This window comes from Nymphaea colorata, chromosome 6 (genome assembly GCF_008831285.2).
Source record: "Nymphaea colorata isolate Beijing-Zhang1983 chromosome 6, ASM883128v2, whole genome shotgun sequence".
NCBI classification, from domain to species: Eukaryota; Viridiplantae; Streptophyta; class Magnoliopsida; order Nymphaeales; family Nymphaeaceae; genus Nymphaea; species Nymphaea colorata.
This window is the reverse complement of record NC_045143.1, coordinates 13,864,473-13,984,889: the sequence shown is the minus strand read 5'-3', so window position 1 is coordinate 13,984,889 and position 120,417 is coordinate 13,864,473. Positions and strand designations below refer to the sequence as shown.

The 120,417-nt window shown below is 38.6% G+C and overlaps 1 protein-coding gene, 1 long non-coding RNA gene and 1 pseudogene across 4 annotated transcripts; 2 read left to right on the top strand and 1 right to left on the bottom strand.

Annotated features, from left to right (window-relative positions):
* The first annotated feature begins 30,737 nt into the window (after positions 1-30,737).
* On the top strand, positions 30,738-31,301 carry LOC116256586 (probable aquaporin PIP1-2; annotated as a pseudogene).
* Positions 31,302-43,641: 12,340 nt separating this feature from the next.
* On the bottom strand, positions 43,642-49,670 carry LOC116256756 (uncharacterized). Its single transcript, XR_004173194.2, has 4 exons — positions 49,603-49,670; positions 49,026-49,169; positions 48,501-48,584; positions 43,642-43,778 (listed from the first exon to the last, which is right to left on the bottom strand). It is a non-coding gene; the product is annotated as an uncharacterized LOC116256756 (long non-coding RNA).
* Positions 49,671-52,634: 2,964 nt separating this feature from the next.
* On the top strand, positions 52,635-89,542 carry LOC116255695 (uncharacterized). 3 transcript variants are annotated; one of them, XM_031631604.2, is made up of 11 exons: positions 52,635-52,792; positions 52,920-52,987; positions 56,116-56,197; positions 57,515-57,598; positions 60,544-60,583; positions 73,235-73,280; positions 75,413-75,471; positions 77,978-78,045; positions 78,715-78,801; positions 78,903-78,970; positions 89,194-89,542. In XM_031631604.2, the coding sequence occupies exons 1-11, from the start codon at positions 52,737-52,739 to the stop codon at positions 89,295-89,297; spliced, it is 762 nt and encodes a 253-aa protein (XP_031487464.1). In that variant the 5' UTR covers positions 52,635-52,736; the 3' UTR covers positions 89,298-89,542. The 3 variants fall into 3 exon arrangements, with proteins under 3 accessions (XP_031487464.1, XP_031487463.1, XP_031487465.1); XM_031631603.2 differs by having other exon boundaries at positions 89,188-89,542; XM_031631605.2 differs by lacking the exons at positions 52,635-52,792; positions 52,920-52,987; positions 56,116-56,197 and adding an exon at positions 56,391-56,491 and having other exon boundaries at positions 89,188-89,542.
* Positions 89,543-120,417: the final 30,875 nt, after the last annotated feature.

The window sequence follows — 120,417 nt, the reverse complement described above, 5'->3', positions numbered from 1 at the left end:
AACATAAGCTCAAAAACAAGTCATTTCTGATTCTATAGTCAGTATGCATATAAACTCATATAACCACAAATCATAGGCCAGACAAGACAAAATGTAAAATGATCCAGTGAGGATGAGCATACCAGTTTTGGAGAGTCACTTCGTGTGGATTCCATAATGCGATAATGCATGCCCACAGTCCCGCTATATGGATGTTAAAAATCAAACATCTCTCCATATTGAGATTGGAGTCAATTGCGAAAGCAATGGTTGTATTCATTCTTCTTAGAGTTCCTAGGAACTCATGTTGAGCTGGAGGAGCCGCCAGCCCGTGGACATTCCAGGCAAGGATATTCATAAGCAAGGTGGTCGTGCCCCCTCCCTCCTTGGTTGACCATTAGGTCTTTAGAGAATTAACTATCCTTATCATCATCCATAGCCTCTGGAAGTGTCTTTGCCTCAACATTGCCGACATCCATGTCGTCTACTAGTGTCTCTTCCTCTAGGCTGGGTGTAACCCCCACCATGGTGAGCTCTTGGGTTTCTTGTATACTCCCACCTGCCTCCCCAAGAGAGTGGCTCACTTTTGGTGGGCTAATTCGCTTTTTAATACCATTCACCTCCTTGTGCTTAAGACTTTGTTTCTTAACCTTTTCTACCTCCTAGGTAGTGTTGACCACTAACGAAGTGTTTGAATCAGTTTTCCAGACAGTTGCAATGCCTTTAAGATAGCTTGAATTAGGCCTCGAATACAGTAAGGGTTCTTGCACGATCTGATCCTCTTTATTCCCTCATTCCGTGGTTTGAGCATTTGGAATTATTCCAACCTCTGCTCCACTTGCGTCAACTAGCTTACTCGGGCCCTGCCTCTTCCCTTCCATGCGGCCCATGTTCCTCTCACCAGCACGTTTGGAAGTGTTGTCAACATCCACTTTCATCTTTGACAGAAGCCTAAGGGCTTCAAATTTGTTTTGTTTCAACTGAGGATACTCTTTATCTGTATTGTATTGTGGTCGTCTCTTGGGGGTTTTAACTAATTGCTAAGCATTGAGGGCGATATTGTCCCCTTTCTTGGAACTGTAGACCCACATGTTTTGCAGTACTTGACCTTAGTTTCGTATTCAATGGATTGAACAAAGATCTTTCTCCATGGAATCTCTAGCTCAATCTCAGAAATCGGGCTAAACCCCAATGGTATTTCGATTTTAATATGAGCAAAACCAAACTGCTGGAGATGCCTAGCATAATCATTAGCCTCCACAAAGGACCCTCCCAATGAGGTCTGCACTGTCAGTAAAAATCCATGGACTCCACCATTTGGATGGCAGGTGAGGCAGCCTAATCCATATTTGGACTCGATTGGAACTCTCAATCCGCATGGGCATGCCAGGGTGCCATTGGTTTGCTATGAGGAGTCTTCCTCCAACATACCATTTGCTGGGAGACATTATGAGTTTCAGATCAGCTTCATTGGAGGTATGAAGAAGAAACATACCTTTCCCCATCGATGTGAACCTTAAATTTGCAATACCAGGCCATAGGCTTTGGAGGCTGATGAACATGAAGTTGTGGTCAAGACGACTTTTCCCAACACCTCCAACAAGAGTAGCTATGGCACTGAATCCAAATGGCTGGCACAAAACTTTATACGATTCTTGTGATATAACCAAGCACCTCTTCCTGGCCAGCTTTTATTTTCTCTAGCGGAGGCATATCCGCTTATGTTTCTTCCCTTCCCCCATCAACCATGGAGGCCCATGCCTTTCCCTTTTGAAGGTGGGAAGATGACTGCAAGAACTCTCCACCATTCACTGATTCTTCAGCTCCACCCAAGACCATGGGTTCGCCACTACCATCAGACTCCCCTGTGCTCTGATGCCCTAATGGGCCAGAAGCCCAATGAGGACGGCTGCTACCTCCTCCACAATGCCGAGTTCTCCAGAGCCCTAGGAGAGAGAAACAAGAGATTCCTTAGCAACTCACAAAGTTTACTTGTTGAATGTTTCACAATATGTTGTACCAATAAATTATGAGCAAGCAAAGACTAATTAGAATTGGCGAAGGGCAATGAAGACAAAAATGGATGCCCTTGCAGCCAACAATAGTTGGAAGTTAGATGAACCCCCAATGGATGTTAAACTCATTAGATGCAAATGGGTTTATCAGATTAAATATAAAGCCAATGGTGATATTGAGATATTCAAGGGGAGATCAGTCACCAAAGGATTTTTTTCAGGCAAAGGACTTAGATTATCACGAAACATATGAAATAGTAGCAAAATTTGTAATCACTTTTATCTATGGCTGCAGTAAAAAATTATGTACCACATCAAATGGACATATATAACACATTCTTAAATGGCGATCTAGATTTATGTGTGTGAGTGTCTTTACCAAGGGGTTATAGAGCAGTTGGAGAAACACGAGTGTGAAAATTGAATAAATTAATTTATGGCCTAAAACAAGCCCAAGTGACTAGTTTCCTAAGTTTTATATTTTATGGTTTTGTTCATGGAAATTTTGTTATTGTACGGGTATATGTCAATAATTTGATTGTTGCAAAAAACAATATACAATAGGATGAGAAGTTTAGAAGTTACTTGAGAACTCAATTTCAGGTCTCAATTCACTTAATTTTTTTGGAACTCTAGTTTTCTAGATTAAAGCAGGGTATTTACTATCTCAATGAAAGTATGCTTGTGACATACTTGATGAATTTAGTCTACTTGGAGTAAAACCTTCAGAAATACATATGAAGCATTATATTACTGATAGAGAATTATTGAATGATCCTTCCAAGTATCGCAGGTAGTGGGCCATCTGATCTACCTATCAATTGCAATACTAGATATTGTCTTTTCAGCTCATGAACTTAGTAGGCATGTGCAGCAACCCAATACAATTCATTATACTGTTGCACTAAAAGTACTCAAATATCTCAATAGCCAGTCCAAGATAGGACTGTTTTGCTCTGCAAATTCATACTTTTAATTAACAGCACATTGTGATGAGATTGGGCTGCACATAAGCATACTAAATGATTAGTTAGAAGTTACTATGTCTTTCTAGGTAATAATCTAATCACCTATAAGACTAAGAGACAACTAACTATTTTGTGGTTGTGCATCTTGTAAGTTGATTTGGTTAAAGAATCTATTAAATGATATAAAAGATGATTGTTTGTCTGCTGCATTATTGTTCAGACCTTTCTTGTTCTTTTTTTGTTCCTCGTTTTCATGTTTTCCTTAAAACAAGAAGGCATTTGATCTTTTTGAAAAGTACAAAAATGATCAGATCCCACAGCTAGACACCACACCACATTCATCATGAGTGATGAATGTGATATTCTAATGATGAATGTGGTGTCTAGCCGTGAGATTTGATCATTTTTTTACATTTCAAAGAGGTCAAATATATTCTTGTTCTTAAAAGAAAATATGAAAGAATACTATGAAGAAAGGGTTTCCACTTAAGCCATGGTTTCTGTTGGGGGTGGCTGGTAGGGATAACAGAAACAAGAAAATGAGATGATTGAGAGGGGACTTTTTTCTATGGCTTTAGTTTTTTTTATGCATATGACCAACATGACCCTCGTCCTATCCCTTTCTCTAGTTATGACCAAGGGTTTTTGCTGCATAAAAACCTAAATCTATTGAAGAAAGTCTCCTTTCAGTCGTTCTTGTTTTTGATATTTCCATGTGTACGATCATCTTCCCTCCTTCTATCACCCACCCACCTCTCTCTCTCTCTCTCTCTTATAGAACCATGGGTTAAGTGGAACCACTTTCTTCGTGGTACTTTTTCCCATTTCCCTCCTTCCTCTCGTGAAACTTTTTGCCTTCATGATTTCATCTCTTCCAATTTGGTTACGTATAAAATGTGGCAGCAGGGCACCGCCTGGAGGTGAAAAATCCACTCTTCCATTGACAGGTTCTCTTCATTCCCCTTTCATTCTCTTAAGACATGTCTGTCTGAGGCTTTGATCCCTGCCTTGATTTGTTCTTGAAATTCTGTTTTGTCCACACTTTGCAGCTTTTGTCACACCACTTCAGTTCTTAAATTTCCCGATTCTCGTATGCTCTTTTATGTTACACTTTTCTCTCAAACTTTTTTGTATTTTTGTTCTGCAACATCCCTTTCTTTGCCATAAGCTTAGCTTGATCTCTTTGTGATTAGGATCATTTTGTGATTCTGTTTTTGTTTTTCTAACTCTTGGTCTAATTAATTATGTCCATCGATTATGGATTCTTTGCTGCAATATATAGTATTGGTTGATGTTTTTCCATCAACACTTTAGATGTCTGCTAATCTAGTGGTGCACAAATAGACAAAACACATGGAGTTAGACTATTTAGTTCGGGATCTGATTAAAAATGGTGTTGTCATAACTGAGCTTATCCCATCTCAACACCAAGTGACAGAAATGTTTACTAAGTCTCTTGCAAGAGATCAGTTTTTATTCCTCAAATCCAAACTAAGCATGACTGATCTCTATGCTCCAATTTGACAGGGGAGTTACAACATATTTATTGTCAGGAGTTCTGAGCAACAAACTTGATATTTGTCATTGGCAGACTGTAGTGGTTCATGCATCCTACAGTTGAGTGAATAGAGGACTCTCTAATGAGTTGTAAATTGAAATAAAAAGTATTTGTAATGTATCGTAAAATTACTATACATGGGTTCGAGGGTTGCAACTATGTTTAACTGGCTGGCATGGTTTTAATTTCTTATGTGAGAAAACTCTAAAAAACCTATTGGTCAAATGATTTTCTTTATATAAATATATATATATATATATATATATATATATAGTTTGTACTCCGACAACAAGGACCACAGAAATGTAATGCATCGACTCCTCAACAATACCTAGAAGAAAACCATTTTTATTATTTTATTATGTTACCGAAAGGCATGCAACCAGATTGAGACTTGATTAGTGACCAAGCTACTTGTATGTTCGCCCGATGGATGGCATCTTTCGGTGATCAAAATAACAAAAATGCCTTAAAAATATTAAGAAAAGGTCTGGTAAAATGAAAAGTCGAGTAAAATGAATAGTCATTTATCTTTTATTTTTCTCAAGGGAGGATAACATGGTGCATGCAGGGGTGGAGCCAGAAATTTTTTTCTATGTAGTATTAAATATATAATTAACAAATTTTTAGTTAGCATTGGAAGAAGCAATAGGGTCTAGTGGAGCTGATTCATATAACTGGACACAGGTCCACCAAAATTCAACATGTAAATTCAAAGTTTCAAATGCACTCCGGAGTCTCCACCTATCTACACCCTTGGTGCATGTTAAAGTCGCCAAACTCACATGATGTGTTAGGCTGTTGAACCCATGTTAAGGGCTTGAGAGTGAGTTGCGTACACCATGCTGGTGTATGACAGATAGACACCAAAAAAAGAAAGGAAGGGGAAGTTGGGGTATTTTAAAGATTTTTCAAAAAAATATTTTTTAGAGTTTAACCTTTTTACTATATATTTTTGTCCTATTAAAAAAGATCAAAGATATTCTGGTTATTACACCACCAAGTGCACAATTTTTTATGCGTCGATGGTGCTATCACCAACTTATCACAGACACAGTTCTCCTAATTCCAAGAAAGCTTTTGGCAGCGCCACTCTATGAATGTGTTCTGAAAATGAACATATTTATAGAACCATGTGTTCCCGTTACGGAACACCTTTTGACGGTTTTTTTATGTGCTTCACTTATACTTAATTTGTTGAGAACCAACTGCTGGATTACCCAAATAAAGGGCATATTTAGAAGCCTAACATATGCACTCGAGTCGTAATCTTTTTACTTCAGTTTAGAGATAAATGGGTACGATTGGTAAAAAATCTGGGACAATTTCACCAGTGTTTGACTGTCGTACTATGAAGCTGTGTAGTTAGGCACAGATAAAAAGAGAATCGGGAGCTGCTGGGCACATATTGAAGCAAGTAACATTTCAGTCAAAAGGGCAAATAAATACCCGGCCAGTATATCTACATTTCTTTAATTAGCTAACTGATTTCCATACTTAATTTTCTAAAATCATTGATGAATTAAGAGCCATTCTAGCTGACAAAGAACAAAGGGAAAACCAAAAAACTTCAAATTCCTATAGTCTAATCTGCGTGACGCATGATAGTCTGGCATTTCAATATTCTGTCTCTACGGCCAACAACATGGAGAACAATATGTCAAACTGTTGGTACGGATCAACATTGAAATCCGAAACTTTAATTCTGCATCTAAGTTTCAGCCGTGAAGAAGCAGAAGAAGAAGAAAACTGCATTTAAAGTACGTAGGTGGTGCATATGTAGTACGGTTATTTAATTTTACTTTAACTGCAGTCCGGAGCCGTAGATCTGGGAACGGACTGTCCGGATCAAAGGTGCTGGAGGATCGACAGCTAATCTTTAACAGATCCATAAAATTTCTTCTCAACTTCCACCGAGTTTAATCGCTCCGACCCATTAATTTCTACAGTATGAAGATGGTGTCAAGCCAGACAGAGGGCAGGATCTTTCAATTCCAAGGCACACGTTGCTGGGCTTTAGGGGACACGAGGAGCCGGTGAGGTCGGAAGACCCTGTGATCCGTCTCCATCTTCCGAGGGCAACAATTCATCGCTCTTCGGTCCACCATGACCCCGTTAAGGCATCAAGCTTGCAGAATGCCTAGCCTTCACATGGAGAACAGGAACTTTGTTCGTCAACTTGGCCAGATTCCGTGTGACGCCCATGCAACTTAGAGAGACACTGTTTCGGGGAAGGTCTAACCCACTAGCCCATGGTGCGTGTTCTGACCTGCTGAACACACCATGTGAGCTCGACACTGTGTGCGGCCAGAGCTAGAAAATTCTGATTAGGAATGCTAGTCATACAAATTTAAAGTTTAGAAAAATATTAATATGTAAAATGAAAAACATTACCCTAAAGTATCAATATGAAAATGAACATTTTTATGTGGGTATGTGTAAGCAAATGCACATAGTACCCACACCAGATATCCGAACATCTTTGGCCAAGGACTGAGTCTAGGTGGGCAAACAAATACGATTAAAGGTCAATCGAGGTTGCACATGAAACAATAACAAAATGTGTTGGAATTAAAGTTTATGTCGTATGTAGATCTCATTGCCTCCTGGCCGAGCTGATCTTCTATAGCTCATCACCCTCCTTGATCCTAAAGATCGATCTTATAATTAATATCGACAGTTTGTTTGTTTTTTTGTTTTTTTTTTCCTTTTCTCATGACGAATTTCAAGCTTTAATGGTATGCTAATATTATAACGTGTGGAGAAAATATATGAACATGCCTCCTCTAAAATGACTCAAGGATTTTCTTTTTCTTTTTTTTTCTTTTTCCCTGGCCCGCGCGGCAGCCAAATACGATTTTGAGCCCACATAGGAAGGCAACTAATTAAAGTAGAGTATGTTACGATAAATACCACATGCTCCACGTACAACGCAAAATCTCTTGATTCCGACAATTTTATGCTTCTTGACAGCCCTGCTGTAAATAGAAGGCAGGTTGAACTTAAAGCCTTCAAGACGAAGAAGGTCAGGAGTCTAATCACTACATTATGTTTCTCTCATACATAATCTTATCAAGATATAAAAAATATAATACAAAAAGCAGAAGAGGCATAAACTTATCAAGACAGTTAAACCCTTTTCCATCTTTGTGGTTTATATCCAAAGGCAAGTAGATACACGAAACAAGCATGGCAAAAAAAAATTTACTTTGTTTAAATACCAAGAACATTGACCCTACTATATACATGCATATGTCATCCAAATATTGAAAAGGTTAAGTGTAGAATATATAATTGAGTTACATCTCTTGTATAGTCTGGTATGTACATGCATTGGTTGGAGGCTATAAAACTGAGAAAAAACCAGTTTGGTCTATTAGTTGATCACATTCTTAAGATGCTACCGGGAAAAAAAAAAAAAGTTATACAATGCATCAGTATTTTATGGTGGGGTACTTAACCACCTGCACAAAGATTGTTAAATGGGTCCATGGGATAAGAATAAAGATGTTGGAGTATTTTATGGTGCTGGGGCTGTTCTGTTAGGTCAATATCCATAAGGATTGATCCCGTATGCAGAGAACATTTGAAAGAAGGCAGATCAAGAACACCACATTCGGGGAGCAGGTGGTAAAGAGGTTGCCAAAAGGTGCTTCCGTGAAGACCTAGATGAAGTCTCAACCCTCCCACTTGCATTCTCAGCCTTCTTGTCCTGTTATGTGACAATGCCAATGGATTGGATTCATATTGGATATCGAACTGAACTGCTTTAGATAGATAAGATATGGAAAAAAGTGCAACATCCAATTAGGAAACTGGACCGCACATTTTAATTTTAAGAAATAACATTTGATTGGATTTGAATTCAGATTTGGTTGAGAATAGATATCAAATCATACAATAAGCTTTGATATGACGAACTGAATTTTCCTATATCCAATATCCATATACTTGAAAGTTGGTTCTTATCCTATCATAATGAAGGTTGAGATTCAGATAATTGGGATCCGAATAGGAATTTAAAGTTGCATTTTAGATCAGATTCGGTAATGAATTTACAAGTTTGAGCAAATCCCTTAGCCACTATTCTGGCCTTAAACCTCTCAACTTCGCCACTAGTTTTATACTTGATGCGGTAAATCCATCTGCAGGGTATAGGCTTCACATTGGGTGGAGGAGCAACAAGCATCCAGGTTTTGTTTTCTTCCAACGCATCGATTTCTAACTACATTGCCTTCCTCCAGTTTGGATCCTACTCAGCTTCACTAAATGAGGTAGGCTCAGTGTATTTTGAGATATTCAGCAAGAAGGCTTTATGAGGTTGGGAAAAGGAGTTGAAAGAGAGCTTGAGAGGGGATACCTGGTGACCTTTTTCCTTCTCAACAGCGACGGGTCTGGTGATCCTTGAGTGGCCATGTTACAGTAAAAGTCCTTCAATAGTACTGAGGGTTTGCTTTTGCGAGTTGATCTTCTCAAGTGAGGAGGCTGAACCTGTGGCATCGGTTCAGTCGGTGGGTCAAGTTCAGTAACAGTTGTTTCCTGTATTACAGGGTTTGGCAGATTTGTGGCATCAATTCTTTCACTAATAGTTGGCTCATTGAGTTGGGAAGGTGTGCGCTCTGTTTCTTCATGAACAGCACTGTCAAGGGGAGTTGATGAAGGACTGCTTTCTGAAACGTTATATTCATCAAACGTGAAGTGCAACACAAACGGAGATGATTCATGACTCAGCAGTTTGAAGGGAAACGACTTTTCATTGAAGATTACATCACGGGTTGTGAATATTCTTTGGTTCTCAAGGCTGTAGAGTTTGTAGGCTTTTTGTCCAAAAGGATACCCTAGAAATACGCATCTTTCAGCTCTTTGGTCAAATTTGTGTTTGGGTTTTAGGTTGGTAGCATAGCAAAGACAACCGAAAACTCGTGGGTGAGCAAGAGACGGTTTTTTGCCAAACATCATTTCGTATGGAGTTCTATTTTGTAGGCTCGCTGAAGGCATCCTATTTATCAGGTAAGTGGTAGTGAGGACGCATTCATCCCAAAAACGTTATTGGCAGTCCAGATTGAATTTTCAGGGCTCTCGCCACATTTAGTATGTGCCGATGCTTTCTCTCTACAAGCCTGTTTTGCTGAGGAGTGTAGGTGCAGGTGTGTTGATGGTCAATTTCATGCTCCAACAGAAGTTTTTTCATTTCATCAGAGAAGAACTCTGCACCATTGTCGGTTCTCACCTTGATGACACTGTGACGATAGTCTTTCAGCTAGAGCAATGAAATTTTTCAAGTGCAGGTAAGTTTCGCTTTTGAACTTCATTATGTAGATCCAAACAGACTTGGTGTAGTCGTCGACGATGGATAAGAAGTAATGGGCACCTGAGAATGAAGCTTTCGAATAAGGTCCCCAAATGTCGCAGTGAAGAAGTTCAAGAGGAGCAACAGAATGCACTTTACTGGATTCAAACGAAAGTACTGTTTAGACAACTTGCAGACATCACAAAAACTGTTTGATTGTTTGATGTTTATATAATATTCAGAAAACAAGGGATTTTTGGTTGGTGAAGGATGTCCTAATCTAATACGCCACAGATCTGTCGGGTCATGATTGCAATTCAGGATTGAGGCTGTTGGTTGTGTCAAGGAGGACTTGTAGATGTAAAGGCCACCTCGCAGTTCAGCCAGACCAGTCGTTGTCTTGAAGGTCGGGTCCTGCAAGTTGCAATAAGTAGAAGTGAAACAGAGACGGTAATCAGTTTGGTTCAACAACTTACTAACAGAGATAAGGTTGAAGTGAAAATCAGGTATGTAGTAGACATTTTTGAGAACTAGATCAGATGATAGAACTACTTGTCCAACGTGCGACGCTTGGACGATTCGATTATCAGGAAGTTTAATAGGAAAAGGAATTGAAAGGTGTGTAACTTCAGACATGTTGAACAAGGAAGATGACAAGTGGTGACTGGCACCACTGTCGACAATCCATGTGCAGGGAGATAAAGGTGACAGACCTGCGAACGAAGCAAGTGGTGTTGATCGGTCCTTGAGTATTTGCTTCAGCTGTAAAAGCTCTTTAGCAGTGAAAGCAAGAGCAGGTTCCTTACCAGAGTCATTTGATTGGGTATTGGGAGTTGCAGCAATGAAGGCAGTTTTGCTTTGGTCACCACTGTTTGGCTTTGGCACTTTATTTCCTTTGATCCAGCCTTCTCTTAAGTTTGGGGGGTATCCATTCAGTTTGAAGCAGCGCTCTCTAGAATGACCTGTAATATTGCAGTGGTTGCAAAAGTATGTTGGCTTCTTACCACTTCGATTCCTGAAGTTGCGATTGTCATAACCAGCAGAGAGGCTGATGTGATCGTTTGAGGGAGGTTGCATTCTTGCCTCCCTTTGCTTTTCTTCCTGAAGAATCAGCGAGTAGACTTTGGTGACGGAGGGCAAGGGATCCAACAGCAGTATCTGACCTCTCACAGTATTGAAGGTGTCGTTCAGGCCCATCAGGAATTGGATGACCTGGTCTTCATGTCGTTTCTCCAAAATTTCCTTTAGGGCTCCACATGAACAGGTAGGCAGAACATCGTATGAGGAGAGCTCGTCTCAATAAGATTTCAGTTGGGTATAGTAGGCTGCAACAGAAAGCGTGTTTTGGGACAGACGACCAATGGCGCATTTTATCTTATACTTCCTTGGTGCAAAGCTCTGGTGAATCGTTCCTTCATATCATTCCAGACTTCAGCAGCAGTGGTGGCATAAATGACGCTTTGCACAAGTTCCTTCGAGATTGAGTTTAGGATCCAGGAGAGGATCATATCGTTGCATCTCCTCCAAGCAAAAAATTCAGGAGATGAGGTATCAGGTTGAACCAACGTACCATCAATGAAGGCATCTTTGTTCTTTGCAGACAGTGCCATCATCGTTGCTCTGCTCCAGGTTGAGTAGTTGTCACCGTTCAGTGCTTGTGACACCAGAATGGAGCCAGGGTTGTCCGAGTGATGGAGGAAATATGGATTTGTAGATCAGCGGCAGTTGCATCAAATGCTGAGTTGAGACCAGCAGCAGCAGAAGGCTTGCCTTGCGTAGATGCTTGAGGCCGATTTTGAGAAGAAGTTTCCATAGCTCTGATACCAAATGTGAAGAAGAGACAGCAAAAGGCAACAGAACAGAAACAGAGATATGACAGATCTCAAATATGAAGGGAACGCAGAAAAAATTGTGTCTGAGCACAATAAATTGAACCTCCAAAAAGAATATATACAGCATCGTTACAGAGGATGAAAGGGAGAAATTAGTTACAGATCTATTACAAGGATGCGGTGGAGGATATTTCAGCAACTGCTTGAAAGAGACGTCTCCACAAATATTTGCAACGGAATTTAGAAAAGGGAATCATCAATTGTGCACAATTGATGACTAGTACTTCTGCAACTTCATAATTCATTAGTGTTGTCGATTATTGTTCCGGGGTGGGCAGTCATGATGCCCTGTCTTGCCCAAGGACTGCCTTGGTGCACTCTGCTTGGTGGGTTCAACAACGTCTTGAATGCCAGGGTTGCTCTGAAAATGACAGTCACAACAGTGCTGTTGGGGACCCCAGTGAAGCTGCTCGTCCGAAGCCTTGTGACGACTCCATGACCTGTGCTCATGTCCTGTGATGTTGTTTGCTTCTCGGAGGCCAACAATCATTTGTTCAGATTCAGAATGATCAATGATGGTGTTCTTCAATCCAGAATTGTCTTCTTCCACATTGTTAAATTCACGGGCACTGCATTCTCCTTGAGTATATCACAACTGTAGCGACTTTGAAGACTAATGCAACTCTGTATTGAAAAGCAGTTTACATATGCCAAGGGAGGAGGTGCTCGGTGTGCTGCCCTTCCTTAGATTGAGTTGCCCGCACAACTTTAGTTGACGCCATAATATGTCCCAATAGAGAACTGGGGCATTTAGCCACTTTCGGACATTTTGGGAATTTCATATTTTCTAATTTTCATTTTTTGTATTCTTAAGAGGGCTTTTTTTGGCCGACTAGTGATATTCTACTAATTTACCACGTCAATGCATGAAAATGTTATGCAGTAGTACTGGTTCGACCTTCCTCATTACTATTATCTTCACAATTTCTACCTACAAATTAAGTCACAAGTGTGGCACACAAGGCAAGGAGGAAGTTGGAGAGACAGTTAGAGTACTGCCATTATTGATCTTCTCTTAACACTGTTTTCTTAGCAAGTTGGCATAGGTTACATGACAGGAAGGTGGACATGAAGCGCTTTGCCTGACCATTCTTTGCCATCAGATGCAGGATGTTTTCCCCATCATTCATCTCTTGGGTAATAACATTGGGTCTGATCAAGAATCGAAGTGATGATGTCAATTCTATCCTCTATTGTTGCCAAATGTAGAGGCGTTAGCCTTTGCTCCCCATAATTAATGGTCTCCGTAAGTTTCAATTCCTTCTTCACTAGATGAAGGAAGATCTCTAGCCGCCATGCTTCGATGGCCATGTGCAATAAAGTGTGGCCTGAAGATGGTTCCACTGCAGAAATGGATCGGTCTTCTGGCCCCACCTTATTGCACGCGGCCATCAAATTAGGCAGCTAAAGATCGTTCGTTACCTATTAAAGAAGAAACTGGAAAACTCATGAGAAGCAAATCCCAGTACACCTTTGCAATTGGCAGCAATAAACAACAGAATCGACGTGACCAGTTCGATTCTTGATCAGAGACCTAACTCCATTGTCAAGAGACAAATGTTTTAAAAACATGATGAAGATGGCCCTTGTAAGCAACAACTTCCTTGCTAGCAGCAGCCCAAACGTCACAGGAGGGTTTATGTGAAAAATAACTCAGTAAAGAAACTTTCTTGTTCTTCTCTCAAGGATATTTTGCACGATGGTTTACAACTCTATATATAGTTTACAAGGAAGGATACAAATTCTATATATAGTTTACAAGGAAGGGTATCAATACGAGATATTAGGAGATTTGGACTTTCAGTTTCTTCAAGTCTGATCTAATCTCAACAGAAGGTGCTCAATCTTCTGCTATGTTTTAGCTATTATCTCTTCTCAATGCAGGGATTTCCTTAACATGCTCCCTCAAGCTGAATGGGGGCGCCACATTATTCAGCTTGGTTCTAAAATTTCTGAACGGAGTAGAGCTGAGTGCCTTTGTTAGACCATCAGCTAATTGTTCATTCGTCCAAATAAATTTATTTGAATGTGATTCTTGCTAACATGATCCCATACAAAATGAAAGTCAACTTCAATGTGTTTGGTACGTGCGTGAAATACAGGATTACTTGCAAGATATCATGCTCCAAGATTATCACACCTTAGTATGGGTGGTTGAATCACTTTTTCTCCTAGTTCCTAAAGGAGAGATTTGAGCCATAGCACTTCTGCAGCAGCACATGCGAGGGGCTTGTATTCAGCCTCCGTGCTAGAACGAGCAACAGTGTGTTGTTTTTTAGAAGCCCAAGACGCAACATTATTACCTAGAAATGTGATAAATCCCCCAGTTGATTTCCGGTCCTCTGAACTTCCAGCACAATCAGCGTCAGTGAAGATGCAAAGCTACAATGATGAAGATGGAACGAATTTAAGAGAATAGTGACTGGTTCCATCAAGATAGCCTAGGATTCGCTTCACTATAGTCCAATGACCAGCCAAAGGGTTATGCATGAATTGGCATGCTCTGTTGACAGTAAATGCAATGTGATTTGTAGCACCAGTGTCAGGGTACCAATATTCTTGTGTGGTTTCTTGATTGTTGATAACAGAGAATGCCTAAGGAAGATCATAGCATGATCTAGCATAATGTCCTTTTCTGCCACAATACTGACATATAATGGAATTTTTCTAATAGCTTTTTCTAGAATCATAGTTGTATTGGGATTAGGCCTGGGCGTCGGGCCGGGCCGCCGCCGGGCCAGCCCGGCCCGGCCTGATATGGGCCAGGTTTGGGCCGAGAAATTTTCTTATCGGGCTCAACTTGAGTGAGCCCGGCCCGACCCGAGATCCTAATGGGCTGGGCCCGGTTATCACTTCTATAGTCCGGCCCGGCCCGTTAGGTCACTCGTCCCGCGCACTCCCCTCCCTAATTCGATTCTTCCATCGAGGGAGGCAGAGCCGCAAGGATGGAGAGGGGCGAGATGAAGGAAACAGAGATCACGCAGAGGGAATCCGAGCTCCAATAAGCCGCCCGGCCCGACTCTCGCTCTCCCTCTCCACTCCCTCCCCGCTCGGCCGCTCCCCCTCCCTGGCTCCCTCTCCACTCCACTCCCGACTCCCCGCTCTCCCTCTCCACTCCCGACTCCTGCTCCCTCTCCCTCTCTGCTCCTACTCCCCCTCTCCCTCTCCCGTTTAGGCTTCTTCCGTTTTGGTGTTCCCCTTATTTCCTTGTTCAATCTTTGTTCAAGATTAGTTGGAGAAAACGTTTCCGTCCAGGTTGCCTCCCTCCCTAACGGCCGGTTCCTCGCCGCTGTCCTCCCCTCCCGGAAGTTCTGCCTCCCCTGGTTCGGCGAGTTCTCCCTCAACCCCAGCCCATCAATAATCGGGCCCGGGCCTGATTTTTGGTGGACAAACCCGGTACCCGGCCCATCCCAGCCCGTCAGTTAACATTAACGAGCCGGGCTGGGCTTGATTTTTGGTGGACAGGCCCGGTACCCGGCCCGGCCCGTTTGTTAACTGGGCCGGGCCCGGGCTTCGGGCCTGACGGGCCGACCCGGATACCCACCCCTAATTGGGATTGATTGTTGTTGTTACCTCAACCTTGATTATGAACTTGATGTCCTCACCCATGTCCTTGGAATCTTCCTGCACCACGACTGCCTCCATTACGGTGATAGAATCCACGTCCTCTTCGTTGGTTGTGGAAGGCACTGAATGCAGTTTGGTTCACCAATTGTGTCATATTTTGAGATATCTTTTTTTCAGGAGACTTGAGTAAATCAAGTCTTTTTTCTTGATTAAGAAGAAGATCAACCAGCTCAGCGAACGTGATCGCTAATTGGATAGTTCCAGCAGTAAGGAGAGTGATGAAACTTTCATATTCTACTGGAAGGCTGTTCATAGTGATTTGTACAAGATCACTATCAATAGTTTGTTGGCAGACAGCGTGTTTGCCAGAAATCTGATTTTCTCTAGATAAGTCTTCATAGTCATTGACCCCTTTCTTATAAAGTGCAGTTGTAGTGGAGACTGAGAGCCATATGCTTTTTCCAAAGTGATACAAGCTTCTCTTGCAGACGACACTCGAACAATTTGACCAAGAACAGAGTCCTTTACTGTGGCTTTTATCCAGCTAAGAGCAAGACGATCAGATTTGCGCCATTGCTTATACTCTGGATTGGAACTAGCTTTTCCATTGATGAAGATAGTTTCTGATCAAGCCAAGTTAGTTCCATCCACATACTCAAGAAAGTCCTGAGATTCCATCACTGATTCCAATTGACTTCTCCAATGAAGATAGTTATCTCCATTGAGTTTAACAGATACTAAAGTGCTGATGGCATTCCACTGAGTAGCAGGGATAGGGGAGAAAGACGCTGCCATTAGTCTTCTAAAGGAAGTTAATAGGACACTGTAGTGAAGGTCGGTTGCTGGTCGCTCAAAGATTGGTCACCGATAGAACTAGAAAATCCCAAATCAAGATCAATGTTGAAGTGAATCACCTTTAGCAGAAAAGTGAAAAAAGATGAGGTGGTTCCGGTGCGGTGGTGATTGCAGCGGCAAGGATTGAGAAATGGTGGTGATTCTTCAGCGGCAACCACAAGACAGCGTCGAAGCACTGGCGACGCTTCAAAAATCAAGCGCTCCCTCCTCGATGCTTCAAAAAATTTTGCAAATGCACCAGAATAATCTGCAGTCGTCAAGTAATCGTTTGAGCTCCTGCTCGACAACTACAAAGATTGAATATGACAACGCCAGCAGAAAACGTCTAGCTAGAATCGTTGCTATGAACAGGCGATAACTTCCTCTGTTCGTCCTCTGTTCTGGCAGCAGGACGGAGTCTATATACCAGCAACTTTTGAAACAGAAAAGATGGTGAAGGCAGTTCCGGTGCGGTGGCTGGCAGGTAGCGGATAGTGCTGGAGTGGTGCAGCGGTGCCAATGGCGGACCTTATTTGCAGACGGAAAAACAGAGATGGTGATCTGCAACCACAGAACAGAAGTAGTTGTTGTGACTCGGGAGAATAGCTCGCAGACTAGCAGCAGTTGATGCGTAGAGTGGCTCTTATTTGCAGACGAAAAACAGAGATGGTGATCAGCAACTACAGGACAGAAGTTGCTGCTATGACTCGGGAGAATGGCTCGCTGGCTCGCAGCAGTTGATGCTTCTTAGAGCAGAGTGGCTCTGATACCATGAATAACTCAGTAAAGAAACTTTCGTATTCTTCTCTCAAGGATATTTTGCACGATGGTTTACAACTCTATATATAGTTTACAAGGAAGGATATCAATACGAGATATTAGGAGATTTGGATTTTCAGTTTCTTCAAGTCTGATCTGATCTCAACAGAAGATGCTCAATCATCTGCTATGCTTTAGCTGTTGAATCTTAAGCAGCGGAACGACGTCTGTGAAGTAGGTCCACCACCAGCAGCGTGTCAAATGCAAGACCTGTGAGCAAGAGAGGAAGAAAGAAACAAGAGAGAAATTGATTTTGGGGGTTTGCTTCTGAGAGGCGCAGTTGATTTCTCAACCTTTTAGTTAGATGAATAGAGGCTGGGCTTTATAGATCGCCTCTCAGGATTTCCCCAAATCCCAGCTACGGTTATGGCATGAAGACTTATGGTAAGAATTAAAACGGAAACTTTAATATTTGATTTACTTCCTGTTTTAATTCCATAACTGCAGAATCTCCTTTGCAGTTATAGAGGGAAAGGGATAGGGCTCAACGCCACTACCCAACATCTCCCACTTGGCCATGAGACCGACAGTTTGCTTCCACTTTATGTGGGTTTTCTGTTTCTAAGTTACGAGGTTTTCCATCATTGGTTTGTCCATCGCAACTTTTCAAATATATCTCAACCCCATATGGGCTACATGCTTGGTAAACAAGTCTTCTGAAATTCCCTTGGTAAGGGGATCTGCTACCATGTCATTGGTAGGCATGTATTCAACTGAGATTTCATTTTTCTCAATCATTTCATGAACATAATGGTATTTCACCATTATATGTTTACTCTTCGAGCTCACAGCTCCATTTTTCATAAGTGATATTGCTGCCTGATTATCACAATATAGTTGAACTGGTTCATGATCAAGATTTAATTTCAAGTCTTTCAAGAACCGATTTATCCAGACAGCAAATGTGGTAGCAACATTACATGCTACATATTCTGCTTCTTGTTTGTGTTGAGCAACACATCCCTGTTTCTTACAGGACCAGGCTATCGCTCCACTTCCAAAGAGGAATACATAACCAGATGTAGACTTACTATCATCTTTGCATCCTGCAAAATCCGCATCTGAATAGTCAACTAAGGTCAGCTCATCAGCTTGGTAGGACAATTTTAGTCCCTTTGTTCCTTTAATATACCGAAAAATCCTTTTGACTGCTTGCCAATGTGGCCATCCAGGATTACTTTGATAACGACTTACCAGACCGATAGGAAAACTTATGTCAGGTCTGGTACACAACATTAGATACATTAGACTACCAACAGCCTGTGCATAAGTGTTAAGGAAGGTTTTGGATAATGATTGACGAGCCTATAATTGTGGATCTAATTGGCAACGTCAATCCCCTATAATTGTGGATCTGATAGATTTTATATCTTGCCATATTGTGTTGTAACCTCCCATCATATGTACTCTATATATTTGTTGTATTCCAATCAATACATAATATAGAAGAGCTTATAGTATTTGCTTCTGCTCGTGTCCTCTCTTTCTCTTTCTCTCACGATATTCTCAAGGTCTTCTCATGGTATCAGAGCAGGTCTCTGTTATCGTCTGTCTGCAACCCAGCAAGTTGCACTTGCTGTGTTTCTGTTTGCCGTCTCCCCTTTTCCTGTCTAAATATCTTGGTGTCTTTGTTTTTCACACACAAGTCACCCAGTGTGACTTGGTGGTGAAGAACTAAGTTTTTCCCTCTTCTTCAGTGAAAGAGGCAAACCGACCCACCACCGTCTTCCGTTTTCAAAAATCAGGCGCTATCTCCACAGACGTTCAATCGATCTGAGGTAGCACAGGAAGCCTCGTCTGGAAGTTACGCTTCCATCGGACCAGTGCTCAACCGGAACGGACGACGGCGTCGACCGGAATCAACGTTTTTCCGGCCGCCTCTGTTCTGACGGAATCCTATATTCTAGAGTTTAAACAGAGTTCCGCCTCAACTTCAGGTCGTCGGCGTTATCAGCTCCAGCGACGGTTGGGGTCGAGCAAGGATCCATCGGAATCGTCTCTTTCTTGGCTTTCTTCCCTCCAAGTTTCATATTTTTTGGGTTTGGCATTAACGCGCTACGGATTTTTGAGTACACACTGTTACTCAAAACGGAATCCCCTGTTCCAGCAATTATACAAGTGATCCAGGCTGAGGCGTCAGTCCATCTTAGGCGCTACTCTGCTGTGGATCAGATCTGCTGATTGAGGCGTCAGTCCAGCGAGAAGTTGCTGATTTTTCAGCTACTAATAGGGGAACGTCCTCTGTTTTTTTTTTTCCTGTGTAACCATCATCTTCTCTCTCTAGAAGTCTTATGGCAACTCAATGGAATGCTATCGCTGCTCTTGTCTCTGTTAAGCTTAACCGAGACAATTATTTACTATGGAGCTCCCAGTTGGAATCGGTCATGGAGTCTCAAGAACTTATACAGTTCATAGATGGGACTTTCCCCGCTCCTTCAGAAACCATCGTGAAGGATGGCAAGAGTGAAGTAAATCCGGAGTTCACTGTTTGGAAGAGGTCTGATCGATTAGCACTAAGTTAGATCAAGGCCACCGTCTCCGAACCAGTTCTTAGACAAATCGTGACTAGTAAATCAGCGTTTGAGGCATGGAATACGCTGAAAAAGTCGTTTAGTTCTCAATCACCTTTGAGAATAATGCTGCTGCGAAAGGAATTACATTTCATTCAAAAAGGCAATATGGATATGCAAACTTACTTGGAGCGAATCAAATTTCTTGTTGATACACTATCCGCGGCCGGATTAGATACAACAGATGGCGATCTTGTACAGATCACAATGAATGGTTTGCCTATTGAATATGAAAGTTTTGTGACTCTCATTAGTGCAAATTCGTCAAATGCCTCAATTACGTTTTCTGAATTGTTTGATCTTCTGCTCACTCAAGAGAAGAGACTTACTATGTTCAAATCAGCTAGGGTCGATCCTCACAAATCTATCCAAGCATTGCCACAGGTTGAAAACCAGATTGCTTTCAACACTTTTCGAGGGCGCGGAAGAGGACGAGGTGGCTTCAGAGGTCGGCAAGGAGGTCGATTCCAAGGAAGAGGAAATCGACCACATATTCAAACTCATCCACCACAAAACGGAGACTCCAACAACAATACGGGAAATGGAAGTCATCCTCGCACCATCATCACATGTCAATATTGTGGACGGAAAGGTCACTCGGCAAGGACATGTTATGATATTCCGCGTGCATTCTCTGCTATGAGTCTACAAGAATCCACTGGTGAATATTGGTATCCCGACTCGGGAGCAACCAATCATATTGTCAACAATGATGAGATGATGCACAACAAGACGACATATGATGGATCGGACAATATCATGATTGGTAATGGTTCAAGTCTCTCTATTAAGCATATAGGGAATTTATTACTTAATACTTCAGGACCTTCGTTTCATCTTAACAATGCCTTGCATGTGCCCACAATGGCTCACAATCTTTTATCAGTGGGAAAATTTACATCTGAAAATGATTGTATTTTTCAATTCTCACCACATAATTTTGTTATTAAGGATCGACAGACGGGCAAGGTTCTACTTCAAGGACCAAAGATGCGTAATGGGCTCTATCCCATTAAGGCGATGAAGTCAAACATGCAGTCATCTTCAACCAAGGGAGCAGCGTTTAGTTGTTGGTTTCCAGCAGGCGTCAATAAAATTTCAGCACCATTCGAACTATGGCATCGGCGTCTTGGTCATGCCAACAAGAAGATCGTCGGTTTTTTAAATTCCAGTAGATTCATATCAATAAATTCTCCTATTCCAAAAGGAGTATGTCAGTCTTGTCTTTTGGGAAAGGCACATAAGCAACCTTTTCCAACTTCTGATTTTCAAGCCTCACGGCCTCTTGAAATGCTTCACATGGATGTATGGGGACCTGCCCCGATCACCTCTCGAGAGGGATTCAGGTTCTTTCTACTCATCGTTGATGATTATTCTAGATTTTCATGGTTGTTTCCTCTGAAAACTAAGTCTGAAGTTGTTCCTTGTTTCAAGAATTTTAAGATCTTGATTGAAAAGCAGTTAAATGCACATATATGCTCCATTCATTCTGACAATGGAAAAGAATTCGTGAACTCTGTCTTAGCTGCATTCTGTGATGAACATGGAATTATGCATCAATTTTCTTGCCCTTACACTCCGGAACAAAATGGAATTGTTGAACGAAAAAATCGTCATACCGTCGAAACAGGATTAAGTATGCTTTATGATGCTGGATTATCATATAGTTTCTGGGTTGACGCTTTTCGCACTGCCATATATATTATCAATCGTCTACCAACTTTGAAGTTGCAGCGCAAATCGCCCTTTTATATGTTGTTTCACAAGGATCCAGAATATGCACATTTGAAGGTTTTTGGAGCCACATGTTATCCACTATTGACGCCTATGAATGATTCCAAATTTCAGCCCAAGACTACTTCATGCATTTTCTTGGGTTATGCTAGTCATCATAAAGGATATTTATGCTATGACAAGAGACATCATCGCATTCTTATATCTCGACATGTTGTCTTTGATGAAACTCAAACAGATGGATCTGACTCTTCTGCGGATTTCACAGAAGAACTTGTTTCTCGTTGGCTGCCAAATATGACCGACGGCTCTCCTTCTAGTCCAGTTGATCCAATGTGTGATCCAACACAGTCCACGCCAGCCTCCACCTATACTGTGTTACCTCTTCCTATGGCTACAGCCTCAGCCACGACTTCACCTCGTGAACACCTCGGTCTATCGCTCAATGAGACTGAAAGTCCTACATCAGAGACACCATCTGTTCTGGATACACCAACTACGTCCGATTTGGCTATTGTTGCTGCCACCACCAGTCTTGATCCTCCCACTCGATCTCATCAAATGCTAACCCGTTCTATGACAGGTTCTTCAAAACCAAAAGTTTTTTCAGCCATCACAGCACAAGAGGAACCAGGGAATTTTAAAGAAGCTATTCAATCATCGTGTTGGCTTAATGCTATGCAAAATGAGTTCTCAGCATTGCAGAAAAACAAAACCTGGCATCTTGTACCCCCACAGCCGAATCTCCATGTCATTAGTTCCAAATGGGTTTACAAGATCAAACGTCACCCTGATGGTTCCATTGCACGACATAAAGCTCGACTTGTCGCTCGGGGTTTTCTTCAAACGGCTGGCATTGACTATCAAGAAACTTTTAGTCCGACTGTCAAACCCACCACTATCAGAGTGTTACTCTCTCTTGCTGCCCACTTTGGTTGGTCTTTACGACAACTTGATTTTGACAATGCATTTCTTAATGGGTATCTTTCTGAAGATGTCTATATGGCTCAACCTGAGGGATTTCAAGATAGCACCTTTTCTCATTATGTCTGCAAATTAGATAAAGCACTCTATGGACTCAAGCAAGCTCCACGCGCATGGTATCATCGCCTGAGTTGCTTTCTTACTGATCTTGGTTTTGTTGTGTCTCAATCTGATGCATCCCTATTTATTTACTCTTGTGATGGGCATCAACTTTATCTGCTTGTTTACGTTGATGATTTGATCATTACCGGATCAGCACCAGCTCTCATTTCTCGTATCATTACCCAGCTTGGTTCCACCTTTTCGGTTAAAGATCTTGGCCCTCTCACGTATTTTCTAGGCATTGAAGTCAAGCGACAACCAGGGGAGATATACCTGTGCCAAGAAAATTACATTAATAGCATTCTTCGCAAAGCTAAGATGGACAATGCCAAACCCACAACGTCTCCCATGGTGACTACCAAAAATGTCACAGTTGTTGAAGAATCCTCCTTTTCGGATCCCACACTATATAGGAGTGTGATAGGTGCATTACAGTATGTTACACTGACACGACCTGATATTACTTTTGCGGTAAATCGTGCATGTCAATTCATGCACTCTCCCAAAGTGGCTCATTGGACAATGGTTAAAAGAATACTTCGGTTTTTAAAAGGCACCAGTCATTATGTTCTTCGCTTGACTCAATCGCCTTCATTGCAATTAAGCATCTATGCAGACGCGGATTGGGCTGGAAGTCCGGAAGACCGAAAGTCGACTGGTGGTTTTGTTGCTCTCTTAGGAAATAATGTCATCTCATGGGCCTCCAGAAAACAAAGGACTGTAGCTCGATCCAACACTGAAGCTGAATACAAATCTCTAGCCTGTGCCTCTGCAGAAATATTATGGTTAAAATCTCTTCTCAAGGAATTGAAGATCTCCTCACAAGATACACCAGTCCTATGGTGCGATAATATAGGTGCTTTATACCTAGCAGCAAATCCAATCTTTCATGCTCGTACCAAACATGTTGAAATTGATTTTCACTTCGTTAGAGATCATATCAATAAGGGAGATATACAAGTGAACTTCATTCCAACCAAAGAGCAACTAGCAGATGGGATGACAAAGGCTCTTGGAGGAACAACGTTCACGACTTTCAGAAACAATCTCAACGTCATAGAACCGCCGTTCAGATTGCGGGAGACTGTTAAGGAAGGTTTTGGATAATGATTGACGAGCCTATAATTGTGGATCTAATTGGCAACGTCAATCCCCTATAATTGTGGATCTGATAGATTTTATATCTTGCCATATTGTGTTGTAACCTCCCATCATATGTACTTTATATATTTGCTGTATTCCAATCAATACATAATATAGAAGAGCTTATAGTATTTGCTTCTGCTCGTGTCCTCTCTTTCTCTTTCTCTCACGATATTCTCAAGGTCTTCTCAATAAGGAACATGTAATTTCTGTTGTTCTTCTCCAAGACAATCGTTCCTGCTTAGAATTGCTTCTTTAGCTATAGGGGTTCCGATTGGTTTGCAATCTTGCATTCAAAATTTCTTTAAGATATAATCAATATATCGTTCTTGGCTCAAACTTAGAATTCTTGAGTCTCTATCTCGAGTGATCTTTATTCCTAATATGTATGAAGCTTCACCCAAGTCCTTCATTTCGAAGTTTTTGTTCAGCCAAGTCTTCGTTTTGACAATCATGTCGTTATCATTTCCAGTTAGTAATATGTCATCAACATATAATGATAGAATACAGAAAAGGCTCCCACTTTTCCAAACATACACACAGTGATCCAGTTGGTTTGCAACGAACCCAAGTTTTGTAATTGCTTTGTGAAAAGCAAAATACCATTGTCTAGGAGACTGTTTCAGTCCATACAACGATTTATTCAACTTGTACACTGTGTCTTCTTTTTCCTTGATGACATATCCTGATGGTTGAGTCATATATATAGTTTCTTTCAACTCACCATTCAGAAAAGCAGTCTTTACATCCATCTGACAAATATCTAAGTCATAGAATGCCGCAATAGCCAAAATTATTCTGATTGAAGCAAACTTTTCAACCGGCGAATAGGTCTCTGAATAATCAATTCATTCCTTTTGAGAAAAACCTTTCGCTACCAGTCTGGCTTTGAATTTTTCGACTGATCCGTCAGCTTTATACTTCTTCCTTAGTACCCATTTACATCCAATGGGTTTTCTGTCATTAGGAAGATCTACTAATTCCTAGACTTTATTCTTTTCTATGGATTCAATTTCCTCATCCATAGCGTTCACCCAATCTGATGATTCATGCGAATTTATCGCATCGTCATATGTCAGATTGTCAGACATTTCGTCAATATCTGCTAAACAGCATAGCTCCTCTGCAATATATACATAATAATCACTCAAATTCGAAGGTGGAGCCCTATGTCTTTTACGACCTAACAGAGTCTGATTTGATAAGTTATTTGTATCAGTTGGTTCATTGCCTAACTGTTCCCCAGTCGGTTCATTACCAGACTGTACACCAGACATTTCATGCTCAGTTGGTTCATTACCAAACTGATCTCTAGTCGGTTCATTACCAGACTGTATTCTAGAAATTTCATGCTCAGTTGGTTCATTACCAAACTGATCTCCAGTCGGTTCATTACCAGACTGTATTCAAGAAATTTTATGCTCAGTTGGTTCATTACCAAACTGATCTCCAGTCGGTTCATTGCCAGATTGATCTCCGGTCGGTTCATTGCCAGACTGATCCACAGTTGGTTCATTACCAAACTATACTCCAATCAATTCTTGCTCAGTTGGTTCATTGCCAAACTGATCCACAGTTGGTTCATTACCAAACTATACTCCAGTCGGTTCTTTGCCAAACTGATCATCTGAATAAATCAGATCCTCTAGTTGATCGTTATGATCTTTCACTGGATTACTATCATTGTTATTTAGTTCTTCAAGGAACTCCACATCTCTACTTTCTATGAGACCCATAGTAGAGTGATATAATCTGTAGCTTTTGGATTCTTTTGGATATCCAATAAACACACATCTTACTGATCTGTTATCCAGTTTATCCATTTTTGGATCTAAAACTTTTACATGTACTACAGATCCCCATCTCTTGAGATGTCTTAAGTCTGGTTTCACACCAGTCCATCTCTCATAAGGAGTGGTTGGGACTGCCTTGCAGGGCACTCGATTTATAGTATACATGGCTGTTAACACAGCCTCTCCCCAAAAAACTTTGGGTAACTGTGCACCTGCCAACATGGATCTCACCATGTTCAAGAGGGTTCTGTTACACCTCTCAGCGACACCATTTTGCTGCGGTGTCCTAGGCATTGTTCTTTGCCTATTAATCCCAAGGTCTTTGCAGTGTTCGAGGAATTCATTTGATGTATATTCACCTCCTCGATCAGACCTTATAACCTTGATGTTTTTCCCAAGTTGTCTCTCGACTTCAGATTTATATTCTTTGAATTTTTCAAGTGCTTCTGACTTATATCTAATAAGATAAATATATCCAAATCTTGAAAAGTCATCAATAAAAGTTATAAAATATAACTTTCCACTATGTGTTTGGACTCTAAAAGGTCCACAAATGTCTGTGTGGATTATTTCCAATAGATCAGTGGCCCGAATTACTTCAGATGGAAAAGGTTTTCTTGACATCTTTCCATATAAGCACACCTCACATTTTGTAAAATCATTTGCTTTAATGTCAGGTATAATACCTTGTTGTGCTAGAATCTTCATCTTGTTGATGCTTACATGGCCTAATCTTTCATGCCATAGATTTGTACTCACATTCATTGCACAATCAATATAAGCAAAACTAGAAAATTTATTCATATCATTGAGTTTGAACATACCATGTTCCTTAACATATTTTCCATCAAACATGGTCCTCCCATGTTTTCCCACTGTGACTTTCCCTAGAACAAAACGAACTTCAAAACCTTTTTCAGTCAAAGCAGGGACTGACACTAAGTTCCTCCGCATAGAAGGAACATACAAGACTTCAGTAAGAATGACGCTTGTACCCCCAATATTCAGTCGATATGTGCCAACTCCCATTACATCACAGTATGAGTTGTTACCCATATAAACCTTTTGCATTCCCGGACTTAGGTTTTCTATACGAATCATGCCTTCTTTTGTTTTTGCAATGTGACGTGTAGCTCCCGAGTCGACCCACCAACCAGTTAGATCTCCATTTGCAAACAAACACTCTGACACAACACAAATGACTTCTTCATTGTATTCCTCATGATCTTTTCCTTTGTTTTTGTTGTTCTGAATCTTGTTGTCCTTCTTGTTCAAGAATTTTGCCCTGCAGTTCTTCTTGATGTGTCCAGGCTTCCCACATCTGTAGCATTTCACTACAGTTCCTTGAGATCTTGGAGTTCCTGCAAAATTTCCTTTGAACTTGCCATTGGTTTTCTTTTTAAAGTCTTTAGACCTTATAGGCGCAAGATTTGTTGGTTTTTCTTGAACATTCATAAGTTCTGCATCATTTCTCTTGGTCAAACGTTCTTGCTTAATAGCTAATTGTACAGGGAGTTTCTCTAGAGTCAAAGTGTCCAACTGAAGGCTCAAAGTTGTGACAACCATATTCCATGAATGTGGCAAACTATTCAGAATGGTGCATATTTGCATGTTATCAGATATTAAATTTCCTACTAATGCTAGGTCCTTAGTCATGACCAACATTTTGTTCACATGGTCGACAACTTTATCTGACTCTTTCATTTTATACGAGGTATACTGTTCTAACAATAGTTGAACATGCATAGTAGTAGTGGTATTGAATTTGGATGAGATGCTATCTAACATTTCTTTTGTAGTTGGACAGTCTTCAAACACTCTGTCATCTTCCATGAATGTTAAGATGATGGTTTTGGTCATCAAGTCATCATTCTCAAAAGCCTCATATTCCTTCTTTTCTCCATCAGTAGGTTTGTCTCCTAAAGTGGAAAAGGGCTTGTTGATCACATAAATCAGTCTTTTTAGAGTTAACGTCAACATGATCCTCCGCTTCCATGTATGAAAATTTGTCCCATTTAGTTTTTCAGTCTTAGCTAATTCAGAGGCTCCCACTCTTGATGTCATTTCTGAATTAATTTGTAATGGCAAGCAAAGTACAATTATACAATAAACATGAAACAAACAATGAAAATACCATGTAGAAGTCTAAGGTATATCAAGAAGCAACACAATGTGAATTTCTTCTTTTATTTCCAAATTTATATTCAAAACCCTTTTGCTTCCGAGTTTTGATAGCAGTACTTGTTTTTATCTTAAGCAACAATTATATCCAAAGCAAAAATCCAAAAGATTATTTAAATTCAAATCTTACCAATGTGGTTCCACACACAATAACATCAACACTTTATTTGATATGTTTTTTTTTTTTAAACAAATAAAGTGGATCCAATATGAACATGTTTCAACATAATATCCATATCCAAATACGACACAATGTTTATAACGCCATTGGGTCATGCATACACAAAATAACAAAAATCCATAAGCATATATGCTGACCATTTTCAGCTTTTTGCACGAGGATCCCACTCTTGTAGTCATTTTGGAATTAATTCCATGACAAGTAGAGAACATTAATACATGAGAAATCAATAAGAAGAATAATATATCAATGATCTCCAATACCGTTCTTAAGTATCACTAGAAAACCCATACTAAAATTTTTTTATACCATCAGTTCCCTTCTCATACTTCAAAATTATTTTTAGAACTCTTTTTCTGCATTTTTTTTTTTAAAGCTTAAGGGTACCAGTACGTAATTGTACATAAAAATCTCTATTTTCTGCCAAAATTGCAAAACAATTTACTGTAACCCTCTTTCAGCAATTTATGAGAACTTGGAGGGTACCACCACGCAATTTCGTATTAAATTCCTGGTTTTTACTGAAATTAACTTTCGCAAGCCTCTTTTTGAAAAACTTTTCAGCAAAAAAGTTGCGGCTTTAATTTTAGTAAAAATAACAGCCCTTTTAAAAATAATACACAAGTAGTGGACTATTTTTGGAATTTTTTAAAAAATGCTATAAATACCCCTCAGAACCTAATTTTCCTCATTTCTTCACTCGACACTCTCTCTCCTCTCGAGAGAACCCTTTGCTAGGGTTCTGCCCGCCGCACCTCCCTGTCTCCGTTTTGACTGATAATCTCAGGTGCGCCTCCGGCCGACCAACTCATTCAGGCGCTGTCTCCGGCCGACCAACTCATTTAGGCGCTGCCTCTGGCCAACCCACACCCTCAGGCGCTCTCTGGCCGACCCACGCTCTCAGGCGTTCTTGGTCAACAGGAAAGGTCGAAGAAGAAAAGAAAAACGACCTGCCGTTCCCTTTTTTTCTTGTTGACAGCGTCTGTAGCTAACAGCGTCGATCGGTTGGTGGAGAGGAAACCTCACGTTGGTGCTCACGGGAAGAGGACGATCTCTCCCTCCCCGCATGGGCAACAGTTTGCCCCTTTGATCTTGCTTTGTCGCGGCGACAGAGGGAACCAGAGAGTCGGTTTAAAGGATATTTGTCACAGGCTTTAAAAAACGCAGAGGACAACACGAAGGTAATCCCATCTTTTCTTATTCTCGTTCTCAGGGCTTTCCCCAAAAAAAATTGCTCCTGTGCGAGTTCCTGGCCAGACCCTTGTTGAGAGTCAAAACAGTTTTGAAAGACTGTTTAAAATAAAAATCTTAACGTCGTACATGCTTAGGCTCTTACTCTGTCCCCTTGGGACACAGGGGTATAAGAAAACAGCAATAGAGCAGAGGTAACATAACTCTATGTAAACTTTCTAACGAGGTAACATAACTCTATGTAAACTTTCTAACTTGAGCATGCTTCATGAATGTCTAATTTGATCAATATTATCATCTAGTATGCTTCCTACTTATTAGCCATGATCAAAAGAATGATAGACAGATGATATTCATGCCTACATAGGAAGTGTCTTTGTATGCTTCACAGGTACCAACAAAGCCCGAACGTACTTACTAGATTTTACTAGATTTTGAAGTCGAAGAGCTGTCTTGCTCTCATGCTTCAAATCAATATAGCCTAGCATGCATATATTTTCAGAAGCTAGTGTTTAAAACAGCATGATACACAGGCGACTAGCATGCTCACACAGTTAATATGATCTTCACAGGCACCACAAAGATCAAGATCGAATTTCACTTACTGGAATTTGACAAGTATGTCTCTGATACCAATGTTGAATCTTAAGCAGCGGAACGACGTCTGTGAAGTAGGTCCACCACCAGCAGCGTGTCAAATGCAAGACCTGTGAGCAAGAGAGGAAGAAAGAAACAAGAGAGAAATTGATTTTGGGGGTTTGCTTCTGAGAGGCGCAGTTGATTTCTCAACCTTTTAGTTAGATGAATAGAGGCTGGGCTTTATAGATCGCCTCTCAGGATTTCCCCAAATCCCAGCTACGGTTATGGCATGAAGACTTATGGTAAGAATTAAAACGGAAACTTTAATATTTGATTTACTTCCTGTTTTAATTCCATAACTGCAGAATCTCCTTTGCAGTTATAGAGGGAAAGGGATCGGGCTCAACGCCACTGCCCAACATTAGCTATTATCTTTCTCGACATTATCTGCAGGGATTTTCTTAACATTATGTGCCCACCTGTTCACTGCGACCATTAGAGAGAGAGAGAGAGAGAGTGCTATACAAAAAATGCCGGTGGTGCAGTAGACCAGGGCGAAGGTCATACCACTGAGGCCCAAGTGATGCCCTGGATGCCGCACAAACTAGGAGACGTTTTGACTCCCATGCATGATTGTGAAGATGGTGATGTAGGGGAAGAGGAAGGTGGCCATGAACTCCGAGATCTTTGCCCTGCAACCGTGACTTGAGCTTGCCAGCCTCGAATACGAGTGCCAGCACCAGGTCCTTGTAGTCCTTGCTTTGCACCGCCGTTTCGATCGGCTGCCTTAGATTAAGTGCCAACAAGTTCCTTAGATTATTTCTTGGAGATGGAGAGAACATGAATTCACAGGCTGAATAAGGTTTACTATTGGAGAAGAATTGGTTGATATGGATAATATCCCTGTAAAAGAAAAAAATAATAATATGGGCAATATTGCTTTGCATATTTGTTTGAATTTAAAGTATTAGTATCTTTTTGTCTTTTTGAACAAGAGCAGCAATGTTTTCTGGTTCTTACAGGTATTAAATAAAATACGAGAAAACATGAAAGAATATGTCTTCCTTTTGCTGCTTTTTTAACTGGCCCTGCCAACTCGAGATGAAAAGACAAATTTACCGTGTGAGGAAATTAAGAGAATTTAGTCAACATAAAAGCGGTCATCAGGTGGACAAAAACAATCATGAGTTAAATTTTCAGTGGATGGGGACACTTCGGGAGAGTTCAGTGGCCTGATCCTATAAATGGCGGCCATGTGCACCATCGCCAACAAGGAAAGCAGCACATTGAAGAATAAGAGAGGAGAGATAGATAAAGAGATAAGAGGGAGAGAGCCTGTGATGAATGATGATCGAAAATGGAGGGGAAGGAAGAAGATGTTAGGTTCAGTACAAGCAACTTCTTGGAGGGGCAACCAATCGAAACAGCGGTGCAAAGCTAGAAAAAGGACTACAAGAAGCCACCACCGGTGCCCCTTTTTGAGGCCGGGCAGCTCAAGTTGTGGTCCTTCTAAAAGGCTGGGATGTCACCTTCCTCTTCCTCTGCATAACCATCCTCGCCGTCATGGGGGTTAAAAGATCCCTTAGTCTGTTTGGCACCGCCGATATCCAGAGCATCAGTTGGTCCTTGGGTGGCATGATCTTCGTCCTTGTCAACTGCATCGCCGGCATTTCTGGTATAGCAACCCCCCCTCTCTCTCTCTCTTTCTTCTCTCTCTCCATACCCCTCTCCCTATCTTTAATGGTGGTGTTGAACAGGTGGGAACATAAGCCCTACGGTGACCTTTGGGCTGTTGCTGGAGAGGGCCATCTTCTACATGGTGATGTAGTGGCTTGGGGCTATAAGCGGCAAACGCGTCATCAAGGGCTAGAAGAAGAGCCTGTATGAGACAGAAGGTGGTAGAGGAACAAAGAGGATATAACCGTAGGAACAGTAACACCATTCAAAAATATGTTTTGTGCTGGTGGAGAGCCATATACATATACATATACATATATATATATATATGTCGTTTGAAAATTCCAGCAAAAGTCTTGAGAATTCTAATGATAATTTCATGATTTTTCAATTATCAACCGTCTCATAGTAAGTTATAGTAAGTAACTGCCTTAATATTAGTTTGTTTTGTTAAAAATTGATAAAAGCCCGTTTTGCACCTTTTTAATTTCTTAGAATGGCTACAGTTGACGTTAGATCAAATTAACGGACAGTAGGGCTCTGACTAAGAGAGAGTTTGGAAAAGCTTGAGGAACAAAAAAGTAGAGCTGGTTGTAGTCCACATTCCACAAGGGAAGGATGATGTGGACATAAGTCTTCAGGTAATCACAGTAATTAAACCGGTTAATAATGTAACTAAATTGGACGATTCTTTCCTTATGGGCAGTGCTCAGGCAGCCCTTTCTTTCTAAGAAAGAACTATTCTAAGTAACACATTGACATTGCAGAACATAATTGACATTGCAGAACATAGACGTGACAGGTTTTACTTTGTTTGGCATGAAAATATTGGCCTTACGTTGACATTGCAGAACATAGACGTGACAGGTTTTACTTTGTTTGGCCTGAAAAGATTGGCCTTAAGGGGGACCTTTAAAGGAAAAGGGCCTTTAGAAAAGGTGGGTGTTTGAAAAAGAAGAGAATGGGAATCACTTTTCATTAAAAAGAACTTATGAATGAAAATAACTTGATTGTTTTTTAAAAAGAAGAGACTGAGAATCACTTTTTGGTCCCCCTTCATTTATCTCCTTCCCCTGGTTTTTGTTCAATCCAATTCCTCTGTCTATTTATTGAGGAATAGTAGCAAGCATACCATTCACCATTCCTTAACTCGCAAGGTAGTTGGGGGTTAGTCCTTCCTTCCTTGCGAATTCCGTCCTAGGTCTTCTTCTCGTTGTTTCTGTAGATCGATTTGTCTCAAAGTGATAGTGCTTGCTACCTCGCGACTCAAGGAGTGGTGAATGGTATGCCTGCAACTATTCCTCAATAAATAGACAGAGGAATTGGATTGAACAAAAACCAGGGAAGGAGATAAATGAAGGGTGGCCGAAATCAGGGTCCCCCTCGAGAGGAAAAACAATCAAGTTATCTTCATTCATAAGTTCTTTTTAATGAAAAGTGATTTCCATTCTCTTCTTTTTCAAACACCCACCTTTTCTAAAGGCCCTTTTCCTTTAAAGGTCCCCCTTAAGGCCAATCTTTTCATGCCAAACAAAGTAAAACCTGTCACGTCTATGTTCTGCAATGTCAACTTGTTACTTAGAATAGTTCTTTCTTAGAAAGAAAGGACTGCTTGAGCAATGCCCATAAGGAAAGAATCGTCCGATTTAGTTATTTTATTAAGCAGTTTAATTACTGTGATTACCTGAAGACTTACGTCCACATCATCCTTCCCTTGTGGAATGTGGTCTACAACCAGCTATACCTTTTTGTTCCTCAAGCTTTTCCAAACTCTTTCTTAGTCAGAACCCTACCTATTGGCTTTTAGGTTAGGAACAAAGAGGAGGCATCAAGTAGTGATTGGATCAGTTAGAAACCAAAACTTGGAAGGGAAGACATGAACAAGCTGAAGAGGGAGACATCAATCAGTGATAGGATCTGTTAGGGCCATCTTCTTCTTGTTTCTTGATTACTGGTTGAGGAAGTTTGTCTCATTGCTTTTGAGCATTCAACTTAACATTTATTTTTTAATTGATTTTTTAAAATAACATTTGAAAATATAGAAGTTAGATTGATATCTAAACTTTAGTAACTCAAACGTTTTCAGCATTATTTTTATGATTTACCTAGAATAAATGTTGATTTACCGCAGTTAAAGTGACATTCAAGTAGTTTGTCGAGCACTAAGGATTGTATTAGGTGAAGATGTTAGATTGATTATAATTTGATTATTTAGCGCGCACTATCACTGAACACCCCATTTCTTACAATGATGGGGTTAAGCTGGGTGTTTAATATATCATAAGGTGACAAAACTCATTTATGATTGTCAGCTCATTGCTCTTAAATATGAAGTTGAATGCTCAAAAGCAATGTTGGCAAGTAGTTGCTTAAACATTGTCAGCTCATTTAGGTTGAGGAAGTTCATCTCAGCTCATTGTCTGACTCATGGACTAGCAGTCCAAGCTCCCTCAAGCTCAACTGCATCCCTATTTATTAACAGTAGGCGATTAAAGAAACTAAGTTTGTCATTTTGAAAATTATGAATTTCTAAAGCATAGAAGATGATTCCAACAAGCATGATACAATTCCTATCAATGAAATTCATAGCTCAATATATAGCTTTCAGGTGAATCTATCATAAACTATTGTCATGCATAGAAAGTTTAGAATCCCACAATGACCACAACTAACTCTTAGGAGTTGTAGGGCTTTAACACTCTACTAAGACTTATGGACCTACTAAAATAATCATTGCATGGGAATCACGACGACTCTAGGTGCAGGTGCAGTTGCGGCATTGGCACAACACAAATCCATGGTTAGCAACATGAACTCAGTCAAAAGACCATGGATGTCCAATTCTTCTGGGGGCATTTGTTCATTTCTAATTTGAGATCCAAGGTGATATGAGATCATCAAGGAAAGTTAGTAAGAAAAAAAGTGAATTGAATAAGAAAAACCATAGAAATTGAAAAAAAGAACTACAAAAACTATCCCTTGCCTCGCATCCCTCACAAGCAAAGAAACCTAATGGTGGAAACACAATCATGATCAAGATATGGAGAAATTTGGGTGTTTTGTGCCATCTTTTAGATCCATCCTATCCTTTGAGGAAGAAGGCAAAGTACACGGTGAAGATGGATTGCAAAGGATGAACTTGATAGAATGCAATGGATGCATGAAAACCAGTGCTCAAAAAGAGAATATACACAAATTTACTTGATTCTATGGATTGAACCACCTACATGCATGAGAACGTCTTTTCAACTATATCAAATCATGGTGAAAAGCTTCTTTGTTATATAATGGAGCAATAGCTCCATTCTCCCTTTTATTTTAGGTAAGGTTGCAATATTTCCATGATGGTCAATGCTACATATGCTAACATGAGCTGCTGAGATTTTTTCACCACATTTACCAATGTCAACATTATCTCCAAAGTCACCTGGTTGACTTGCCTCTTTTTTGTTGGGAGTATCTATCACCTTCCTTAGTTAATGCAATTTTTTTAGGCAACACAATCAACTGAGTAATCTCCTTTTCGTTCGGTTGAGCCAACTATATTGGATTTCTCAATATCCTTTATGTTTGAGTGTGGTGCCTGATCCATACTTGATAGCTTTGCAGGTTTTGCTTTAATCTCATGTTATAAGGGTGTCGTTTTGCATGTACTCTATATTCTATCATAATAATGAAAAATGCTCTGTGTGGATGCCATGGACATAGGAGAACATTGTCTCCGAACCATGTAAAATCTTTGTGTGTTCTTCGTGTTTCTCTTCTTCTGGTTTCTATTCTCTTGGTGCATTAAGTGAGTGTGAGAGAGTCTGGTTCCTAACATTTCACCATATGATTTACTTTGCAATCTATTGAGCTAGCTGGATTGGATCTCTCAATATCTTTCCAACCTCCCTCCCTTTACCACCTTCCTTAAATAACACATGTTTTTTAGTTAATGCAATTGACTGTGTGGTCTCCTTTGCAATCGGTTCAGCCAGTTGGAATTAACACATGCTTTTAGGCAATACAATCGATTGTGGGGTCTCCTTTGCAATTGGTTCAGCTACTTGGATTGGATCTCTCAATATATTTTTACCCTATGATGTCCTCTGCAATCCATTAAGGTAGTTGTGATTTCTCGATATCCCTTTGTGTCATTAAGGAGTCATTTGATAGCAGAAACATTTTGTGAGTGTTCCATGAATCTGATGTAAAGGTTAGGTATGGTCATATAACACTTGTTTTAGTATTTCACGAATCTGCCTGAATATTTGTGACAAATTCATGAACCATTTCCAAAGTGTTCCTGCTGCCAAATGGCCTCTAAAGGTCATCTATTGTGTTCAAAAAGAAAAGCACTATCCTGCTGCCCACCTTGTCTTTCTCCCTTCTTTTCCTACAACATTTTACTATCCTAGGTTACTTACACACATCGCTCTCTCACTCTCTCCGTCTCTCTCTCTGTCTCTCTCTCTCTCTTATTCACTTCACTAATGTTTTTTCCAGACTAATAAGATGAGCAAGTTTCGTGATCATTTTTACATTTGCACTTTAACTTTATTAGCTTAGTTATTTAAAATCTTAATATTTTGTATGGTTAATAATTTAAAGCTTATAAACAATAAGTTTGGTGTTCACGGTCTTTAAAAGTTTAATACTTCTATGTTTCATAAATTTCAAGTTTATAGGTTTTGATATATAATGTTTTAAAAAAAATTGCTTTGTTTTGTTAAATAATCTGCAAGATAGAGATGACAAGGGTCACCAAAATCTTGAGGATATAGCAGTCGAAAAGGAAGTAGTGTAGACCTGCTACATTTATAAGGGTGAGATACACCATCGGTATAGCATTTGCAGTTATCTCTACCACCATGACTGAAGTCAATAAAAACAAAATGTTTAGTGGAGCTTCAAACAGTCATTAATACCTTTTGCTTTAATTTTGTGGAAAGTTAGGCTTCCATCATTTATAACAGTGATCTATATCACTGCTATAACATTTGTAGTTCATCATCTTCAGTAATGTGATTTGAGTCAGTAAAAACAAATCTATAGTAGTGGCAGTAATACTTTTTTTCTTTAAAGTTGTGGAAATTTTGGCCCCCAATGCCATTTCTTTCAGTGTCATTGATGTGCATACTTTTACTAGGGTGATTAAAAACAACAGTGAAATTAGTATTAGCGACATTCTCTACATTGACGTTTTCTTTCACATTAGAAAAAGGTAGAAAAATGACCAGATCTCACGGCTAGACACCACATTCATGAGCTCTCATGAATGTGGTGTCTAGCCATGAGATCTGGTTATTTTTGTATCCTCTATTTGCTTAATGTCTTTTTGTTGTAACGAAGTGTAGAAAATTTGTATTGATATATTACTATACTTATGGAGTAGAAATGTATAGAAGGATAGTTGTTATAGAGTTTGTAATGGCATATACAACTGAATAAATATTGAAGCATGGCAAGCTAACAAACAATTTTTCTTTGAAGCCTTGCTGAAATTATTGGGCCTGAGTTTTCTTCTTGCTTTGCATATTTTCTACACTCTCTATCCAGCAAGGAAGGAAAACTTTCTATCTCAATCTCCCTTGATTAGACCTTTGGAAGCCTTTCAAATACTCAAGATCTCCAAAAAGTGCTTCATTTTGCTCTTTAATCAATCGATTAATGCTGATGGATTGATCCATGATGAGGGATGAGAGTGATTAATAATCGACTATGCTCCTCTCCAATTCACTTCTCTCTCGTGACTTCATTGAACCCCTTCCCCCACTCCCTCAAATCAAATAAGATGGCCTGTTAACTCTTGCTCTCATTTACACTCTAAATAAAACAAAATGGCACGTTGAACCAAATAAATGATGTGCTCATATAGAGAATAGTAGTTCCACACATGATATATTATCCACAACAAATGTTGTGGTAAGCAATGGTCATAACCAATGAACAAAATTATCATTGTACCAGCTTAGTGTGCAACCCAAGGAAGTAGTGGTGCGAACAGGTCTAGCGCAGCTCTGATGCATTCATTGGCACCAAGTTTGTGCTAAAGCTATTGTGTTTTGTTTTTACTGCCAAAATGTAACTAGGAAAAATAATGTGCTATAAAATACCAATTGCACATTTTCTCTAGGTAATTTATCTTTATTATTTTTGTAACAATACAATACATATAGTGTCTACTTGTATGTCTTGCACTGGTCACATTGATGTCATTCCATGCATCAGGAATAACATGCAAGCAGGAATGGGTGTAAAGAAAGCATCTTTAGATTTCTTTATAACAAGGAGCTTGGCCTGAATATGCAAGTCACACTATCTAAGAAACCTAAATGTTACCTATTACTTTTGGTTACTTTATGCTCAAAATTTTGGTGCACCATGTCCAAATAAAGGTGTATAGACCATTGGATACTTCATGTTACATGTCATAGTTCATTAACATTTTTCTCTGAAAAATCAATCTTGTGTTAAAGAAACTTCTAGATTTTGACACAACGTGAAGTATTAGTCAAATATCAATATATTTATAGTCATGGTAGCATCTAGAACTTGATACTTATGTCAATCATGGGACAGACGAATGGTTACGATGCTTCGTTAAAGGTATTCAGGCCAACATCAATAAAAGTTATCTATTTAATGGTAGAAGAAAACCATGGTCAAGCTTGAATTTCTTTGTTCATTGCCCTGTCCCCATGAATAATGTATATATGTAGCTCAAAGTGAATTATTGAATAATGAGAGTACTGTTTATATTAGTGTATAAGAATACTTTCATATATATATTCATTCATAAGTAGAGAAAATTATAGATGAGAAACAAATTATACTACAAGAAACACCTTGAATAGTAAACATGACCTCATTTAACATAAATGTCTCAAGGTATCATGTCTCACTGCTTGACTTCCTTGCAAGGAAATAGCCAATTCCGCTCTCTCTATTTCTCTCCCTTCCCCCCCCCCCCCAACACACACACTAAACTGTTCATTTAATAAGTACAGTAAAAATCTTTCATTTAAATCACAATGAATTCATTTCATTAAATCAAATCTTATGAAAAGGAAAATTTCAATTGTCAATAGTTACTGCTTATGCCTTGTACCATATTTCTATTCTAAAATAAAATGCGAAAATAAAGTGTTTCCTATCATATACCCTTCTAAATTGATGCAAGTAAAAAAATTTTGCTTAAACAACAATGAATTTGCTTTATTAAGTCAAATATGAAAGAGATATTAGGAAATGGCTTATGCCCATATTTCTATTCCAATATAGGACAAAGAAAGGGAAAGTGTTTCCTACCTTGCACCATTCTGAATAGGTGAAGGAAAGACAATTTCTATGATTTCTTTTATATTTTATTTACCATATGTAAAATATTGAAAGACAAGGAAATCTATGTATTACTCTAGAAATTAAGACTGTTTTCATGGTATATTCATCCACAAGTGGAGGCAAACTAATGAAGGGTACTAATTTATGCTACAATAGACACATTGAATACTAAAGACCACTTCCTTTAACTTGGATATATCATGATATCATATCTTGTTGTTCCTATAACATGAAAATTGCAAACAATACAAAGATTGCTGACATAAAAAGAAATTGTAACCTCTCTCTCTCTCTCTCTCTCTCTCTCTCTCTCTCTCTCTCTCTCTCTCTCTCTCTCTCTTTGATGAGGCCATATATACAAATTTCCTTTCTGCATTGTCTAAATGAAGTCAACGTCTATTGTGAAAATGGAAATGAATCCACTTCATTAATTCAAGTATCTTGAAAAGCAAAATTAAGATTGCCTATAGTATATTCTTATGTTGTAGCCATATTTATGTTACAAGATAAGAAGAAACAATATTAAAAGCTTTCTTTCCTGCACTGTCATGAGTTGGTGAAGTAAAGACCCTTAGATATATAAAATAATATATTGATGTTTGTTCAAAAATATGGAGTAGAAGAAGATAAAGCACATGGGCATACATTGTAGGCTACCACTTGTTTTGATTCTCCCTTTTTCCTCTTTGGATGTTACACCTACCACTTTGGTAGTGAAGAAAACAACCTCCTATTCTCTCTCTCTTTCACCAAGGCTTTTGATCCTATTAGCTCGCATTTTTTCTTTGGTACTATGTGTGCAACAACATAGCCCTCTTCCACACCAAGCTCAAACTTCTCATTTGGTAAATAACAACTCATCCCCAGTAGCTTCAGCTCCATCTTCAAAAAGGTTATAAACAAGGGCAATCAACCACTTACCTAACCCCTTTACAAGCCCTTGAAGATTTCCTATAATCTTAAATATGAGATTAAACTTTTGAAGTGCTATAATTTACCCTCTTAAGACACATGCTACTGCATATATGAGACCCCCCATGCCCGAGTATTGAACCGGCTCTCATGTTGGGCTTCTTGCTCTTTCAGATCCAATCTACTTCCTAACAGTTTTGATTTTAGCCCCAAAAATACTAGTAACTATGACAATCAAATTCTTAACCATCATGTTAAAAGCCCTTGATGATTTATCAAAATCTTCACTATGGGACTAAATATTTGGAGTGTTACAATGCATTTTTATAGTTTTGGTCACTGCTTTCTTGGTTGGATACGTGCTTTTGTCCCCGAAGCATATTTTGTGATTTTGTCAAAAAGTTGTTTCACTTTTCCATCTCTGCTCTTTTCCACTTCGCCTTTTTTTGCACTTCCATGGCAACTTATCTTTGCTTGATCTTTCTCCTTTCTTAATTCTCCATGATTTCCTCATCCTTGAGCTCGACTTGCCTCATCATATCTCAGTTGCCCAGCTACTTTTAAAGTTTTCTTTTTTCTTTTGTCTAGTCTTTCTGTCAGTGTTAACTCTCACTTTTTGGCTTCTCTCAAGCCCCTACGCTAGTTTTATTGAGTTTTGTTTCAGTTGTATAGTTACCAGCCACCCTATTGGATGTCCTAGCATTCTTTCAAAACCAGCCTTGGGCCTCCTTTTTTTACTTTTTTCTTTTTCAGATCTAGGGGCAATTTTATAAAGATCAACTTTTGTGAGCCTTCTTCCTGGTCCTTGCAACATTCTTTGCTCTCTTGAAAAGCCATTACCTCTGTTATCCATTTGTTCATTTAGTTCACAACCTCCCTCCATTTGGCTACGTTTTTGGCAGTGCACAATCTTTAAACTTTGGTAGGTACTATGATTGAGAACACTGAAAAAAAACATTAGCATAGAGTCCCAAATGAAATAGACCCAGGCTTCCCATGGTAGTGCACAATCTTTAAGCTTTAACGACTAGGCTGCGCCCAACCACCTAGGCAGTAAGACAAATGGATTAGACCCAGGCTTCCCATGGTTCAGAATGTGGTTCAAACATCATACCTAATCCTTTTGGTTTGCACCATCTGCCTAACCAAGGTCACCTTCTCTCACCCAACACCACTTGGTTCATTAGGAATATGATGGAGGCGGGCGTCTGCGCACCCTTGTTTGCTCGGAATGGCTCCAGCATCTGTGTGGCCATCATGGTGCTGACCATGTAGAGTTCGATGATGAGCAACTTGAAATGGATGTTGATCTGATGGTTAGCATTAGAGATGTTGAGTACTATGATGGAATCACTATCAAGGAGGTGGACAAATAGAGGTTGACGCTGCCAAGGGCAGCAATGGGGATGTTGATGGTCAGGAGCTCGGGACAAAAGGTTAGGAAGAGGACAAGGGGGAAGGCGGAAGAGATGATGATAATGATGGTGAAGATGAGGTAGAACACTATTATGAACCAGTTGTTTCTTCATCATCATCTTCATTGTCTTCACTCTTGTCCTCTTCTTTGCCATCCATCCCTACCTCCTCTCCATCGATATCCCTCCTACTGCCTTTGACAACATCTACCTTGACTCGCCCAACCTTCTTAATGGCAAACTCACCCTCATACTAATTAACAATTCCAATGCCAACCATCATATCAACATCTGCTTTGAGTTGCTTGTCATGTAACTCTACATGGGAAACACCATGGTGAACATGTAGATGATCAAGCCATTCTAAGCCAACAAAGGTGGGTGGAGAGCCACCTTCCTCCACTTCTTATGAACTAAGTGGTGCTAAGCTAGGAGGAGGATGCTTTGATGAAGCAAATGGTGCAGACTGAAAGGATCAAGCACAGGGTTTGGACCACATTCTGAACGAGGGCCAGCCTGGGTTCAAGCCATTTGTCTTACTAGCTGCATGGTTGGCGCAGCCTAGTCATTAGTGGCGGACCAATGGGGTGCAAGTTAGTCAAAGTTGTAAGACCAAACAAAGAGAATTTTGGGTTTTTTTCTCCCTTCTTGTTTTATGTACCCTTAAAAAGCAAACCCATTTTTCTTTCAAAGAAAAGATGATGGAAGTGAGTAACATGTTAAATGAAACCATACGCTTTTTGTTGAAATACTTGAGCAAATTGCTTTTATGCATTTGTATCTTGCAACTCATGTAGTTGGTGGTACCTAACCTATAGTTTTCATCATAAAGATGTTTCCCACTTGGGAAAAGTTAGGAAAGAGATATCTTGCCTAGGGATTTCGTTGATAAAGGAAAATCATATGAGCAGTTCACTTGACAAATGTTTACAAGAAAAAATTTGATTGCAAAATATCCCATCAATGACATCCTATCACAAGCACCAATTTGTTTACATAAAAAAATTTGATTGCAAAAGACCTCATTAATACTGTCCTATCATGATCGCCCCTTCGTTTACATGTAAAATTTTGGGGAATGGTAAAGTTGCACTAGCACTAAACCTTTCTTAGAGTTACTTATTTCTATGCCGAAAAAATATTTCAATCTTCCTAGATCCTTGATTACGAATTGCTGACGTAATTATTATTTCTTTGTTTTTTAATCATAGTGTGATTGTTTCTGTTGATGATGATGTCATTGACATAGACTAAGACCAACGTGGAGCTCTCCTTAGTCTGATGAACAAATAAAGAATTGTCAGATATGCACCTTTTGAATTTGAAGTCAATAAATGTTGAACTCAGTTTTGAGTACCAAGCTTGAGGAGATTGTTTGAGTTCATAGATCGACTGATTTAATCTACACACCATGTTATCCCCTTCATCATGTTCCAATCCCAGTGGTGTGTTCATATATAATTCATCATGTAGATTGCTTTGAAGAAAGGTTTTTTGAAATCCAATTGGGATAGCTTCCAATCCATATTATATGCAATGGACAAGATTGTTTGGACATTGATCATTGATCAACTCCCTCTGGTTGAGAAAAGTTGAGGGCAACTAGGGGAGCTTTGTGACGACCTGGAGAACCATCACTCCTAAATTTCAATTTGAATATCAATTTGCAATTGACTACCTTTTTGCCTTTTGGAAGAGGAACCAAATCCTACGTATCATTTTTTATAAGGGAATTAATTTCCCCATTTATAGCATTTCTCCAATTTGAATTTTGATATGCCTCTTCAAAACGTGTTTCAGATCACCGTATCAAAAAAACAACTTGATTATGAGAACAAGAGTTATAATTAACATATGCCTAGACTAGACATTTTTTATTGCTCATCATGACATAGTCACTACAACTTGTTGGGTGTTTTTGATGCACTTGATCAAACCATCAGAAGTAGATCTCATTTCTCCCTTCATGTTGATTTTCATTTTCAGTCTCACCTTCATTTTGCATTTGGTTTGGCACTGCTTCATCTGCGGATGGTAGGTTGGGAAGTAGTAGAGAATTTTTATTGATCTTAGAATGCTTCCCTTGAAGGCGATTCAAGTGGTCCCCCTAAAGACAGTTTTGAAAATATGCTTGTGATTCATCAAACTTTACATCACGAGATAAGCCTTTGTTTAGAAATACAATCATAACACTGATAACCATTCTTGGTTGGAGAATACTCCATAAAAGCAACACTTAATGGCATGAGTTTGAAATTTGTTTCTTTGTTTAGGGTGTTTCCAGACGTAGACAATACAAACAAATTTTTAAGGAGTTCTATAGAGTATTTTTTGCTTTTAAGCACTTTAATAGGAGATCTATTTTTGCTATATCTTCTAGGGAGACGGTTTGTTATGTAATTTGTAGTTGAAATGTCTCATTCCAAAACCTTTCAGGTACTTCTCCCTAAAAGGTTAGTGCCCGAGTAAGCTCAAGAAGGTAATTATTCCTTCTTTTTGAAACTCTATTTTGTTGTAGAGTCTCTCTACATGATGTTTGATGTTCAATTCTCATTTGATTTATAAAATTTACAAATCAGTTGTGTATATATTCAGAGCCATTATTGGTACACAACACCTTAATCCACTCCCCAAACTATGTGTATATCATGTTGTAAAAATTTTGAAATTTCATGAAAACCTTGTCCTTGTTTTTTAGGAAAAATTTCCATCCAACATGAGATAAATCATCTACGAAAGGGAGATAATATTTAATACCATTGTAAGAATCTATGTGTGGCCTCAAATATCCGGATGAACTAAATCAAAGGCTTTTTTCAGATAAAGTTTATAGGAAATGATAGAAGAGTAAGTTTTGCATATCTACAAATTTCACATATCCCACAATCAAGATTCAAACTAGGCTTTAATCTTCGTAGAACATAGTCCAATGGATGACTTAATCATGCATGCCATAATCTTCCACATCCTTATTGCTGCTGGCTGCTATTGCCTTATTAATACTATTGAAAATAGTAAAGGCTTTAGAATTCTTATCCTTCACGAATCATCACCCCTATGCTCTGATCCTAATAAACAATAACTTTAAATGGTGAAAAAATTATATTATAGTTATATTCTCTAATCACATGGGTAACAGATAGAAGAAAAAATGTTAGAGCATGCATATAGAGATCATCTATGTAATTTTTTTATTAAAAAAAATATTGCACCTTTCCCTATAGCTTCTATCTTTCTGCATTAGTTATGGTCACTGGTTTAATAACAGATCATGCTTTAAATGATGTCGTAAGAATTTTTGTCACTTGTCATGTTGTCAGATGCATCTAAATCCACAAAACAATATTTTTCATTAAACATAGACAACAAGCTGTAGTTACTAGACTATCGGTTTTCTCTCTAGTAGCCAATGTTGCTGCATTTTGTTTCTCCATAGATATTGGAATTTCCCCTTGATCTTATTCATACATTGGGCAGCTTTGAGTTTTCCTCCATCATTGAGCTTCTTGGTCAATTTCTAGCACTTATTTCTCATGCAGTTCTCTTTTTTGCAGTGAGTGGAAAAACATTTTTTCCTTTCCTTAATATTCATACTTGCACTTTGTCCTAATTCTTTATGCTTGCTCATAAAAGAGAAGCGTTGGAATCACTAGTGTCAGCCTCCTTGGTGAATGGGTATATGACATGTCTTCTACATTCTTCATGCATAATAATAGAACGTATAGTATGTAGTTCTGGTAGGTCAGTGGTCATGATTACACGGCTGTGAAGAGGTTTGTATTCTGGGTGAAGACCAGACAACATTTGAAATAATTTTTTATGTTCACTATTTTTCTCCAAGGTGGCTGCATTATTAGTACTGGGGGTATATGATTCCCACTCATCCATAAAGCTCACAATCGACTCATGTACTTTCAAAATGCCATATCTCCCTTCTTCAATTTGTGAATTTCTTGAGTAATCTAAAATCTTCTAGCCAAATTATATTGTTGTTTAAAAAATTCACGCGCAGTATCCCATACTTCTTTTGCCATTGCTAAAAAAAAGAAACTACGGTTGATTTTTTTGTCTATAGAATTAATTAACCACAACATGACAATATGATTTTTGGACTCCCATTCTTCTAGTTTTGGATCTTCATAGGCTAGCCTTGTTTGCTTCTAATAACATGACCTAGCTTGGATTTGTCGTTTAGAAACAACGTGGCTGATTTTTCCCAAGTCAAGTAATTGAGCCCATTTAGTGGTTTTGATGATCTTTAAGGTAGGATTAATACCATCTTGTATTCTACAATGCTGTTGATTCTGATCATTGCATGTCTCTACAAGTATTTTCCAATTCTGACACCATTAAAACCATTCAAAGCACAAGTATGGAACTTATCTTTCATACTATTAAGAAAAGAGTAATAGAAAATAATCAAAATCAAAAGAGTCACATTTTACATGGTTCGGCTTATCATGTCTACATCCACAAGAAGGTAAGAGCTTCTTAATTTCCCTTGATATTCATTGTACAGATTACAAGGCCACATATAGAACATGTTTTACAACAGTCACTCAATGGGTAATTTCAATAGAATGGAAGTAGATGCCTTTATTTAGAGAAACATTCTTCTACTTTCCATAAAGTAGAATATCACCTCTTTCCTTGTACACAATATGGCAACTACGTAAAAATCTTCAAAAAAAAAAATAGAAGTTCTTCCTAAAAGTACTGATTTTCTCAACATCAATTCCCTTAAGTGAGATCTAATTGAGATCAATAGTCCTACCAAAGGTTTTTCTAGGGCTAATTGTCCAGAATATGCGTTTATATGCTCCTCAAATTTGTTCTTTGCTCAGTAGTTGCTATTGCTTTCACTGGAGGAAGAACTTTGATGCAACCATTAATTTTGGAGGGAAAATTCACTTTTGCAGACGACTCAAAGTCAATTCTCATGGCCTTGAGAACTGTCTTAAATAGAAGGCATCCAAGTGGCCTATCACTAATGACAAAGAAGGAAATCATAAGGATTCAATTTTCTTAGAAAGAATGGAAAAGCCGGTTCAAGAAGATGGCAAAGAACAATGAGTTGGGGTTTATGGAAACATAATCTTTGACCAACCCATTTGTATCAACTCTTAATGGGGAGGATAAATATCCATTTCAAGAAGATATTTGACCTATGTTTGAGTTCAAAGTGGTTAGGAATCGAAGTTGCCCTCTTGCCTCTAATGCTTAGAATATATTGCCTTATCTCATGGAGGAAGAAACACTAAAGGTGAGGGATCCAAGATGCTTTCAAACATGGTAGGGCCAAGATCATTGGAGGATGGGATCCCTTTGAAGTTCGTGAGTTTTTGCTTCAAAGACAAATTGGGTGTTTCTAAAATGTGAATTCATTGCCGATTGTATGCATGCTTATATAGGAGCTAGGAATGTACGTACCATCTATCCTTTGCTTCAAAAGCTGGTAAGTTGAGGACCCTTTCTTTATTAGTGGGCAAATGCATGGAACCTTGTTTCCTCGTAGAATAGTTCAATGCTCTTAGAGGTAGCTTGGATAAGAATGGTAGATCTCCCAACCGGTCACCTTGTAGAAGCTTCAATAAATTATTATCTACTTGTGGCTTTTTAGTTATCGATGATGAGAATTGTTGTTACTCTTGGACAAATAACTAATGTGGTGATGAATTGATACTTTTTAGTTTAGAGTGGAGTTTAATGAATCAACGATAGTTTGAAGATTGGGGTACATGATGCAGATTGAAGGTCCATCCTTGGACAATATATATTGAACCACAATGCTTTAGTGGCTACGTGTTTGGACTTTGGAGAACCCCAACTGGCATTATAGTCACCATATCTTTTAATATTACTCTAGTTGGGGATTGAGGGAATGTTGACATCAAGTTGCGCAACATGTGTGGAGAAGACCAGTTATGGCTGTCCAATGATTAGCCTTTTACTGAAGTTGGAGGCCATAAGGCATGATCTCGCGAGATGGCACAAGCTTCAAATTGGCAATCTTTCTACAAGAACTCAAAACCTGCAAAGAGAAATTAAAAATGCTCAAAGAGGAATAGAGTTGGTGACAGAGCTGTGGCTGAATATGAAAGAATGATTAGGGACGAATTAGATATTTCTTTGATTTAAGAGGAAGCAAAAACAAGGATTAAATCTAGATCCGTGTGGATTGTGGAGGGTGATAGAAACACCAGCTAGCTTTAGCTAGGGGACGATCCTCTAGAAAATGTGTCATTGAATTGGTTGACAATGGTGTTTCGTATTCTAATCAGGCTGATCTCAAGAGAATTTGTGATGAGTTTTACTTTAAACTCTTGGGTCAGTAAGTTGGTTTAGGTTTGCCCCTTTCCTGATTTGATTGAGGGCCCTAAGTTTCATGATGAGGACAATAGATAGCTTCTCAAGCCTGTTTGTATGAAAGATGCTCGAAAAGCTATCTTTAATTCAGATGGACGAAGTGCCCTATAGTTATGATCCCTAAAGGAATGGGACTGACCAATGTGCATTTGTACCATCCGATAGCACTCTAATCAAATGAGAGGCTGCTTGTCAAAGATTACTAATAACCAGCAGGCTGTGTTTATTCAGGGAAGGAACATTTTTGACAATGTGATGCTAGCTAATGAGCTAGTACAGTCTTTAAGCAGCTTTAAGAAGGGAGCATTATGTTTCAAGATTGATATGGTGAAGCCTTATGATTCTGTTAATTGGACTTTCTTAGAGAATGCCATAAAGGTGTTCAACCTTCATGAACAGTGGATTAGGAAAGTTATGTTGTGTGTATCATCAGCCTCCTCTAATGTCCAGGTTAATGGGGAGCTGGGTGGTCAATATAAACATGAATGTCTCCCAAACAGTTTGTTATTATTATGGAGATTTTCTTTAGATTTTTATGAGGTAAAATGGAAAGAAGATGCTTGAAGCTCCCTAAGATCCCGACAGTTGGTAAGTTCTCTATCCTTCTCTCATTTATAGATGTGTGAATTCCAATGAGAGTTGCTCAGCCTTCCCTAAGACACTCAGGTTGGAAAGGTAGGAGAGCAACGCTCCAAGTACAAAACCCAATGATATCATAGGGCTTTCCACTGCCTACACTTCGAGCAAGTGAGACCAATGGCGAGAGCCAGACATATCCCAAACATATCACGATAACCCACTGGTCTCCCATCAATTATTCTTTCTTAATTTATTATTATGAGGGCACATTCACAATAGAACCGGTAGGGTTGGTTCACTTTACGAGTACACTTATACTCAAAACACCTCCATAAGAGGGTTATACATTCAGTCAAAACTCTTAGCTAGCCATCATAATTTATGGGTACTTCTACCCTTCAAATTTATTTCATTACACCACTACCTTATGACAATGCAAACGAAAATATTATAACATTCACATCAATCAAACATAGCAATCACATCATACAAAAATTTAGCTGAACCATTGAGCGTAGTCTTGATCCGTGATTGGCTCGCAGTCTATCATATGCAAATATCATGCTATGATGCTCACTATTGCACCATCGGGGTCGATGAGATACTCGACTTGATACCCTGCCTAATCTGTCCTAAGTAATTATAGTTTCTAGCATACATTTGCCCTCGCGTAATAATTTAAAAATAATCGCCAAACTCATATTCATTCAATCACATATATGCTACACGAAGCATGTGATAGCACACATCATTCAACAAAACACAATCATAGGATCCAATGATTTTAAAAAGTACACACTTTAAATTTGGCCCCATGCAAGTATTTGTCTGGAATGCCACCATACCTATCGCACATCGCTACAAACACCCCAATATCACATCGAGCTCTGAATCTTGATGCTCAAGGTCTACTCGAGGTGCCTGGTTACCTGCAAAAAAAATCATTCAAAGTAATAAGTTTTTCATTCCTTCGCTCTAAAATCTGTTTAAGTAAGAAATATGACTATTGAGACGTAGGTCATCGACTCGAACAATAGCATATATTAAAAGAATCACCCAGAAGAGGATATTTCCTTCACACCCTTGTGTACATCCGGATCCTAGTGACTTAAATGTTTCATCTTTCCACCAAGCCATAAATTTAACGTACAAAGCAACTTTGGTGCTCCCTCCCCACATGCGTTGTAACATCCAACAAAATATACATCGATCCTCACCCTTCCAAAACAATCCTAGGCCTTCTCCCACGTAATAAAGTCTCTATTGTGTGCCCTAATTATTCAATCTTGAATCTAACAGACTCAAATAATAATTATTCATGCACTCAAGGAAAACATTAGACAAAATAGACTCGATTAGGCCTCACTCACCCTTCTTTTAGAGTCCTAGCTGCTATAGTGTCCCCATCAGCCACCCCAATGCTCAACTGATTCCCATACGACCAAGGTTATATGTTGTCATGGCCTTCAACCCTTTCTATTGGCTGGTATGAGGAGAAAGTCGTATTCCCCTAGCTGCAATCCAACCCAACAACATCAAAGAGGCTGAGAATGAGCAAAAAAGAGAGACAAAGAGAAATCTAATGAGAGAAGAGAGCATCCGATTGAGCAGGAGAGGTTTCGGCTGAGCAGAGACACGTGAGAGAGAGAGAGACAAACAGGGGCAAGAAAAACAAAAAAAAAAGAGAGAGAGAGTGAGAGAGAGAGAGAGTGGGACATAAGGAGGATGAAAGAACACTGGCAGGAGAGAGAGTAGAAGGGGAGATTGATTGACGGTGAGGGCAAGAGGAGGCTGGCGGGAGAGAGAGAGCGTGCAGAGAGACAAGGAACGATGGAGCAAGCCGCGACAAAACTCAGGACAGAGAGGGAGAAGAACAGATATGCGATAGAGGGCGAGAAAGAAAGAGAAGATAAAAGAGACAAAGAGGAATCGAGAGGGGCTCCGCACCGCCACTCTTCACCTCTGCCGCCCCTGCGCCTTCTTTCACCACTTGTTCCTCTGTGCCAAGTTTGAACCAGCGAGAGAGACGAAGAAGGAGAGCCCAACGTCAGGCCTTCCTCTTCACGCAGGTGGAGTTCGAGTCTGGGTTTGGACCCTGATCCAAACCCGATCTACCACCACATCGATGTTACAATTTACATGACCAATATGGACTCTGTTTCTTTATGAGTAATTATGTGTCAAATATTTGATGCCAGCATGGATGATTGTGTAAATCTTTATTTGTTGCTATCCCCAACACTTACAATGAATAGTGCACTAGGTGCATGATGGCTAATTGGACAGGCCACTCCCTTTGGGCACACATTATATTTTCCTCTGGTTGACCTACTTGAAGATGGGTGGTGCAATGGCCCAAGGCATAGTATCATCTTGTGTTTCAATCTGAATACTCTTGCCTTCCTAACCATAGTGTGCTTGGGGGAAGCTGAGCATCTCTACTTGTGGATGACCTTTTAATAAGTTGATTCACTACTTCAATTTTTTAGGATTCATAGCATTTCAAGCTATCACAAGGGTCTTTCTCGACTATAAGGTCTGCATGCTCCTACGTCTGCAACTGTTGGAGCTATCATTGAAAAGTGAAACTATGGAAGTGCCGCAATGAGAGATGGTTAAAAAATGATAAGGTCACCTCACCTAGATTAAAAGTTTAGAACTATAAAGATAAAATGTACCTAATGACATCTTGGGTATGCAACCACTATAGAAAACGATGATTTCCCCGACACGTAGAAAATATAACGTCGGTGAAACTTGACTTTGATCGACGTTTGGAGCTAAATGTCGATAAGTATAAATTTTCATCGATGTTTAGGGTGGATGTTGGTTAAAAGCAGTCTTCACCACGATTGTAGCTATTGTGTCATTGAAGTGAACCCTTGACCGACTTCCAAAGCTAGGAATCAGTAAAAGTGAAAAAAACAATCTAGTTTTACTGATGTATTATGGTTCTCGTGTTAATGAAACTTTTTGACGGTGAAGATCATCAACGTCCAGATGAGTGCATTAGTAAAACGTACATGTATCAATCTAATTTTTACCGAAGCATGACTTTCTTCTCGTCTTTGAAATGTATCTCCGTTGCAACATTAGCAATGCAAACACCCCACCCCACCGAAAGTCTATTTTGATCAACATGTTGACCCTACCACTATTTCCATGGACGTGCGTCAGATGTTGGTAATGAATACCGCATTAACATTACCGACATTTTTAAGTTATGCCTTTACCGACATGTTTCATGCTTGGTAAAGGCTTCCCCCGACTTATTACCTCTGCCTAAACCCTTATTCTCCTTTATTATTCTTTTTTCTTTTATTTTCTCTTTCCTCTTCCTCTCATGGGTGATTTTCCAACAATCTCTTCCTCTTCTTTGTGTTTTTGGACTGCTTGAAGCTTGAAAAGGTTGGTTCCTCGATCTCCCTTGCCATTTTTTCTAATTTTATATGATTTTAAGTTAAAGCATTCTTGTAAGGCATATATCTGATTTTTTTCAACGAGATCTTGTCGTTTTTTGGTAGTATTAGGTCGTAAACTTTATATGAATGCACGTTGACCACAATATTGATAATTTAATTGCATAAATCTTCACATAATCACAAAACTCCAATTTTTCTCTACTTTTCGTAGATTTTAGCACATTGTGGTAGGATTTCGGTGTCAAATTTGGACCATGTCTAATTCAAGTACACATGTATTTGTTTGCAGAAGAGTAGTTTAAGTGGTTGTCATAATGTCATTTGATTGTTTTTTAGATGTTTTAATGGTTTCGGTCTCTAGCCTTTTCAGCCATTTAAGGTTCCGACCTATTAAACCCTTAAATGAATGTATCTTACACTCCTATAATATAGGATGAGAATGTCTAAAGTGCTCAAGGATTATTGGATGGTAGCATGTTTGATAAAATTGGTTAACAATGGAAATATGTACTCGATGCATGAAACCTAATTGATTGAACTAATAATGCTTCAATTGCATACAACCTGCCATGTGATAAAGCGATAAGTGTGTGGTCGATCGAGTGCAACGTGAATAAGGGTATTATGACTGAACTAATGAGTATTGGAGTGTTTGATGATAACATACTAATAGTAAGGATAAATGCTAATGTTAAACAGTGATGACTGATGAGTGTGATGCATGTGAGCTAAAAATGTCATGTCATTAAAATTCTGACAGATTCGCAAGAATCATGTGAACTAAAACGATAGTGTAAGTAGCTCAATCGTTATGTAGCATTTTTATGATGTTTGCGTTATATAGTTACTATAATATAGTTGTATAGTTAGATATACTGATATAGTACTAATTTTATGGTAGTATTATATGTGAGGCTAATATTATAGAAATCATCTAGTCTAACATGATAGCTTGTAGCAAATTATCTACACTTAACGCCACTGCATAATAACAATGTTTTAACATATGGTGCTTGAGTACAATATGACATTGAGGATTACATATGGACGTATCAACTTGCATATACTTCACTGAATGCAGTCAGAACTAATCAACATCAGCTGCAGTTAAGATATGCTCAACAAAATCTGATTCAGTTTCTACTTCAAATGCCTTTCCAACATGTAATCGATGAGATAAGGATTCATACTTGTGCGTGAACTCAACGTATCTTTAACAAATAGTCCTTAGGTAGGTTGTATTTTTCTTCACAGAACGTAGGGTTTACGAGCGAGCTTCGTACTAGAGTTTGGATGCTTCAAATTGAAAAAAAGCGAGTATGGAGAGTGAAAGTAGTCGCTGCATTTGATAAAAATTTGTAGAAATAAAAGAACAAGAGGGTTTGCTCAAATAAAGGTCGCATGTATGAAAATCAGCCAGGGGTATACTCGAGAGGCACTTTTTTGTTAGGAAATAAGTTAGCGGTGCTCCCGGAATGCCCGACTTTCACTTTGCCAGGAATGCCCCTTCTTACTGTCGGCGGATTCACTACGCACCCCCACTTATTATAAGTTTTTATGGTTCTTATGCCTTCACATGCGAACGCGAGACATCGGGCCTCCGATTAGATTCGAAAGAAGAAATAGGGGAAGAGAGAGGGCCAGTAACGAATCGCCTCGATGGCGTCCTTCGGCTCCCTAAAATCGACGATTTTTGAAAGGGAGGAGCGGAAACAGTGAGTATCTCTCTCTCCGGCTAACTCTTTTCTGGGAGGAGTTTTGTTGTTCGATCATGGTTTTCTTTAGAGAATAAATTTTAACAGTTTGATGGAACGTGTGACCTACTATTGTCATCGATTATAGGCAGTACCAGAACCACATCCGTGGATTGAATGCCTACGATCGTCACAAGAAATTCATGAGCGACTACGGTATGTTCCTACAATTTCCTTTCGAATATGCTCCGGTTTCCTGCTTCGAACTTGCTTTATTTGTTTCGGGATGTTTGCATGTAACCGTTCCCAATTGATAAAGCAGAAGTTTCCGGTAAACTCACAGAGTTTGTGGTGTTCTCTTGATTAATACTTCATGTAATTTTGTTAGTTTTATTAGAATGTACTATGACAAAAGGAAGCCGACCTGTTTGTTGGTGCGTTTGATCACATTCACTAGAAGATTCCCGTTTAGTGGTTTTTGATATCAAAACTTAAGCGCGGTGGATTTGTTGGTCTTTGCAAGTTTGAGGTGAATTTTCGGGATAGTGTGACCTGACACCGGTTTGCCAGAGGTTGGGCGAGCTTTTTCACCAGCAAAGAACGGGAACTACAGAGTCTTCGATAGAACTGGGACAAAAAATGAGCATCTTGTAGTACGTCCAATGATGATGCGATAATGAAGTGCCTATCTGCAGTTAGAGCGGCAGGTAGTCGTGATGACGAGGGGATCACAGTTGAAAGCTTTAGGAGATGGATATTGATAGAATCCCTCGTGATATGTCTCTACACTTCTAACATTTTAGTCCCAGTAAAATGGGTTTCTGGTTTTCCATCAATAGAATGGTATTATAATAAAGTATCTTCGCTTTTGGTTTCCTGAAGGACCAACCTTGTAACTTTACGTGGTAATATAGGACAAAGCAGCTTGGTCATTTGAAGTTTCTAAGGAGTTGTGCCTTAAGTTGTATTCCTGTTAGCTAAGTCACACAACGTGCCAAAAATGGTGATGCACCCGAGTTGATGTGGGCAAGGGTGCAGCCCAACATGGCACCCGACTCAGTTAATGGAGTCGGTTGCTGCTGACTCCATCCGTTCTCTTTTTCTCTTATTTATGTTGTTTATTTAAATGTTGCTTTTATTTTGAATTTTTTGTTGTATTTTGCATATATACATATACATACTTTGCCTTTTACTTTAGTACTCACATTTTCTAAAGTTGCTGTGCCTGTACTTGCATCTTCATACTCACACCCATGTGGTCTAGATCTCCGGGTTTCTCTAGAGTGTCATCTTTTCAAAAGTTTTAACCCTGCACAACAAAAAGGGACCACAAGTATACCTATTTTTTTTTCTACTGCTCATATTTGTTTCAAAAATTCAGTGACTGATTATGCTAAAGGTGAACCATTCTCTCTGATGTCCTTTTGTAGCATGCTCTTTTTTTACTTTTAAGATACTATGTGCTTGTTAGGTTGATATCATTTTGAGGTGAAAATCTGTCTTTGCATGCCTTCCAATTTTATCTTAAATGCCAATGACTGAACACTATGGTACTTTTAGATGGTGGTGTTAACAACCCAACTACTAGTCAAAACAGAAATTTTTTGTTCTGTATTTCTAGCGATGATGAACCAAGACATTTGTACATGTACTTTTCTCCCCATCTGTTCTTCCATTTGACATTTGTACATCCAATTAGTCCATTGGTCTTCGAGTTTGGTCAATTCATTGCTTTTTAACTTTTCAAATGGACATTCTTTAAGTGCATGGTGGGTTTCTGCTTTATTTTAGTGCCAATCTAGCCTATCACTTAAATACTGCCCTAAACCTGAGCAACCTTGTATTCTTAAATGGGAAGTTGAAGCTTGATACAAGCATTTACTAGTAGAATCATGCCAATGTCTTTTTCTTTCTTTAATTTGCTGTGGTCCTGCATATGTTCTTTGCAATTGTCAAACCACTTTGCTTTTTTCTCTTTGAGAGTTTCAGGAGAAGGAAGCCTTGTGTCCATTAGAGTCTCCTCTAGTCCATATACCATAGACTATAGAGACATAACATGAGATCTTGGATACAAATCAGATCAAAAGTCATCGTCTTAGATCTTGAGTCCAAATCCTCTACTGGTTCAATTTTGTATCTAAAATGCATTTACAATACCTTTTAGACTCCAGTTTTATTTTTCCTATCTCAACTTCCTTAACTAGAGCTTCTATGGGTTTTAGGACCAACCTATTCTACATGTGGTCCTTTTCTTCTTAAATTCGTCTTTCCTTGTATTGCTCCCAATTGTATAAACTAAACTTAAATTTTCCTAAAATGAAAATAGGGCCATAGGCATCCATAAAACTTAGGTTCTGAAGCATAGGCATCTGTACAAAAGCTGAATTACAAAAAACATGACAACAGGGAACCAACATCATTGGAGACACAGATCAGGAAAAAAATAATTGAGCAGAAAAGAAATAAGATACACAAGCTGACTTGAAATAAAATATGAGAAAAAAAGTCATGCTGAACAATGAACTTGAAAATGTTGAATATAGGACAGAAAGGGGCCAAATAGCTGGACTGGCATCATCGTGACATGGCTAAAAAATTTTTTTGTCTTTTTTTTTATTTCATCTTTTTTTGGCCATACACGGCTAGAAGATGGGCTGGCCATGGTTGCCTGAGATCACTGACCTCAGAGAGGCCATTTTCTGGCCAGATGATGGCTCCTATATATATGTCTACTTTTTTCGATTGTTATTTCTTTTTTGCCAATCTATACCTTTTGGCATCCAAACATATGAAAACCATTTTGGCCTCCTTGCTTTCTATCACCCAATAGGCCTTAAATTTTAAATGCTCCAATAAATCCATTGAGGAAGGAATTCAGGTCTGTTATGGCTGATTGAGAACTCATGTTTGTGAGGTAATAATCAGATTTGATGAAGAAGTGGTTCATTGTTATTATAAAAGTTCTGTAAGAGCCAGAAGAATAATTGTATATGGTTTCAAGCATCAAAGAAAAGGGTTAAGGCAAAACCACCCATTATCTTGACCTCTTCTTTGCAGAAGGCTTTTTTGTCTCCTCTAAGCTGTGTGACCACCCTCCTCTCCCTCATGGAGAAAATGAGGAAATAAAGTGTTCACATCATCAGTGTGATGCTTGATCCTTGATTGCATAATTTAGTGATAGAAGGCTATCTCTACAATTTCCACTTTTTTTGGCTTCTGTTGATTGTATAAATAATGGGTGTTGAATGTTTATTAGTCCTGTGTGTCTCTGTTTTTTTCCTGATTTATCATTTATTGATTGGAAACATGCAGCTTAAAATATTACCTATTATTTTTTTGTGCAGTTAGTTTCTATGGGAAAGGAACAAGTGGGAAAAATGTGTTTCCACTAAAAACTGATTTGGATACCCTCAGAGAAGGTTACAGGTCTACTCATCCTATTGCTCTTAAAAGATGTTTATCTTGGTGAACCAACAAGAATATGTCCTCTTATTTGTTCTGCATGCTGCTAGGAGATTGTTGAAAGTTGAAACAGAGACTTGGTTTGATATCATTGCCATAAGTATCACAAATTTTTCGAAGTATCACGTTAAAAGTGGGAATATGAGCAAATGAAAAAGAAAAAGAAACATAAATGGGGAAAGGAACAAGTGGTAAAATGGTAAAAATGTGTTTCCACTTAATTAAAACTGATTTGGATACCCTCAGAGAAGGTTACAGGTCTACTCATCCTATTGCTCTTAAAAGATGTTTATATTGGTGAATCAACAAGAATATACCCCGTTATTTGTTCTGCATGCTGCTAGGAGACTGTTGAAAGTTGAAACAGAGACTTGGTTTGATATCATTGCCATAAGTATCACAAATTTTTCGAAGTATCATGTTAAAAGCGGGAAGATGAGCAAATGAAAAAGAACAAGAAACATAAATGACTCTAAACTATCATGCTTTATCGTTTTTACCGCTTTTTTGTGAAGAAAAACATTTTTAATTTGCTTTAAATTTTTGTGCTATACAAATTGATGACCATTTTAATGTTCTTTCATTATTATTATAAGAAAAATTACTAGAAAACTCAATGTTCATAATTTTATTACTTCTCAATCTTTTTAATTTTTTGAATTCCCTAAGATTTTCATGAGAAAGCAAATTTTCTAATAAATACCCATGAAAATGTCAGGGTCTAAAAATCTGAGAAGAATCTTTTTTGACAAAAGTTGTTACTCTATCTGAAAATTATGATGTTATGGTTCTGTGGGCAAACAAATAGAAGTCTCTTTGTTTGTTGACAGATTTTTTGACCTTCTTGTCTTTTTTTCCTGCTCTGGTTTTTGCTCTGTAGTTGGAACTATCAAATAGTTTTAAACTTAACTCAAGGTAAGCTCTTTTATATGCTGGAAGGTCACAAGTAATTTACAATTTTGGTTATTTTTAAAGCTCTTGTGACAACACCAAAAATTTCTTTGACCTTGTTTAATCCATGTCCAAGCTGCATTCACCTTTGCACCATGTCCAGCCATGTCAACATGGGTGTGATATCATTGTGTGATGTAGCTTGGTAAGCAACTGGAAAGTACAGCTAAAATGACTTGATTAGTTGAAAGAATTTTGTCACATATATTTGAATAGCACTCACCCAAACTCTAACGCAATCTTTTTATTGGTGACTGTTGATGTTTATAATTTTTTAGATGAAGCTACTTTCATACTAAAATGTTAACAAAAGCCTTGTTTATTGCATAGATTTATTCGTAATGAGGAGGATGAGGAGAATCTCTCTTGGGAGCAGAGATTAGTCAAGCGGTACCATGACAAGCTTTTCAAGGAGTATCCTTTTAGGGAGTTATTTTCCAGGATTCCTTTTTTAGAATTTGAAGCTTATATTCTTCCCTCTCTGCATCTGATTGTTTTCTTTATTATTGTGCTGGGGTGTATGTTGGAAAAATCATATGTTAGATGGTTTTGTAATCTGTCCTTTTATTTATTTTTATCTGGGACTGATTTCAAATAGATTCAGGATGGTTAAATGGCTAAACTAACTTTACCAATGAAATTGTGTAAAAACTTGGTTGAATTAATATAGCGTATACCATACCATATGGCTACATTATGTTCTTATTTTATCGATAAGCCATTGGTGGGATGTTGACTTCAAGAATCCTCACTTTTAAGCTCTAAACAAGTCCACCCATAACATTTCCGGCTAGTAAATCTCTTGTAAGTTGTAACCTTAGTAGTCAAGAGCACTCATTGGGCCTAGGCCGTGAATCTTCAAAAAGTTCTGGGTGGTACCTTTTTTGCGGAGGGTTGGTTGGGGAGGGGGGCCAAGAAATGAGAAAAAAGAAAGGAGGCAGAAGAACGACAAAGGACAAAGACAAAAATATGAAAAAGGAAAAAGAAAGATAAAAGCAGAAGGAAGAAAAGGAAAAGAAGAAGAAGAAAATTTTGAAACTTTTTTCACTTGGGTGCCTGGTTAGTCCTGCGGCCCTGCCTAGTCAAAGCTGTCTAGGGCATAGGCTGCCTAGTTGGGTGGTCTTGACGACTAATCCCGCACGCATCTTGCATGTTTATATCTGCATGTATCTTTTGTGCTTTTGGTTTTTTAATTTATCTTTTTCTTTGTTTAAGGCCATTTTCATTTTTAAGAAGCTCTACTGTTTGAAATTTGATTGTGCATTTTCCTATTCTAAATACAATTGTGATGCATTATTTTCTCCACATGAATAAATGATAGTTTTGTAGCGAATGATTCCTGTCCTCGTGGACATCTCTCTCTCTGTCTCTGTCTCTGTCTCTCTTCTCTCTCTCGCTCTCACACACACACACACATTCCTATTTTAGGTTAACTTTTTCTTTGTTTAAGGCCATTTTCATTTTTAAAAAGCTCTACTGTGGATATCATGCTGTAAGTGAAGAAGGAATAAGAGGAATTTGACAAGGTAGGTGAGCAACTCTTGAGCCTTCAAGTCCTAGACAACAAGAGGCAAAGTAAAGAGAATACGAGACGTTGCAGCAAGAAAAATGAGATGAAGGTGACCCACACTACAAGTCCTCTTAATAAGGAAACGTTGGCAGGCCTAAGAACACTGCCACAGTGCACAGAAACCAAATAGGTCTGCATCCTTTTGAACTAATGGTTGCAAAAATCATGGAAGAATAAGAGAAAGTTGTTGCAGTTGTTGAATGTTAGGTTCCATAAACTCTACCGAAATTTAGCACAGGATAATCAGAATGGCTTCACATAGAAGTCATACGACCTGCTTCCTTCTTTTTTTCATTTCCCTTTTCCTTTCAGGTGAATAATCAGATCATGAGTTATACAGCAGTGAGAAACAAGTAAAATAATGACCCGGGTTTACAACATGTTTTACTCAAGTAACATAAAAGTGTGCATCTGGATCAGGTTTGACCTGAGATCCAAATCTAAACACGTCGTGCCTTAACAGTAAAAGACATAAACTATGGGGCTCATTCTGGATAGTGGATAGATAGCAGGCTAGATTTTGGAAGAAACTTGGCTTAACTTGATTTGAGCATAAGACTCATAGGCGACCTATACAAGGTCCAACCATTTTTTGTGCATTTAGCAAAGGTAATAAAGCCAAGTGGGTTCAAAAAGACTCCTACATGCGATTGACAAGTTCAAATATCTAAAGATACTCTCTTTCCCAAGCTCAGAAAGAAAAAGAAGAAACCAAGAATCCAACTTTTTGGACCATATAATGTAATGATGGGAAATTATAATTTAAGACAGGCAAATTCAAGAGATGAAGCAAGAATGTCCATAACTAAATAATGAATGGTTGGTATAAGATTTTTCATTATGAATGAAGCTAAAATTAAATCAAAACATGCATTTAACTACGTCATGCATGATGATCCATCAAGAATGGAAGATAGGGATTAGACATTCTTAAGCATAAAAGGTTGGAAAACTTGAACCATCAATGTGATTAGGTAGAGATATGCTTTGACATTAAAAGGGAAAAACACAAGAACTATTTCAGAAGCAATGTAATTAGCAGGAATAGGGTTTAACATGCATTCCTGGTGAAATCTGTGGAATTTATGAAATAAATGAAGATCACAGCTTTTATAAGTTTTCAGCAGTTTTTCAAGCACGATATGGCATTCCTCAAGCAGACAGAAGATGCTTAAAATAAAGGGACTTAAGAACATCACTTACAGTGCCCTCGAGTATAGGCACTGTATCAAAGTTTGCTTTATGTTTTTGCAATATAAAGCACAAGTTTGTGCCAAAATGCGACTTGAGGCAAGTGTCCCTAGTGGTTGCCTTCATTGGCAGTCAATTTTGATGTAAGATAACAAAGTAGCTCCTGCGTCAAAGTTCATTTGGAAGTAGGATCTACTAGGTTGTTGCTTGATCCATCCAACTTCCATGCCTTCACCACGTTTCATTTCAAACTTATGAAGCAACCTAAGTGGTTGTTTGTAATTGCGGTATTCTCGATCACAAGGAGAATCAATTTAATTTCTTATGTCAAAGTTCCTTTTGATGTAGGGAAGACAGAACAGTTGCTCTTTAGGTGATCCCAACCAAATGTATGGTCAGTTGCTTGCATTGGAGGGCTTTTGATGCAGGTTGGCTTTCAAAAAGAAAAAAAAATTGTCAAGGGGTAGCTTATGCATCTAATGGCTTTCAACACGATTTTTTTGGCAATGTACTCAGTACATCTAATTGGTGGTCTCTTATAAATATTTATCTCATATAACTACTAATCCTGCTGCTGCAAACCTTGACTTTGATATAGATTTTGCATTGCTGACATGTCAGAATACCGAAGAGGCAAGGTACAGTGCTTTCCAGTCTAGCAAATTGAATTGAGGAAACTTTTTTGTCCATATTATCCTTATACTGTTTCCATATTTGGGTGCCTTTTGCTACCATTTTACTATCTGTTGTATCTTGGCTTTGTTTTTCTTTTGCTCTTCATAGTTTTTCTGCAATCCATGACGTGGGTAGAGAGTACAGATGCATTTTTTCAGAAAAAAAACGTGCATGCGTATATATATATATATAGACTGCCCTGTCCACTTTATTGGCTAAATAATAGGTACCTGCCAGCGTTTTGTATGCTATTTTTTGCAAATCTAACTGTATAGATGGTCTACATGTCCAAAAGTATGTGAATTGAAAGAGCCATGACTTTTCATTTTTCAATGTGTGTACCAGATTGTAGAAAGGTTAAACAGTCAAAGAGTTGGTTTTTTTAACATGTCAGTCCGATCTACATATTGAAAAATCATGAAAAGTTTGCTATATTTTTTGACATTTCAACTTTGCAAGTCCGTCTATTTAGTGCCTTAGTGCACTATTTTCTTGTTACATTCATGGTGAACTTAGTGCATTTTGTTTATTTGGAGACCTTCTCCTTGGGTTTCTTTATATAGTTATTGAGAAATTTGCAGTTGCCTCCATCAATCTAGCCATAGTAACTCAATCTCTTCCCTAGTGAATGCTTAGTTTGCATCACCCACTCACAACCCTAGTTTCTGCTTGAGCTCTCTATGCCATCCCTTGTACCTTAACGGACCATAGCCACACTCCCTCTTTTCTATTCCTTAACCTTACCCCACCTTTCATGACCATTGCTACGATTTGCTGTACTTGTCTCTGATAGAAATGTAGCACCAATATCTGTAACCCGAAAACAGCACTCACGCAGGAAGAGAGAGAGAGAGAGAGAGAGAGAGAGAATGAAAACAAGAAGAAACTGAGGAGAAGAAGCCGTAGCCAAAATGGTTTGCACGGCCTCTATTTATAATCTCATTTTCAGAATTCTAAGAGTCTCCAATCGTAGAATCCTAGGAGATTTCACAAGCTCCAAGGACATTAATTACATCATAGAAACCTAAGAGACTTCACATATTACAAGGATATTAACTACAACATAGAATCCTAGGAGACTTCCCATATAACAAGGATATTAACTATAACATAGAATCCTAGGAGACTCTTCACATGTTACAAGGACATTAAATATTTTAACACATTCTACAAGGAGGTGGAATCCTAAGAGACTCCTCTTCAACGTGCTGGTGAAGGATTTATATTTTAACACCCTCCCTCAAGTTGTGCATGGTTTTGCACCATGTACAACATGCCTTTTAGAAACCAGAATTGTTCCTTTGTTAATCCTTTTGTAAATAAGTCTGCAACTTGTTCATTTGTACGAACATAAATAGGCTGAATTTCCTTGTCTTCCACCTTTTGTCTAACAAAGTGTTGATCAATCTCAATGTGCTTTGTTCGACCATGTTATACGGGATTAAAGGCAATGTTAATAGCGCTTTGATTATCGCACATTAACATTGATGTTTTAATCTTTTCTCCAATGTCTTCTAGCAAATGTCTAACCCATGTAACTTCAGCAGTACCTGCAGCCATGCATCTGTATTCAGCTTCAGTGCTGGATCTTGCTACTGCCTTTTGCTTTCGACAACTCCAAGACACAAGATTACGTCCAATGAAAATACAAAAACCAGAAATGGACTTTCTTTGATCGGGATCTCCAGCCCAATCTGCATCTGTGAATGTCATAAGTTGATGTCCAGTAGTTATATTTTCACTCTTACCATAAACTAAGCCATCTCCTGCTGTCCCTTTAAGATATCTTAATATTCTTTTGACAGCATCCATGTGAGTATCTCTAGGTGCATGCATAAATTGGGATACTTGATTCACAGCATATATAATATCTGGTCTAGTAAATGTAAGATATTGAAGTGCCCCAACAATACTTCGATATTGCGTAGGATCTTCATATAACTCCCCATCTTGAGCACTTAGTCTTTGATTTAGAACACTAGGAGTTCCAACAGGCTTACAATCAGACATACCTGACTTTTTCAACAAATCCAACGTGTATTTCTGTTGTGTCAATGTGAGGCGATTATTGTGCCTATCAATCTCCACTCCAAGAAAGAATCGTAAATCACCAAGCTCTTTCATTTTGAAGTTTTGCATCATCAAAACTTTAGCTTCTTCTATGTGTTTTTCTGAATTGCCTGTGATAACAATATCATCAACATATATAAGAAGTAAAGTAAATATGTTTTCCTTTCGATAAATGAAAAGAGAGTGATCTAGAGGACATCTCCGAAAACCACATTCTTGAATCTTGCAAGAGAAACTGTCAAACCACGAACGTGAGGCCTGTTTAAGTCCATAAATAGATTTTCTTAGTTTGCAAACCCATGCATGAGAGTCTCCTTTCGTGTATCCTGGAGGTTGTTCCATATATACTTCCTCCCTTAAATCACCATGAAGAAAAGCATTCTTCACGTCCATTTGATGTAGTCTCCATCCATATTCAACTGCCAATGATATAATCACGCGAATTGTTCCCATTTTGATCACAGGGCTGAATGTCTCATCATAATCTTCTCCATATTGTTGTGTAAACCCTTTTGCTACTAACCTTGCTTTGTGTCTTTCTATGCTGCCGTCAGGTTTGTATTTAATTTTGTATACCCATTTGGAGCCCACTACGTTCTTTTCGTGTGGCCTCGGAACGATCTCCCATGTTCCACATTCATGCAAGGCATCCATTTCTTCTTTCATAGCCTTTCTCCAATGATGTGATTTTGATGCTTCATCAAATGAAGTAGGTTCTTCCTCCTTGCCAACTTTTGCCATGAATAACTGAAAATCAAGTGATAAAGAATCATAGCTAACCCACCTGTGAATGGGATGACGAATGCGTTGGGATCTTCTAAGGTGGGGCATGTTGTCTTCTTCACTGTGAGCATCTCTGTCCCTTAGTCGTCGACTGTAGATAAGACCCGAATACCGATGTGCATCGTTGCTCTGTTCATTATTGTTTTCGTGATGACTTAATGACTGTGTTGGATCTTCTTGATTTTCACTTTGAGCCATATCCGACGGTTGTATTGCTCTCTCTGAATCTTCACTTTGAGGCACATCATTTTCTATAACAGGATCTGCATTGAATAACTGTGTACTGGTCCAAGGATCATAAGATTCAATGGTCATAGGCATTTCATTTGTATTATCAAAACTATGTTCATCAAAAATGACATTTCTTGAAGTTTTGATACGTTTAGTTGTTAGATCATAGCATCGAAAACCTTTATATTCATCAGCATATCCAACGAATCTACATTGAATAGCTTTGTCTTGAAACTTGTTCCTCAAGGCAGCATCAACATGAACATAGCATACACAACAAAAAACCTTCAAGTTCTTGTAATCAGGTTGTTTGCCTAAGAGTGTAAAATATGGCGATTTAGACATCAAGAGTGTCATAGGCAAACAATTTATTATGTATACAGCAGTATGGAAGGCTTCAGTCCACAAGGAAATGGGCACATTAGTATCATGCATCATGCTCATGGCGCTTTCAACTATATGTCGATGTTTCCGCTCAACTACACCATTTTGTTGTGGTGTGTAAGGGCAGGAAATTTGTCTAGTTATCCCTTTTTCACGTAGAAATTCAATAAAATCAAGCGAGGAATATTCTTCCCCTCCATCACATTGAAAATGCACCACATTGGATGAAAATTTAGTTTGAATCATGGCATAGAAGTTTCGAAATATGTGAGGTACTTCTGATTTGTGTTTCATGAAGTAAATCCAGGTGAAACGTGAGTAAGAGTCAATGAATAAGACATAATATCTTGACCCAGACATGGAATCAATAGGGGCTGGCCCCCATACATCAGAAAAAATAGTTTCAAAAGGTTTGGAAGCCCTTTGATTTATATTATGGAAAGGTAAAACATGACTCTTACAAAGTCCATAACTTGAACATTTTTTGACACTTGAAGTAAGAGGTAAACTTGATCTTGGAATGAGACTATCTGTGACAAGTTTTTCAATGAAATGTCGACCACAGTGTCCTAGCCGACTATGCCACAAATCAGACTCCAAAAATTGGTTAGGGCCCCTTACTTTTGATTGAAAATGGCAAGAACTTGGCACTGATGACGCATTATGAGAAAGAGAAAATGTCTTCAATCCTATATCAAAAGTGGATGAATCCTTGGGTAGACATTCCTTGAGGACGTACATATTCCCTTGACGCTCCCCTCTAGCGAACATTTTCTTCGTTTGGAGGTCCTTGACATAGACAGAAGAAGGTGTGAATTCAACAGAAGAGCTTGTATCATCAATGAGTTTAGAAATGGATATGATGTTCTTTTTGATATTGGGAGCAAGAACAACATTAGACAGTGATAGAGACGAGGATGACAATGGAATATGTGCATTTCCAATATGTGTAATAGGATGAGATTTTCCATCACCTGTTATAATGCAACTTCTACCGTAATGAGGGGATAAGTTAGTCAATTTACCTGCATTTCCTGTCACATGGGTAGCTGCACCTGAATCCAAGAACCATTCTCCCTGCTCATTTTGCTTTATAGTCATCTTTGAGAATGCGGCCATCAATAGCTGTTGCATATCTTCAGCGGTGGATTTAGAACTTTGTCCTCCTTGTTTATAATCATGTCTTACCCCTTTGTTTTTATTTTGAGGATTAAACCAACATTGTGCCTTCATGTGTCCTTTCTTGTTGCACTGAAAACAAATTGGTATTTTTCTTGAAGTATCCAAAGGAGACATACCTTGGTTATGTGGTGTTGGTAGAATGCCACGACCACCATGGTTGGAGTTCCCATGGCTCTTACCAAACTTTACATTCATAGCCAACACATTTTGGGAGTTCCCTTGATCAGTCCTTTCAATGACTCTTTTCATATTCATTTCATGTTGGAGAAGTTTACCTTGTAGTTCGTTGAAGGAAGGCAGAACAGGAAGGACCTCAAGAGCTGTAATAAAAGCATGATAATCATGCCCAAGTCCATTCAAGGTTTGCTGCACCTTTTCCTTATCAGAAATGTTATTCCCTGAGGCAGCAAGTTGGTCTGCGACGGCCTTAATATGCCCCAAATAATCCATGATAGACGTTGAACCTTTGCTCAAATTCTGAAATTCTTTCTTTAAGTACATAATTCGAGCTTCTGATATTTGGGAAAAGGTATCAACAAGGGTTTCCCATAATTCTTCTGCAGTACAATCATCAGAAACTGAAAGTAACACTTGTTGAGATAAAGTGGACAAAATATACGCAACCAGACTTTGATCACGTCTCATCCACATAGCATGTTCAGGATTGTTGTCTTCATGAACAACAATAACTTCTCCTGCCTCATTTTTTATTTCCTGTAAGAGAGCCTTTGTTGAACCATCGAGATGTCCAAAGAGGCCTTGACTTCTTATGAAAGGCATGATTTGCCTTTTCCAGATCAGATAATTCTCATGGTTGAGTTTTTCGGTAATAAGGTGAGGAAGAAAACTTGAGGACATGCCAGAATGCGAAAGGTTTTCCATGACAGCAGAAAGGAATCGTATATAGGTAGAAGATGAGAGGGAAAGAAGACACGATATAACAAGATGTGTCCTTGGTAAGCAAGAAGAAAAAGGAACAAGAATTGCGCAAGAGAAAAGTAAATTCAGGATAGAGACAAGATGAGAAAAGAGTTCTAACCAGATCAGACCTGTTTGGGCATTTCGTTTGGTAGAGATAACGTAACCTGGCTCTCTGATACCATGATAGAAATGTAGCACCAATATCTGTAACCCGAAAACAGCACTCACGCAGGAAGATAGAGAGAGAGAGAGAGAGAGAGAGAGAGAATGAAAACAAGAAGAAACTGAGGAGAAGAAGCCGTAGCCAAAATGGTTTGCACGGCCTCTATTTATAATCTCATTTTCAGAATTCTAAGAGTCTCCAATCGTAGAATCCTAGGAGATTTCACAAGCTCCAAGGACATTAATTACATCATAGAAACCTAAGAGACTTCACATATTACAAGGATATTAACTACAACATAGAATCCTAGGAGACTTCCCATATAACAAGGATATTAACTATAACATAGAATCCTAGGAGACTCTTCACATGTTACAAGGACATTAAATATTTTAACACATTCTACAAGGAGGTGGAATCCTAAGAGACTCCTTTTCAACGTGCTGGTGAAGGATTTATATTTTAACAGTCTCATGGCACCTTTCTTTCAATAGTCTGATCTTCATTCCTTCAACAGTTTGACCTCCATTCCATTGGGCTGAAGGGGCAGCCCATGTAGAGACTCTAGAGAGGTTTGGCCACATGCCAAGGACTGATGAAATTGGTTGTCTAAGATCCCATGGGCGACATGGAAGACCGTTGTGTAGTATGGTCAGGTTGGCCAGGCATGCAAGCCGTGGGAACGTGCCTAACAGAGGGTTGGATTTATATTGCATGGACACTTCAAAAACTATGAAGTGCTAGTGTCCAGCCGTGTCCGACATTGACCCTCATCGACACTTCTAAGACACTCGATTTTTGAACAATAGCATCCAGTAGCCATGTCACTTTTTCCGCTCTTCTCTTTCTTTTTCCCCATTTCTTTGATTTCTCTTTTTCTTTTCCTCTCTTTCCCCCTCCCCCCACTTTTTTTACAGGTCACTTGTCTCTCCACCTCCATCTCCCTGTCGTCATTTAATAAGGACAACATGGGGTTTGTCATCCATTTGAAAAGGACAATGGGGGATTTGTTCCCTTTCTTTCTCTTTGCACCCCTTCCTGTCTTTAAAAAAGGATGACAGGGGTCTGTCATGCTTTATTAAAAGATGACTAAGGGTCATCTTTTAAAAACGATTTTTTTGAAACTTTATTTTATTTAATCAATTTTTTAATTAGACTAAAATTTCACTTATATAAAAATATTTACAAATGTCAAAAAATAGAGCTATTAATCAATTAATTAATTTGCTTTGCTCCTAATTTTGCTTTTGCAGCTTTTTTAAATCTTTTATCTAACACCATAACAAAACATTTGGCACCAGTATTTCTTCTACGAAGAGACCTGAATTTTACAACGATTAATCTTATGTGAATAAGATTATATCCTCGGGTTTTAGGTATCTTACTACCTTCAGGACTTAAAAGTGGTATGGTTTCTGTCTGGTTTTTTAAGAACAAGATATAGGATGCATAGTATGTAGCAAAGGACGGCAAACATTGCAATATAACAGAAAAAGATAAATATAAGGAAAAGACTTACAGAGAAGAACGTGAACCTTCTTTATTTGAACTGAGAAAACTGTACAACCTCTCTTAGGAAGAGAGGTATTTTTGATTAGCCAAAGACTTTTTTTATTGTAAGGACAAGGCTTCCTTGGAGTAGGATAGAGTAATACAAAGGGAAACTAGGGATTGCTCAGTGAGGTAGAGGTCTTTTGTTTTTTCACTTGGGATCCGATGCGTCTACTAACCATACCAAAAATTGTATGCCATTAGTGCTGACTATCACAAAAATGGAAAGGAAAGGAAAAATGGCAATTGCATGCCATTTTCCGTTTTGCTTTGTTGAGTTCTTCATTTATAGATGCTTGCTGAAGTTTCTTGAGGCTGCGGTGGTAAACAACTAGTTTCCACTACCTTTGAATTATTGGAAGTGGCCATGATCGTACATAAATTGATCTTATCTTATCTACAACTTTTTCGTTTTCGCGGTACTGAGTGAAGGAATAAGATTCTTTCTATTATTGTACCTTTGTTAGTGTTTTGGACCTTTTGGTGCATGCTGCCAAGGAACTGTTGTTTCAACATGCGCCAGATATGGTTACATGACTTTGTTTTTTTTTTTTTTTTGCGGTTCCTTGTAGGACCACTTTTCTTGGTGGCGACACACTTTACATCGATATGTTATCTAGAAAGGAATCTGATTACCTCTTGTAGTGAGGGCGGAAATTTGGTTTGGGTAGAGTGAGCTGTTCGCGTCCTCTCGTCGTGATCACTTTTTTTACAGCGAAGGTTTTGAAACCTTCTTTTGTTTCTCCTGTTTTTCGGCCGCACACATAGCATGTACCTGCTGAGTGCTTGAGTAAGTGGCAATATCTTTGTGTGTGTCCGTAGAATTTTGGAGGTCCCCTCGATCAATTCGATCTTTGAATCATTGAAGTTTTGCCAAGGCCGTTGTGTACTTTTTATGTGCATTGATCATGACACACCGACTGTTGGAGGAATGATGCCACCATGTTCCTTTTTCTGCTTGAGCTTTAGTAGTATTGACTATAACTTTTATGCCCAAAGGCCCTTCGATGATGAAAAAATTTCATTCTTTCTTTTAGATGAGGATAGGACTTTGGTTTTTGTGTGACATCAAAAGTTAATTGAAATTCCTTGCCTACTAGGCCAATTTGGATTAAATGAATACTCTTTTTTTCCTTCCAGGAGTTCTCTGGAGTTTTGATAATTTCAGGGGCTGTTGAGAAAAATTTTAGGAAGACAATTATTCTGTAGTAAACCAGGGTGTCCTGTGATGAATCTTTTTACTGCTTTTTCTATTTCTGGTGATAAAAGACTGATTTCTTCAAACGAAGGTAACAACTAAATCTTGGCTCGAAAGCCCAATTGAAACCATTTTTGAATAAATTATGGGTGGCTTCCTTGAAGACATATGACTTTGGGATAAATACCAGAACAATCCATAAGCAATTCCTCATTATGGCCTCCGATTGAAAGTGTAAAAAGATTATTTAAAGTTTCAAAATACTTGTTGACAGGTTCGGGAATTTGGTTTATTTCAAAAACCACCTTTGAAAGATATCTGTTTGTGGGAGTGTCAGAAATTGTTTTCACAGTAAGCCGACTTTCTTAGGTTCCAACTTCTTGTACGAGTTTCCCACTTTCACGAGAAAGTTGGATTTTTTGGGTTGATATTGCTCCTGTTTTGGCTAGGATAACCTAGATTAATTCCACTTCTTGTAGAAGGTCCATTATTGTCTTTACTTTTGATATGTTCAAAAGTTACTTGAGTAGAATATGTTGAAATAATATATTTGAAATTGAACCATCTTTTAGCAGAAGACCTTTGCGCTGTTTAATGAAGTTGTGCATGAAATTTTACAATAGCTTCACAGGTTTAATTTTGATTGAAAACTGTTTTCAAGAGTTCAAAGGATTTTAATGCATATGTAATGGCATAAAGTTCTGGAAACCCTAGTTTTACAGTCTTTTACCATAAAAAATAGAGAAAACAGTAAAATGATTCACCACAGGAAACCCTGGTTTTACTGCAGAATCAATCATCTTTTAAAATTTTTTCTCAGCAGCCCTTGAAATGATCAAAACTCCAAAGAACTCTTGGAAGGAAAAAAAGAGTATTCATTTAATACAAATTGACCTAGTAGGCAAAGAATTTCAATTAACTTTTGATGTCACACAAAGGCCAAAACTCTATCCTTTATGTGGAGGAAAGAATGAAATTTGTTCATTTTCGAAAGGCCTTGGGCATGAAAGTTATAGTTAATACTGCTAAAGCTCAAGAAGAAAAAAAATATGGTGGTATCAATCCTCCAGCGGTCTTTTTAAAATTTTTAAAAATATGGTGGTATCAGTTGTCTTTTTAAATTTTTGTCTCAGCAGCCCCTGAAATGATCAAAACTCCAGAGGGCTCCTGCAAGAAAAAAAGAGTATTCATTTAATCCAAATTGGCCTAGTAGACAAATAATATATATATATATATATATATATATAAATTATTTATCTACTAGGCCAATTTGGACCTAGTGACTCGGGATTCAACTTGTGACTCGTGGGTCAACTCGGCGACTCGGATTGGGTCATGTTATTCGAAGAAATAACAATGTCTAACTTGTTTTTTAATATAAAAAATTGTAAAATAACTTAATGTTCTTTATGTGATTGAAAAACAAGTCAAATTAACATCAAATGTAATCACAAGACTGACAACTAAGTTATATTTATTTATGTAATAACTAAAAAGTAAAAACAAACTGTGCAACTACGACATTGATTATTTAATCAAACTATCATCACCTATCAAATATTAATACATCAATTAACAACAATGTAAAACAAGCATTAAAATCAACCTATTCAGTATGTAATTATGTATATGCTCTAAAAAATGAATGAATGGATAGGCATACCTGAAATTGAGCATAATGAACGTTTAAAGTAGAAAAAGTTCAAACTGTAAAGTCTATACTGTAAATTGCCCAAGATAGAGAATACAAGGTTATGGACAGCCTCAAATTATTGTATTTAGTTCTGCAGTGACTGAATATAAGGCATCAAGTCCAGGTGGAGATGGAATTCTATGTTCATGTCACCACGAAGAAAGAAGTACATGCTCAGGTAAGAAAAAAATTATATGATTTACTACTGTAGGGCAGGGTAGAAAATTTCATTAGCAGCCTAAATAGCATTCAGATGAAATTGAAAACATTGAATGATTGAATGAAAAACATGAAAAATTGAGAATAACTCAAAGTTCCAAACATTTTTGACACTTGATTGAGCGGCTGAGCATTGAGGGCTTGAGGCTGAACGCATTTAGGCGACATGTCTCTCAAAGGCAGCCCAGGGAGAGGCACAAGAGCATAGTGAGAGAGAGAGAGAGAGAGAGGCAGGAACACCGCGTGAGAGAGGTGCAGGAGCAGAGCAAGATAGAGAGAGGCACAAGAGCAACGAGAGAGTGGTAGGAGCAGAGCGAGAGAGAGTTTGAGAACAAACAGAGAGAAAAACAGACAGAGAGAGGGAGAGAAAGAGCATGATAGGTTGAAAACATAGATTCACACTGGTTTGTAGTTTGTACCGGAAAAAATGGCAGTAACTGGAATACTCGACCCAAGGAAGGGGGAAAACGGAAACATTAGAAAACAAAAGGAAAAAAAAGAAAAAAGAATGCACCTGAGAAGTCGGTTTGTTGGTTGAAGCCAATGTAGTCGCCGGAGACACTATTCTCGCTAGAATAGACGATGGAACTCATAGAGAAGGGTTTAACCCTCGTCCCTCTTCGTTAAATGCTTTCTCTTTTTTTTTTGTTTGTTTGAGAACATGAAAACATATAAGGACTCTGTCAACTTTGACTGATTCTGAAAATAGATGGCTACGGTCTTAGGTATGTTGACTGTATCCGGTACGCCTTTGATTGTACCCCCTCATACTGGTACCTGCACTAGAACCATACTAGTTCAACATGGGTACTGCTCCATTTGAGCTTGTGAGCCCTTAGGATGAGTGCCAAACTTTCTCTCTTTACTTACTCTACCTCTTCTCCCTTAATATTTTTTGGTCGCTATTCTCACATATACACGACCTCCTCTGCATATACACTGCACCAACATCTACTCGTAAATGGTTGATAGTACCTTGAGGTTTACTACAGTCAGAGCATGGGATTTTTGTATACATGCTCAGGGGATTGTTTGGATGAGACACACTTGTGTTGTTTTTGTTCATGGGATCATTGGAGGCTTGGACAATCTAAGTTCCTAGCATGGACATGTCATTATCACCCCATGTCACTTTACAATATTTCTAGTAGTATAGTTTATAGAAATGCACCTGCTTCTTTCGACAATTCGAATTTATAGCTAGGTGGGCACGACCGCATCACCTTGTCAAAAGTTTAAGCATTATAAAATGGCTGGTCACTGAGGCATAGTTGGCCTAGGAGATCGGCCTTACCTGATGTACCTAAGGCACCTTAGTGTGCACTTCGACAACGTAAGTACGTAACCACTAACTAGCAATAGCTAGAATTTCATTCTGCACTTCAAGCAAAGACTTGGCATGCAACTGTGTGTTCATTCAGTAAATCATAACAAATTTGGGAAAAACCTTGAACTGTAGCCTGGTGAAAGAGAGAGGTTTAGAGAAGGCTTATGGCGCTTGAATCAAACATGGGAAAAACCTTGAACTGTTTAAGGTTGTTATCTAGTCTGTTCATGAAATGGCATAGCATTCAGTCTGGTAGTGTTGACTGTGCCACTCATTTTTTGACTTGAGTCTAATGTGGACCAAAAATGAGAGAATTTAGTTCACATCAAAAAATTAGCCGTGTAATAAAAATTGACAGTGCAATAGAGTTGCTTTAACTTGGGTATGTGCAGGCTAATTAATTGATTGACTATACCGTTCGCTGCGGCTGATAGTACCTGACATGTTTGACCAATTTTTTGTGCACCTAGTGCGATATTAAGATGCACTCACTTGGCTGTGAAAGCCTCTGTTGTCTGTCTGTCTGTCTGTCTGATGGTTCACAATCAGAGCTCTATGACTGTTAGCATATTAAAAAGTATGACAAAGAATTATTAGCAGAAGTTGCTTTTAAAGGCTTTAAGTTTTTTAACAAAGACATTCCAAAGATATCACAATGTCCATCTTGTCACAGCCAGAAATGGGTTCAGAGAATTCCAATCAACATGGCTCAGATGTAGCTAGAGTTGAGCAGGATATTATCACTGGAAAAATGTAAATTGTACGTTACTATTTGCTCACTGCTTTCCATTTTCTGATGCCTAAAGTTGTTTCTTTCTGTAGCTGTCTATGTTGTTACAGTTTCCACCTGTGTGACGTAAGTAAAACATTAAATAGAGCTTTTATTTCACAGATTGGATTGAGATGGAGGACAGAGAATGAAGTCATATCTGGAAAAGGTGAACATAGAAGTCTGCTCCATCTTTTGTTGTGTGCTTTGTGTTAATCACATGTACCTTTTCTGACAGGCACATGTCTTAATCTTGATGGTTCAAAGTTCAGCTATGATTACTTTTTTCTTTTGGAAGACAGAAAAAAATTATGTAATTTATATACAATAGTACAACAGGTTTGTAATCCAGCAGATCAAGGATAGTTATGGAAGAAGAACAACAAGAAATTGAGAACTTTCAAAGGGTATGTCATAACGAGAAGTTCGAGCTCGCTTTAACTTCATCATGGAGATTGGATTAGTTATAAGTTATAACCATAGTCACAAAAAACTTTCTCGTGTTTTAAACAGTGAGGTTCTTCTCAGGTGTAATATGACAAACTTGAAGAAAAGGGAAAAATATGGAAAAAAATACGTTAGATTTTAAAAAAATTAAAGAAACTAAAAATGAGGGAAAAATAAAGTGAGTGAGTAACTAATAACACAAACATAAAAAAATAAGTATACTTGCAACAAATAAAAATTAGAAAATGAAAAAAATAGTTTGGCATTAGAAAATGTGAAAAAAGTGAATAAAATGAAAAAAAGGAAAAAACTCTAAAAAACACGTTTTTTGTGACTGGTTATAAAAAGCGTATCGTAAGCCGTATCGATGTGGTTTTAAGATACGCTGTATCGTAACTTTTTTTTTTAAAAAAAATTAATCAGAAAAAAAAATTCTGAAAAAATCAACGTACCGTAACTGTATCGTAACTGTATCATAACTGTATCGTACGATACGTGCGATACAGGCACGATACACCACCTGTTTATGATACAAATGCTGTACCATATCACATTTTTGAAATGCGATGAATGATACATATCGTACGATACGGCACCGTATTGTACGTGCCGTATCGTACGATACGTACAACACTGGTTATAACCCTCCAACTTTTGGTACAAAAAGAGCTCATTTTCTCCTACCAGTTAAGCCCTCATTCTTTGAAAAGATTACATATCGATGGTATCCTCCATTTTTTTTTATAGAAAAAAAATAATATGGACATGTCATTATCACCCCATGTCACTTTACAATATTTCTATTAGTATAGTTTATAGAAATGCACCTGCTTCTTTCAACAATTCGAATTTATAGCTGAAAAAATGTTGGAGTTGAAAATGAGAAAATAGATGGAACTAAAGCACACTGTACTAAGCAGAGAGATGGTCAAGAATAAATCATGGTTGCAAGATTTTTTGACTGGTCTGTTATTGGACTATTCAGCAACAAAAATTCAAATGCTTATAGGATTGGATGTCCCACCTTGGCTGAACCGCTGAAGCATATGAAAAAACAAGGCATTTTATTCTAGTGCCACATAAAATGCATTTTTTTTTTGAAAAAGACACAAAAAAATGTTAAAGACAAGTTGGCTGAAGAAATGGGAAAAAACAAGTTTTGTTTCCAAAAAAATGCGAAAAAGTAAAAAAGACACGTTTTCTTTGCATTTTGACGTTTTTTTTCACATTTTTTATGTTGTTTAGTTACTGGATTTTTATTTTCACATTTCAGTTTTAGGCTCTTTCATTTTTAAATTTTTTAAGATTTATCAAGATTTTCCTGATGAACATAACTCTGTCATATTAGACCTGAGAAAACTCGCCGTTTAAGACCCAAAAATGATATTTTTGTTTATGTTTTATTCTGACTGTTATAAATCCATTTTCTTAAAATACTGATGGTTCTATTGTTTTAAGATTCTATGGTGGGGTTGAAATTTTGTTTAGAAACAATTAGGAACACTACCTTGTTTTGCGAAAAGTTCTAGGATGGTGGGGACATAAATGCATTTTTTAAGACTTCAGAAGTAATTTTTTTTTGCTGAAATCTAGGGAGGGATAAGGCGCACCTTGCCCGAATCCTTGATCCTGTATACAGGTTGAAATTTTTCTTTATACAATTAAAAAAGGGTTTCTTTCATTTACTCCTTTTACTAGAAAAGCCAACGTTGTGGTAGGAAACTAGTCTGAAAGCAAATGCTTCAGGTCATATGCATGTGCTCTCATTGTTCTTGATTCCATATCTTATCTGATATCTGGTCAGCGTACTAATTTGACATTTTTCAACTGTATTACTTGTTGTTGATTTAACAGGTCAGTTCATCTGTGGTAACAGAAAGTGCAATGAAAGGGATGGCCTTGCCAGCTATGAGGTATGCTATATGTACTTGGTTTTTGGAGTGTGTTTACCAACTATATGTGGGGACTATGTGCGGGGTGGATGAAAGCTAGTACTTTGATCTTGAAAAAGTGCAAGGTCTCGAAAAAGTAGCCTTGAACATTGTATCATTAGCCATAGTGCTCTTGTCATCAGTCCTACAGCTGTTTAACTGACTTTATTTACAGAGTGTCCATTACCACCTAACACAATTTTTATCATTTAAATTGACAGATGACTCATATGAAAAGGGTTAGCAGCAGCCTTCTGTTCACCAATAATTTCAGCTTTTTGTTCAATACTTTGGTCCTATCTGTGCCAAAGCTAACTTGCAGTCCTCCACCTGCTTACTCATATTCCAATAAAATGGTTGTATTCAAGGCATACGCCAAAAACAAGGAGATCAGATTTAAACATCTATGACCATGTCACACAGCTTGCATAGCAACCACACAAAAAAAAAAAGGAAAAAAAAAAGAAAAACTGGATACTGCATATTCAGTGGCACCCATCTTGATCTTTCTTGAAACAAACCTTTAGATTGTAATGTAGAGAAAAATAGATCTTCCAGGCATTTGGCATGCAGTAATCATGATTAGATTTTATCATGAGAATTAGTCAGGCAGGTTCAAATACAACTTTCAGAACATTCTCTATATCAACAACATGAAAAAAAAATCAGATCTTGTCAACTCTCATAGCACCACCGATCAATACATACCATTCCAATGACCAGAATATCTCTTCCAGCTACTTGAGGTATCACATATACAAGGTTGAATGAGAACCTGAATTTGTGGATGACTCAGATTTTGACACAGCTATCAGACATTGAATTGTTGTATTTATATCGTGATTAGTAGATGTGAGATTCCAGCAGATAGGTCTAAATCAATTCTTAGATCTGAAGGCCATCAGCAAGAAACAGGAGATAATGCCAGGAATCTAGTGTCTGATTTTCGAGAATTAAATTAAGGCTTTAATCTTCCTGCACTGACCACAAATGATCTGAACAGTCTTCACAGACTTGATTGCTCTGATGCCATGATAATGTTCACAACGAGAGGAAAGAGGGAGGAGACCAAAAATAAGCAAGAGAGAGAGAGAGAGAAATAGTCAAATCACTTATATTAACCCTAATTCCTGAATAAATAGCGATTAGTGCAAAGTTTATAGAAAACAGTGCAGAATTTTCACAATTCCCTAAGACAGACTTAAGGCAATATCAAATATTTCTTTTAACATTTGTGACAATGGTTCTACTGAACACTTCAGGCCTTCTAGAGGTCAAGCCATTTAATCGTAGGTTACCAACATAGGATCTTGCATGGAGAAACCATAATAATAGGCCCACTTGAGTCACGCTTAGCCACACTGGAGGCTGAACATGGCATTCTCGAATTTGCTAAATATTTATATTATTCCTGAAGATCAACCAATTTACAACTGGATATGATACTATATGCTTAGTTCTAGCATGTGTAAACTCAATGTTCACATAATGCGTATGTTATCACATCATGATATCCATGCTGTAGAAAGGTACCATAGTTGATTGCAAAGTTCACCACAGATATGCACAAGATAGACAGACACATAAATAACCAAGTATGAGCAGTTGAGCACACTAGGATGCACCCTGGGAGAAGCTGTTAGTATTTGAAGATTACTATATTTTATGATCCAATCCAAAAGTATATATTTCTTTTATGTTTTTTTTAGCTACTCTACATATGTGGATTTGTGATTCATCTGTTCATATTGGTTAGATGGTCAAGATTAGTGCATACGAGTGCTTATATTTGGTATTGATTGCTAGGATCAACATGTGTGTGTGTGTATATATACATGTATGTAGGTATAACTTTTGAACAATGGTGCATCTGCACCAGCACCTGCATAGCTGTGATCATGTTGCATAGCCTAGATTGAACTCTTCTATTTTAAATTCAACCAGAGCCAATTAGGTTGCAAAGTCCTTATGGTTCAGGTCTATCCAACTGTATTTAGCATAAAAGGATTACCATGTCCAGTATAAGTATTCTCCTTGAATTCCAGATATCATACAATCAGCAAAACTCTATTAACTAACCAATGCTTCACTACAACATCATCCAATGTATGATAGCAGACTGCCATATGCAGACACGGGTACAATAAAAGATACAAATTTGGAATGCACAAATGTCATTTTTGATTTTTGAGTTTGGGGCTACAAAGAAAATTGACATAATATAGTATCATAATTTCTTTGCAATTTCTTATAACCTCTTAAGTGAAATTCCTAAAACTTCTTAAATAAAGTTTTACAGAAATTGCTCTTTTTTAAATCTTAACATGCGGAGTCATTAAAAATTCTTACGTTATCTGCCTGCATTCATGTGTGCATTCACAGTGTACAGCAATTCTTGATTATCTGCCTGAGTTCATGTGTGCATTCTCATTCTGATGCCATATTTGTAATACAAGATGCCTATTATTTAACAATATTTTTTCAATAGGTGAATTTCTCCTATGTCGAAGCTGGAGAAAATAAGCAAGCACTTGTGAAGTTGGTAGCTTGTGAGAGGTAACAAACTCGTAATATCATGAGTGTTTGTTTTCCTAGATATTCAAGATGGGATTTTTTTTTTTCTTTCATATGTTGTTCATAGTTTGATGAATGTTCATTTGCAATTTAACTTCCTTTACTGATTGTGGGTCAGTATTTTTAGTACACATCCTTAAAGGCTTTTACTCGTCTTTCTGTGGAAGCCTGGTCTATTAGCTTCATTTCTCTTTCATGCTTTATTGAAGCTGTCTCTTTGAGAATCGATGATGTTCTTTCCTTTGAACATAGCTTCCACTTGTTGGAAGACCTCAGCTTCCCTATAGTTCTATAATACAACCAAACTAGTAGCATGGTTTCCCCTCTGGTTCTCTCCACTTCAATCAAGTTTTCAAAAAAAATAGTGCAGAATCCTTTTGTGCATGTTATATTGGCTTATTGGTCTGTCCTTGCTAGACTGGCTTGGCAGGTCCTCTGTATTCTATAGTTTCCTTTTTCTCAGGAGTATGTCTCATAAGGTGAGTCAAAGTACTTGGGAGCTTTTCTCTTGCTTCCATAAGTACCTCCTTGCAGTTAGTGTGATTAATCAAAGTGATCCAGTCTCCAGATAATGAACTATATGAATTTGGCTTAATCAGGTCATATCCATGCAACGTTTATGCATGGAACTATTAACAACTTGTCATGTAGATGTGCAGACAAGCTCATGTATAAACATAACAAAGAGAAAGAGAAGCTTTTGGGGAAAGAGGAAAAGGACAGCAATAAAAGAAAAAGGTTCTAAACTGATCCTTTGGTTTAGAATTTGTGCTTTCCTATCAATAGCTGTCTCCCTGATGTCTAATTGATCTTAAATATTCTAATATCCCTGTTTTCAGAGGTGAAAACATAGATGGCGATGAGAGTAATGTCGATGCACTAGGAAGCCATCAAAGATCTAGAAAAGGTATTCCTCTAGATATCTTTCTAAATTTTACTTTGTACATTTTACTTTGTACAGGTTATCTAATTTTATTTTTGGGTAAAATTCTTTTGGATGCACCTTCTTATTTCTTGTTCGACCTTTCCCAATTTTAAGAACTGAACCAACCCATTATGTTATGCACATGATGCCCTTATTCTTTTCTAAGTTAGTTGTTCAGTATCCAAGTGTTTGTTCTTTCTTTCCACAAGCTAATCTATATTGCTTGACATATTTATGAAAAGAAGTTGCCTGCCAAAGACTTCAAGTTGGCATAGATTGGACATAGCTTGTAGATTCTTTATGTTCAATCAAAATATGCAACCCTGATACTTTGTTATTGCCTTGTGATCTCTTAGGAGTAATCTCAATGTTCTAGCATAGTCAAACGTTGTGTATCCGGCACGCATGGGTGTAGATACCCCAAAACATCCAATTATTCTAATGGCATTTTGTTTGCAAGCAAAGAATATAATCATTGTAGGATCCCAGCTTGCAGAAAAGTATCAAGTGGTTTTATTTCTTCAAACAAAATTTTAACCTATAGGCACCAAATAGACTAACAGCTTATGCTGACCATGTTACTGAACTTTATATAAGGCGCCAACTACCTACTTTTTAATGCCGGGCATTTTAACGAGAAGACAAAAAAGCTGTTGGTGATATTTTAAAATATATTAAAATTGCTATTTGCTGAAAATTTTTGAAAAAAACGATGCTTTTCTTCTGGATTTTTTTTTTCCAAATTATAATATTTTTTCATGAGTGGTTGGTCTCAAAATAAATTGCCGAAAGGCTACTGGGAGCTATTCTCCCTCATTTATTAAAAAAGGAATGATATGTACAGGGCAAAAGAACGATTTACAAAATGCAATGCATCCAACCCATTTGGCACAATTTCCTGGTAAACAAAATTCTGATGCCCCTACATTGAAGCACAATCATGAAAATCTATCAAAACTGACAAATAAAAGGGAATCACCATTGATCCTTCTAGACAAAAACCTCCCTGAGTCCTCACCCTTTTTCCTTCCATCGGTCCTGCTCCCAAAGGATGAGGAGTTGCTGCCCTGCTTCTATTGTTGGCAAAAGAGCAGAGATAGCAATCCTTTTGCTGCCCCCACTTGGCAAGCTGTCTCCACTCGTCCAGGCCAAATGACCTTCAAGCTTACTCTTCATGCATCTTTTCCATCTGCTGTTATTGGATACAATGGTAAATATGGTTTCCCCGACCCCTCCAAGACCCCATCTCTCCTTCAACAGTTCCATCTCTGCCCTCTCTTCACCTTCTGATCCTGGAAGATAGCTGGTCACCAATGCCCTCTCTTCGTTTCACCAACAGGCCACAATGAGCCTCCTTCTTCGAGTTTTGAAAGTTACTAGCTGAATTGTACAATTGAGCGCTGGGACATTCTCTAGTCTTCCCTGGCAAATAACCTCAGTCCTACACCATATTTTCATCAGTTCCGTTTCCTCCTCTGATTTGCATATGGAGTTGTAGCCATCCCTATAAGAGGACCAAACTTCAGAGGAAATCTGTTTGTTACTAGGATCTGGAGAAATGTCATGACTCACCCAGTTCTTGATGCTCCAGAGCTTCCAGATTACTAAGTTGAAAGTGGCAAGCCAGCGCTTACGCACACACACCTAACTAGGACTGATGCAGGATAGATATTAGTATTGAAACTCACTGCAGATGCTCTGCCATGGAATACGAGTCCTTCCAAAAACCGTGACTACTTTCTTTCACAGATTCTGTGCCACGTTACACTTTATAAGGTGCTCATTGCTTTCTTCCGCCTTGCCACAGAGAAAGCAGTGATTAGCAAACTGAAATCCATGCTTCTTAACCCTGTCTTGCGTGAGAAGCTTAGAGTGACAGACGAGAAACAGGACCCAATTTGCTCTTGCTGGAGAGTTCGAACTCCGCACTTTGCAATGGCATTTTTAGACAGGTGCCTTCACCCTAAGATAGTTCCAAAAGTCTCTAGCTGACAAGCTCTTCAGAATCATGGAGCAGCTCGCAAGCTTATCCTCTGCAAGTGTGTTCCATGCTGATCAACCACTCCCCTCATCAAAGGATCAACACATCTGAGCTCATGGCCAAGCCTTCTAGCCAATGGTCACATTGATTCGATTCACAATGGCACTGTAACTTCTCCATTGATACAATGAACTAGAACATCTTCTCTCCACCTGTCTGTCCATATTCTTATCTTTCTACCATTTCCTTGCCTCCACATAACTGTATCCTTTACTTTACTCCATGCCCACCCAAATTGCCACAAAAAACGTGTACGGGTATTATACGGCGAAGAAAAAAACGGGTATAATACGGCAAAGTTGTATATCTCGGGAATAAAACGGAAAAAAGATGGCATATTTTTAAAAAATAAATAAATAATCTTGATAATTATATAAAAAGAAAGTAAATGAGAAATTAAACTACACAAGATAACACACCACACATGTACATACCACAAACTACAAACATAATACAGAATTACAGACTACAAAATGGAGACAAAGACTTCACAAAGATGATAACAAGTAATTTATACTTTATAGCTATGGCTACATAGAATCTTCAGAACAAAGAACTAACATAATCCAGTAAAGAAGCCAAACAACAGAACTCAAGTCTCTAACTGTCACTTCGACTAATATTTCATCTAAGCATGCATATATAAAGAACTACAGTAAAATAACAAGAGTAAAACAGTCGAAGGAAGTCGAATGCCCTCCTCTTCAGCCGAATGAGAATGAGAAGGACCGCCGATGGAGTTGAGGGAAGCCCTCGCTTGCAGAAGCACCGCCACAGGGAGGCAACTGGTTGTAATGAGATTCCGGCTGGTGGAGATCGTCTCCCCAGTCGGGCAGTGGTCCAACACTGTCGCTCGACGATGGAGAGTCGGCCTGACCGCCTGAGTACTGGGGTGGTCGGTGGTTTTCAGTAGCGCCGCCTCCTCTTCAGCCGAATGAGAACGACGAACTGAGCAAGGAAGTCGAAGACTCGAGTCTCGAATGCCATCCATTTGGTGCAAAAATTTTAACCTAGCGGTCCTAGCCCCTTTCCTATCTGAAAATACTTTTTTGCCACTAAAAGGGGTTAACAAGCTTTAAAACAACCAACTTTTTGAACAATTTACACGCTCTGCCATTTTCGGTCGCACCTTAAAGAAAATGGCGAAAAACGCGCGTTTTATACGCGTTTTTTTAATTTTTGCCTTTTTTTTGAATAAAATGCGTCTTATTCCCGTTTTATTCGCTGGAGAGTCATTTGGCGTATAATACGCTTTTTTTTTAAAAAAACGCCGTTTTTTGTGACAAGGTGGCAAAACTGCTCCAGCACCCTGACCCGTGCCATGGACTCTTGAGGATCTACAGATTTTGGCCTTTTGCTGAAATGCTTCCTATCTATCCAAACAGCAAGTAGCTATTGAATTTGGCCGCATAGTCTACTGGCCAATAGGCCCACATTAAAGGGTTCCAATGACTTCAGGCCCATCCCTCCCTCCTCCATTGGGTTCCTCAAAGTCTTCTACGATATCTGCCTGATAACTTTTTTCCCATCCTTGTCAGCCCATAAAAAGCTGGCCATACTGCGTTCAAGCCTGTCGAGGACAAATCTGGGAATCCTGAAAGCAAGCATCCAATATACTAACAATGAAGATAAATTATGTTTGATTAGACAAAGACGCCCTGCGTAAGACAGGAGCTGCCCTTCCATTGGCTCAATTTCCGTTCAAATTTGAGAACAAGGCTTGAGCGGAGGTTTTCAATAATCTTTCCAGCAAACAGAGGAAGCCCAAGGTTGGTCATGGGTAGCCTTGCCACCCTCCATCCTCCTATACGGGCCAACTCCTCCTCTTTTCCAGTGCTAACATTGAAGCGGACTAATGATGATTTAGCATAGTTGATAACCAGTTCAGCTTTGGCTTCAATGTCTTCCAAGAAGAGCCTTAACATTCCTTAGAGATTTACGGGTAGCTGTACTGAAGACCAAAAAATCATCCGCAAACATGAGGCACTTGCGATCCTCAATCTGGACCAGGCATCTAGGCACTTGAATCAGGCGATTGCGGTTACAGTGGATCAGCCTTCTGTTAGTGACCCCCATTACTAGAATGAAGAGATAAGGAGATAATGGGTCACCTTGGTGCAGACTCCACTTCGCCACAAAGCTTCGACCCGTGCTGCCACTAAGCATGACTTCATGAGAAGTAGAGGAAATACACGCTACAATACGCTGCACCCAGACTGGATGGAAACCCAGCCATCTTAAACTGTGATTGATAAACACCCACAAGAATCTATCATATGCCTTGGAAATATCTAACTTTAGACACACCGCCTCTTCCTTGCGACTTTGCAGGGTGGAAATAATTTCATTTGCTAAAGCAATCTGGTCTTGGATTACTCACCCTTTAACAAAGCTCCCTGTGACTTACCCACAATCTGAGATAGGATTTTTTGCATTCTCGCAACCTTGATCTTGAAAATAACTTGGGGATCACTAAGAGAACAGTTTTATTCACATATTTCACAAGCTTCCCTGATCGGAAAAAAGCTGAAACAACTGCCCAAAGGTCGCTGCTGATAACGCCCCACATACTCTTAAAGAAAGCGTTAGGGAAGCCGTCAGGCCCTGGGGTACTGTCCTTGTCCAGGTCGTCCACTGCATTCCGCACTTCCAGACTTGATACCTCACTTAAGAGCATAGAATTTTCCTCTGACAGTTTCTCCTGCTGCCAATTCCTCAAAAACGTCTCATGAAGCACAGCCATCATTCAAGAATCTCTCGAAATGCTGAGTGGCTGCCTCAAGAGCACTGTACATGGAGTTGTACTATGCACTGTCAACTACCAAGAGACCTATCTGGTTTTTCTTCCTCTTATTTTGCCACAGCTTGAAAGATTGTTTCTGTCACGTGCCTGAAGCCATTTAACTCTGCGTTTCTCCCTCCACTTCACTTCCTCAAGACGGAGCATAGAAAGAAGATTCCTCCTCAGCTAATCGTCCTCATCCGTAGTAGCTTGATCTCCAGCATCATTGGATAACTGAATTTCATTGAGCCTCTTATAGCTATCTTTTATCCGACTTTCTATCCTGACAAAGGACCCCTTGTTCCACTCTAGAAGAGCCTTCTTAGTCTTATCCATTTTCTTTAGGAAGCGAATCATCAGACAACCCTCCTGATAGCCCTGCCATCCATTAGATATTTTCCGAATTGCTTCTGGAACCAGTGGCCACAGAGTAAGACAGAATTGAGGCTTTCTACTTCCACCGCTAATAGGACGGTTCAAACAGATAAGGAGGGCCTTATGGTCTGACGTGACTCTCCACAGTTCTGGAAGAGCATAGGAGAGGCATGCTATCTTCCCAAGTTTTAGTCTCTTAGGGCCCGTTTGATGGGCGGGTGAAATTTAACGCGGTAAATTTACCATGGTAAATTTTTTTGGAAAAATTTACAGGATGAAATTTTTCCCTCTTCCAATTTGAGGCCCTGTTTGATGCACAGAAACAATTTACCGTGGTAAATTTAACCCTGTTTGATGCTCATGAAGAATTAAACATGGTAAATTTAACCCTGTTTGATGCACAAGAAGAATTTAACGTTGTAAATGTTGTTTTTTTTTGTGTCTTCTCCTCTCCAAATTTGACGTGGGAAGAAATTGGCAGATCAATAATGCACTCCAAACCAACCTCAAGTAAGATGAACAAACTAGTCTTGATGCATGTATATACACTTACTGACACCATTCATTAATAACAGATATGGACATTCTTCATTCCCATAGGCCTCCATACTACTATAAGTCTATAATCACATGATCTCTGTTTGCTTCTAGATAAAATAAAAACATTCAATAAATACTCAACTCCACAAGATCTACAAAGGAATTGACTTGTAGGTTGTGCATGTTAGCTAGAGATGCTAAGCCCTTGTTGGGCTCCATGTATCTAGTAAGAGATATACATTTTTATAAATGACAATTCTCGATGTTTAGCACAGGAAATTCTCAAAATGTCCTAGCAAGTAACTTTCTTCTAACAGGACTCTGACAGTGTGTTCATTACTGCTTTGCAATTGTAACGTTTTTTGCATTTTGCAATTGTTTGGTGGGCATTGATATAGAAGGAAGGGCCTAAGACACCAAGGTTTTGAGCAAAGATAACAGTTGAACAAAAGAGGCAGGGGAAGAACCTCTTTTCTCCAGTAGAACCATCTACAACTTCATTAGTTGCACAACCCTTTTCATCATCTGCCATGCTGCGAGAGAAACAGTGAAGGGAGAAAAATAGAAAAAGAGAAAGTGGGGTTGATTCGTTTGGATCAAGTTTCCTTTTTCTTCCCTCTCTGTCTCTGCCTCTCTCTCTCTCTACAGTGGCGAAGAAGATCAGAAAACTTAATAAGAAAAGAGGGCACACAAAAACTAGAGAGGGAGAATGCAGGATCTAGTTTTTGGATGTGGGCTACAACAGCCAACCTTTCATTGCCTCTTCTTCTTTTCTCTTTTGGTGTAAAGCAGGGAGAAAGGCCTGTCGAGCAGGAAGTGGAAGAGGGCACACAAAAACTTGAGAGGGAGAAAAAGATAAAGGTGTCTTCTTGAGTTTGAGAACCTTTTCCTTTGGGTTTTCAAACAGATGGCATGAGAGAGACTTCCAGCCCCCACCTTCCCCAAAAACAAAAAGAAGAAAAAGAAAAAAAGTGGTGGGGATTGATAACCCCCTGCATCGGTTTCTTGGGCACTCTGATAAAAATTTGCAGGCGTTTTCCTGCAGTAATTACTGTTTTGAGTTTTTGGGTTTTCATTTTCCTTTTATGGGAAGTGCAAGGAAATGTGACTCAACCTAGCTAGTGCTATGTTGCTGGTTCTGCCCAATAGCGCACTTTGGGGAGCTCTGCACGCCCATGCATGCAGCCATGAGTTATGGGGATTGCCCTGCCATTCTTATACTCTCCTGTCTCACGGGATAATTGTGTCACTTGCAGAAGCAAGGGCATAAACGAAGGCCACGCAAAAGCATCTTCTCGGGTGATTCAAACCATGCATGAGACAAATGAAAAAGGGCAGCAAATCAAGTTTTTCTCATCAAGTGTTCATGTTTATGCAGAAAAAACATCAAGCCTGCAAAGAGGAAAGCAGAGACAGGGCAGCAAATCAAACGCTCAAATCTTGGATGACCTCTGCCTAATTTTGGAGTCCACACCATATTAAGACAAGTTCAGATCAAGCTTGGCACCTTCAGTCCACAGTTAAACTTGAAAAAGGAACACAACAGTCTCAAGTGCAGGAAAAATGATAACTTGCAGAAGCAAGGGCATAAACAAAGGGAAAGGGCATAACTTGCAGAAGCGAGAGAGATATTCAGAGACTCACGGGGCAGTAACAAAGGGGAAGGAGCGGCAACTGTGGCAGTGGCGGATGCTGCCCTGTCTCTGCGTCTCTCTTCACTGCCGGTGAGAAGCCAGAGAAGAACTTAGGGCAAGAGAGAAAGGGAAGGCATCAGAGAGAGAAAGGGAGAAAGCGTACCAGCAGAGGAGCGGAGAGGCGACGGCACAACGGCGACGGTGAGAGCGGTGAGGCCTTTGGTGCAACGGTGAGAAGGCAGGAGGGAGGAGGAGCTGCGGAGGGAAGTCGAGCGGGGTGAAGTGGCCCTTCGAAACAACAAACTCGAGCGGGTGAAATTTCACCCGCTCGAAAGTCCGAGCTCAGTGAAATTCACCCGCTCGAAAGTCCGAGCTGCGAGCTCGGACTTTCGAGCGGGTGGAATTCCACCCGCTCCCTTTTGCGTTAAACGGGGTGAATTTCACCCCGTTTGATGCATTTTTCCCCTCCCCTCTTATTTTACCCCGGCTATCAAACGGGGCCATAGATATGAAGGCCCAATCGAGCTTACACTTGATTTTCTGAGCTCCTTGCCTCATATTCGACCAAGTATAGCTGCTGCTGTCATCACCTACTTCTTTAAGGCTGGCACTTTGGATGAAGTAGCTGCACAGGATCCAAAGAGAGGAGGGTTGCCCGTTTTGTTGATCCCACTTATCATGGCATTAAAATCCCCACAAACAACAGTGGGGGTATTAGACTGAACTACGCTCCAGCTTAGCTCAGCCATTCCATTCCTACGCAAGAGTTGGTTGTTTGGCATAGACACTGCTGTCACTCTGAACTCTGCATTAACTCCTGGCAGAGAGCAGCAGCCCACCAGCCATCAGCGACTGGCCTCCCAACTGTGCACCTAGATTCCATTACTGTCCCATAAGCATACAATTCTAGCTTTGCCATCCTCTGATTCCTCGTTCCTTTTTATTTCTTTGAGGTTAGATCTCCAAGCAAGTCTTCTGAGAATCATGTATTTAGCCTGAGAATCAAGCAGAAAGGTCATTGAAACCCGAGATTCGAAAATCAAATTTATGAGGTCCCTTTGTGCTGCTGGCCTGCCGGCACCCCTCACATTCCAGCAAATGATTTTCATAGGCCCCCGGCCTTCCCATCTACATCTGCCCCTTACATCAGATCATCTGTTAGGTGGTCTATTTTAGCGTACTCCTTGTTGGACTGTAACATCAAACCTCCCAGTCCATGTCTCCTTTTGCCTTCCTCCTCTTTCTAGTAACTCTGATCCAGCCTTTTGGGTCTGCCAAAGCTGTGATCTTAGTAGCCAGTGGGGTGTGCACAGAGCAGGAAGCACTTTCCAAACCGCCAGGAGCATTACGTGACCTGATGGAAGAAGAGCTCAAGCTTCCTTTGGCCCTTTCTCTCCTGCCCCTATATGTGACAGGAGTAGGATTCTGTTTGATTGCTTCCTGAGACACAGAGAAAAGAGAAGACTCCCACCAAGCTCCCTGTGATCCTCTTCAGTCCCGCCTTGTCCAAAAGCAGATCAGTTGTCATTTGAAAAGGGTTAGAATGGGTTAAAGAAGGAAGTGTACCTGCGCCCGGTGTCTCCGACAGTATAGTCCCCTTATTCAGCAGTCGGCCAGAGTGACGAGGGCTCTAGGAATGAGCGAGGGGAGATTACTTGTGAGGCCCTGCTGGAGCAAGATTCCGCCCAGGAATCTTCGGAGGAAGCTTCGCAGTAGCAACGCCTCTACCCACATGCAATTCTTTTTTCTCCCTACTGGTAGAGGCATCCAGCCTATGCGCTAGCCCATGTTGCTTAACAGCCCCTTTCTAGGATCTTGATACCATGGTCACCCTGGCCCAGGGGTCAGCCAAAGGGGAGTCATTCACACATGCTATAGAGGTCGCCTTACAGGAGGCTTTCACATGAGCTAGGTATCCACATAAATCGCAGTAGAATATTTTGCTCTCGTAGAGGACTTGCTGCACAAGGACCTGTTGCGTAGATCCACCTTGACCGTGAGCAGTGGGACAAAACTCACTGGAATGTCGATTTTGATTTTAGCGAAGCCAAGCTTTTCCCAATTCTCAGTGCATTTATCTTCACACACAAATTCCCCTTTAAGACCCTTAGCCAGCACTCTGAAACAGTAATCGTTCCATAACAGCGCCGAAAACTGAGGCAGCTGAATCCAGATGGGAACTGTTTCCCAGTCGGCGATTTTCATTTTTTGTCTCGGATACCATCTACTGGCAACTGACATTCGACCACCAGCCCTCCATGCTCGCCTTCTTAAAACCTCCCCTAGTTCTTCCTCTGAAAAAACCCTGACCAGGAATCTTAACATTGCCAACGACTGAAAATAGAGGGTTCTTTACCTTCGTCCATTGTCTGCGCAGCGATGAGAAGAGGAACGTGTAATCGGTACCTGGCCTGTGGTTAGCACCCTGAAGCCCAGCAATGGCTGAAAAATGAAAGGGCTCTGCTAGCTTGTCACCAATGGTCATGGATAAATAGAGAATTATTTGACCATTGGTGATGATGTCCACTTCAATATTTGAATTTTGATTATTTTTTATATAACCATCTTCAGACTTGTGTTTAGGTGAGCACAGGTGTATGTGATCCACTTTTCTTTTATTTTTCCTGATTAATGATGACTTATCAAAGCTTGTGGGGAAAGGTTTGTTCGGCATATCCTGTTTTGGTGGAAACCGAGTTTGTTGACACGATAATTCTTAGAGCTGGTCTCCTATTTTTTTTCTTCGTAACATGCTCCTTTGTGTTCTGAAAGTGACTGAAACAACATCCACCCCAAGCAGATGGGTCCTAATATTTGTTTGTGGTAGGAACAGCAAAAAGAGAGTCAACTTCAAGAAATGATGGAAGCGCTGGCACCGATGACAGTTTCGACGAGTACCTTGAAGGAATGTTTCCAGGACATGGCCATCACAACTGAAGAAAGTGTGATCTTGTGAGTACGCCAGAAACAGAACTGTTCCCAAATTTTTTGTGTCCATCCTGATCAGCTTATTGAACTCTATTAAAGCAAGATATGAACAACCAAGCCTGGACAAGTTCGTCAAGTGCCCCATCTTTTTCCTCTGTATATAGATCCAGAATATGTATTCCAAAAATTAAGATTTATTCATAAACATGCTGCTTCTCTTAATAAAAAAGTTAATTAGGTTGCAATGATTAGTACATATCGTATTTTACAAGGACTTCACTTTTTTCCTTGGTCTACTTCATCTTTTCATTTGCTTTGGTCAATCAGCTGATTCCAGACAACATGGCTACCCCATGCATATTATAGAATTCAAACTTGTGCTCATCTCAATTGCGTTGGTTATATATGGTTCAAACTTGTTCTTTTCCCATTCGTACCTTCATTTAGTGTATTTCCAGAACTCGTAAATTCTCTTGCAAATACTACATCCTTTCACGTATATCCAACAAAAGTTCCATGCACCTGCTTTCATTTCTAGATGTCAATGCCCCGTTTGCATCTCTTCTCAAGGTCTACTACGGTTCGTCCTGCTTGGAATGCATTCTCCTTCGTAATGTTGTCTTTTGCTGGAGTTCACGAGGGAAAGTCAAAGATTGTGACCTTTCTTTATCAATGATCATATGGTAAATTCTCCCTTCTAAGGGCTCCGATAGGAGTTGAGCTTAAACCTAAAGCCTCTCATGCAGCGGAGTTTTAGTGTTTCATATCTGTGATATGCATTTTTTAGCAAAGACGAAGCAAACGCAAACAAGTTCTTATGTAATATTGGAATATGGGTCAGGGGCAATGTAGTTGCTAAAGTCTATGCGATTGTACTTACAAAGATGATTCTATTTTGAATTTCATTTCTTTTATGTAATTTCTAACTGATGTGGCTTTCTTGGTGAAGCACTTTAAGAAAATATTTGTTCATGATGGAGAAGGCCACATACCAAGTATAATTACAAATCTCTACCTATAATGGCGAGTCAGGTCAAATCTAAAATAAATGTGATTCAAGAGGTGAGTCCAAAAATTGAATTCAACTTGTATTAGTGCTAGAAACGAAAGTATTCACATGAACACTAGCTACACTTGCACCAGAATGGGCAAAAACCCTAACTCTAGGTTCGGGTCCTCTACAAGTATTTGCCAAGAACCCTCTTGGATGGCATGCTGATAGAACGACCCTAGGGGAAACCATGTGCTCAGCATATGGCAGAGCAAATTGAGTGAGTCCTTTGTATAGAAAAGCTAAATCGGCAATGGAAAGTGATAGACCCCGAGTTTTGATGCCGCCCCATATCCTGAAAGAACACACAGGTCCATGGTCCCTCTCCTGTTGGCAAATATCATGAGTCTAGCCATGCAAACGGTCATCCTTTCTCTAGTTTGGTTCTGCATCTTGGGTGATTTGATTTTCATCTTCTCTACTGGTGCTCCAAAATGTGCGTGGAAATCAACTAAGCAAACAAAGTTGCTGGAGAGTAGATCCTTATAGTTGCACAACTTGAAGTTGTTGCAATCATCCATAGGTTCTCTTGGCAACCCCAAAATGTGTGTGAACTCATTCATGAGAGGTGTCAGCTCTCCAAAAGGCAGCCAGACGGTGGAGGTAACTGCGTTTCATCTCTCAGCCAAAGCATGAATAAGGTTGTCATTCACTAGATGCGAAGCTAACAATGCCACTGCCCCTAAGCCACTATCATCCAAATAGAAAGGGAAAATGTCTATGAATTGCTCGAGCCGCTGTAGATACCAGCCAGGTACAAGTCCATTATTGGTATACATGTAGTGTGATAGACAACATGACCAAAAAGAAATGTCCTAATCGTGGCGATTGACAAAACAAACACAGTGGGGGTCAAAACAAAAACGTAGATCAAAACACAAAACAAAGAGATGGCAGGACCAGGTGAAGTGATAGCGTCTACCAAGATTGACCTAATAGGAGATTTAGACACCATGTATGATATTTTTTACCTTGGTAGGATGAAGAGAAACTTAGGGGATGACAAGAAGAGTTGGGAACATAAAAATTCTGGATGGTTTTTGACAAGGGAAAAGGAGGACTCCTTTGAAATTCACTTCTAGTTTTTAATGAATGTCTATATGCATTTAAACGAAGAATCATACAATCAAACATGGCTTATGCAGATATGCTCAAACAACTCTCCTTAATGACACAACTTTATCTTGTAATCATTTTAAAATTTGGCTCGATCACCTAAACTAAGTCCCTCAAGATTTGACATTATTAATCGTTCCATGTTTGAGATATGCCTATATACTTGGACGAGTAGTTCAATGTACACGGCATAGACTCCTCCAAATAGGTTCTAAAGTACTTGGTTCATCGTTCTTCTTGATAAAAAAATACCAATATACCTAGCTATAGTCTCAGTACGATTGTAGGGATGACTAATACCCACCTCCAAGAGGTCCGTCCAGTTGTTGAACCATCATGAGCTAATGCGTAGTTGCGTACACGAACTGCGATGTGATGACCGAGACATATGGCTGAAGGAAAATTTGAAAATTCATGAGCATATGTACAATCAGTTGGTTTCAATGAAATGTTGCTTAAGTTGATGATTAAAATGAAGAGGGAAGCAAACATTGTTTTCAATTAATGCCTAAAACGAGAGGGGTTGTATGAGATTCTAAATATAAGTGATCATGAATATAACCCTTTAATTTCGAGTATTAATGCATACAAGAAACACAAGTATATTAAATCATGAGAACACTTAAGTGGCTCGAACGGTGGGATGTCATCCTTGACTTAGAATTTTAGAACACTTGGCCTAGTCAAACAATGATAGGTCCCACCATGGTCGCCACTTTTATTTACATGCAAAATTTCTCAACATTGCATATAGACAGTATAAATGAGATTTATTATATGTACTCGCCTCCATCTTTCATATGTGAGAATTCAAAAGATAGGACCCGACCTGTCGGTACAAGGTCTGATCATTCGTGGCGCATTTACCAAGGACAATTAGACCAAACACTAGTCTTTATGTTCTAATGTCTATGAATTAGATGTCATCTAACTCCTAGTAAAGCAAATGTGCCCTGAATTTAAAATAATTTGAATTTTGAAATCTAACTTGACCATCATAAACAGGGCTTGTGTACCAAGCAAACTCAAAACGAAACTTGGTTAATGTCCGATTCATTAATCATCCATACAAACAAATGTAGGTGTAACATATATGCATGCAACTAGATTATGCAGCCCCTAAGACTTGTGAAATATGGGACATGTCCTTAAAAAGATCCAAAATCAAATCCACAACCATCTCATGATCAGCTTGATTTAAAATTCAGACTTTTTGATTTAAACTTGTAAGAGGGATTTAGACTCAAGGGTCTACTTGAGGGGTGACTAGGCTTTAGATTTAGATTTCTTGTTCACACTTGTAATATGATATACAAGACTCAAATCCTTGAGGTTTTATCCAAATAATCTAAATTAACATCCAAAGATCGAATTTAAAATATGATGCTTGTAATCTATTATCTGAATATTGTTATGAAATCCAAATCTAAATATGCGGTCCAATATCATATTGTCCAGAGCTTAGATCCAATTCACCTTGAGATCCCAAACTTAAGATCCAATAATGCTTTTGTGGGTTCAATTGATTTGGATCTAGGTTTAACTAGGCATGATATAATTGGGGTTTCATAATAGGGGTCGACTTGATTAAGGACTCAGGATTGGACTAGAGTTTAGTCAACCTAGCAAGGGATCGATCAAAGCATGGTTCCTTGTAGTGGACTCAATGCTAGGTCTTAATTGTGCATTGAGAGTTTTAGAGGGGGCAGCTGAGAAGAGCTAGATCTAAGGTTTATGGCTTACTTGTAGTGGGTTCTACGACCGTTCTAGGTTAGACCATAATACTTGGACATGGGTTAACTTTAGGTTTAGATCTTGGCTATGCATGAGCTTGGGGTTTTTAAAAGAGGTTTGGTTTTGAAAACGTGCATTTGAAAATCTATGTTTTTAAAGTAAGTTCATGTGGAGACTAAACTGAGATGGATGTTCTCATGCTAGAACTATTGTCACATGGCATGGTACTAGCTAGTTAGACTTGGTTTATTCATAAATCCTATATCTGGGGTGCATATTTGATATTTAATTTTGATGCATGATCCTAGATATGCTATGATTATGCAAAAGGGGAATTATATGTTTGAGCATGCATTAAAGCAAACATGCAAACCAAAATATATATATATATATATATATATATATATATATATATATATATATATATATATATATATATATATATATATATATATATATATATATATAGAGAGAGAGAGAGAGAGAGAGAGAGAGAAAGAGAGAGAAGAGGTAGGAGAGCATACTTGAGAAAGCTGGAAATTCTAAAACCTAAGCATGCTTCAAGGAAATTAAACTAAGAACTAAAACAAAAATAATCTAAACTAAGCTTGCTAAAGCAAAAAATAAAAATCTAAGACATGTTACTACGAAAAAACTAGAAAAAAGAAGAACTAAACTGAAAGTAAAGAAAAGAAGGGGAATGAAAAGAAATTACTTGAACATGCTCCCACGACCCCTGCTTGAGTCGCGTTTGGTTCTTGGTTGACTGTTACTGCAGCTCAAATCTAAGACCTCACTTTTAACTTCGGTACTTTTTTGAGGTTTCCCCAAACTTGTTGTGCTCAACAAGCAGAGAGAAAAAGGGATGTAGAAGGACAGAGGAGGGATCCCCTTCCTATATTATGAGGAGAGAGAAAATCCTCTCCATCCCATCGATATAGGACTAAACTTTTGGGAGGACCCCTCCCAAGCAAAATTATATGTTAAATCTTAAAACTATATATTATATAAGATATTGAAACTGAAAAATGTTCATAGTTGAGCCATATGAACACCAATTCAATTTTTTCGGAACCAAATTGCTTAGCTTAGAGTTCTGCGCAGATCATGAGTAACTACTTGGATTGACATATAGCATACAAAATAAACATAACGTTTTCTCCTTTATGCACCTTTACGCATTTGGATCTTGGATTGGGATGGGGATTTGAGATTCAGATCATGAGCTGAATCCAGAGACAAGTTAGAGGACATATATGGGCATGGATTTGAGATTCAAATTAAGATCTAAATCCAAAGAAAGCTCTAGAAAATGGACACTAGATGTGATAAGAAATTTGGATTAGAATTCCAGATAAGAGAGCTTGATGACAATAGTTCATGAATAGAAAAACTTTGATGAAAAAATTATGATTGATGCTCCAAATATTCTAAGCTTAGGAAAATGTGACATAAAGACATTATTGCAGATGAAATGGTTGGTTTGCCCTTGGGCATGGATAAGAGATCTAAAATGAAATCACTATTTTACCCTTGGAAGAAGATATAAATCACTTGTTATATATCTGAAAGGAGAAAAGATTCAAACTGAAGTTTTGAAGATTTAGGAATGATAAGCTTGATGAAGTTAGGTACATGTAAGATTAATGCGGAAAATATGGATAAGAAAATAATTGTTTTACCCCTAGGTGTGATCTTGGACTGAAATAGACACAAGTCATGAATTTGATTTGGGAAAGGCTCTAGAATCAAAGAAAACTAAAAACTAAGGTATATATAGCGTTTATGCATTAGAATATGACTCAAAAGAATGACCATTTCATCCTTGTGTGTAATTCTAGAGCTTTGAGTGAATTTTTCAATCTGATTGGACTCCCTGTAGGATACTTATGTCTTCTACACTTAAAACTTTACTAAAAAATTTCTTCCCAAATTTTCTAAAAATCAGTTTTTCTAAGAATAACAAGCCCTACATCACCAAATTTTATGTGATAAGTAACAAAAATAAGTTCAATAACATTCAGAACTAAATTGAACACAAATAAGAATGAATGAACTCAAACCAAACTAATGGAGGATAAAATTATACATAATAAACAGGACTCTAGTTCACTTTCACTTACTCCATTGGGTTCACCTCAAATTCAGCTTAGACTCTTGAAAAACAGGAGAAAGTGTGAGCTCCAGGCCCTTTGGAATTGAATTGAACTCCAATCGAACTAAGGGAAAATTGATTTATGCATGACAAATATGATACTAGGTCGGTTTAAGCTCACTCCATTGGGTTGATATCAAATTCGGCTCAGATCATTGAAAGACAAGTGAGAGAGAATGAGCTCCAAGATCTTCAGAATTAAATTGAACTCAAATCAGGACGAATGAGCTTAAACTGAACTAAAAGAAGATAGGTTTATATATGATAAACGTGATTCTAACTCAATTTCAACTCACACCATTGGGTTGAGCTTAAATTCTACTCAGATTGCTAAAACACAGGGGTGTAAGTGACCCATTGGACACCGGTGAGTTACTCTAAAACTGAAATTTGAGCTTGGTAACTCAAAGTAAGCGAAATAATATTTTCTTTCCATCAAAGTAAAGCTATTCTGAACTTAGGTGGATTTAAGGGCATACAGTCCAGCTAAAAGTTTCAGTTTTAGGTTTCAGTGAGCTGATTTGAGCTAGGCAAAAGAGTTGGTAAACCAATTTTAGGTACCTTTAAAGACTTGTAAAATTAAGAACTACCCTATTTAAGTTTTTTTTTTTTAAATCATTACCAAGGTTTCTAAGATTTTCTAACATTTAGAGGCAAAATGGACACGTGACATGATTCTAGGTGATCCTAATCTTGGTAAAGGATGACCAAAACTGCCATTCACTTCTATCAGATAAGAGAGATCCCCACATTTACAAAACCATGTGCAGTCACCTTTAGGGGAGGTCCATCCTTCATTCTCCACAACACAATATAGACACATTACTATCTCACTTTTGTCTTCCTTAGATGCTACATAACAAACATGAGCTAAAGGCATGGTAAGTTCTTGGTGTCATGCAGTGGACACACTAGTTAACCCAAGAAAGCAATGAAAGTTGGACTTTAAATAAGAACAATGAGTTGAAGCACAAGTGCAAAGCAGCAGCTATAACATGAACATGAACTATTTCTTCATTGTAGCTAGAACATGGAAACTTCCTTCTGTTGTATAGGTATTCATATGTAAAATTTTTAAATCTTATACACAGACTGTATAAATGAGATAAAATACTTATACTTGCCATTGTTCCTTGTGTGGGATTCCAAGAGATGGGACCCGACCTATCAGTATGAGGTCCAACCATAACTGACACCTTTACCAAAGGTATATTTCAATTTCTAGATCTAAATTTTTTTCAAAATCTAAGAAAGAAAATGTGTCTTAGTTTTGAAATTATGCATGTTTTAAAACCTAAGTAGGTTTTAGAAATAAACTTACGAACAAGAGGAATAAAATTTTGGTGTCTGTTAATTTCCAAATTATCATAGATCAATACAAATCGATGTGCTAAATATAGTATGGTGCATGCAAAACTAAGCCATATAGGCTTGTAGTCCGGTCTCTATGGGAACTTGGGGGTAGGATGTGGACCTACCAGGAGAAAAGTGAATCTGAATCCAAGAATTGAAATCATGATATGAAAGATTTATGTAATTCTGTTCTAAATTTGAAATGGGAGGAGTCCTATGAATTTAAAATATCGTATCATGTTAATGGAACTCATGATCCAAAATCCAAGATCAAGGTCCAATAAATTTGATCTTGTATTCATACAATTTGATTTTTCAGAATCCAAATTCTAAGAGAATAGATCCAAATCTGATCATTGACATGGTTTAAAATCATGTATTTGTGTTAGGTTCTATGGGAATTGATCTAAGATTTTATGATCCAACACTCATATACTTTGAAGTTTGATCCGAAATCCAGGATCCAAAATCCAATGCTTGAAATCCAAATCCAAGTATGCTAAACTTTGGGTTTACTATCGTGGTTTAGATCAATATAAAGTTCATAATTAAATTCCAATGCCTTTGAATTCAAATCCAAGGTCTGAGTAGACTAAGGGTAGGTTGGCCAAGTGACTAGGCCCGATCGTGCCTAAATTGGACCAGAACCTATCTAGGGATAGGCCTGACTATAGTAAATGTGTTGGTCTTAGTCAAACCATACGGGATATGATTTAGGCTTCATTCATTTTATATGGATAAGTGTCAAACAAAATTTTATTAGACTTGGGCTATGGGACTAGGTTCATAGGTAGTAGATTCCAGGGCCGGTCTGGGCTAGGTCTTGAGAACTAAGCTAAGTTTGGACTCTATGTCTACATGGCCTAGGGAATTTGAAGTCATTTGAAAAGCTGATTTTGGAAACATTTTATAGACATTATGGTTTTTGAAATGGTTCTTACATGAGGACCAAACTAAATTCAAGTGTTCACATACCTGGACTAATGCCACAGGGTATGCTACTACACTGACCTAGCCTGGTTTCAGAGAAGTGGTGCAGATTGGTGCAAGGTGATCTAGTGCATATTGAAATCACAATGCAATGCATGGCTAATGAAAGCATAAGAGAAAACTATATTCTATATGCATGATTTAAGTAAGAACCAAGAAATCAAAAACATGAAATGAAAAGAAAGAGACAAGGCAATGAGAGGCATACTGACCCATATGCCTACCCTAAAAACATTAAAATAAATCTATTCTAGAAAAAAAACATTCTAAACTACAACTTTGCTAAAACAACTAAGAAAAATCAAAGACCTATGCAAGAAATAATCTAGAACTAAACATGTTAAAAGGAAAAAGAAAACTAAGACATGCATAAAGGAAACAAAAAGAAAGAAGGCACTAAATTGCAAATAAAGAAGAGAGAAAAAGAAATTGTTTGACTTTGGGGACCTAACTGAGCCCACCCCCACGACCTCTACACCGAGCCTGGTTGTGTCTAGGTTGAGTGACAATGCAGCCCAAACCAAGACTTAGACCAAAACTAAAAGTTTTATTTGTTTGAGCCAAGCTTGGTTACACCACTTTCAAAATTTTACCAAAATTTTTGGGCATTTTAGGCAGCTCTTAATAAGCAACATGAGAGGAGGGGTGAACCCCTATTTATAATAGGTTGGGAGAGAAGATTTTTCTCCCAAGATCAATATGGGACTAAATTTCTATCCACTCTCAAAAGCACAAACCATATGATAAAATGGTGTTTTGGTTGAATTTTCTTCGCTGCGATCTTATAATGAGCCCAAATTCAATTCCATAAAAAGCCATGCTTGCACAAATATGTACTGATCGATTCTTGTCAGAGGATTCAGATTTACATTTAGCATGGAGAACAAATGATGCGAGATTATGAAGAGGAGAAAAAACACATTAAAACACCATAGTTTAAAATTTGATATGAAATAGAAGAATGTTCATTACGACCACATAGATATATCAATTCCAATTTTATCCATGCCAAAGTGCTCGACAAAGAATTTCCCACGTTTCAAGTTCTTTCATGCGAATTGACATTAGGCATGGAGTGAGAAAATTGTGATGAATTTTTAAAATCTAATGTGCATTAAGCTCACATGTGGATCCTAGATTTGAGTTTGATACTAGAACTTAGATATGGATTCAGACTTCAACAAAATTCAGAAGATGGATATGGATATGATAATGACATCATGTTAACAACCCAAATTTTTTCACATCAAAATTGAAACAATGACAAAATTTTACAAAAGAATTGTGTAAAATGCAATTGCAAAGCCATTTTCGAATCTAAAGAACAATTTATATTCAAATCATGAATTTAACCCGCGACACGAATCCCTTTTCTCAAATTTTGATTCGAAAATGCAATTACAAAGAACAATTGAAGGGCATTTTCCACAGCCATGCATAAAGGAAACAACCCAAATTTTTCCACATCAAAATTGAAACAATGTCAAAATTTTACAAAAGAATTGTGTAAAATGCAATTACAAAGCCATTTTAAAAAAGAATTGTGTAAAATGAAATTGCAAACCCAAATTTAATAATGTCAGCAATATACATTTGGATTTGTCAAATGTATAAATTAAATATCAAATTAAAATTCAATATTTCAAACCAAAGTTTGATTCAATTGAAATCCATCTTCAATCAAGTTTTGGACAAAAATATCCTTTTCAAACCAAATTTGATAGAATTTTTAAATTTTATTCAACTTTTAATGGAATTGTCATAATTCAAAACATGTAGAGCTCATTAACTAGGTTTTAACCTAACAAGCTCAATTCCAAACAAGAAAAAAATAAATAGAACAAACTTAAGCAAAACCCTATGCAAGGGCATTTTCGTTTAAAATTTTGGTCAAAGTTGGTCGGCTAGGACTGAACCAAGGTTGACACACCTAACCCAGCCCACCTAACTCGTGTAAATAGGATAAGAATAATTAATTAGAGCCATTGAAAACTCACTTAATCTATTTTTCAACTCTCTAATTCTTGATTAATCTTCTAAGGCAAATTAAAGCAGGTGGTTGAACCTTCTCCTCTAAAAAAACCCTCCATTGGCAACTAAGGGGAGGATGAATTTTGAAGGTCATCATCAAGTTGCGGCAGCCAAGGAGGTAGGAGGGAGAAGCCAAGGAGGAGAAAGAAGATTCGTCCAACCCTTCTTCCCCGCTCTCTCCCATTCTCTTCTTTATTTCCCTTATTCTCTCTATCGAGTTTGGTAAGTTAAGGTGCTTAAGTTAACCCTTACTTAAGATTTTCGTGAAGAGAAGGTCTTTTTTCCCCACTGCAAATTCCAGCAAGTTATTCTTCTTCTTCTTGCTTTGTCAAGCTTGAATCTAAGTTTAGATTTTGCTTAGGATTGCTTGATTTAGAAAACAAGTGAAGAAGAAGATCAAGCATCAGGACCGACCGCAGGGTAGGAGATTTTAACTCATTTATCATATATTTTAGCTTCTTGTTGGTTCATTTTAATTTCAGCAATTTGTGGGAGGAGTTTATTTTCATTTATTTTATAGTTGGGAATGATGTCGCTAGGAGAAAACTACGATTAAATGTACATGGTAATGTATAATGCATACATGCTTTGGTTTTTCTAAAAGTTGAACCCATTAATTAAATTTTTGAAAAGGGCCCCAAGGCCACGACACTTTCAAAACAACCCGCTTAAAACCATTTTGAACTTTTCACCATGAGAGAGTCCCACAGTGAGAGACTGATTTTGTTGCAACTTGTATGAGGAAAAAGCCTATTAAGGATGGATGCATTTTCATGAATGTGATCCGCCTTTGTATGGTGAAACTAAGGACGAACTAGTTTGAGCATTCGTTCTTCTCTTTGTATTTAAAGTCATTTTGTTTTGTACTTTTTCAATTGATCAAGGGTGGTAGGAGAGATTAGAAACAAGTTTTCAATCTTCATAAGTAAAAGAACCCAGCCATGAATCATCATGATTCATGAGTTATGCGGTCTTTTGATTAAGTTTCATTTTGAAGAGTAAGATTCATATATATACATACATATATATATATATATTATTTATTTATTTATTTATATATATACACATGCAATCTCTTGTTAAAAATCATTTTCCTCTTTTAAAATTAGGTTGGAACACGTTTTTAAACTGATTTTTAAGAAAGGGGATCATTTTGTTTATTTTTGTAGTACAAAGCTATGAAATCATTTCATTTTATCTTAAATTTTCTTTTATTTTCAGTAATCCATACGAAAAGTGTATGCAATTTGTTGAAATCAGACCATGCTTTATGTGAATTAGCTTAATAATGTCAAAGTTTACACATTTAAAATGCCAATTTCAGCTATACAGTGGCAAGGCTTTGAGGAACAATAAAAAAAAAAAATCTAATCCTACCCAATGGGCATCTTAAAATACTTTTTATGGATTGTTGTTCTCATTCATAAGTTTTCAGATTTGCATGAGACTGATCCATCTCCTCAAATGCTGAAAAATTTCATTTTCATTTCTCCAAAATGGAGACCAACTATCTTAAAATTGTCCAAGGAAGCTCACGATTTCATTGGTATGAAATCTAAAATTTGAATAGTTTGAATGACTTATCGTTTCTATCTAAGAAACAAGCTCTCGATTGGAATCAATGTCGACATTCTTCAGCTATCTAAATCAACAGAAGATCTGATTTTTTTAGCTATTTTGAGACAAAAGTGGATGTCATCTACGTCTTCCATCTATTTCAAAAATTGATTTTGGCATAATTTGTATATTTTTCATCATTTTGATAATTTTATGTTCAGTCTCAAGCTTATGGACTGCAACTCTAATTTATGTGCTTAATAATATAATAAGCACATTTAGAAAAAGTCATACTTTTTAATTAAAATCAATCTTTATGTGTAGATTGTATGACATGTAATTACAATGAATGGACTTTGTAAGATTATGAGAGAGTGAATAATGAATGTTTCATGTGAATGAATCTTGAGAGATTATGAGAGAGAGAAGGATGAATGTCTCATGTAGTTTCTTTTCTTATTTCATGCATTCACTTTCACCCAAAGTCAATAGCACCACATGCACATTCTTAAGAAATTAAACGATTCAAATTTGAGTTACAAAAAGTAACCAAGTCATATTGCAATAAAAATTTATAAACTTTACTTAACTTCCGAAGAAAACATAAGCAATGCATTCATAATCTTAGCCAAAATATGTTTAGAAAGCAACACGTTTTCTAGCAATTTGAAACCTATGTTTCATCAAAGAATGAGCTCTATCTAACCAAATCACAAGTTTCTAAATATCTTAGACCAAATCACATGATTTGGCAAAAGAAGAATGAAAAATCAATTTTGATCATAAGATGATCACCATTTCAACTTATGAATCATCTTGAGCTCGCAACAAAGAACTCAATTTCAAATCTTCAAAATCCCTAAGAATTGTGGATTTTAAATTAAACGGCACAAAAACAAATGTTTTTAAATCAATATGAAAACCCTCCAATCTTCAAATCAAAGGAATTCATTTTCAAAACAAGTTCAAATCGCTTTGGTTATCGAATCCAAAACTTCAATGCATAAGCATATAGGATTTGCATCAATAACTCATACATAATCCAAATGATCCTTAATCTTTAGTCCAATTACCCCTATTAATGGTGGCAGGAATGGTTGAACCTCGTATCCACAGGTGGACCCCTTTCCTCCAAAAATTTTCCTCAAAATCTCAATTTTAAAAAAATTTTACTGATTTGCATTTCAATTGTCACACCCCGACCGTTTGACACCCAAACATTTTTTTTTTCTAAACATAAAGTATCGATGTGCGACTACACAACAGTTCAAAAGAGATGAGCCAAGCAATTCAAAACAATGGGGTGAACCTTTATTTATATAACCATTTTGTATATACAAACCACATCTATGTGTATAACAAAAATGCCCCAACTATATGATTGATGTCTATCCAAAAACAAGACATCAATACCAATAAACCAAGACGCGTCGGCACTAAACAAGAAAACAAAACCCAAAACCTCCCCAGTAGGACGTGAGTGGAAGCCATCTGCTAAACTTGCTGCCCCGAGTCCGCCAAAACCTGAAAAAAAAACAACTGAAGGCTCAGCCTTCGCAGTATGGCAACAAGCCAGGAAAAAACCAAACCCTCTTAGATAGGGCTCAAATCAGAAAACAATTATCAAAATCATTCATCATTATGTCGTGTCACAGCACGACACGTACAAGCCACTCAATGGCCACAGTACACAATTTCAATCACATGCTTTCATATCAATCACAATGCAATCTCACTATCTCGCCAATATATAACTCTGCGAGACTTTCCAAGGACTGACTGATTCTGATTGGCAGAAAATGGGCAGACTTCGTAAGTCGATCAACAATCACCCATATGGCATCATGTTATCTTCTTGTGTGAGGCAACCCAACCACAAAATCCATCGTAATATCTTCCCATTTTCACACTGGGATATCTATTCTCTGCAACAAACCTCCTGGCCGTTGATGCTCTGCTTTTACCTATTGGCAAACTAAGCACTTTGCCACATATTCTGTAATTTCACGCTTCATTTCAGGCCACCAAAAATTTCTCTTCATATCCTGAAACATCATGGTATTGTCAGGATGTATAGAAAACTTAGATTTGTGAGCTTCATCAAGCAACTGATGCTTCACCCCTTCATCTTTAGGAACCCACAATTTTTGTCGAAACCGTAATGAACCATCTTCATCTTGATGCCAAGGAGAATCTGTCTTCTTGCTTTCTTCCATGTTCTTAGCAAACTCTGGATCTTCCTTTTGCTTCATTACAAGTTCTTCCATCAAAGGATGTCGTATCAAGGCCGTCATCGTTGCCTTGTTCTCATCGCAGAGGTAAGGCTGCCAAACTATCACATCTTGCAATAATGTCCAAGAACAGGTCAACATGCTGCACATTGTTGCCTTGGCATGTCTGCTCAACGCATCTGCCACCACATTTGCTTTGCCTGGGTGATATGATATGGTAAAATCATAATCCTTTAGGTATTTAATCCATCTTCTTTACCTCAAGTTGAGATCCTTTTGGGAGAATATATACTTCAAGGACTTGTGATCTGTAAACACCTCAAATGTTGCACCATAGAGATAGTGTCTCCACATCTTTAATGCGAACACAACTGCTCCTAACTCCAAATCATGAGTGGGATAGTGTTGCTCATGGGCCTTCAACTGCCTTGATGCATAGGCCACCACACGACCATGTTGCATCAACACACAACCATATCCGATCCCCGAAGCATCTATGTACACCACAAAACCGGAATGACCTAATGAAAGCGTCAGAATAGGGGCAGAAGTAAGCTTGTCCTTCAGAGTTTGAAAACTCTTCTCACAATCTTCATTCCAAACAAACTTCACTCCTTTTCTCAATAGCTTAGTCATGGGCGTAGCTATTTTCGAAAAGTCTTGTATGAACCTGTGATAGTATCCAGCCAATCCCAAAAAGCTTCTAACCTCAGTTACACTGTAAGGTGTCCTCCAGTCCTGTACAGCCGACACCTCAGCCGAATCGATGGACACACCATCTTTTGATATTACATGACCCAGAAAGTTTACCTTCTCTAGCCAAAATTCACATTTTGAATATTTGGCATAAAGCTTATGCTTGCGCAAAAGATCCAACACTCTTCTCAAGTGGTCTCTATGCTCTGCCTCACTTTCTGAGTACACCAAGATATCATCAACAAAAACAATAACAAATCAATCCAAGAACTCTTAGAAAACCCGATTCATGAGGTCCATGAACACTGCGGGAGCATTGGTCAACCCAAAAGGCATGACCCTGAATTCATAGTACCCATATCTAGTTCGAAAAGCAGTCTTAGAAACATCTTCCTCCCGTATCAAGAGTTGATGGTACCCTATCCTCAGATCGATCTTGGAGAAAACCTTTACATTCTTAAGCTGATCAAACAAGTCTTCAATTCTTAGAAGCAGATACTTATTCTTGATGGTGACTTGATTCAACATGCGATAATCGATGCACAAGCGCATTGTCCCATCTTTCTTCTTCACAAACAATACAAGTGCTCCCTAAGGTGACACACTAGGTCGGATGAAGCCCTTGTCCAAGAGCTCCTACAGTTGCTTCTTCAACTCTTCTAACTCTGCTGGTGCCATACGATAGGGTGCCTTAGAAATTGGAGTTGTCCCTGACAACAACTCTATCTTGAACTCCACTTCTCGAGTTGGAGGCAAACATGACAATTTTTCAGGAAACACATTAGGGTACTCACACACAACGGCAACATCTTGCAACCTCACTGGTTCAGCCTCATTGATCAACACGTTGACCAAGAAAGCAACGCTTCCATTTTCTAACAAACGTTTAGCCTTCAATGCAGACACCATTATCTTATCCATTCGACTGGCCTTACGAGCATGAAATTCCACATACTGCATCTCATTAGTCAACATCTGCATCTGCTTCTTCCTGCAATCTATATTGGCATAATGCGCATATAACCAATCCATACCCAAAATCACATCAAACTCACTGAGACATATGATCACCAACTGTGCAGGTAAGTGATGTTGATGGATCTCCACGTCCACATCAAGTAGCTACTCACGACACAACTCTTGAGCATACATAGGACTAACAACTTTTAAAACATACGGCATCTTCCTAGCCGACACTTCTAGAGAAGTAGCAAATCGACAAGAAATAAACGAATGGGTCGCCCCTGCATCAAATACCACTCTAGCAATATGAGAACCAACAAGTAAAGTACCTTCAACGAGGTCGTGTGCCTGAAGCTCCACCACGGTAGTAGCATAGACACGTCCAGTCGTCTGTCGCGTGCTAGAAGAACCGGCCTCAGGCTTCTTCAATTCTCTTTCTTTCTTTAAGGGGCAATCCTTGATGAAGTGTCCCATTCCCCCACAGTGTAAACAAGCCCCAGTCACCTGATAGCACGACTTTCCGGGGTGCACACGAGAACAAGTGGGGCACCTCGGTGAAGTCGGAGAGGCCACTGACCCCTGAGTTGTCTCACTGTAGCCTGGCCTGTTCCGCCTGAATGTTTTGTCATCACGCCTTTCATAAGGCTTTGCCCTGCCTGCAGGATGTTGGTGCTTGACTGGCATACGCCCACCCTGAGTGTGCTGAATAGTTTTCTTCTGATGGTCCCTCTAAGTCATAGCTCAATCTTCTTCCATGCGTCTTGCCATAGTGACTACCTCGTCCAAGTCGCGAGGTTTGCTAGACATAACTCTGCCTCGAAGTCCATCACGCAACCCATATATAAACTTGTCAGCTCTAGCCTCATCTGTGGTGTAGAGGTGTGGGCAATACACCTCCAAATGACGATACTTAGTGACATATTCCTCCAAGCTTAATTGATTTTGTTGTAAATCAAGGAACTCTTGCATCTTCTTATTTCTGGCATGAGCTGGGAAGCATGTACTAAAGAACGAATCTCTGAACTGCTTCCAAGAGATCGACTGATTGTCTGCAAACCAGATCTCACGAGTAGATTGCCACCATCTTTTGGCATCACCCTTAAGCATATATGAGCCATAGCTTACTTTGTCACCTCTTGACACCTTCAGGACCTCAAAGATACGCTCAATCTCTTCAATCCATTCTTCTGCCTTGTCTGGACTGCCATCTCTAGTAAAGACAGACGGCTGCATCGACATAAAATGCTTGAATGACACCGTTGTTGCTTTCTCCTTAGGTGGTGCTGTGGTGTCTCCAGTAGGTGATGTTTGGCTTCTCTGGTTACCTGCCATCGATTGCACAAGTGAGGTCAATGTCAGCAACGTCGTCAACAATAGAGCTTGCTGATCCACAGGTGGAGTCTTTCTCAGTGGGGTTTGGGCACCCACACTCGCCTGGGCATTCTGTTGCCCTGATGTACTGTCATCACGTGGGGTATGTGCATCAGAATGAGCCGGACTTGGCTCCCTTTGTGCCTCTATAGACGGCTCAGCACACTTCTTACCCCTACGTTGATATTCCATTCGTACAAACAAGAACCTTTATTCTCAAATCACGTCTAAGACCAAACTCACAAGTTAAATCACAACGTGCATTAGCACGAAGTTCAAAACATCGATCACATTATGTACTTATACTTGAAAAATCAAAACTATAATAACAAACAATGCGTACCTGGGCAACATGGCATCACAGATAAGCTTTAACTCACATTCCTATTGGGGTTTGCCATGGTTCAGATACCAAAACTGTCACACCCCGACCTTTTGACACCCAAACATTTTTTTTTTCTAAACATAAAGCATCGAGGTGCGACTACACAACAGTTCAAAAGAGATGAGCCAAGCAATTTAAAACAATGGGGTGAACCTTTATTTATATAACCATTTTGTATATACAAACCACATCTATGTGTATAACAAAAATGCCCCAACTATATGATTGATGTCTATCCAAAAACAAGACATCAATACCAATAAACCAAGATGCGTCGGCGCTAAACAAGAAAACAAAACCCAAAACCTCTCCAGTAGGACGTGAGTGGAAGCCATCTGCTCAACCTGCTGCCCCGGGTCCGCCAAAACCTGAAAAAAAAACAACTGAAGGCTCAGCCTTCGCAGTATGGCAACAAGCCAGGAAAATACCAAACCCTCTTAGATAGGGCTCAAATCCGAAAACAATTATCAAAATCATTCATCATTATGTCGTGTCAGAGCACGACACGTACAAGCCACTCAATGGCCACAGTACACAATTTCAATCACATGCTTTCATATCAATCACATGCACATCAGTCACATACAATCATATACATTACATTTTCATTAACTTTAGTGAATTAACAGTTTCTGTGGGTGCAACACAGGCATGTGCACACCATGGGCGGTCTGCAGCCGAGAGACAACCCCCGTGGTGACCCATAACAGTATGGATCCATTTCATCCGCTGCAGCGGTAGAGCACTCATCCATAGATGTGTGAATTCCAAGGAGAGATACTCAATCTTCTCTAGGACACCCAGGTTGGGAAGGCGGGAGCCCAACGCTCCAAGCACAACACACAACAGTACCCTGAGGCCTTGCACCGCCTGCGCTCCGAACAGGCGAGACTAGTGGCGAAAACAAGACGTCTCCCAAACACATAGCCACATCCCACTGACCTCTTATCTCTTAATCATTTGTTATTATCATTAGAATAATGCATTCACAAACTGACTGGCTAGCTCATGAGGTTGGTACACTCCATGAGTGCACTCACACCTCCAGTTGCCTCCACACGTGGTCTACATATAACACTAACAGTCATAGCTTGCCGTCATACAGTATGGGTACAATTACCCTTCAATCCATTCATTTGCATCATTGCCCACAACAATGAATATGCAATAGAACACAACATTCATATCAATTATCACATCAATCATATATTTGAAAAACTTAGCCAAACCACAGAGAGTAGTCTCGATCTATGATTGACTCGTAGCTGTCCTATGCATTTATCATTCTATGATGCTTTCTAGTGCATAATTGGGGTCGAGGAGACACTCGACTCGATACCCCGCCTCATCTGTCCTAAACAGATATCAATTCTAGCATGCACATGCAAATGCGTAACCTTTTCAAAACAACTACTAATAACCAATTCATATGGTATATCAACGCATGAACAAACATACATATACTCATTCACAAGACAATCAATCAAGTCACATCACAATCGTAGGATCCCATGATCCTACGAGCACACAATCACCCATTTGCCCAAGCATGGATTTGCCTGAAATGTCGCCATACCTGTGGCGCGCTCACAAAACTCTTGAAAATTCCTTGAGCTTCGAACTCAAGGTCGACAGGACATGCCCAGTGTACCTGCAGACATAAACAAATGGTGAGGCTTCTACTAGATACCTAAACAATTCAAACAAATACAAAACAAAATCCTTGTGGCACGTGTCATTGCCTCAAGAGGGTGTCGACGGGTAGTGTCGACCAACAAGCTCTCCAAAAGACCTCCTCCTTACATCTCGACGTTGCCACCAACATCAAGACCCAAAGTCATCAATCCATCCACCACTAATGCCTTTCTTGCAACTTTCTTTAATCAAGGCATCAACCCCGAAGACACCTCCAATTTACGTACACTTTCCTTACTTAACTCCAAGACGCACCCGTTCACAAAAACGTGTGCTACAAGCTTACTAAAAGAGTCCTAAATCTTCCCCACAACCACACAATCTCTACCATGCTTTCCTATTACCTCAAAAATCAACATCATGCTTAAATGATCATTATAGGCATTAATCAACGCTTTTCAACATAATCCTAGACTTTCCCCAAAAAACAAAATCGCTAACATGCGTCCCAAAACATCAATTCTAAGCTCTAACATGCTCAAACAATAATTGTCCATATTCTCATAGATAATATTCAATAATTGAAGCTCAAATAGGCCTTGCTCACCCGAATCTAAAAGTCCAAACTGCTGTGACGCCTCCGACAGCCACCTCAAGCGTACAATCAGTCCCCAAATGGCAGAAATTGTGCCAAGCCGCCACCACCAACACCACCTAAACGCTGATACGAGGGGAAGAACGTGTTCCCCAAACTGGAATCCTAACAAACAAAGATGAAATCCATGAGAAAGAGTGCTCGGTTGGGGAAAATGGGAAAAATCAATCAGGAAATGGGGAGAGAGAGCTCAAGTAGGGAGCGTGTGGGCAGGGAGAGGCACTGATAGAGAGAGGGTTTAGACAGAAATGGGAAAACTACAGTGAGGGTGAGGGTGCGAGAGAGAGGGAGCTGACAACGAGGGAAGAGTGCAGGCAGAGGAGAAAAGCACGAGAGAAAGAGGGTTGCGTAAGAGGGAGGTCGTGGGGTTGAGAGAGGAGATGGTAGAGACAGTAAGAGAGGGAGGAGGAGAAAAGGGGAGAAGAAGAAAGAAAGAAAGAAAGAAGATGGGGGCTTACCGGAGCACCGCCATCCTCGCCGCCGCCTGCTCCATCTCCGTCTTCTCTTCTTCTTCCTTGCGCTGGCACGAGTGGCAACAGAGGGGGAGGGGTCTGTGAGGAAGACGCGGGAGAAGAGGGAAAGATGAGGGAGGAGAGGGCGTTGGGCTCACATGTGGGTGGAGCTTGGGTCCGGGTCTGGACCCTGACCCGACCCGACCTGCACATGCCGAGCGTTACATCAATGCCCTTCAAGGAAGGGGTGGGGTGCGAACAAATGGCACACCCAGTGGGACCCATCATCATCTAGCTAAGGACCTATTTGGATCATATAGAAGTTATTTTCACCAGGCCGGATATCAATTGCATAATTTTTTTTCATAAGCATGCATACCGACGTCATGTAGTAAACATTGAGGAGATTCCATGAACCCATTTTATTTCAATTTATCCTACCTCTCCTCATTTTAGGGATTGTATGAAGCTCATGTATGCTCTCAAATTTTCAAATCTATCTCTTAAGAATGAATGCCATAGAGCCATCTATTTCGCATCTTCTCATGAATTTTGAAAAATAAATCCTTACCAACATCATATCCTGATCATCATGTTGCTGGGCTATTTTTAGGACATTAGCCCAAGATATAGCCTTACAACTGGACCACCCTATTGGACTAAGAAATCCCTCCATTAGTACCAAAACAGACAGTAGTCCCGGTATATCGATGAGTGAACAAAGAGAATTGAAGAACCCAAATCTAGAAAACCCTTGGAGGATTCTATGCCAGTACCATAGATTTGGTATATAGGCATACCTTAAATTTTGGATAAATGAAGAACAGTTTACCTGTTTATTTTTCATAGGTTCCAAGACCAATTTTTCAAAACAATGCATATAGGCAAGAGTCCTAGGGAATGCATTATCAATTTTTCATTAATTGCTTGTTTGGATGCCTGATATGTGATGTTTTACCTTGTCTCCAAACCATGCCCAAACCCAATGTCAAAACTCTTCTCGCGTCTCTATTGGGTCAACTCATGTTAACATCTAATAGTTTCTCTTGTTTAGATGGACTCAGAAAGCATTTTTTCATATGACCACATCCTATTTAGGTCATGTCAAGGTCGATCCGGACTTCACATCAACCCAAGTGGAGTCTACCTACGTCAGTGGTATCTTTCATGGTACCCAACTTTTCGGTGTATGTTTCTGGACTACTTAGAAGATTGAGATCTCGAAGAAGTAGTTGGTCTTGCCATGTAACCTATCAACAGTAGTTTAGTCCATGCAGTTGCTGAGACACGGAACTGAAGGACCAACACATTCTGGTTTCCATAGGGTGAAATGACAATCACTCTAGATGAGTTTTCAAGCATTACGAGTTTACTAAATTTTCAATTGGAGATGCAGACTCGATAGAAGGATGTGTCTTCGCACTACAAGCATTGTTCTACAAACACGTGGGGCCACAATCATGCCATTTTCAGAACTCCGACGACTAGTTATCTAGTATGGAGCACTATGGTAAGAAGATGGAGGAAGTGGATGACTCAGCTATCATTTGGGACTTCTTTGATCAAGAAGTCATCAAGTCAAGATACACCTACAACCCAATTAGAGGAAGTCTTCTATTGGGACCATTCTTCATAGTTGAATACCATCTAGAGCATTGCCTCAAACAATTCTCACTCCGTCAAAGGAAATCATATCCAATTGAGTCAGAAGGAGCCGTTGTAGAGTGTGAACTAGGTATCGAAGAGTGGCTTGGGATATACACCTATGCCCAGAAATGTTGGGAATCATTTGCTCACTTATATCTTGTCCTTGGTTCAAGAATGAGTCTCGAATATGTAAAATGGTGGGATGAAGTCTGCCCATCTATCCTTCTGTCCTAGATCATCATGTCTAGTTTATTGTGGTTAAGCTAAATTTTGTCAAGTTGTGTTGAACTTTGTCAAGTCTTGTCAATCTTATCTTTCTTTCAATATGCAATCAAAATTTGTCATTTTGTCATTTGTACAAATTATCACTCATCAATTCAAATCCTAAAATTTTTGAATTTTTCTTCTTACAAGGTGAACGTCCACTTTATAGTCGAGACCTGAAGCCAACAAAGGAGAATGATTGAAATGGAGTTAGAGCAAACTTTTATGTGAGACAAGGGAGAAGAATCCTCCTTAGAAACACCTCCTACGATAGAAGCAAATGATCCAGAATTTGAAGAATACAGAAAATTTCGTAGATACATGATTATGTTCAATGAAGAACATGCCCAGGCAAAGAGGGCCGAAAAGAAAGGGAAGAAAACAAAGAAATATTCATCAAACAGTTCCGACTCTTCTAAAGACACTACCATAGAATCCAATAGTGAGAAAGAACCAAAGACCCCAAGAAAAAGAAGAAGGGAGAATCCTGGAAAACAAACCTTCAAGAAGTTGAAAAGAAGTTGAACGCAATTGAGCTTAAGAACAAAAGGAATTTCATCTGTGAAGATTTTTATGAAAGTTTTGAAAATGACAAGCATATAAAAAACATGCTTAAGAAATTTATCAAATTTGATGGTCATGAAGACCCAAAGGTACATTTGCCCATGTTCTTTGCAGAATTCTATAAATTTCGCTACAATCATAGAGCTCTCTTTCGATGCTTCCCAAGTAGCTTGGAGAGAGTTGCAACACATTGGTACCAGGAGCATATCAATCTAGTTGAATTGACAAATTTTAACACACTAGTCAACCTTTTTGTTGAAAGGTTCAGCATAATGTTGAAACTGCATCAATGATCACCACACTATGTTATATGAAACAGAGGCCATGAGAGAAGGTCATGGACTTTATTCAAAGATGGAGGTCTTCTTGCAACAAGATGAGGGACCAAATCTCCCAATCCCATGCATTGGGATTGATCATCAACAATTTAACACAATCATTGAGGGGCCTCATTTCTAATGCTCCAATCAAATATCTCATTGATTTTACTGAAAGAGCAGAATGCATCGAAGTAGGAATTGAAAGTGGAGCCTTTGATGTCATCATCCTGGTAAATGTTAAGGAAGATACAAAAAAGTACAGTAGGAGTCAAAATATTCTGACCAACATCATAGCCAATGACACCACCTTCAAACAAAAAAGGGCAGACTATCCCAAGAATAAAGGGGTAACAGACAAAGTTAACAGCAGTAGCAGCGACACTAAAAACAAACATCCTGGATGAGGATACGATAGAAAATTCATCCCATTACAACATAGTTATGTAGGTCATGGACATGCTGATTGAAAGAGACACGCTGTTTCTGCCAAAAGTTTCCAACCCCCCACTAATGATGGGGAAAAACAAAGAGCAATTCTTGAAAATTTCATCGTGTTCCATGACACGATACAGAAGATTTCCTTGTACTTAAAAATATTGTGCAAGATGCAGTTGATAAAGAAATGATCAAAAAGGTCAGTAAACAACCAGACATCCTCAAAAACTCTTTTTCTAAACATGAGAAAGAAACGGTTGCAATGGTCAGGTTTTCAACAAATCATCAAGTTATGGTGGCAAACAAAAGGGATACAACATCCCTAGATTTCTTTGGGTTACTTTTCAAATATGATAAAAGATCCATCAACGCACAAACTGGACTGGGCAAATAAGACGGTTGGACAAAGATCAATCAAAAGTCACAAATATGAGATCCTGAACCTTTGGAATCCATTTTCAAGGAATTAGACCCCTTACCTCAAGTCAAGAAGGAAGGATTTAACCCTAACAAGGGGAATGAATGGGCTTTTAGACTATATGAAAATGATTTGATCACGTTTTTTGATAAAGATCTACCAATTGGAGGTGCATCACATGATGATGCCTTGCACATAGTGGTAAAAACAAGGGGTACCAGAATCCCTCATGTTTTAATTGATGGAGGAGCAAACCTGAACATCTGTCCACAACAAATAACTCAAGAATTAGGCATAAAGCAAGCTGACTATATCCCGTCATCAATTTTCATCCATGGATATGACATAATAGGACAACCTTGCGTAGGATGTATATGTCTAGATCTGAATATCTCTGATACATATCATCGGGTTTTATTCCATGTGGTGGATATAGAACCCTTATTCAACCTATTATTTTACAGACTATAGATCCATGCTACCAATGCAGTTTCCTTCACTCTACATTAGTGCGTCAAATGGATTCACAACATGAATACTATAATAACCATCTATGTAGAGGACATATATAATCGTCTTGTGCATCCAATGATTCTGGTACCAAAGTATACAGTCAAGGTACCTAGTATTCGAGTTTGCAAAGAAGAAGAAATATCTCAAGGTCTCAGCAAATTGGCTATTCAGAAGCCAAAGAAACAAATATGGATGGAAAAAGATACCAAGACTTAAAGAAGTTACAAAAGTCACTCATTGTTTAAAAATTTCTGCCAGAATGAGAAACGATTGGATCTGCTCATGCACCATGGCTACCAACCATTCATGGGTCTTGGGAAACATGAAAACGGAAACTTGGAGCCAATTATCTTGTTTGGACAACGAGGTACCCGGGCCCTGGGATGCCAAAGTTATGAAAAAGTGGATGCCAAAGAAGAATTCAAGCCAGTACCTTTTGTCAAGAGCAACACCATAGGCAGATGTTCACCATCAATTTAAATCAACAAATCCACTATCATTTTGTCATCGTTCTGTCATTTTGTTATCATTGTACTCCAAGTAGACCAAGTGTCTTTATTTTGTAATACCTTCAAATATGCAATGACATATGCAATTTACTTCCATATAAAATGTCTCAAATTATCTAACATCTTTATAATCTTTAGGATGGCACCTGAGGATCAAACATCAAAAGCCTTCGAGGAGGTAAATCCAGAACTCACCGAGGCATAATGTCCAAAGTTCATCCAAATAAGAAAACAAGATCAACCGTTACCTTTGATTAACGATCTGATTGAAGAAATTAACATTGGCACGAAAGATAATCCAAAGATTTTGTAAATCAGAATAAGTCTCCAGTAGAAGAAAGAAAAAGTTGATAGACTTCCTCAAAGAACATCAAGAAGCCATGGACTTATAAGGACACGCCAGAACTTGATACAAAATTAGTCGAGCATCGCCTATCTTTAAAACCAGAATGCAAGCCAATCAAACAAAAGTTGAGAAAACTAGACCCTCGTCTTGAGGGGCAAGTTAAGGAAGACCTAGAAGACCTACTAAAGGCATGGTTCATTTGTACAATTGACTATCCCGAATGGTTAGCAAACATCGTAGTAGTCCCAAAGAAAAATGGCAAAATTTGACTTTATATTGATTTCAGAGATTTGAATAAAGCCACAACAAAGGACGACTATCCATTTCCAAACATCGACTTGTTGGTAGACAGCACCAAAGGCAATGCTATATTTTCCTTCATAGATGAATATTCTCGTTATAACCAAATTATGCTGGCTGCTCAAGACCAAGCCAAAACATCAGTTACAACCCCAGGAGGCACTTTCTGCTACACCGTAATGTCGTTTGGTCTGTAGAACCCCATGGGCTATGGAAGCTATCTTTGATGATCAAATGCATCAAATCACGGATGCATATGTGAAAGATCTACTAATTAAGTAAAAAACAAAGGAGAATCATATTAACATTCTCTCTCAAGTTTTTGACAGTCTCTTGCAATATAAGCTTAAGTTGAATCCACAAAAATGTGTATTTAGTGTGGAATCTGGTAAGATTTTGGGATTTATGGTCAGCAAAAAAAGAATCGAGATGGTTCCCTTCAAAGCAAAGACAATTATTGAAATGTCACTGCCAACAAATCTTAATCTTAAGGAGCTACGCAACTTGTAACGCAGAATTTAGTCAATCAGAAGGTTTATATCTAATCATGCCATGAGATGTGAACCCTTCAACCATTTACTGCAGAAATGAGTTAAATTTGAATGGGGACATGAATGTCAGGCCTCATTTGAAAAGATTAATAAGTATCTTCTTCGCCCACCAATGTTAAAACCTCCAATTCTGGGGAAACCTCTATTTCTTTGCATCACAGTTAACAATTCAGCCTGTGATAGATTATTGGTTCAATATGAAAAAGAATGTCGAATAGAACATGCCATTTATTACATCAACAAGACATTTGTGCAGTATGAAAAGAATTACTCGCACATGAAAAAACTTGCTTAGCTTTGGTATGGATGTGTCAAAAATTGAAGTGCTATCTATTGTCATGCGCGGTTAAAATTTTATCCAAACTCAATCCACTTAAATATATCCTTGAGCAGCCATTTCTAAATGGAAGGATGACAACGTGAGAGGTTTTTTTGATGCAATATGATTTGGGATATGTGTCACAAAAATCAATCAAGGGTCAAGCCATCGCAGACCAATTGACAGATTTTCCTTTATATGAAGAAATTAGAACAAACGATGATTTTTCAGATAAGCAAATCCTAACAACTAAACCACAGTCGATGTGGGGGATGAATTTCGATGGATTAAAAAGCACAACAGGGGCATGCATGGGAATACTTTTCATTACACCAGAAAAGGAAATGATCACTCCCTCAAATTGAATTTCTCCTACATGCATAAAATGGAAGAATACAAAGCTTTAATCCGAGGAATCAAAATGCTTCTCAAATTAAAGTGCGAAGAATTCACATTTTTGGGGATTCTCTCTTAGTTATCAGTCAAGTCAATGGAGATTAGTAAGTCAAAGATCACAAATTGATCCCACATCAAGAGATAGCAACTTCCTTCTTAAAACAGTTCGAGGAGTATCAGCTCTTAAATGTCAAAAGAGAATTTAACCCGATTGCAGATGGTTTGGCCAATTTAGGCTCTACCATCACCTTCAAACTTGGAGAATCTATCAGATCTTTTGAAGTCGGAAGACTCGAACAACCATCTTTTGTCATACCAGAACAAATGTTACAAACAGAAAGCAAAGAAACACAATAGTATCAAAACATCAAAGATTTTCTCTGAACAGAAACACTTCCACCTGAAATGTCTCGAAAAGTGCAAAAAGCTCTGAGACACATGTCTGCATGATATTTCATTTTAGCTGATATCCTATACAAAATAGAATTCAACACAGAATATGCTAGATGTCTCTATACAAATGAGGCACTAGAAGTCATTCAAGAAGCCCATGAAGGAATTTGAGGGGACATATAGGGTATCAGACATTGATTAAGCAGATAGTTAGAGTATGGTACTATTGGCCCACAATGCAGAGAGGCTGTCACCAATTTGTTAAAAAGTGCATCAAATATCTGTTGCATGCACCATCAATTCATGCTCCAGTAGCATAACTTCATTCGGTCAGCTCACCCTGGCCATTATCTATGTGGGCCTTCGATGTGGTCGGTCCAATCAATCCGCTTGCCTCAAATGGACACATGTATTTTTTTCATGACCAAATCGGTCGAAGCAATAACCTTAAAAACAGTCGAAGGACGACATGTGGTATTTTTCATTCACAAAAACCTTTTGTATAGATTTGGCATCCTATAGGATATTGTTTTTGACAATGGTACTCATTTTAAAAATAAGAAAGTGCGTAGTATTTGTCACAAACAGAAAATACGACATCACTTTTCTGCCCCATGTTACCTTCAAGGTAATGGCCAGGCAGAAGCAATCAACAAGATTTTGATTCGTGTCTTAGAAAGGACTGTTGAAATAGGCCGAGATTGGTACGAGAAAATGCACAAGGCACATTGGGCATATCGAACCACAATTCAAACACTCACCAATGCTACACCAGCAAAGTTAGTATGTGGAATAAAAATTGTCCTTCCATTACATCTCCAAAAAACAGCAATGACATTTGTTGCACTCATTGAACTCATCATTAGCAAGTAGAAAAAAAAAGAGACATGCACAATTAGACCTCTTAGACGAGAAAAAGCTATAAGCAGTAGAGCATGCTGAAGTCTATTGCAAGAGAGTCACCCGACATTATGCCAAACCAGTCATTGAAGAAAAATTCTAGGTACATAATCTTGTACTAAGATCTATAGTTCCACTCAGGAGTAGACCCAAAAGAAAATGGGCACCGAACTGGGAAGAACCATATGTCGTGAAAGAGGTTCTACCTCACAATTCTTATCAGTTGATTGACGCCGATGGGGTCGTCATCCCTGATCAATTAATGTTTTGAATCTCAATAAATTCTATACTTGAATTTGTAATTCAAAAATTTCAAAACAATTGTGCTTTGATAAACACATTCTTAGTAATTTTCAAATCAACTAAGGGGCATAGTATCCCTTAGAGAAAGTTTCAAAAGTGTATCAAAATTTTCAAACTTAGTCCATGTCTTGACGACAATAGCAAGGGCATTGACTTGAACTATACAAGAAATTTTAATAAAATTGAGGGATTAACATACAGAAATTAATGTTGGGCCCGACAATTGAGCAGTTGTAAAGGTCTAGCATGAGACGCCATAAGAAAAAGCCCTTGTGACCCAAAAAAAGACCTTGGCAAGTTGCTAGAAAAGGGCTATCAAACAAAATGAGTTGAGTGATAAGCTCGGGGTGAGTGTAGTTGTTCATTTGGTTCAAAGCTCTACAGGCGCAGGTGGGCATATGACCTATGCTTACACCGTGAAGCTAAAAGGCAATCTATGAACATTTTGCTTATATTAAGTCTCCTAAAGCCTTCTGAATTTGAGTAAGTCCAAGGAGTGTTCTACACTTGGTACTCTAAGGCCAACTGGTCTATGAGTTACTGGCCCAAAGCTCACTACAAGGGTTCAGAAGAAAGCCCGATAAACTTGATATTGCACAAAGCAAACTATACAAAACCACCAAAGCAATGGAACTCCGTAGTAGCTTTTGGGGTGGTGAGAAATTTCCCCCAAGAGTGAATGGTGGCTCAAAAAGAAAATCAAAGTTCAAAAGCTAAAGTCAATAGGTGAAAAACTAAGTAAAAACGAGAGAAAAAGCACTTGCCAATGCTCTAGAAGACATCAAGGACTAAGTTCTCCAAACATCAAATGCAAAAACTTTCACAAATGTAAAATTTTCCAACAAACATTAATTCCTCTACAGAGTCTCCAGTGAGATAGAGGAAAATCTTCTTATTTCAGGTTTACGCCTAACATTTCCCCTTGAGTGAGGATGGTTCAACATCATTTGAAAAATAGATTTTCCAAACAATTTGCAAAAATTTGGTGCATGAATCTTTACTATTAAGCAAATTCTTCAACTTGCTTAATAGCAAAGAGGGGCATCTGTTAACACCCCAAAATTTTCTACATCAGAATTGAAACAATATCAAAATTTTACAAAATAATTGTGTAAAATGAAATTGCAAAGTCAATTTTGAATCTAAAGAACAATTTAGATTCAAATCATGAATTTAACCCATGACATGAATCCCAATGTAGGATTATATGTCCAAACTATGTACAAATTAGGATTTGACATCCAAATCCTATTACAAATGTCATTTGACATTCAAATCCAATTACAAATGTCATTTGACATCCAAATCCAATTGCAAAATTCAAATTTTGACTTAAATCCGAGAATTGGATCTAATTCAGTCTATAATGCTATGTGGGATCTACGTGTGAGCCACCTAGCCTGTATGGTCAAGAGCCCCCCAAGAGGTCATGCACCCCACTTTTTCAAAAATACTTTCTCTCAATTAAATGAAAAAAATGATTTTAAGGAGAAATGAATGATATCATAACTAGAAACCTAAAAAAAGAGAGACATTTATGCCTCTCTCTCTTCCTTAACTAGGTCCTCTTTAAGGCAATAACTAGGACTAGGCTAGTCAAACCCACTTAATTCAAGTAGGTTTGAACCTACTGCACCCAAATATGGTGCCAATCTCAGCTAAGTTCAACCAACATGAGCTCAGCTGGACCAAAAGGTAGGTCTGTCTCATGATCCAATTAGTGGACAAAAATTGACCTTGACCAAATCAAGTTCACTTTGACTATACTTGGTTGAAGTATAATTCAGCTCAATTAAGAGCTTTCTTTTCTCAAATTTATCAAATTACCTCAAACAAAGTCAAACTATTCACAAATGAACTTTGACTTTCATCAATTGGTTAAATTTGATCAATGTAGACAATTTTACCCTTTTATAAGTAAATTGAGATTACAAAGCCTAAATTGATTTATAAAAGGCAAATATACATTTATATTTGTCAAATGTATAAATCAAATATCAAATTAAAATTCAATATTTCAAACCAAAGTTTGATTCAATTGAAATCCATCTTCAATAAACTTTTGGATGAAAATACCCTTTTTGAATCAAATTTGATAGAATTTTCAAATTTTATTCAAATTTTAATTGAATTGTCATAATTCAATAACATTTAGAGTTTAGTAACTAGGTTTTAACCTAACAAGCTGACTTTCAAACAAGAAAAAATAAATAGAACAAACTTAAGCAAAACCTTGTGCAAGGGCATTTTCTTCCAAAATTTTAGTCAAAGTTGGTCAGCTAGGTTTGAACCAAGGTTGACCACACCTATTCCAGCCCACCTAACTCATGTAAATGGGATAAGAATGATTAATTAGAGCCATTGAAAACTCATTTAATTCATTTTTCAAAACTCTAATGCTTGATTAATCTTCCAAGGCAAATTAAAGTAGGTGGTTGAACCCTTCTTCTCCTCTATAAAAACCTTCCATTGGCAACCAAGGGGAGGATGAATTTTGAAGGTCATCATCAAGTTGCTGCAGCCAAGGAGGTAGGAGGGAGAAGCCAAGGAGGAGAAAGAAGATTCGTCCAACCCTT

Bases quoted from the DNA above. Each gene is read 5' to 3' on its own strand.
- LOC116255695 (XM_031631603.2), top strand. From the start codon at position 52,737: ATGGCGTCCTTCGGCTCCCTAAAATCGACGATTTTTGAAAGGGAGGAG. The intron at 56,198-57,514 runs GTCTACTCATCC...TTTATTGCATAG, and splicing joins ACCCTCAGAGAAGGTTACAG to ATTTATTCGTAATGAGGAGG. The intron at 78,046-78,714 runs GTAACAAACTCG...CTTGTCATGTAG, and splicing joins AAGTTGGTAGCTTGTGAGAG to ATGTGCAGACAAGCTCATGT.